General features: G+C 38.7%; 2 protein-coding genes across 3 annotated transcripts; both read left to right on the top strand.

The window, feature by feature from the left end:
- Positions 1-2056: 2056 nt before the first annotated feature.
- LOC114655154 (uncharacterized) lies at positions 2057-16912 on the top strand. Its single transcript, XM_051929525.1, has 4 exons — positions 2057-2146; positions 5138-5686; positions 14016-14148; positions 16604-16912. The coding sequence occupies exons 1-4, from the start codon at positions 2099-2101 to the stop codon at positions 16705-16707; spliced, it is 834 nt and encodes a 277-aa protein (XP_051785485.1). The 5' UTR covers positions 2057-2098; the 3' UTR covers positions 16708-16912.
- Positions 16913-30444: 13532 nt separating this feature from the next.
- Positions 30445-86771, top strand: LOC127528757 (ankyrin repeat domain-containing protein 31-like). 2 transcript variants are annotated; one of them, XM_051929500.1, is made up of 15 exons: positions 30445-30847; positions 31218-31360; positions 35737-35875; positions 41959-42026; positions 44031-44235; positions 45079-45267; positions 47632-47774; positions 58523-59102; positions 60701-60762; positions 63245-63314; positions 63592-63688; positions 73953-75003; positions 75136-75276; positions 76231-76351; positions 85659-86771. In XM_051929500.1, the coding sequence occupies exons 1-15, from the start codon at positions 30631-30633 to the stop codon at positions 85796-85798; spliced, it is 3366 nt and encodes a 1121-aa protein (XP_051785460.1). In that variant the 5' UTR covers positions 30445-30630; the 3' UTR covers positions 85799-86771. The 2 variants fall into 2 exon arrangements, with proteins under 2 accessions (XP_051785460.1, XP_051785461.1); XM_051929501.1 differs by lacking the exon at positions 45079-45267.
- The last annotated feature ends 57408 nt before the right edge of the window (positions 86772-144179 follow it).

Here is a 144179-nt window from a genome sequence, read left to right as displayed (position 1 = left end):
TATGGGTAAGCTATTCCCGATTTTAGGTGCATAACAGCAGAAGGCTGCCTCACCACTTCTTTTAAGTTTAGCTCTCTATCTAATAAGCAGACACTCATTTGAAGATCTAAGGTTACGATTTGGAGTGTAAGGTGAAAGGCATTCTGAAATATAGGATGGAGCTAGATTATTTAAGGCTTTGTAAACCATAAGCAGTATTTTAAAGTCAATTCTAAATGACACGGGTAACCAATGTAGTGACATCAGAACTGGAGAGATGTGCTTGGATTTTCTTTTCCTAGTTAAGATTCTAGCAGCTGCATTCTGCACTTGTTGCAGTCGATTTATGTCATTTTTTGGTAGTCCTGAGATGAGTGCATTGTAGTAATCTAGTCGCAATGTTATAAGAGGTCTAACTTTTGCTATATTTCTTAAGTGAAAAAATGCTGTCCTAGTAATCTGATTAATATGTGATTTAAAATTTAGGTCAGAGTCAATAATTACCCCTAAATTCTTTTCCTCTGTCTTGACTTTTAAGCCTAATGGATCAAGTTTATTTCTAATACCCTCATTATATCCATTTTTGGCAATCACTTTACATCTTGCTTGAGGAAGGGGACTGAGTTGCCTCGAAAGCTTGCATATTGTAATCTTTTTAGTTAGCCAATGAAAGGTGTCATTTTGCTTGGCTTTTCTTGGCAATCACTGAAATTTCTGTTTTTCCTTATTTAGTTTGAGAAAATTACTACTCATCCATTTAGAAACACAAATAAGACATTGTGTCAGTGAACCAAGAGAGTGGGTCATCAGGCGCTGTTGATAAATACAGTTGTGTGTCATCAGCATAGCTGTGGTATCATGAGCACTGGGCATTGTTTAATGTGAAGTTACAAAGCAGAATTACTGGACTCACTTGTTATCAGTGTTTAAACCGTATAAAAAATATATATACTGGGTGAATACAATGAAGAGTTCAGCCCAAAGAGGTAACAATGTGGTGGTTGAGTTCATCAAAGAAGGTGGTCTATAACTGGGGCAATCTGGTGGAGGTAATCTAAGAATTTAAGACAACAGCGTGATTTTTAGAATGTTTTGGAAGTTGTACAAAGGCAAGTATTGCATCTGTTGCCTCAGGAGTCAGGTGGGGAACAATCAGCTGCAAAATTTTGGAGTAATAATTCGCAAAGCAGTTAATTTCTAAAGAAATGTTACAAAGAGTGCCTTATGTAGTCTTAATGGAGGTTAAAGAAGAGAAAGCATAACATTTGCGGTGACATAAGGCAGGTAATTTTCTTTGCTTGGCATCTGATAAATAACATTTATCATGATCAGTATGAATTAGGTATTCTTTAAAAGAGAGTTGTTGAGTTTAGCTTTAATCTGAGAAACATGGAATTCATATTAGGGGTCAGATAGCAAAGGATGGGCTCTCCTTGAGTTTTTTCAAATAATGTCAGATATCTCTTAATGATCTTTACAGGCACACTTAACAGTAAAGGGTACAGAGAATTGAGTGCTGTACATGCTCATGCTTTTCATGTTCATACCTTTCAGTTGGCCAACATTTCTAAAAATCCTTTTTTTGCATTGGTCTTAATTGATATTGTAATTTTCCGAGATACTGAATTTGGGACTTTCATTAGTTGTCAGTTATAATCATCAACATTAAAAGAAATAAACATTTGAAATACATCAGTCTGTGTGTAATGAATGAATCTAATATACAAGTTTCACTTTTTGAATGGAATTACTGAAATAAATCAACTTTGTCATGATATTCTAATTTTATGACCAGCACCTGTATACCACAGTGACCTGCAGCCCTACACGTGTGTACCTGATATTATTACCAAAGGCTGTATTCTTTATTTGTATACTCTGCATTTTCAAAAATATTATTGCACTTTTGATAACTACTGTACTGTTCATTACTGTCATTAAGTGTTTCAGGTTATTAATTTTTCAAAACAATTTACTTGAAAGTGAATAATAAACGTGATTGTAAAAGTCTCACTAGATATAGTTTTTTGCTTTTATGTGATGTTTAATATTATTGTGTATCAATATATGTAAAAGGCTTTGCTGTTTTCTCTTCACAGTAGTAAATGAATCTTCTTTCATGGAAAAGATAGATAACACTGTTTCAGAAAATACAATTGATGACATGGTATGTGTTACCTTCTTGTCTGATAAAAGCATATAAATTTCATTATTAATATCTTATCTCTTAATAGACAATGCCAGTTTTGTTGCTATTTTTATATTGTCTGAGGCAGACCTAGCTCTTCTTTAAAGCTCTCAGGGACTTTTCTATATATGATTACACCTGCTGTGTGTGAGAGGAGAAAAATTAGTTACAGTACAGTATGCCTGACAAATGTTAAACATAAAGTACTTTATCTTCACAGGCTGCATAATATTCAAATACACTTAATTTTATGGCCAACCCTGGGACAATTTAGACATATAGTTAGTTTATTCATTCTTTCATTCATTTAAGTCCTCTGTTCCCAACTTTGGTCTAAAATCCATAATTCAAAGCCTGAATTCCATTAGATTAAGATTCATGGGCATTCATAATCTGTTTATGAGGCAAATAAATCTTTTGGTATACATGTACACTCACTGAACAAATTATTAGCAACCCTGTAGTAATACTGGGTAGGGCTTCCTTTTGCTCTCCAAACTGCCTCAGTTCTTCGTGGCACGGATTCCACAACATGCTGAAAACATGACTTTGAGATTCTGGTCCTAGTTTGTGATGACAGCATCATGGACATTTTGCAGGTTTGTCCTACAACATCCCAAAGATGTTCTTTTAGATTCAAATCCGTGATTGGGAAGGCCTCTGAAATGCAATGAAACTTAATGCCATGTTCATGAAACCAGTTTGAGACAATCTCAAGAAAATATTGTCCACAATTCCCCATTACACCACCACCAGCCTGGACTGTTGACATAATGCAGGTTGGGTGTGTGGATTCATGCTACTGGTGCCTGTGTACCTCAGCAGAAATTGAGATTCATCAGACCAGGCTATGTTTTTCCAGTCTTTAACTGTCCAGTTTTGGTGAGCCTGTGCCCACTGCAACTTCAGCTTTCTGTTCTTGTCTGACAGGAGTGTAACCTGAAATGGTCTTCTGCTCTTGTAGCCCATCCACATCAGGGTACAACATGTTGTGCATCCTGCTCAGAACATTGCCCACACCATTGCGCCAGCACCAGCCCGGGCTGTTGACACAAAGCAGGTTGGGTGTGTGGATTCATACTGTTTGTGCCAAATTCTGACCCTACCACCTGTTTGCCACATCAGAAACTGAGATTCATCAGGTTAAGCTCCATTTTTCCAGTCTTCAGCTGTCCAATCTCAGTAGGCCTGCGCCCACTGCAGCCTTGGCTTTTTGTTACCATAGCCTTTCTATCAGCTTGAACCAGTCTGACCATTCTCCTGTGACCTCTGTCATCAACGATGCATTTCTTTTTGCAACACTTATCTTTACTGGAAGTTCTTTATTTTTTTTCCAACCTTTGTAAGTAAGCAGGAGTCTTAAACTCCAGTTCTGGAATGGTATTTTGGCCATAGGTTTCTTTCTAACTCATTTCTTAATTAGTGTCCATTATTTGCTGCCATTTAACTCTGCACAAACTGAATCATAATAATACAGTAATACAGAACTTCCCCATATACTTTAACAAATAATTTTTTTAAGAAATTAGATTCAATTATAACTTAATTTATTTGGAATTTGAAGTATCCATGCATCCAAAAGTCGAATCTACCACCTAAATCAGAAGGTGGCATGACTCTACCTAATTTTCAATATTATTACTGGGCGGTAAATATACAAGCTATAAAAACCTGGACATTGACACAAATAGATGAACACACACTAGCTTGGTCTGCAATTGAAATGAAATCCTGCAGTACTTCATTGTTTTCCTTGCTTTGTACTCCAGTAAATACAAGGTATTGTCAATATACTAACAACCCAATTGTCCTTCATTCACTCAGAATATGGAGCCAATGTAGGAAGCACTTCAAGTTAGAGAATATTTTATCTGTGGCACCTATACATGATAACCACCTTTTTCCATCCTTTCAAACTTGCAGTTTTTAATGTTTGGAAAATGTACGGGATTAAATCATTTAGAGATTTGTATATAAATAATGTCTTTGCATCCTACGAACAATTACACTCCAAATTTAGCTTCCCATCAACAGAATTTTTCCACTATCTTCAAATTAGAAACTTTGCTAAATGAAATCTTCCCAATTTTCCTCACCTCCCACCCATTTCTATTCCAGAAGAAATATTGATCTGGCTTGAAGCCTAATATATAAAACCATTTTAAAGTCTCTACCTTTTAAAAATATCCCAGAGTACAGTGGGAAAAGGATCTTTCACTCATCATTTCTGAAAAATATTTCAGCCATGCACAGAATTCACTCTAGCTCCATATGTGCAAAGCATTCAATTATTCAACTTAAAATCTTTTATCGAGCACATTTATCTTGTTTAATATTGTCCAAAATGTTTCCAGGGCATGATCCAACCTGCAAATGTTGCAATCGAGCTTCAGCCTCACTAGGTCAAATGTTTTGGGCATGTACCAAATTAACATCATTCTAGACAAAAAGTTTTAAGTGCCTATCAGACAGCCTTGGTTTCACAATCACTCGTAAGTCATTAATAGCTGTGATTGGTGTACTTTCAGATGGGCTTAAAATGGAGAAGGAGAAACAAACTGTAATTGTCTTTACTTCATTATTAGCATGTAGACTTACCTTGCTCAACTGGATGAATCCTAGCCCACCTCTTTTAAGTCAGTGAGCAACTGATGTTATATACTATTTGAAATTGGAAAAACTCTGACTTAGAGGATCTGTTTAAAACATTTTTTAAAACCTGGCAGGATCTATTATATTTGGGAGAAGGACTTCTTTCCCTCTTTACTACTCTCAGAGTTTTACTCTGGCAGTTGGCCTTCCACTCTTTCTCCTGGGTGGGAGTTGAATTCAGTTTTGTTAAGTTTGACTTGAATGTATGGGTTGTTACATGCTCTTAATATAGTCAATAAAAGATAAAAAAGGTATTACAGAATATTTGTAAGGTATTTAAATGTAGGTGGTTAAAATAGAATGTTTATGTATTTATAGGACTCATCAGAAACTGTGTGTTCTCAAAGTCTTCTAATTACTGCCACCTCCTCTACTAGAGCGGATAATGGATTCCAAATATATGGACAATTGGACACTTCAGTGATTTGTTCAAAGGATTTGTCAGACAGTACAGGAGAGAAGCTTTCATTTACCAAGCCTGACTTCAGTTTTGTTGATTTGGATTCAACTAGTAGCAATGAAATAGACTTTGCAAAAGGTAATTCAGTAAAAAACACACCCCCTGTTTCATCCATACAATTACCTTTGCACAACTTATTGGTGCATTATCCACTACACACTAAGAATACTCCACCAGAAATTAACGAGTCCTGGGAAGAACTTGAAAATTGTCAGTCAAATGAGACTTTAACATTTTTGATGAGTTTACCATCTACATACATATCAGATCTTGAAATAGACATACAGGAACACAATAATACTATACTTTCCAATGCTAATGATGTAGAGCTGAAGGAACTTGAGACGTTTTGTCAGAAAATACTTAAGAGCTCCTCAGTAACAATGGATGAATTATCAGGTACCCAGGTAAGTGCATTCAGTCATGCATCAACTACCCTGAGAAACATGACACTGGAGTCTATGGAGGATGAATATGTCCAGGTAATAAAAAAAATCTATTATATCTTGAAATTAATTTTAAATGATAAATTATTATAGAGTTTTTATTTATTAAGCATATTAATTATTAAAAGCTGAGTTACTTGGCATTGCCCTGCTCAAAAAGTGGAAAGGTAAAAGGTTAAGAGTAATAACATGTTATACAGTATATCAACAAACTTTATTACCCTTACAGTTGTACATACATATTTTTAGCATCGATTTGTTTGTACATAATATAAATTTGCAGAAAAATATTTAAATTTGGAATCTTGGTTACAAGCGAGTTGGTGTACTTATGCTTCAAGAAAATTCTAGAAATGTTGCAGCATATTGTGGAGAACAGAAGTTGATTAAGTTTCATGACTCTCTAATAGAAAAAGTATTTGAATGAAGAATCTGTTAGAAAATATATTTTTTCAGTAAATGAATGCTAAATCTATAGATTTTTGCGCCATATTCTAAAGAACAAACTTGAAATTTCAAGAAAGTGGTCTTCTTAGAATTCAGTGAACTTGATGGCTAAAAGTTAGATGCCACAAATCTTACTTAGTATAAGAGGTACTGGATCTTTGTGCCAAATTTCCAGTCTCTGGCTTGAAAAACACATTTATACATAAAGAACAAAGAAAAAGACAGAGATTGAGCTTTATCGATATACAGAACAGAAATAAAACATAACATTCTCCAACTTACTTAATCTAGAGTAGGATTTATTGTATTGCTTTATTATAAAGAAGTTTAATGTTCAGTGGTTTTTTAGCATTTCAGTCAAGGCTAAAGCTAATAAAACTGACCGTGGAAAAAGCAAGGCAGGCAAAGAAAGGTTTTTCTGCTTAGATGGGCTCATTATGTTGGTGACATTTTGCACTAGATGTGGTACTGCTACAACTTCCAGACCAATGTTTTTTGCTAAAATAATGTTGCTGACCTCTTCCTGGATGAGAGGATGATCCCTGAAAGTTTTTGTGGTATTTTATTGTGGTGTGTCCAAATGCATAAAGAATAAACAGATGAATACTGATTAAGCTTTATGATATACATATTTTGCATAGTATTCTGTTTAAGATGATGTTCACTGCAGCATATATTTTCTTGCTAGGTCATTTATCGACATTACTAAATAGAAGACAATCGGCTCACTAAAAAGTAGAGACAGCAAAAGGGATATATGTACACATAGCCTTTTTTGTTCCGCCTTAAAATGAAGTGTACCAACATTGCGATACTTGCTGTCTGCCATAAAACATTTTTTTACAGCTGTTTAATTAAGGCTGTTGTCTGGACCAATTAATGAAATGTGCATATTTTATATTTATACATTCTTGGACTAAACATTCAGTAGGATATGCATGCATTCACATGTATAAAGTGTAGGAAGTAATCACAGGGACAACATGCTGTTTCTACAATAAATTGTTTAAGTTTAATAAATTTGTCATTGGGTGGCACTGGTGTTAAACCATCAAAATGTTGAATCTAATTTAAAAGATTTTTTCTCTGTTGTTTATTTTTACTTTTTTTTAACCACCAGTCACTCATGGATCTAGCCCCCACCCATGAACCTGTATTGGATTAAGCAGGTTTTTTTTTTGGTGGAATACTAATGAATAACCGCTCACCGATCATTTTATAGTGACACTTGGTACATTCAACATTTCCATTTGTAGAATATACAAAGGCTTCATTACCTCGGTTTATATTTGAAGAGAAACTGAGAGTAAATAGCATTATTTGGCAGTATCCAAAGACATGTATGCTGTAAGTAACAAAAATGGATTAGTCTGTTGGATTTTACGGAGGCAATAATATACAGTGCCAGTCAGACTCTTTATCCTCATCACGTACTGTAACTTAAGTGAGATTAACATTGCCAAGCATTCAATAGGGAAGGGAAAGGCTATGAAAAGCTGCATGTTTAAGTATGAGCCACATAATGACACTAAATTCACTTAGTTTCCCAGCATGTGACAGGTAGGCAGAGACCTATATTGTGGTTTGTGTGCTGCTTCAGGGCTCTATTATACATATAGTTCCATCCATTCTTTCAGCTGTAGGAGGCTAATGACAAGTAGTTCTCTGATCTCTTAACTTCTGATGACAAAAGTGATTTTTGGCTAGTTTATGCATCATGCAGGAGCAAATTTCACAAAATCCACACATACACAAGGGAAATGGTTTTGTTGGTACAGGTGGAAGTGACATCATGGTTCCTTCGGATTTTGCTACTCTATTCTAATCTCTTTAATGTCACATAGAAATCCAGAACTGTGAGATAGGATGACCCAAATCCTAAGTAGCATGACACAATCTTACATGTGTGACTATATACACAGTATACACACACACACACACATATATATATGTATATATAAATATATATATTTTGGCAAAGGCGCTTTATTGGCGCCGATCCAACACAGACTGACACCAGAGGCAAAAAATACACAGAAGAATTTATTTTCCCGTGCCCCACTGGCCTTACATAGTCCCCAAAAACACCACCCAAGAAAAAAACCCAAAACACACTCTTCTTTTCCTCCACTCCTCCCAGGGCAGCTTTGTCCTCCTCCTCCTCCCTACTCCGGCGCCCTGAGTAGTGGCTGCAGGCTCCTCTTATAGCCCACCCGGAAGTTGTGCAGGTGCTCGTTGACCTACTTCCGGCTGCACTTCCGGGTGTGGCTGCGCTCCCCATAGACATATATAGATAGACGCCGCATTCAATGTGTTGCCCAGTCGACACAATACGTCAGCGCATCCGCCATATTGCGAGTGGCAAAAGTGCCATTTAAATTAATACAGGTAGACGTGGAAACTGGGTTTTCTGATGAAAAAACAATAATGTTTAAAACAGTATTGTTTACATGCAATAGATTTTGGTGATTTTTGCGAATCGTTTAAATGCAATTATATCCATTTATACACTAATAATGGCAATTATTAAATAATCCTATATAAGTAACATTTCTCGGACTGCCTTCTTCAATCTCTGTAACATTTCTAGACTTTGTCCTGTTCTTATGCAACACAGTACTGAAGTATTGGTTAATGCCCTAGTCACCTCACGTATAGATTACTGTAATGCTATTCTATCTGGCATCCCACAAAAACTTATCCATCGCTTACAACTTCTTCAAAATTCTGCTGCCAGGATAATAACCTGCTGTTCTAAATCCACTTAACATATTACACCTATTCTCTCTAAACTTCACTGGCTCCCTGTTAACTACAGAATACAACACAAAATACTGCTCTTAACATTTAAAGCTCTCCACAACCTCACTGATCTCCAACAGACTTACACTCTCTCTGGCTCACTCAGATCCTCATGTGCAGCTCTACTTTCTGTACCACACATCAAACTCTGTTCTATGGGAGCTTGAGAGTCTCTCATAGTGCTCCTCAACTCTGGAATTCTCTTCCCTCTCATATACGTCAGCTCGATTCAATAACACATTTTAAGACTACCCTCAAAACTTATCTTTTCAAACTGGCATACCAATTGTGAATTTTGCACTGTTACTGCCAGTTATCTTTGTTTGTCTTTCTTTTAACAGTGAAATCATACACTCAATGACAAAAATAAACAATTTTATTGTATACAAATTGGCTTAATAATTTCTGAAAACATTTCACTCATTCCTCTCTCAATCTCTCTCTCTCACACATATGCACACACACATACAATGTGGTTACTTAAATATATACAGGATAGGATCTAAAATCCTTGAAACAGAACTGTCTTACATAGCTTTTTCTGTGTGTTGCCACTCTGTAATTTGAGAGTATTCAGTCTGGCAATATGGTGCAGCCTTAGTTTGTGGAAGACAGACACAACTAAAGACATGAGCATAAAATGATGGTTGTCAATTTCAAACTATGTTTCCTCAATGTGCTCCTTGAGAAAAAGCACATCATCTGAACCAATCTTCAGCCAGAACAAACTGATTGATCAAAGATACACTGACAGCTTGCCCTAATGTTGACTGTCAGATAACACGCTCAGCTACTTTGACCATCTTGACTGTACCCTCAGAAGGAATCATCAAACCTCCTTTGTTTTTTTAATGTGAGCAAGTGGTAGCTTTGATCATATGATGCCGGTACAGCATCTGTTACCAAGCTAGCACGGCACACATCACAGGACAGCTTTCTCAAAATCCCGTCTAAGGGCTACCTCCCACTGCTTCCTGAGGTGGATTTCTTTGGGAAACTTTCAAAGTTTGAGAAATGTTAACAGCTAACAACAATCTACATAGTTAGTGACTAAATACGTTTGCGCCAAAACGTTGTTTGGAGGCTCACTTGAGCACATAAATGCATAGCTTTGCTAGCTTAGCCTGGCGTAGCTGAAGTTAAGATTATAAAACAGGATTTTCTAATGGCCAAATATAACCAAAACATTTGTTCAGCTTTACCATTGAAATGTAATCCCTGAGATCTGGTTTGGAGCGTACAGCGGTTTGTACAATCCCAAGCAGCAGATGCGTGAGGTATCTTTATCCATTACTTCACTCCACAGCAGTGCTACTCACAATATGGTGGCGACGTTGACGTATGATGCTGCTGGTCATGAGGCGTCTAGTAATTCTATGTCTATGGCGCTCCCGCCCAGACGGGCTTGTTAAGCTGTGCAGCTCTATGCAGCTCCCTCTGGCAGAGGCCACGGAGCCCAATCATACTGTATATATATATATATATATATTGTCGCAGCTGGCGGAGGGACTCCAACCAAAGGGGCACGAAGACCTCGGAGAGGGTCCCGAAGGAGTAGGTCCCAGGGTGCTGGATCGAACCATGGAGCCTCAGGAGTATGACCCACTTCGGGGATGAGCTGCCCTCGCGGGACGAGTTGCTCTGCCCGACGGGTCTTCGCTGGCGGTGGGGCAGTGTCGCAGGTGGCTGGGGGGGTGACCCGACCGGAACACCCAGGAGGACTGGAAGAGGGCTTACGCCCACCTCAGACCACGTGGGGGTGACCACCCTGGTTGCTATGGGGACCACGGGTAAAGAGCTTTGAAGCTTAACCCTGTAGGGGCCCGTGGTCACTGCCAGGGGGCTCCCCAGTGCCTTGGGGGCCCTGGACTTCAGCACTTCTGCCACACCTAGAAGTGCTGGGGGGAAGAGGAGCAGAGACACCTAGAGTGCTTCCAGGGATGCAGCCGGCACTTCCACCACACTGGGGCGTGTCGATGGAAGATTGCCGGGAATCACCTGGAGCACATCCGGGTGATTATAAAAGGGGCCACCTCCCTTCATTGCGTGCTTGAGTCGGGTGGAAGAAGGACGAAGCTGGAAGGTGAGGAGTGGAGGCGGCCTGAAGAGACAAGGCAAGAGTGTGAGGCCTGGACTTTGGGGGAGTTTGGGGTTGTGTGGCATTTAACTTGTAAATAGTAGACTGTAAATAAACGTGTGGTGATGATTTACAAAATGTCCGCCTGTCTGTGTCTGGGGCTTAGTCCACAATATATATATATATAATCAAAGGCAATATATAGCAACACATTCAGTGGGGGGGGGGGGGGGGGTGGGGTGGAGGTGACTAAGTCAGTATTTTGCTATATATTGCCTTTGATTCTTGTAAGTCTAAGCATTATCCTCTGATGAAGACCCCTGATAGGGGTTCAAAGCTCAGGAATAAAAAACTATTTTATGATACGTGATTCTTTTTTCTCCCTTCATGGATCTCCAGCTGCAAATATATATATATATATATATATATATATATATATATATATATATATATATATATATATATATATATATATATATATATATATATATAAAATCCTAAGCCTAAAAGTGCAATGATTTTATGTCATGTTTTTTGTCACACTTTAAATTGGGCTTATTTTAAAACCTACATATGAACTTTAATGTGATGTTAGATTTTTTAGATTCTTGTTCTGTTTTTAAATTATAAACTAAAATATCAAGAAAGTTGTGGTTTTTAATATCAAGAAAGTCATGGTTTTTATTTTTCATCGAGTAAACTTTCTTTCACAGGAACAAACTATTAAAAAAAATGATCTATTCATAACACCAATGTTTGTATTTAGGTGATTTAGTTAGCTGAAGGTTGAGTTACGATGACCCATTGCATACCACTTTAGTTTTCACGTGATTTTTCCTGTTATTTAAATGAGTCATTTATTTTTTAAAGTTTTTTTATCTATAAGAATGTCAGTTAAAACGAATGGATTGTTTGTTTAGTCTCTTATAAATACTCATCAAGCATAGTGCACCTCAGTTTAACAGGAATACTCCAATCGGTAAGAGAGTAAATATTTTATTCTCTTTTCATGATTTTTACTCCTTTAAATAATAATTAATTTTTCTTTTACATATTTATAGAATTTCATGATTTTGACTCCAATAAATAATAATTTTTCTTTTGTACATTTACAGATTTTACTAATATTCTGGCCGCAGCTGGGGGTTGGGCGCTGAAGGCGCCGGGGGGCTTGCTCCCCTAGTATACTGTGTATATATATATATACAGTGGTGTGAAAAACTATTTGCCCCCTTATTGATTTCTTATTCTTTTGCATGTTTGTCACACAAAATGTTTCTGATCATCAAACACATTTAACCATTAGTCAAATATAACACAAGTAAACACAAAATGCAGTTTTTAAATGATGGTTTTTATTATTTAGGGAGAAAAAAAATCCAAACCTACATTGGCCCTGTGTGAAAAAGTAATTGCCCCCTTGTTAAAAAATAACCTAACTGTGGTGTATCACACCTGAGTTCAATTTCCGTAGCCACCCCCAGGCCTGATTACTGCCACACCTGTTTCAATCAAGAAATCACTTAAATAGGAGCTGCCTGACACAGAGAAGTAGACCAAAAGCACCTCAAAAGCTAGACATCATGCCAAGATCCAAAGAAATTCAGGAACAAATGAGAACAGAAGTAATTGAGATCTATCAGTCTGGTAAAGGTTATAAAGCCATTTCTAAAGCTTTGGGACTCCAGCGAACCACAGTGAGAGCCATTATCCACAAATGGCAAAAACATGGAACAGTGGTGAACCTTCCCAGGAGTGGCCGGCCGACCAAAATTACCCCAAGAGCGCAGAGACGACTCATCCGAGAGGTCACAAAAGACCCCAGGACAACGTCTAAAGAACTGCAGGCCTCACTTGCCTCAATTAAGGTCAGTGTTCACGACTCCACCATAAGAAAGAGACTGGGCAAAAACAGCCTGCATGGCAGATTTCCAAGACGCAAACCACTGTTAAGCAAAAAGAACATTAGGGCTCGTCTCAATTTTGCTAAGAAACATCTCAATGATTGCTAAGACTTTTGGGAAAATACCTTGTGGACTGATGAGTCAAAAGTTGAACTTTTTGGAAGGCAAATGTCTCGTTACATCTGGCGTAAAAGGAACACAGCATTTCAGAAAAAGAACATCATACCAACAGTAAAATATGGTGGTGGTAGTGTGATGGTCTGGGGTTGTTTTGCTGCTTCAGGACCTGGAAGGCTTGCTGTGATAGATGGAACCATGAATTCTACTGTCTACCAAAAAATCCTGAAGGAGAATGTCCGGCCATCTGTTCGTCAACTCAAGCTGAAGCGATCTTGGGTGCTGCAACAGGACAATGACCCAAAACACACCAGCAAATCCACCTCTGAATGGCTGAAGAAAAACAAAATGAAGACTTTGGAGTGGCCTAGTCAAAGTCCTGACCTGAATCCAATTGAGATGTTATGGCATGACCTTAAAAAGGCGGTTCATGCTAGAAAACCCTCAAATAAAGCTGAATTACAACAATTTTGCAAAGATGAGTGGGCCAAAATTCCTCCAGAGCGCTGTAAAAGACTCATTGCAAGTTATCGCAAATGCTTGATTGCAGTTATTGCTGCTAAGGGTGGCCCAACCAATTATTAGGTTCAGGGGGCAATTACTTTTTCACACAGGGCCATGTAGGTTTGGATTTTTTTTTCTCCCTAAATAATAAAAACCACCATTTACAAACTGCATTTTGTGTTTACTTGTGTTATATTTGACTAATGGTTAAATGTGTTTGATGATCAGAAACATTTTGTGTGACAAACATGCAAAAGAATAAGAAATCAGGAAGGGGGCAAATAGTTTTTCACACCACTGTATATATATATAGTATATACTCTCCTGACTATATATACAATATAAACTTATATGTGTATGTGTGCATATTTATTTATTTAGTTAAACTAAAGCAGATTGTTTGGTAAACGTTTTACGTTATACTGCCACTGACCAATAGTTGGGGGTTACTTTCCATGAATGTCAGACTGATACAGTTGAAAATCCTGTTACTGGAGAAGTTTTGGAAAACCATTTGGAAATGGAGACTGAAGGTGTTTCATTTGGGACTGAACCTGATTCTCAGACTAAAGGTATGTTAAATAAATTGTTGGTTTTCACTAATGAGTTTCAGTAGAAAAGAAATTTAAAAGATGAAGTTTACTTTGTACAGGTACGTCTACCCTTGCTACACAATAATAGTTGCCATAAGAGAATAATACATTAATAATCTGATTGGGTTTTAGATGTTCTAATTTATCTTGCTACAGTGAACACAGTTAATAATATAACAACTTTCAGGACAATGACTGTGAGCTGAAACTATTATTTTGGGTTGCTGTTTCAGTGAACAACTTTGACATTTGTGGTGGAGTCTGCACTCATCTCATGATGATCTGTGATGTAGCCTATGTAGTTTCTCAGCTTGCTTTGGCCTGCAGGCTCTTTCTTTGTGTTTTGCCAATTATTAAGTAATGCATCTCATCCTGTGGCAGCAGTGTAATGTATAATATAGCTGTCTTATATGTTTTGTGTCTTTCATTTTACAATGAAGGATATATTTTTAAAGCAAGGATTAGCTTTATTTACTTACTGTGTTGCTTTTCTGTATTTGTGCAAGGCTTTAAGGGTTAAAGAGTAGTGTATACAGATGTTTAGGCTATGTGCTATTTATAGAACAAGGTATTGACCTATGGTAGCAATTGTTTCTCATTTTCTAGGCCCATATATGAAGGGACTGCATTTGCCTAGGGCGGAGATCATAAATGTTGAGGGGACCCAGTTGCAGGGGTTAGCTACCATACAGTCAGCGCACTAATAAGCTTGCATATATGACTAACCCTTTCTAACCCTGATTAGTGAAGAATAACCTTGTCCAGTTCAGAGTATGTGAGATGTGAGGCAGATGTTTTCTGTTCTTGCTTTAACACTTTTCTTATCAGATAAGGTTATCAATGTTAGTCAAAATGTAGCTTAAGTATACCAAGAGGCAAATGGTTCCAGTTCTGCACAAACAGAGTGGCCCTTTTAGGTTCTTAAGGGGTACCAAAATGTAAGAGAAAATTCAAAGTCAAATGAACAAATGAAAGAGGTTCTTACAGATACTAGACCGGGTTTCTCTAAATCACAAAAGAAATGCACATTGTGTTTTGTGTTTAAATACTAGCTGAAATGTTGCTGTGAATATCTTGCTGCAACTAACATCAGCATCAGATTTTGTAGTCTTGAGTGCAGTTATCATTAGCATTTAATAAGGTGTGGTCAGTGTACACAAGGACCAAAGTAAGTATGCAAACACAAAAAAATCCAGCAAAAAATATAAAGTTAACTATTTCTGCATTATTTAATTTCTAATTACTAACATCAAGAGTTCTTTGGAATCTATCTATCTATCTATCTATCTATCTATCTATCTATCTATCTATCTATCTATCTATCTATCTATCTGTCTGTCTGTCTGTCTGTCTGTCTGTCTGTCTGTCTGTCTGTCTGTCTGTCTGTCTGTCTATCTATCTATCTATCTATCTATCTATCTATCTATCTATCTATCTATCTATTGTTGAAACCTCACAGACTAGGACTGCTCTTAGGCTGACAGGAGTTCTTGAAAGTTCATGTATACTAAATTTAGATTACACAACTGATGTAATCAAAGAGAATAGAATGTTCCCAGTATGAAAATTCCCAGTTGGCAGAGATTGTTGACAGATCTTAAATTCATTTGTATAGTCTTAAAAAGGCATATAGGGATGCATTGAGTTTTTATTAGCAAATGTAAAAAAAATCATACATTTTTATCCATGGAGATATCCTTTTAGCCTCAATTTTGCTCAAATTAAAAATAAATAATATCTCATAATATATTGCAGGAATGATTATCATTTTATAACTATCCTGTTTCCTAAGTGTCAGGAAAGTTTGGCCTTTAGGGAGCATATCAGTGCTCCCAATCCCAGTCTTCTTTTTCTACATCTTACAATGAAACAATCTTTTTCTTCTTCTATCTTTACCTCTTCTGTTCCTCCCAGATGGACTTTGTCCTTCCTCTATACCTGATTACCCTTGTGAATATAAGAGTTGTGCTGAAATGTAAAAAGAAAATGAAGATGTAATGCTGATATCTGACTTATTTTAATAATATGGCTTATTGATTAGATCTTTAACACATGTCAATTCCAGAAAACATAGACATTTGTTAATTAAATATCTAATAAATAATATACAAAAACAATGTCTGGTAATGTCAAAGATCTTGAATTACTTATTTTTGCCAATATTTCAAAATTGGTAACACTTCCTTTAGTGTGGAATCTTTCCAAAGATAGGCATCATGAAGTTGAGCATGGGGTGTGGCTGAAAATGTGAATGATAGATCCATCAGCCACTGCATCTAATTAGAAAAGTAAACTCATATAGCCCATTTTTGGTGACTGTTAATTATAGTGTAAAAATAAATTTAGCATTGTTTTTGTGTATAAATATCTTTATGCAAAATAGTTAAAACCATGCAAGTGATTTGATATTTTTTGAAATACGTATTTTTTCCAGAGCAGCAAAAATTAAGGTTTGGTAAAAATAACACATGCAGACCTAACAAGAGAATGGGAAGAGATACAAATATAAATAACAGGTACAATATATTCAATTATTAGGTTTATACAATTGCAAAGTTAAAATCTGTCAGCTCTATGCATCTATCACACAGCACACAGCATAAATTAGGTACATAAAATTAAAGGGAAGATGGATCAAATTAAAGGTACTTTTTTGTTGAAAAATTCTGAAGCTGTTGGATACTAATCATGCTTAATCTTATTGTAATATTAGATGCTAATCTTAAAATTCCCTCTATATGCAACCACATGACATATTAATTAATCACAATATTTTAACTGTCTTTGTTGCAAGGCAGTAAGTTCCAGGACCACTCATTTAATTTTGTCAGCTTTAATTATGTTATCAACAGTTGTCATTGTAAAACAAATGTCAGTAAAATGTGGAAATTCTGAATTTAATTTGTAAGGCAATTTTTTACTAAGAAGTTGTTTTAGTATAATTTTCACTTGTATAACAGGACAGTTCAAATTGTGTAAACCACTGTATTTGCAAGAATTGTATCATTTGTTGTGTTAAATTAAATAATTATTTAAATGAACATTGAATTACTTAGAGAAAACTTTAACTGAATACAAAATCACAAAATGTATGAAAATCCAACATTATATTTTCTTTGTTTGCAGGATGAAAGAAGATCAAAGAGACAATGCGAGTAAATCTTGTGAGGACAAGTTTATTATTTGGCCATGCATCTACTGTGTTGTACATTCATCTTTCGCATTTTACTTTATAAATCACTTGTTTAGACATGTTTGATAACATAGTGAATATTTATGAAGTTTGTGTACACTTGTGAATGAAATGCATGTGAAGGACATAGTGGCACATAATTTTATTTAATTGTAATTGTAAACTGTAATTAGTGCTTGGAGAATGTAGAATTGTGTCTTTAGATTCTATAAATGTTGTCTAATAACAGTGGAACTAACTTGTTTGAAACTTTTTTTATAAAATTACACTGGGTATGTATCAGGGCCTGCTTCCTTCCCACACTGGAGTGAGTTTACAGCATCTAGTAATTCTGAGAGAGTCAAAGATTTATCCAGTTTTTCTGCTCTAAGAGTATCTAGCTGTGGTATTTATAATGCGTTAAAAAACCCATTAGATTGTGTCTTATCATCTTTAAACTAGGTTGAATATAAGGACTTATAGTACTCTCTAAACGTGTGGGTTATATTTTTATGATCAATGATTTTATCTCCATTTGTGTTGGTAATTTTTGTTATTGCGGATTTGTTAACCTAAGATCTTATTTGCCTTCTTCCCGTGTTCATAGTATTGATGTTGCAATTTAATAATGAACCGTTCCATTTCTTTTGTTTTCAAGAGGTTAAATTCTAATTGCAAAACATGTATTTTCCTATGAAGTGCCTCATTTGGAAACCTGGCATATTCTGGATCAATTCTGGTAATTTCATTGATTAGCTCTGACACCTTCTTGGTTTCCAGTTTATTTTTGTGGGAAAGATATGAAATAATCCACCCTCTTAAAAAGCATTCAGAATTTCCCAGAGTATTTCCCTCCCACAGTCCAAAGACATGCAGGTTAGGTGGATTGGCGATTCTAAACTGGCCCTAGTGTGTGCTTGGTGTGTGGGTGTGTTTGTGTGTGTCCTGCGGTGGGTTGGCACCCTGCCCAGGATTGGTTCCCTGCCTTGTGCCCACTTCTGAGGAAGTATTTGTCTCTAAGAATAATAAATTTGCTCAGATTCTGTACAGTTCTCAATATCTAATGACAGGTGGTTAACACTCCAAGCTACGAGATGAGTACGTAAGGCAAAAAAATTTAAGTTCCATGATCAGAGGGGTGTGGCCAGAGCTAACAGTAGTGTCATATTTGCAAGATTTGATAGTGGGCAATAAATTATTAACAATAAGGAAACTATCAATTCTTGAGTATAAGTGATGTACTAGCGAGAAGATGAAATATGCTCCATGGGTCTAGTACGTTATGATCCATCACAAACTTTGTGATTGTTTTTGCAGTGTTAGATGTCGTTACTGTAGAAGAAGACCTATCCATGTTTGGATTTAAAGCACAATTGAAGTCTCCAGCCATTATAATTTTCACATGTTCACATTAGGAATAGATACAAATACATTTTGGATGAAACCTCTATCATCCACATTAGGTACATAGGTATTTATCAAAATTACTTTAGATAAATTACTCATCACTGTAACATATTGCCCTCCAGGATCAGATACTACATTTATACTTCTTCTTCTGCCTTCAAAACAGGTGCCGACGTCAGGGCACTTTTTAAGTCATGGAATGCAGCTTCTGTCGTATCAGTCCATACCACAATGTTAGGAGCCCTCTTCTTTGTTAAATCAGTCAAGGGCACAGCTCTCTCCGAAATACGTGGCACAAACCGGTGGTAGTACCCTGCTACAGTAATCCCTCCTCCATCGCGGGGGTTGCGTTCCAGAGCCACCCGCGAAATAAGAAAATCCGCGAAGTAGAAACCATATGTTTATATGGTTATTTTTATATTGTCATGCTTGGGTCACAGATTTGCGCAGAAACACAGGAGGTTGTAGAGAGACAGGAACGTTATTCAAACACTGCAAACAAACATTTGTCTCTTTTTCAAAAGTTTAAACTGTGCTCCATGACAAGACAGAGATGACATTTCCGTCTCACAATTAAAAGAATGCAAACATATCTTCCTCTTCAAAGGAGTGCGCATCAGGAGCAGATCATGTCAGAGAGATAGAGAAAAGCAAACAAATCAATAGGGCTGTTTGGCTTTTAAGTATGCGAAGCACTGCGGCACAAAGCTGTTGAAGGCGGCAGCTCACACCCCCTCCTTCAGGAGCAGAGAGAGAGAGAGATAAAAACAAACAACCAAAAATCAATACGTGCCCTTCGTGCTTTTAAGTATGCGAAGCACCATGCAGCATGTCGCTTAAAGGAAGCAGCAGCACAGAAGGGAGCAAAGTGAAGATAATCTTTCAGCATTTTTTGACGAGCATCCCTATCGTCTAGGTGTGCGAACAGCCCCCTTGCTCAATCCCCCTACGTCAGGATCAGAGAAAGTCAGCGCAAGAAAGAGAGAGAGAAAAGTAAGTTGGGTAGCTTCTCAGCCATCTGCCAATAGCGTCCCTTGTATGAAATCAACTGGGCAAACCAACTGAGGAAGCATGTACCAGAAATTAAAAGACCCATTGTCCGCAGAAATCCGCGAACCAGCAAAAAATCCGCGATATATATTTAAATATGCTTACATATAAAATCTGCGATGGAGTGAAGCCGCGAAAGGCGAAGCGCGATATAGCGAGGGATTACTGTAAGCTGAGAAATGCCTGGACTTGCTGCTTGGTTCGCGGACGGGGCCATTTCAAAATGGCATCTATTTTAGAGTACTGCGGCTTCACAGTACCACGACCCACCAGGTAGCCCAAACATATGGAAACATTTTTTTGGATTGAATTGAAGACCGGCTTCACCCAGCGTCCGTAATACCGCTCAGACGTGCTGTAGGTGTTCCTTCTAGGTACTGGAATAGATGACGACGTCATCCAGGTAGGCAGCACTATATGTGTTACGGGGACGGAGCACTTTGTCCACCAGACGCTGGAAAGTCACAGGAGCCCCATGTAACCCGAATGGAAGGACACGATACTGCCAGTGCCCACTAGGGCTGCTAAACGCGGTTTTAACCTTTGCAGAGTCCGTTAAAGGAACCTGCCAGTACTCCTTGGTCATGTCAAGTGTGGTCAGATATTCAGCCTGTCCAAGCCTCTCAAGGAGGTCGTCCACTTGAAGCATCGGATAATCATCAAACTGTGAGACCTGATTAAGCCGATGGAAGTCATTGCAAAACCTCTAACTCCTGTTGGGCTTAGAAACCAAGACTATTGGGCTGGACCAGGGACTATGACTTTCCTCTATGACTCCTAGGTTCAGCATGTGCTTGATTTCCAGTTCCACTTCAGCCTTCTTTGCATCGGGAAGACGATAGGGGCATTCTCGGACTATAACCCCGGGTTCAGTCACAATATCGTGGGCAACCAAAGAGAGGTTTTCGTCTGCCACCTCCGAGATGGACGAGATAACTGCTTCGAGCTCTCACCTCTGTCGGGTATTCAAATTAGATCTGAAGTTAAGTGTATTGGTCTGAGCAAAGAAGGAGTGGGGCTGGCCGGAGGTGGGATCAGAGTCCCTTTCCTTCCACGGTTTCAGCAGATTCACGTGAGATAGCCGCTCGCTCGGTTGACGATTAGGCTGTTTCACCAAATAGTCGACGAGTCCTTTTCTCTCCTTAACTTCGTATGGTCCTTGCCAGTGGGCAAGTAGTTTAGAGTGGGAGGTGGGAACCAACACCATGACTCGATCAGTTGGTTGGAATTCCTGAAGCGTCGTGCCACGGTCATAATAGTGGGCCTGTGCTGCTTGTGCCTCCTGCATGTGACTTTTTAATATGGGTCGAATTTTCTCAAATCTATCGCGTAACTGCGCAATATATTCCAAAATATTAGTCGAGGGAAGAGCCTCTCCTTCCCAACCTTATTTTAAAATGTCCAATATGCCCCACGGTTGTTGTCCATATAATAATTCAAAGGGTAAGAACCCCAACGAGGCTTGAGGGACTTCCCTGTAGGCAAAGAGTACGAGGGGGAGGAGTTGATCCCAATTCCTTCCATCCCCGCTGACCAACTTGCGAAGCATCAGTTTGAGAGTTTGATTAAACATTTCCACTAGACTGTCGGTTTGAGGATGATACACCACGGTCTTCAAGTGCTTTACTTTAAGTAACTTAGCCGTTTCCCTGAACGTCTCCAAGGTAAATGGCGTCCCTTGGTCCATAAGGACTTCTTTAGGAACCCCAACTCGCACAAAGACCCCTACCAGTTCCCATGGAATTGCTTTAGAATTAGCTGAGCACAACAGAACAGCTTCTGGATACCGGGTCGCATAATGTGCGAGGACTAATATATATTTATGTCCTTGGCCCGAGGGTTTCAGGGGTCCCACTATGGTGACCCCTATTCTATCAAACGGGACATCAATCAATGGAAGGGGAACAAGAGGAGTACGGTTCCTCCTAGGAATTTGGCGCAGCTGACACTCTGGACAAGAGACACAGAAGCGGCAAACCTCCTTGTTAATTCCCAGCCAATAGAAATGGAGCTTGATATGCTCTAATGTTTTCTCAGTGCCCAGGTGGCCTCCTAGGAGGTGGGCGTGCGCTAACTCACAAACCTGCCTCCGAAATTTTCGTGGGATTAGCAACAGCTTCCGCACCCCCACCTCGTGCTCACTGACCCGATATAATAAATAATTTTCTATAACAAAGTGGGGCCCCTGTGGCATGGGCTGAAGGGTGCTTTGGCCATTGACGAGAACTACTGCATTCTTTGCAAATTTAAGGGAATCATCATTCCATTGTTCCCTTTTAAATGAGGCCGGTGTTTGTCTAAATTGTAAACTTAGGTCTGAGAGAGGGTCTGGTCTGACCTCAAGGGGCGGGGAATCATCCCGCTCTGGCGAGACGCGGACAGATGACGTAATGGTCTGTGACGGCCCAGGAAGCTTCCCTTCCTCCTCTTGGTCTCCCGTATCTCTCTCTGTACCGGCTGAGTACACTGTGTGGAGACAACCTGGTATGGAGGATTCCCGTCTGTTACTAGGCCCAACTTAGGTTTAGGAGGGGTCAGTACTTCACCGCTTTTATTATCAGACCAGTCCCGCCTGAGAATTACAGCGAAAGGTGGATTTGGGAGGACCACTACGGTGATTCTTTTAACTGATCCTCCCTGGCTGAAGAAACATTGGGCAGATTTATAGAAGCAGCTATCTCCGTGCACAGAGGTAATACTAGTCTTTATTTTTAACCACTGTCGCAGTAGTACATACCACTCATCAACAATGGAAATGTTGCTACCGGAATCAAATAGAGCTTCCACTTTGAATCCATTTACAATTACCTCTCCCGTATGAGCCATTAACAAGGGGTTTGAAAGTGCACACAATCCATCCCCCTCTCTCCATTTACGTTCCGCCTCGCTCCTGAGAGAGGGCCACACCTGCGGAATCGGGGACTCTGGTGCAAACTCCAGTTTATGCTGAGAGGGCAGATTAGGAAGGACATAATCTCTATGGCGTCCGCTAAAGGACTGTTCTGCTCTCCCAAATTGGGAGGCTGTCCTAAATGTTTCGATGAGCTCAATGAGCTTGTTCACATTAGAAAATTCTCCCCAGACCGGCTGGGTGAAATGCTCTGGCAGGTTATTTATTAATATAAAGCAGGCTACCTTCTTTACAATTTGGAAGGTGGTGCACTCAGCGGGCCTTAACCAACCTACCACCTTTTCCCACAGAACATCAAGCTGCTCTTTGGTAGACAGCTCAGGGTCTAGTCTCCATTCCTGCAATTTCTTCACCTGCTGGTCTGGGGAATCCCCACTTTGCTCTGGAGCCTTAGCCGCGGCGGCGGTGAGGACAGCTCTCTCCTCCGAGAGAGCATAATAAGTCCCCGTCGCTTCCCCCATAGAGACCAACCCACATCTGTGTGTCCCATCGACACTCTCCCTATTTGGTTTTTGTGGCCCGGAACTAGACAAAGGGAAAAGAGTCTGCACCGGTTCTTTCCGAAATCCGAGACGCAATCCCCACCCGGAAGTTCGGCCCCGGTACTCTCCCACATGGTCATGATTCAGGTCCGGTCCCATTCTCTTCTGGGTTCTTATCATCCTGCTGACTACACCACTGTCACAAAAACGACCATAAGACACTGAGACGGTTTGGGGCAGCCACCCGTATAATTTTTCCCAGCTGCAAAATTGATTCCAAAGAACAGACATGTTCACACAACAGAGTCCAAAACAGAACTAACTCATTATACACAAGATGGCAGCTTTAAAGGCCAGTAGAGGAAGTGATGTCATCAGGACCGAACTGGAAGTGACATCATTGGCTGCCCCAGAGTTGGTCTGGTCTGGTTCCCTAGAATGATCTGCAAAAGATCGAGAGGGAGAATTAGTGCACTTTGCCACCCCCTGGTCTGGCGTGGAATCACATGTACTCAAGCCCTTTAGTTGTCTCCTAAACACGCGTGTGTGACACCCTCTAATGTACTAATTTGTAATCCTATTTGTCCTCGTCACACCCAGTACAAATCTTAGCATCTTTAACTCTGCTACCTCCAGCTCTGTCTCCTGCTTTTTGGTCAGTGCCCCTGTCTCCAACCCATATAACATAGCTGGTCTCGCTACTGTCCTGTAGACCTTCTCTTTCACTCTTGCTGATACCCATCTGTCACAAATTACTCCTGACACTCTTCCTCCACCCAATCCACCCTGCCTGCACTCTGTTTTTCACCTCTCTTCCACAATCCCCATTACTCTGTACTGTTGATCCCAAGTATTTAAACTCATCCACCTTCACCAACTCTACTTCCTGCATCCTCACCATTCCACTGACCTTCCTCTCATTTACACAAATGTATTCTGTCTTGTTCCTACTAACCTTCATTCCTCTCCTCTGTAGAGCATATCTCCACCTCTCCAGGGTCTCCTCAACCTGCTCCCTACTATCGCTACAGATCACAATGTCATCAGAAAACATCCTAGTCCTCAGGGACTCCTGTCTAATCTCGTCCGTACAACCTGTCCATCACCATTGCAAATAAGAAAGGGCTCAGAGCCGATCCCTGATGTAATCCCACCTCCAACTTGAATACATCCGTCACTACTACCGCAGACCTCACCACTGTCACACTTCCCTCATACATATCCTGTACAACTTTTACATACTTCTCTGCCACTTCTGACTTCCTCATACAATATCACAGCTCCTCTCGAGGCACCCTGTCATACGCTTTCTCCAGGTCCACAAAGACACAATTCAGCTCCTTCTGGCCTTCTCTAAACTTCTCCATCAACATCCTCAGAGCAAACATTGCACCTGTGGTGCTCTTTCTTGGCATGAAACCATACTGCTGCTCATTAATCATCACATCACTTCTTAACCTAGTTTCCACCACTCTTTCCCATAACGTCATGGTGTGACTCATTAATTTTATTCCCCTGTAGTTACTGCAGTCCTGCACATCCCCCCTTATTCTTAAATATCGGCACCAGTACACTTCTTCTCCACTCCTCGGGCATCCTCTCACTTTCTAAGATTCCATTAAATAATCTGGTTAAAAACTCCACTGCCATCTCTCCTAAACACCAACATGCTTCAATAGGTATGTCATCTGGACCAGCGGCCTTTCCATTTTTCATCCTCTTCATAGCTGTCCTTACTTACTCCTTGCTAATCTGTTGCACTTCCTGATTCACTATCTCCACATCATCCAACCTCTTCTCTCTCTCGTTCTCTTCATTCATCAGCCTCTCAAAGTACTCTTTCCATCTGCTCAACACACTCTCCTCGCTTGTGAGTATGATTCCATCTTTATCCTTTATCACCCTAACCTGCTGCACATCCTTCCCAGCTTGGTCCCTCTGTCTAGCCAATCGGTACAGGTCCTTTTCTCCCTCCTTAGCGTCCAACCTCTCATACAACTCATCATACGCCTTTTCTTTAGCCTTCACCACCTCTCTCTTCACCTTGTGCCTTATCTCGTTGTACTCTTGTCTACTTTCTGCGTCTCTCTGACTATCCCACTTCTTCTTTGCCATCCTCTTCCTCTGTATACTCTCCTGTATTTCCTCATTCCACCACCAGGTTTCCTTTTAATGCCCATTGAAATCCACTGCAATCACCACTTTCTGTCCCTTGGGTACACTGTTCATCACTTCATCCAACTCACTCCAAAAATCTTGTTTGTCACCCATTGCACACCCAACTTGCGGTGCATATGCACTAACAACATTCATCATCACACCTCCAATTTCCAGCTTCATAATCATTACTCTGCCTGACACTCTTTTCACCTCCAAAACACTCTTGACATACTGTTCCTTCAGAATAACTCCTACCCCATTTCTCCTCCCATCCACACCATGATAGAACAATTTGAATCCACCTCCAATCCACCTGGCCTTACTCCCCTTCCATTTAGTCTCTTGCATGCACAATATTTCAACCTTCCTTCTCTCCATAATATCTGCTAACTCTCTCCCTTTACCAGTCGTATTGCCAACATTCAAAGTTCTTGCCCTCAGTTCCACTTTCTTTACTTTTCTCCTCTCCTCCTGCCTCCGGACACGTCTCTCCCCTCTTCTTCTCCTTCTCCTTCTATCTTTGGCCAACAGTAGCCCAATTTCCGCCAGCACCCTGTTGGCTAACAGTACTTGTGGCGGTCGTTGTTAACCCGGGGCTTGACCGATCCGGTATGGACATTTTTATTGTTGTCCGCATATTAATTTGGCCAAATTTTACACCGGATACCCTTCCTGACGTAACCCTCCCCATTTTTCCGGGCTTGGGACCGGCATAAAGAAACACACTGGTTTGTGCATCCCCTGTGGCTGGGTTAGATACTACATCGGATACTACAAATGAGATTCTTTTATTTATCAAGATTCCCACACCTCTAATTTTCTTAGTATAGCTTTAATGAAGGATTTGGCCAATCCAATCTCTTTGCAACCAAAACTGGTCTTTACTTATTAAGTGAGTCTCCTGTAAAAATACTATCTTGGCATTTGGTGGCTCTGAGGCTAGGGATTTGCACTGGCAATCGGAAGGTTACCGGTTTGAATCCTGTAAATGCCAAAAAAAGGTACTCTGCTCTGTTGGGCCCTTGAGCAAGGCCCTTAACCTGCAATTGTTGAGCGCTTTGAGTAGTGAGAAAAGCGCTATGTAAATGCAAAGAATTATTATTATTATTATTAGGTGAGAAAATACTCTTTTTCTCTTTAGATCATGATTGAGACCTTTGACATTCAAGCTCACAAAGCTCACTGTTTGGTCAGAGAGACGCTGATTCTGAACTTTTGAGGACATTTTGTAAACTTAAGTAAAAGTAATACGTTGTTTCATACAATAGCTTTAACCTTGATTTCATATTGTTGCTGAGTATTGTGGCTACAGAGCCTATTATCATGTTGGCACTTTTGCTGTTGGAGTAAAAAGGGTAAATAAGAAGTAACTTAGTCCCCCCCCCCACCACCCACATAGCCCTGGCAGATAATTTTGCATAAGAAATTACAAAATGTTTATTATGTAAAAATGTTTTAGTATTATTTGTTAACTTTTAATGCCAGGAATGAAGATATGGGCAAACTATATTGGACACTGACACGTTTTTATTTTTACAGGAAAGTAGTTACCTGATTGTTAAATATATTTGTAAAATAATGAATGCATGTTTGTGTACAGCATTGATTCTTAACATGTTGAAGATGTGAATAACACAAAGCGTCTTCCCTAAAAATAGGTAGTAAGTTTATGTCACTGATTTTCAGTCCCTGAACTGAGGTATCTCTGTGGCTGAAGGCTTTGGTTCCAGTCAGTTTCTTAATCAATCAGTCATTTTACCTCTAATTAATTGTTTTATGATATGGGCTTTATTTCTTATTCTTTAGAAAAGAGCAGTGCTGTGAAATTTACATTAATAAGAAATATAGCAATGTTCACATTTTTGTTGTTTATTTGCCTTTCTCTGTAGACTTTGCTGCCTTAACTGTATTCATATAACAGCAGTTAACAATGAGCAAAGTAGACTACAAAGCAAATGATACAGATAAGTGATGCATGATAAATGACAAACTGATCTTGCCTACACCACCCAGTAACAGAGAACTCTAGAGGATCAAAAGGTATTGATTCACATGCACACTTGGGAGAGAGGTACTAATAACACCGTAAGCCCTAAAGAAGAGAATAAATACATGCAGACAAAAGGAGAAATTACAAAATTAAGATTGGGGATGTGTCACTGACTACTGGCCAACCATCTCCCAACATAGCACACAGTAGATTGCCATGTCTCCATATTAGAGCTGGATGATTTATTGATCCATGTTATTAAAAGTTCAAATAAGACTAGTTATAAAAGGAGGATTTCCAGGAATTTTTCAGAGGGAGAGTCAGGAGTTTACCAGCAGGGAACTAGGATTAGTTTATATTTAAATTTACTCTTTTTATTCTCTATTTTACCTTGACTTTTCCTTATGTTTGTTTCAGGCCTTCTCAAAATTTTTCTTAACTCTTATCTGAAGGCAATGGTTTGAACATTCCTCCTAATGTTTAATCTCTAAGATCTTAAATTCAGAAATATTACTTGTATGATTTTTGAGCTGTGCTCTGATTGCATTATATAGCCATTTGGTATAGATGATGGAGTGGTGCATGGTGAGTGTGTTAAGGTTTTAGAAAGAGATAATAAGGGACCCCAGGTTTAGCTTTGCAGTTTGTATGTAACAAACTTTCACTCGGAGTGTAACGTCAAGACTTGCCGGGATGTGGAAATGGATGCAGGCCTCAAACCCAACATAATGGAATAGGCCAGATGATTGGGACCTACATCTGTCTATTCCACCAACTGTGACATATAATGATGTTGCACTGATGATGTCTTAGACTTAAGTAGCCCTTTGAAGGTCTTTTGTTTTCTTTAAGGTCTTTTTTGTTCCCTTTGTTTTCTTGAAATACCTAAAAATGTCAGAAATAGTGGGAAAAGTGCACTGAAAAATTGAATAGTCTCATAAAAATGAGTTGACAGTAGCATCAAAACAACTCTAAAAGAACTAATGACTTGGTAGTGTTTTCTGATTTGTTGACATCTCACTCCATGACACATGAAAATGAAAATCATAAAAGGATTTTTGGCATAGCTATAAAATTTATTGGAAGATAAAGAAAGAAAATAATTATTTAAACTGTAGGGAGGGATAATAAACAAAAAATGTACATACTCTGTGTTAGTGCTGTTGGCCTTGCTTATTGCAAGTACATCATTTAAATCAGAGAAATAAATTTTATTGGCTAATATCATTAGGATGAAAAGGATAGAGCTTTGTCCTACAGAAGACCTCCAGTATAAAAAAAATCCCTGAAAGATAAAAAAGGGGCACTGCATATGCCAGAGTGGGAGCATGAGGATTGCTGTGGGGCCAGCATACCAAGTATGTTTGCTGTGTTCCCCAGAACAGTATTAGACAGGAGTAAAAGCACTTGTATGAGATGACAAAAATCTGTGTGGAAGTTTGTGGTGCTCCCTTAGGTTACTATAGGGCAGGGTTATTTGTAGTTGACAGAGAAGTCTGTTCAACAAAAGAGTGAAGCCTGGGAGAAAATATAGGCAACATCACCCAGCTCCTAGCAGGTGTCTGTTCCCAGAAACTACCAGGAATTGGAATTATAGAAGCTGTCTTGGAGACTTAGCCCTTAAAGGGCAATAGAGAGCTTAGGGTGAGTAGGAATAGGAAGACCTTCTGGGGAAGCCTTCCCTGATCTCAGATGTGTTTCTGGAGCTTGGTCAGAAATTACATTAGAAGGGGTTTTAAAGCAGAATCAACTTTATTATGGTATTATGGTAGTCAAATAGGTAACCCATTAGTTGGACAGGTGTTGACCAGCAGTTTATGCAGGAACATGTGAACTTTCCTGTTCGTTATTTCTTTTGAGCTGTTTTTGATACTTGATCTCCCTGTGTCCATTCCTGTCTTAAGTATTATGTTAATGAATTTGCCCTAATTTTGTACCTTTTGCCTCCTATGTGATATTATGGTTATGAAGGGCTCTCATGAGTCACTACTCTACTCACAGCATTTTTTAAAGGCCATGTCATTGGAACACAGTGATCTACTTAAATTATGAGTAAAGATTTGAGTACAGACCAGAAAACATAAACATCTTGGACGATACATTCTGCACAAAGAATCTTCTTGTACCTTCATTCCTATAATCTTGAACTATGCTTCTTGCTAGTGTTTTCCAGTGATCTGTAAGTAAAATGTATAATTCATAGTCACTACAATCATATTGTAGAAATGAAAGAAAAACAAAGGGTGTTTTTTCATGCTTACAGTGACTAGTGCACAAGGTTATTGCATCAGCAGCATTTACCATCATGCTCTGCTCTTACTTGTATGTACTGAAGATTTGCTGGTTTAGTATTAAGTCTGCCTATGAACAGAATCAGTATTTTTTTTTTTTTTGCATAATTAACTTAGTCACTAGAAAGACATTTTTTTACATTACAGTTCAGATTAGCTGTGATGAGTTATCTTTAAAGCTACCTGGTGATCTTGAATTGGATTAAGTGGGTTTTATATTATGCAAGAGTATTTATAGTTGGATGCTATCAGAGGAACCATGCTAACGTTTTAGTTTTAGTTTTGTTTTGTTCACTTATTGTGTACTGCCTTTGTATTAATACACGATTCAGAGCTTGCATGTACCCTCACATTTTATCTCCACATTTAGCTGTCTGTAGAAATGTTTTCAACAAAAATCTGGTAAATCCCTTCTCTTTGGTCTGTCTGTTAGTAACATATACCAGTATATTCAAGATTTCTTTCGGAACTATTGAATGTGTCCTTGCATAAAGATAGTGAATAGAGATTTTGTAATAAGCACATTGGCCTTGACTGGCACCCCTTTCTTGGCTGCTTTGCGCCTTTGAAAACTGTAACTGGAAAGCCTTTTTTCTGGATAAAAAATGGATTGATAAATCATTTATGCTTTGCTTATTTCCTGCCATTTAGAGTTTCTCCCAAGTTTCCTTTGTTATGCTCAAAGGAAAACATATACACCCATGTATACATCAACATTTAATTACACTGGAACCAATTTCAACTTGCCAATTTACCTGACCCATGTTTAGGATGTGGGAGGAAAACCAGCCAACTCAGAGAAAAATTGTCTATTATTAAAAAAATAATAATGTTATTTGTATTGTTCAAAATTGTTTATTGATCTCCTTAACCTAACTTGTGCAGGATTTTCTTTGCTAGTTTTTATATTATTTGTTTGTTTACAGTTTCACTATAAATAAGCATTCAGTTAATTAACATTTGGTGTTGTAACAGATGCAGTGTAACCTGGAGTTATAATGTCAGAAGAAAAAAAACATTTTCTATATGTGTCTCTTTCAGCAGATAAATCATGCATTAAAGCCATTCCCCCAAAGACATTTTCTACACGTTGGATGAACAGAATCAATATTTATGGAGAGACCAAGTTACATTTTGCAGTCAAGAATGAAGATATCCATCTTGTGAGAAAACTCATCAAAGCAGGAGCCAATGTAAATAAAGCAGATTATGCAGGTATGATGTAACTTAACAAATCAATTAAGAACTCAATCACTGAATATAACTGGAAAAAAAGTAAAGTGGCCAATAACTTCCATGGTAAAAAATAAAAAGAATGAATTCTCATTGTGTCCAGATATGCAAAGCTGTCAAAGGTGCATCCATTAAATATTGACTCTAAGTCAATATTTAAACAGTTATTTTGTGTTTTATATATGTTGCTATTATAGCTTCAAAATACATGTCTGGCATGTGAATTTAAAGATAATATTAATAAACAGGTTTGTTATGCATTATATTGTAAGGTTAAAGTAAATTACAGAAAGTAAACTAACTCAAAATCACCAAAGATGAACATTTAAAAATGTATTATCTCTTTAACCAGGATGGACCCCACTACATGAAGCAGTATTAAGTAGTCATTGTGAAATTGTATTGGAACTTCTTAAAGCAGGTGCTAATATTAACTGCAAAGGATATAATGGAATAACTCCACTCCAAGATGCTGTTCAATATGATGATTATAAGGTACAACTGTTGTTTTATGTGCATCACAATACAACTTTTGTTCAGATATTTGCCAGTTAACATTAAAATTAAGCAACAGGTTTCATTTAAGTTGGTTAAGTAGAAATAAATAGAATTGTTTCTTCTTTAACTTGATGTAATTAACAAAATCATTATGTCCTATGAAGTTACAGGATAACTCCACAGCTTCATCGCTCCAGGTGCTTGGGATAAAAGTTTTGCCTGGTTACTGCATTTGCATTCCCCTGTGTCTTTGTGGGCTTTTTTACTAGCATTCTGGGTTTTTTTCTGTGTTGACTGGTGACTCCAAATTGGACCAAAGGAAATTAATATGTGTGTGTGTGTGTGTTTGAATGTGCCTTCTAGTGGACTGCTTGCTTTGATACTGCTGGACTAGGCCCTGCCTTCCTATGATCAAATGCTCTGCAATCCATCTCTGATTATATACTGCTCTGTTCCATATAATATTTGAAATACAGTATGCATAATTCTCATTTAATAAACCATTAATTCTGTTATTAGTGGTTAACCTAGTTTTTTAGTAAAGCAAATTATTTTGCTTTTTTACATGTCATGTGGTCATTCAAGATCAGTTGTATTATTTCTGGATGGAATGTGGGCTGGGAAGAGGAGTCCTGGCAGCTTCACTTCAAAAATTGAAAACAAACACCTTGATGGTCTGAGGGAGACTACTATTTTATTAATCAGTTATTTATTAGAACATTCTCTCACTCAAGAATAAATGTTATAATTGATTGTTCAGTTGTATTATTTCAGTTTTTTTTCCTACTACAATGATCAAGGGATGTGTCAAGACATTGTTTGACATTATAATAGGAAATGGACTCTTACCCCTTTTGTTAATGCTTCATACTGTGTAATGTTAAACGATAGGACTACTGATCAAACTTGTCAACAGTTTCCAATTTGTGTTGGTTGTGTGTTCATCCTGCTTGTTCCTCAAAATACTTTGTAATGGTGTTACCTGTTAAATGCACCATATAATTGAATTTTTTTACTTATTTGTCCGACAATTTTATCCACGTTCACTCGCAACATTTGAGATAGCAATTGGTTACATTTGTTCTGTTTTTCCAGTTAGAGCAGTGGTAAGTGAAGTGACTTACTCATGGTCATATAGTGTCAGTAGTGAGATTGGAACCCACAAACTCAGGGTTTGAAGTCCAATGCTTTAACCACTACACCACAATCAAGTGTCATCAGATTATTGTAATGCCCTTTGACATCATCATCATCTTACAAAAACAGCCATATAAATTTAAAGACTAATAAAAGTGTCAGCCTTGCTACCACATGCTGCTCAGGAAAATATATTGGCTATGAACTGCCTAAATTGAAACATCAACAGCTTAAGTTTAGAAGTAAATGGCTTTGAGGTGAAGAAGGACAAGCCACAATAATGTGAAAACAATGCAGCGTACATACACAGCATAACCAAAACTGCACACTAGCCAGGGCTAAATACCATGAGGCCAGGTGTTTGCTGGTCAGAGTGAGGCCAGCAAATGATTGAAAAAAAAATTTTCTACATACAATATTGTTCTTTCTCAATTTGAATTCTATACTTCTTTGAAACAGTATCATAATGCAGGCTTCATTTCCACTCAGTGCAACTTGTAGAAGCACATGTAGGCTTTGTTTAAATGTCTTTAAGTGTCTTTTTCAACTTTAGGGCACTCTGTAGTCTTGTGAACAAAACATCCCTTTATAGAAGCAAATGGTACTGGACTTTTTGTATGTCTTTCCTGGCATGTGATATATGGCTTTGACTAGGAAAAGCACAAAATGAAAGTACAAATGCACGATTTAAAAAAAAAAAAGGTGGTTCTTATTTTAGGAAAGATCAGGTTGCATATATGCACACAAACTCATGGGTATAGAAAATATTGCCAGGCCAATTGCTCAAGCCCCTCAGCTGAAAATAGACTTGCAGCACCTGGGACGAAGACTATTTCACATACTGTATTGCAAGAAGTAATATTCTAGATAAGTATTTACTTTGAGCAAATGATTTAAAAATTTAAAAAATGCTTAAGAAGTCAAATGTGAGAGTTGTTATAAACATTTTAATAAGTGAAATTCTTTGGGAAGCTTATTATACTGTAATGCAAAACATCTCTGGCCTTTAATGCAAATATTTGTAAATTGTGCTGACAATGTTTGTTCTAGGTATCTTTTTCCATACAAAGGATTTTCTTTCTGAAGGAACCAGAGCATGTTGTGACAGCATCAGATGCAAGCAGAAAACAGCCATGGGGTGTACTACTACACTCCAGGGTACTCTATCATGTGGTTGATTGATTGTCACTAGTTAAATGTAAACACGTGTATCTTTGGCATAGAGCTGGAAACAGGTGTATTTGTAGAAAACTTGGTTTGACACAAGAAAGAACATGCAAAATCCTTGTGGACAGTGCATTATACAGGTAGTTGAATCAAACCCAAGCCCCTGGAGCTTTGAAACAGCGATGCTTGCATCTGTAGCATCATACCAACTGGTATACAGTTGTATATCATTGTTTATGGCTTGATTATGAATCAATTAAATAAATGGTTTATTTAATATATTTATTTAGTTTAAAATGCATTTTTGTGAGTTTCAGTTAATTAATTGTGGTTTCAGTTAATTGATTTCTTACAAAATGAGATAAATTTAATTCCTATTTAAGGTGCATTCTTGCAGTATCAAAAAGATCCTATTGTTGTAATTCTGTCTGTCCTGTCTGTTGGTCTGTATGTTCACATGAAACAATTCTTCTCCCAGTGGACTGATTTTGTTCAAATATGGCTCACTTACTCTTCAAGGAAATTTGTTGGGAAGGTTCAATATTTATTGAAATTGAACAGAATGCGTTGTACATATTTTTGAACTTGTAAGAACAGCTATTGAAATGAAAGAATTGGTGAATTTTCAGACTTATCTGTCATAAAATTGAAAAACACTCAGTTTGATTCCTAATGAGTTTACTGTTTCATATTTAGCTTAAGAGAAGTTATTGCGACACATATGTCCTTGGTAGTTATGGTATGTTACACTAAAATGACATCACAGCTGCATTATCTTCAGATGATAATTATTGATTATTTATACCTCCAAAGCATCACAATGACTTGCTGACAGTATTACACTTTTACAGCAAAGTGTTTAACTCTCCAAATGTGTACTACTTTGGAAACTTTTATGTTTAAGAAGTTTGAACTACAATCACCCATTAAACTATCCACAGCGAACAACTAACAATAGTACAAAAAATGCAGTTTTTACATCACTTGAGGTGGAATCTTTTGTCTGTGAAAATCACCAACCACCACAAATCTATTTGAGCCTTATTTTTAGGTACATGATATTTTTAAAATGCTATAAGCAAACATGGATTTTATGTACTTTACTAATACATGTAATTTATATTCTATTCTCAGTTATTTTTGGATACTAACTGATTTTACAAAAACATTAAAAAAAGTAATATCTGTCTCTTCGAGAAATAAAAAAAATACATTTTAAAACAGATATCAAAGAACTTAAATGAGCTGAATATTACACCATATGTACATTTTCTTGCTTGATCTAGCACTGGGTGTGTGTGGCTGTTAGTAGTAATAAAGTTTGTGCATGGTTTGTAAAACTAACCATTTCCTATTGTGGCACCTGGCTAGGGGTGGTACCCAGCCGGGATGCCCAGGAAGACCGGAGGAGGGCTTTTGCTTCCTCCAGACCACGAGGGGGCGACTGCCCTGGTTCCTTTGGGGGCCATGGGTACAGAGCTGGGAAGCTCAACCCTGTAGGGGCTCATGGTCACCGCCAGGGGGCACCCCCAAGCCTGGAGAGCCCTGGACCCCAGCACTTCCGCCACACCAGGAAGTGCTGGGGGGAAGACGAGTGGGGACACTCGGAGTGCTTCCGGGTATGCAGCCGGCACTTCCGCCTCACTGGGGAATGCTGGTGGGAGATTGCCGGGAAGCACCTGGAGCACATCCGGGTGCATATAAAAGGGGCCGCCTCCCTTCACAGAGTGGCTAGAGTCGGGTGGAAGAGGACAAGGTCTGTGAAGAGAGAGAAGGAGGTGGTCTGAAGAAAGGCAAACTGTGGTTGTGGCCTGGACTTTGGGGTGATTGGCGCTGTGGCACTGGGGTTTGTGCAATCTAGTAGTTGTAAATAGTGTATAATAAACGTGTGTTGGGTGACTTAAAACTATGTCCGTCTGTCTGTGTCCGGGGCTTGTTCCACACTATTTTGTGGAAAAACAATATTTTTTATGTTACATATGATCTGTTAATTGTAAAATTAATGGAAAAGTAATTTTTGTTGTCACAAGTGAAAATGTCTGATTTTTATTTGTTCATTTTTACTTTAGATGGTGAAACTTCTTTTAGAGCATGATGCTGATGCATTTGCTGAGAATGATGAAGGCTGGTCTGCATGGGACAGAGCTATTTGTAGATCGCTCAAAACTGTGATGTATAGCTGTTTTAAGACATCAAAGAATAATTTGAGTAAAGGTTTATTACTTTTGTATAACAAGTATATAAAATTATTAAAGACAAATGTAAAATTTTTAGTTGTAGAATTGGAGTGATGATCAGTGAGACAATTTCCCCCAATCTGTCTTGGAAAGTATAAGTAATGTGACACTGAACTTAAAATGTTTATCTTTTAAATCACTGTTCAAAGCTTATGGCTATAGTTTAGAGATATAAACTGACTAGTAAGTCAAGGTCTTTGTGATGGAGATATCTACTTTGTAAAGTGAGCTGTGGACTAAATATTTCTGTAAATTTCATTGTTAATGGGTCAAGGGTGATTTATGGAAAAAGCCTCCTGTGGAAGGATAAATGTTTAAAATGATTAAATTTTGTCTAATGACCTGTGGAAGAAAGAGAGTGTTATGATAGTAAGTACGGATGAGGAAATGCAGGTTTCATTTTTACTGTGCTTTGTTGAGTGGATGATTTAAGGTCTGTCCCTGGCATGGTAGAGAGCATTATCCACAATATGGTAAGAATATCCTTTGTTGATAAAGAAAGAAGTGTTTTATTGTGGAAGACAAACTCATTGCAGCAGTGGCATCAGCATCTGATCACTTGATTTGTTAGGGATGAAAGGAGCTGTTTTGAGTTAGATGACTTGCAACACAGTTTTTAAGTCCTTGAAAGCTGCTAGAAAGATTGATGTTAAGAAATGTAAGAGCTGCAATAGATATATTAACTGGGAAACCGAAAGAAGAATGGAAACTAGTAAAATAGTTAATGATTTCCTTAAGCTGGCTTGTGAAACGGGGCAGCATGAGCACAATTTTGATATACAGCATCTTTGTACTAGTCTAGTAGAAAGCCTAGGTGCAAAGAAAAAAATGCTCTTATACCCATCCAACAAAGATGTTGGGATAGCTAAGGCCCACCAAGTTTGTTTGTTAGGGCCCTACCTGTTTGTAAAGGTTGCTATCAAAGAAGAAAGTATTGTGATTAAGAATCAATTAATACAGTATAATGGTGGTGTGAATGGGAGGGTCCAGGGGTCTTATGTATAACGCAGTGCATAGAATTCACACTAAAACATGGCATACGGACAAAAGCAGAAATATGTGTATGCACAAAAAATTCAGATGCAAAACTGTGCAAGCAAAGTTTCACACACTTCCACTTTTTAAATCCCAATCAACATGAATTTTGATGCAAATGCACGTACTTACAGCTCCACCCTGACTCCTCACAGAATTTTGCATATTTGAATATGCAAATAATCCATCCATAATGTTTTGTTTAAAGGCAATGGTAAATGCATGTATAAAAAAGGTGAATTTCACTGAATGATAAGTGAAGGTCCTAATCAGTGAAGTGGAGGCAAGGAAAAACATACAATTTGATGGCTTAGGCAGTGGTATGAGCAACAAGAGGAGACTGATGGAGTGGCACTCAAAAGGTCAAGTTCAAAAAGTTTCACAGTACCCGAAATAAAAAAGAAGTGGTTAGATGTCAATAGGTGATTTAGTGATAGGTGAATAGGTGATTACTTGCAACACCAAATTGGTTTAGCTCGTTAAGTCTTGAACTTCATAGACAGATGTGTCCAATCATGAGAAAAGGTATTTAAGGTGGTCATCTGCAAGTTGTGCTTCCCTTTGACTCTCCTCTGAAGAGTGACAGCATGGGATCCTCAAAGCAACTCTCTAAAGATCTGAAAACAAAGATTGTTCAGTATCATGGTTTAGGGGAAGGCTACAAAAAGGTATCTCAGAGGTTTAAACTGTCAGTTTCAACTGTAAGGAGAATAGGTGACTGTCTGAGTGTCATATGTAAGCGTAACAGGGCCACAGAGAAGGAAAACAAAAAATGTTGACGTGAACGTCAGTAGGCTTTGCTGCCTAGGAATTAAGTTACCGGAACTATTCTATAACATTTCAATCATTATTTACCGCTCTGATGCTGATCTTTCTGATCATAAAATAGGTCATTATGATAGCAGTTGACAAGAAGAATTCATAATTAATTGCAGAATTACAGTATTTGAGGGTTCCTCTAGAGTGCCTGTTCTCTTGCACAATTTGGCTCAAAAATATCATCATCTCATAACAGGGTTAAGTTTCGAGTTTGGTATTTTTCTGTCCAGCCGTTTTAACTCTAGACTGTCCTCAAAAAACTGTGATTCACAGACAGACACACACCCATTGTCGAGATATCAATGTTTTTGGTATCAGGGGACCCTAAAATGTTGAGATCCGTTGAAAACTGGAGATCAAAATTTTTGATGACTCTAAAGCTTTTGCTTCTCCTCCATAGATGATAGGTTATGGCTAGTGGAGAACGCAAAGCAAAAATAGGGACACAGTGAAGAAAAAAAGGTCGTTGTTGAGATTAAAGTCGAAATGTTGACTTTATTCTCTAAATTTCCACTTGAATCTTGTAATTAATTTTGTCTTTAAAGTAGAACTTCTTAAAATTGAAGTTTAATTTACTAGAGTTTCTCAAATCCCATCATAACTAAAATAGTACTTTAAATGCTTTGTATTCTATGTGTTTCCTGATCCAGTCATTAATCGCTACGTGCTTCTTAAATGGGCTTTCTCTTACGACAACAGGAGTAAGCAGGCAATGATTGCCACACAGAATACATTACATTCATGATATTACAGCTCTCTGAACATTTTAGAATACTAAGATACAGTATATTCTTGCATTTCATCATCAAAATGATATTATTAAAGATTGTATTAAACGTGTGGGGGCATGGTGGTGCAGTGGTAGTGATAAGCTGGTGGCCCGTCCAGGGATTGTTCCTGCCTCCCGCAAGATGCTTGGTGTGACAAGTGCAACCCTGGATTGAATAATTTATTGCAGCAGTACTGTCTTTTTCAAACACACCAACCCCCAATTGTTGTCCTTTTGTTTTCTTTCTCCACATAACCAATCACCACATAATAATATTCTGTAATAAATGTAAAACCAGCTGTAAGCTTAGAATGCTGATTCTTCAAAACTTTTAAGGAACACTGAAAAATCTTTGCTATACAGTGATCCCTCGCTATATCACGCTTCGCCTTTCGCAGCTTCACTCTATCGCGGATTTTATATGTAAGCATATTTAAATATATATTGTGGATTTTTTGCTGGTTCGTGGATTTCTGAGGACAATGGGTCTTTTAATTTCTGGTACATGCTTCCTCAGTTGGTTTGCCCAGTTGATTTCATACAAGGGACGCTATTGGCAGATGGCTGAGAAGCTACCCAACTTACTTTTCTTTCTCTCTCTCTTGCGCTGACTATCTGTGATCCTGACGTAGGGGGTGTGAGCAGGGGGGCTGTTCGCACACCTAGACGATATGGACGCTCGTCTAACAATGCTGAAAGATTATCTTCACGTTGCTACCTTCTGTGTGCAGCTTTTAAGTATGCTGCACGGTGCTTCGCATACTTAAAAGCTCAAAGGGCACGTATTGATTTTTGACTTTGTTTTTCTCTCTCTCTCTCTCTCTCCCTGCTCCTGACGGAGGGGGTGTGAGCTACCGCCTTCAACAGCTTTGTACCGCAAGCCAAACAGCCCTATTGATTTGTTTGCTTTCCTCTCTGTTTCCTTTGAAGAGGAAGATATGTTTGCATTCTTTTAATTGTGAGACAGAACTGTCATCTCTGTCTTGTCATGGAGCACAGTTTAAACTTTTGAAAAAGAGACAAATGTTTGTTTGCAGTGTTTGAATAACGTTCCTGTCTCTCTACAACCTCCTGTGTTTCTGTGCAAATCTGTGACCCAAGCATGACAATATAAAAATAACCATATAAACATATGGTTTCTACTTCGCGGATTTTCTTATTTCGCGGGTGGCTCTGGAACGCAACCCCCGCGATGGAGGAGGGATTACTGTACATGTTTCATTATTCCATCCATCTATCCATCCAGGGTCACACCAGTCCCAGCAAGCAATGAGCACATGGCAGGAACAATTCCTGGATGGAGCGGCAGCTCATTGCTACTGCTGTGCCACCATGCCCCCACATGTTTAATTATTAATGGTATACATTATTTAAATAAAGTTAACAATTTATCTGTAAAATGTAATATACATATTTTAATGCATTTCATCATAAAAATTATATCAAGTATATATATAAATATATATATATATATATATATATATATATATACTGCGGTGGGTTGGCACCCTGCCCGGGATTGGTTCCTGCCTTGTGCCCTGTGTTGGCTGGGATTGGCTCCAGCAAACCCCCGTGACCCTGTGTTCGGATTCAGCGGGTTGGAAAATGGATATATATATATATATATATATATATATATATATATATATATATATATATATATATATATATATATATATCATAGTATTCTACCAGCAGACGGCTCCAAGAGGATAGCTCTTGGAAATCTAAATTGACTTAGAAACCAGTCATAATCATCTGTAAAAATGTGCTCTTTTCTATTGAATTGAAACAAGTTCCTTTATTGTTATTGTATGGTTAACTTAAATTCAAAATATACAGTATGAAAGTATAAGTACAATATACATGAACATATAGTGTAGATAGTGAAAACGGTACATAAAGGGGCTCAGGTTGTGCAATATTACATTTGTAGTGCAAGTTTACAGTGAGGCAACTGTAATTATAAGCACAAACAGTTCTACCAGGAGCACTTGATGGACTGATTGAGTATGTTTATAGCTGTTAGGATGTAGAGAAAAGTCTAACAAAATGACACCTTTTATTGGCTAACTAAAAAGATTACAATATGCAAGCTTTTGAGGCAACTCAGGCCCCTTCTTCAGGCAAGATGTAATCACTGTTAGGATGAAACTGTTTCTGAGCCTCAAGGTCCATTCAGGAAAGGCTCTGAAGTGTTTGCCGGATGGGAGAAGTTGAAATAGACTTTGGTGTAGGTGAGTAGAATTCATGCAGATGCTGGTGGCTTTCCTGAGGCAGTGTGTACTATAAATGTCCTCCAGAGCTTGGAAGCTGTATCCTGATAATCCTTTGTGCTGTTGACACAATCCGCTGTAGAGTTTTCCAATTAGCTGCTGTGCATCTGTGATACCACACATAGATACATTGGGTTAAAATACTTTTAGTGGTGCACTGAGAGAAGCAATGCTAAAGCAGCTATGGTGTTTAGAATAGTTTGGCCACTCCGCACACCATTATATTGTTACAGAATGATTACAATCAAGTGCCTTAAATTTGTAAATGATATGCAAATAATTTTGCTGTATTTAATAAAGCCCACATCATGGATGTGAATCTAAAATAGAAAGGGAGGCCACACAGAAACAGTAGCACTGCTCTGAAGTTGGGTGACACCCGTTTGTAAAACCGAGCAGAAACGTGCATACGCATGGTGTGAAACAGCAGCGAAAACGTGCGTGGCTTTACACCAAGTTTACTTTTTATACATCTCAAAGTGAGCATGGAAACACGCATACACAACATTTTTGTGTGCATGCACCATTTGTACATAAGGCCCCTGGACTGGATGTCTGTTAATTGTTTACACTACAAAAATAGCCTTGTGATTAAATACTAGACGCAACACAGTAACATTACACCATTAAAAAAAGCAGGGTCAAATATTAATCAACTTTAAAATGCTTTCAAGTATTATAGACAATCAAAAATTTAGTTGGTATGTTTTTAATTTTGACACAAATAATCTTCCAAATTTTAAAGAAATTTTTTCAGTCAGTGTTCCACTCTCATATTGGCAAATTTTGAACATTTTAAAACAATAAATATATCATGGTCATGCCACTTCTTACTTTCTGTGTTCTATTTATAGTAAAATTGGTCTGTTTAACCTGCTGTCATACTTTTTGAAACTTGCCATTTTTCACCTGGATTTAACGATTCTCCTATCCAAACATAATCTAGAGAGATTTTACTTTGGTTCTAACAGGTTAAAAATTAAATAAATATATTTATGCTCTTTATATTGCACAAGTCACTCTAGCCTACTTGTACTAGCCCTCTCAAAAACTGGTGTATAGAAAAAATTTTAAACTGCACTGTTTTGAACTACAACCATCATTAACATTTTTCTGACATATTACAACTAAGTATTATACATTCTTTTACTTTAGAACAAAGTTCATTGAAGATGCAAAAAAATGATCCTGAAAAAAGTTTATTAAGACATCTTCTACAAGAGGTAGGTAGCAATTACAGCTTACTTGGAAAACCAAACCAGTCAAATTGCAAATGCTATTTTAAAAACTACAGGTTATTTTTCCTGTATTTACAGTTTTTTTTATGTGTGACTCTCAATGTGTTTCCTAAGTCCATTTTCATTTTTTTTCCTAGCAAACTGTTGTGGTAAAATTACTTAGTCAATTGCTTGTTCTGGTTCAAAATCTTGAGATGCTGTTCAGAATTAGTTTTGGTCCGGTTTTCTTGTTTGTCTTTACCATTTGTAGTTTGCGCATTAAGAATTTTAAGTATTAGCAATAACTCTATCTGACAAATAAAAATTCTCATAAAATGAAAAATTGATACAGAAAACAAAACAACATATACCGGTAGATTATAGTCTTCAAGTTATAAGTTTGTAACTTAGTTATATTTAGTTTTTATTCCTTCAAGCGTCATATACCTCATGTAATTGATTCAACTGCTTTGGAAGACCTCCAACACAGTTATTCTATATATATATATATATATACACACAGTCATATGAAAAAGTTTGGGAACCCCTCTCAGCCTGCATAATAATTTACTTTCAACAAAAAAGATAACAGTAGTGTGTCTTTCATTTCCTAGGAATATCTGAGTACTGGGGTGTTTTCCGAACAAAGATTTTTAGTGAAGCAGTATTTAGTTGTATGAAATTAAATTAAATGTGAAAAACTAGCTGTGCAAAAATATGGATACCCTTGTAATTTTGCTGATTTGAATGCATGTAACTGCTCAATACTGATTACTTGCAACACCAAATTGGTTGGATTAGCTCGTTAAGTCTTGAACTTCATAGACAGGTGTGTCCAATCATGAGAAAAGGTATTTAAGGTGGTCAACTGCAAGTTGTGCTTCCCTTTGACTCTCCTCTGAAGAGTGACAGCATGGGATCCTCAAAGCAACTCTCTAAAGATCTGAAAACAAAGATTGTTCAGTATCATGGTTTAGGGGAAGGCTACAAAAAGCTATCTCAGAGGTTTAAACTGTCAGTTTTAACTGTAAGGAATGGAATCAGGAAATGGAAGGCCACAGGCACAGTTGCTGTTAAACCCAGGTCTGGCAGGCCAAGAAAAATACAGGAGCGGCATATGCGTAGGATTGTGAGAATGGTTACAGATCACCTCCAAAGACCTGCAAGAACATCTTGCTGCAGATGGTGTATCTATACATTGCTCTACAATTCAGTGCAATATGCACAAAGAACATCTGTATGGCAGGGTGATGAGAAAGAAGCCCTTTTAGCACTAACGCCACAAACAGAGTCACTTGTTGTAGGCAAATGCTCATTTACACAAGCCACATTCATTTTGAAACAAAGTGCTTTGGACTGATGAGACAAAAATTGAGTTATTTGGTCATAACAAAAAGCACTTTGCATGGCGGAAGAAGGACACCGCATTCCAAGATAAACACCTGCTACCTACTGTCAAATTTGGTGGAGGTTCCATCATGCTGTGGGGCTGTGTGGCTAGTTCAGGGACTGGGGCCCTTGTTAAAGTCAAGGATCGGATGAATTCAACCCAATATCAGCAAATTCTTCAGGATAATGTTCAAGCATCAGTCACAAAGTTGAAGTTATGTCATTGCTGAAATACTACTGTTTCCATAAGGCATGTCATATATTAAAAGGAAGTTGCTACTTTGAAAGCTCAGCCAATGATAAACAAAAATCCAAAGAATTAAGAGGGATTCCCAAACTTTTTCATGTAATTTATATATATATATATAATTTTATTGAGGGCACAAAACAATTTAAGACTTTAAAAATATCTAATCTAAAACTTGGACTCGCCTATTATTCTGAAAGAAATTGTAAAGTGTCATCTTGGAAAAAATGCAGTCTCTGAATTAAAGAGAAGTGCATGTGGTACAGACAATAACAACAGATTTGTGTCTGCTGATTATTGTATGGTCAGTTGTTGTAAATTAGTATTTCAAAAAAATGTTAGTAAACAATGCATTTCATTTGCTCTCAAACCAGACTTTTCTATCCCAAAAAAGCATTGATAACTCCAGCAATGTCAGTGATTGTGAAGGCACTGTAGAGAAAAGCTTTGAAGGTATAAACAGCCAATGTACACAGCTAAGAAGAGTGGAAGCACCGCATGAGGAATTTAGTGTTTCATTGTTTGCAGCCCAGGCCATGGTAATCCAGAAAGTGTACAGTCCTCAATTGAACAATTCAGGTAAAAATAGAAAGATCAGAATGATTGACTTTGGTGTATTAATTGGCAATTTGAAAAGCAAACTTTTGCATGTTTGTCAATATCTCACAATGTTTGACTGAATTGACCAAAGAAATGAAAAGAAAATTAAACTTCACAGAGCAAAACTATTCTATTTACAAGAGAGTAATTATGAAATATTATAATGATTACTGTATACCACTGACACTCTTAGGTGTGTCATAAACAGGAGATAGGTTATTATAAAGCAAGATAGTACAGTAATCTATTGTAAAGTATTGTGCTTGGTTGTTAACATTTTAAATTTGGGCCTTCTTTACAGTGGTTGTCATTCACAGGTCTAAAGGATTGTACTGACTGTGACTGTTTGGTTGTTTATTAAAGTCTTATAAATGTATAATGTTTACAGTGACATTTTCAGTAAAGGTCGCCTTCATTTCCTTCATATCACTTTGACGTGTTATTGAAATAATTTTTCCATCTTGAAACAAGTTATCTTTTTCAAAAGGTCAGTTATAGTGAATATGTCTACCACTTTATTTAAAAGAATGCATGTTTTTCTGTATAGTGCTCTATTTACAGCTAAGAAGTTATCACAAAAAATTCAGAGAAAAGTGTATGGGGAAAAGATATATTGCTGGTGCAGTTTTGGAGAGTGATAAATTACTAAATGCCATTACTGTATAATGTTTCAATTATATCATTCCCTCTGTTATTTTGTATTTTTAAGATTTGGCATCTGTGACTGTTAACCCATTAATAATAGACATTAGGGAGGAAAAAATATGGGAACAGACAACAGTCCTTAAATGATTATATTTTCCTCCATTTATATACTTTCAGTTTTCAGTGGAGACTGTGCATCCATCTTGTCAGAAGCATACATCCAGTCATATAATGCAGTTAAAAGAAATGCTTCTAGACAATCACATCTACATATTGCTGCCATCAATGGTGATCTTGCTTTGGTCAAAGAACTTTTTAAAAGAACTAAAGGAATTAAAAACAAAATTAATTGTACTGACTGTACAGGTATGAAAATTTTATATATTTACCTTTATATTAGTAGATTTTTTATCATTGTGATACATATTCACCTCTGGTTCTTAATTGATGATTAGAATCCACAGTAAGCTAAATAAGCATTTGTTACAATTTAATATCCTATTTCCTATTGGAACCAAATCCTCTAGTGAAATATTTTCACAGGGTAAACTATAAACAGTGTGTGAATTTAAACAGAGTCTATAATGGTTAGAATTTTGGTGACCATAAAGTTATTCAGAGCAAATAGGAAAAGGAAAGTAGCAAGAGCATAATGAAAAATACCGAAAGTAGAAGAATAAAGAAGTAGAGAGGATAAACTTTGCTCATAATGAATTAAACTAGAGCTATCAAAAGCATCACCCGGTGTCTTTAAGCCCTGAATTGCCCATTGTTGCAATTAGTAACACACAAGATGGAAAAAATGGTGATAGGCCCAAAAAAAAACAGACTAAAATCATATCAGGACTTCATTGGTCTGCCTTAGAAAAAGGCATCTTCTTGGATAGCTAGACTCCAAACTTAAAAGGCAGACTTTAAGGCCTGCTCAACCCAAAATGGGTTACAGGCTTTACAAGTTCAAAAATGATCAAAATACTCAAAAATAAACAAATCCTTTCTAGGGAGAGATTAAACCTTGTAACCTATGACTTGAGAAGACATGGTAAACAATAAATCTTTATAAAACAAGAATTTATAATAAACAAAAGTAGCACAAAATGGCAAAGCAGGAATATGTGCAGAAATGGGTATGTCAAAAAAGGCAACCCAAGGCAAACAAGTCCAGTCTGTAATCCAGTATTCAATGTTCCCATTCTTCAAAAACCAAGAAACACCATCACCAAGAAAAATCCACAACAAATCATAAAATAAATCATATTACTCACAAAAAAGATCACTCCAACAACTCTCAGGACTCACTAGTGGCAGCATCTTCTTAACTTCCAGAAAAAACTGAGGACAGTCCTGAAGCAGTGACATCATGGTTGCTCGCCTCTTAGGGTTTCACCTAATATATATATATATATATTTAAATACTAAATAGTAAATACTGAGTACTAGTAATAGTAAGTAGTGGTTTGGTGATAGACATAGTCTTCTGCTCACTTCTCATTACTTCCATGCCCATGTGTATTAAACAGTGTGTTAATATTTTTATTTTGTGTGTGTGTTTGGGGGGGTTGCATCTGTTATTAGTTGAACATTTGGGTTTGAAATTACAAATGTGGTTTTCTTTGTTTTCGTATTTTATTTATTTATATTATGCCATCTTAAATCTAATCACATGAATGTAATCGTCACATTGATGTAAAACAATATAAATATGGTGGCGACTGCACACAGTATTATCCCATGGTGGATACAACTACCTTCAGAATTTGTAGCAGAAGTTAGCTTTATTTCCATGTAGGCCCAAGCTGTAGGATTCTTTCTTTTGGCTATGACATCTACTGTCTTTGACTTTAGATTTTGTTTTGCCCTTTCAGTTTTGTTTTTGTTTTGCTGTTTGTATTTTGACTCATTGCTTGCCTGGACCACCTCGCTGTGCTGCTTAGTTTTCTCCTGGTTTACTCGTCTTTAGTAAAATCCGTTGGGATATTTCATGGTGATGCCAATGCTGTAGAGGGTCCAGGGCTTAAGTCTGACAAACTTAAGAAAACCAGGTTGATGTACTGGGTCACCCTGTTTATTCCTATATGTTTCTGCTACTCAGTTGTCAGTTTAGTTACCCATGTTCCCTTTCTTCACAAGTAAAACACCTCACAACAGCTCCTTACCCCGTGCCTTTTTAAATATAAGAGAAGTCTAAAGTTCATTTAGAGTCTCTTTTTAAATTTGATTTATCCCTTCTTGTAACATACTCATATTCTGCCCAAAGGCTGGAAGAGGACTGTGGATATAATGTAGTCAAAACCAGAAACAAGGTAAAACTTTGAAGATGAAACTGTTTGCACCAAAGCCTAATCACTAATCAGAATTTAAAGTCAGAGCAAAAGTTTAAAGTTCTGAAACCAGAAAATCAAGAAAGTAATTTGCACTATGTTTATTTGAGTTTATCTTTAGAGTATATTATAGAATATAAAGTATGTAAAGAATACTGTTGATAAAGAGTGTAGACCAAACTTATTTAATGTGTACATCATCCAAAATGAAAAAAACAAAGGATTTATTCATATTTAGAATGCAATACAGATGAGATGGATGTTTCCCAGAAACCGTTCTGATAAGAATGCTTCATGTAGATGTACAGAGTTCTCAATAAATATTTTAATTGTATAGGTGATGAGAAGTGATGGCAGGTATTTGTTGTTATTTTTTATTTCATATGTTTGGTTCTTCTGTCATTATTAGGACAGACAGCTTTGCATGAAGCATCTTCTAGAGGTTATGCAGATATCATGATGGAATTGCTTCACAATGGAGCTGATGTTAACATTAGAAACAAAAACTGGGATTTACCACTGCATCTTGCTGTGTCTAATTCATATTATAAGGTAACATATTTCATTTGTTATCTTTTACAGTATTTCATGAGATTAAATATTTGAGATAGCATATTGACCTCATACCAAGTAATGCTGACTTGTTTACTGTAAATGTGTCAAGAGGACAAAAGACTGAAAGTACAGTAGGTGTATCACATTTGTCTTTTCATTTTTAATATATTTATGTATTACATTTTAAATAATAAAAATTGAGTCGATAATTTGAAGTGCTGATGTTTGCTGATATTTGAAATTTTGGTCCATCTGGACCTGATCTCTTTGAGCACAACATAACTTGTGATGTCATCCCATATGCCAGTCAATGTCAGTGGGTGCATTAATAGTAACAGTAGGACAAATGCAATCTATTAAGTGGTGATGCATGCATTTTTCCAGGGTTGACATTTGAATTTTGAATTCTTGCTACCAGCAACTCAACCTGGAATGCAAGTAAGACAAATGAAAACAGGTAACCCTGTTTGCATTGTTTTAGTTTATACAATTGACCTGAAATGTTAGTTTTGGTAGAACTACAGTACCATTGACAGGGAAATCAATTAAATTCAATTCAATTTAGTTTTATTGCCCCAAAAGGAAAATTTGGTTTGTCAGCAGGTTTAACAGAGAGACCATAATATTACATTAAAACCGCATCATAAAGAACATGGCCTTCAAACATAAACTTAGTATATATAAATAAAATACAGCAGTGAACACAATACTTATGGTGAAACATTATATTAAACATATTAGACATAATAATTAAACTAACTTGTAGACTTAACTCATGACTGATGCAAATGCTACCTGTTCATCCTGTTTTAACCCTGTGAATGTTTATTAAAATTGAACCTGTTTAAAAGAATGAAAAAGTATTTTAAACAGTTGCTTTTAATCCTTGGATTCTTGAACCGGTGACCTAATGGCAACAACTGTAATTGAGAATGTAGTGGGCGAATCCTGTCTGACAATATGAATTCTGCTTTCCATAACACTTGCTTGTTAAAAAGATGTCCATTTTACAATTTCATTTATTCCCTTCTTGTTGTTGACATTAAGATTTCCAAACCAGGAAAGCACAACATAAGTATAACAGAGTCAATACATAATTTTTAAAACAGTGAAATAATGAAAGGATTCACATGTAAAGACTCAGCTTCTTTAAATAGTAGAGATGCTGCTGTCCTTTTGTGGAGAAAACTTCTATATTTTCATTAAAAGTCAGTTTTGAGTCTATGATTGTGCCAGATATTTAAATGTCAACCATTTGTACCACCCTGTTCTTTGATAATTGCTGCTAGTGGATAATGGAGTTTCTTCTGAAATCAGTTGTAATTTCCTTAGTTTCTGTAACATTTAGATGTAAAATAGACTGCTCACACCAGTTAACAAAATAATCTACTACTGGATCATAACTGTTTTCATTCTCATTTAGTAGGCTTACAATCACTGAGTCATCAGCAGATTTTAAGATGAACCTGTTTACAATTTTACTGTGACATCCATTTGTGTAGAGGATGTACAAAAGTGGTGAAAAAGCACAGCCCCATGGGGACCCTGTGAATTGTGACAGCATGCCAGACAGATGGCAATTCACTTTCACTCTTTGAGACCTGTCTGTTAAAAAGTCAATCAGCCACCTTTACCAAACTGAAGTCCAAATTAAATTATTTTACAAGTCTCTCTGCAAGAAGGTGGGGCTGGATAATATTGAAAGCTGACAAGAAGTCTGCCAACTGTAACAGATCGAGGCTTTGTCCACCTCTTGAACCCTCAGGTACCATTCTGATGACCAGGTAAACGTATAAATATTCTTTATTTTATAATTATACGGTGCACAAAGCACTCTCCACACCACTCTCATATAATCACTAATACTAACAATAAACCAATACAATCCTCCACTCCCAGATACTCCGCCCTCCTACCTCCCAGCTCAGCTCAGTGTCTGGGCTTTCTCATAGTCCTTTTACATCCCCTGACCCGGAAGTGGTTCCTGGTCAAACCCACAAGTCCATTTCCTTCCGGGTCAGGGTAAACAGTCCTCTTCTTCACCCGGGGAGCACGTCGTTCCTTCCGGCCACATGATGCTGACGCACTCCCGGGTTATAGGGCACACAAGAGCCCACTAGCCCCCCTACAGCGACTCCCGGTGGTCCCCAAGGTATCCAGCAGGGCTGTGTATATAAACTACAAAGTCCATGAGGCCCTGCTGGAACTCGGGGCACCATCATGCTGTCCGGAGGGCTCCTCCTAGTGGCCTGGGGGTGGCAACCGGAGTCTGTAGCCGGTCGTCCATCACAGTTCCCCCCCCCTTAGCGACGACAACTGGGGCGGAGCGTCGATTCCCTCGAGGGACGTCCTCCTCCAGGAGGACGCGTTATCCGGACCGTGGTTCTGTTGTCGAGATCCCCCAGCGAACCTTGGGGGAATGGTGTATCTGCTATCCCACCGCTCCCCTGTCCTCCGGGGACAACGTCGCCATACGTGGCCCGGTTGCCGGCAGTTGTAGCACCGCCGACGTCCTCCTGGTGGCCTCTCTTCCCGAGACCTGAAACATCTCGGGAATTCGGTCAGCTCCACCCTTTCCTCCGCCAAGGAGGGGTTAATGGCCGCTTTGCTGCTCTCTGCCCATTTTTTTACCTAGTCAGGAGACCCGCGTTTTATTTCGGGGATCTCCTGCTTTCTCTGGGGCTTGTGCACAGCGTGAGGCTCTCTGTGGAGAAGAGAGAGCCTCTTTGCTGTTTGCACGCCCGTTGTCCTGTGTAATTTCGGATGCGGCGTCATTAGTACCGTATCGCTCCGGGTAGCAGCACTATTCAGCTGTACCGGGGAGATCGGCACTTCACCCGCCCCTCCGGTAACCAACGGTAACCCCCTTATTTTACCAGTCGGGGTCTGGAGTCTCGACTCTCTCTGGCAGGCCACGTCACACTCAAGCCCCGAAACCATCGTTTCCTCCCCCGACCAGTCAGTCATGGTAGCACGCTCAATTGTCGGGTTCACAGTGCTTTGACACCCGCTACTAATTAAACGCGGTGTCGGCTCGCACTGTGTCCCCTTGTTATATACAGTACAGAAATCACTCACCTGTACCGCCAAATCAATCGAGGCCGGGGCTTCACGGCCTAATCACCGTAGGTACTCCTGCAGTCTTATCAACGGCGCTTTGACTGTATTTCCCAGCTCCTCCACACATTTCTTCAGGTCCTCGATCCCCTGAAAGAAACTAATTACGGGCTCGAGTACCTCTTCGAGATCCCGCACCATATAGTTAGTTATCTCGGCCGGAGGTAAGTTCACTTCCTTATTTTCCTTACCCTCCGGCCGGGAGCCAATGAGCACGTCCGCTCCTGGCACGTGCTCTGCTGGGCTTCGCACAGGCTTCTGGGACTTGGAGTCCGAAGAGGAACGGGTAGCCTCCCGTGGCTGGCTGCGGCCTGCCTCTTTAACTTTGTCGGCAGACCGTACAGTCACTTCCCGCCCCTCTTTACCTTCGTTTAAAGTTGGCGCTGGAACGCTTGCCGCCCCCCTTCCCCTTCAGGGAGCTCCGACTCGTCGGGGAAGCACTGACCTCACCGAAGGCTCCAAAGTGACCTTCTTCCTGGTCGCCGTCGCGTGAGGTCACGTGGACATTGTCGGCATATGGGCTTCCTTTCTGCGGACTCCCAGACAGGCTCGCTTTCTTCTTATGGCTTCATCTTGCCTAGGTATGAGGCGGGCGTGCTCTTTGTCCGCTTCGTGCAGACCGGCCTCTGCAAAAAGAGAATAACAAGGTCCCGGCGGTTCGGGCATTTTACCAGCACATACCTCGGAACGTATGCGGTCTCGCTCCAACTCCCTGTAATAATCTTCAGGAGTTGCCATTTGGCAACGTTCCGGCTGCTGCCCCGCTTGGGTTTGCTCGGCCTTAAGCTGCTCCCGGTCTTCCTCACCGCCGGTCAGGTAAGACCATAGCGTCTCCAGCCCATCTAGGACCGAAGTCTTCTGGCTAGCTCCAGTCTTCTTCCCAGATTTCTTCCCCATAGTCTGCTGTAAAGGTCGGCTCACAGCTGCAGCGCTCTTGGTCGCGGGTGGGATTTTCACCTCCGCGGTTTCAAGAGGGACCTTCGTAGGGTTCTCTGTTACTACAAAAGTTATATTAAATGCAGATCCTCTGCCACCGGACGGCCAGAGTATCCTGCCGGCTACGCCAGTGTAACAGATCGAGCCTTTGTCCACCTCTTGAACCCTCAGGTACCACTCTGATGACCAGGTAAACGTATAAATATTCTTTATTTTATAATTATACGGTGCACAAAGCACTCTCCACACCACTCTCATATAATCACTAATACTAACAATAAACCAATACAATCCTCCACTCCCAGACACTTCGCCCTCCTACCTGCCAGCTCAGCTCAGTGTCTGGGCTTTCTCATAGTCCTTTTATATCCCCTGACCCGGAAGTGGTTCCTGGTCAAACCCACAAGTCCATTTCCTTCCGGGTCAGGGTAAACAGTCCTCTTCTTCACCCGGGGAGCACGTCGTTCCTTCCGGCCACGTGATGCTGACGCACTCCCGGGTTATAGGGCACACAAGAGCCCACTAGCCCCCCTACAGTGACTCCCGGTGGTCCCCAAGGTATCCAGCAGGGCTGTGTATATAAACTACAAAGTCCATGAGGGCCTGCTGGAACTCGGGGCACCATCATGCTGTCCGGAGGGCTCCTCCTAGCGGCCTGGGGGTGGCGACCGGAGTCTGTAGCCGGTCGTCCATCACACAACTTTGTATTGTCTTTGTGCTCTCCTGGTAGTTATATGACAAATGAAGCAAAGTGACAATGGCATCTTCTGTATGTCTATTAGACTGGTTAACAATGTGAAATGGATCTATTAATCCCTGAATTTTCTCTGTTATCCTCCTCTATACAATGTTTTCAAATTATTTCATAACCAGTGATGTCAGAGCCATTTAAAGGTTCATTTAAGTCATTTAAGGTTTTAGAGTTTTAGTTTACAGCAACTAGAATAATTGTGGCTTGTATCTGTAGCTTTGGAACCGACTTCAGTTCAAATGACAATTACCAAAGTAATAAAGTTGCAGAGCAGTGCTTAATGCTTTGACCTGACAACCCTGGAAACCTGTAGTTCAGTGTCTGTGAGGAAGTCTCTGCATTCTCGTTATGTTTGTGATTTTTCTCTGAGTATGCCACCATAATTCCACATCCCAAAGATGTGCATACTGAATTGATTGCCAAATCTAAATTGGCATTGTATAATGGAGTTTTGATGCAGTAGGTTTTAATACTGTTTAGGAATGGTTCTTCTATCCTGGATTTATGTAAGTCTTACCTGATTAGGTTGTTTTCTCCAATGATCTTGTATTAGAATTAGCAAATTTTGAAAGTGAAGGGATGAAAAATAAAGCACTTGGAAAAATTATTTAGAATATTGTTTTAATTCATTCATATAATGGTTATAGAATTTTTTTTTCAAAAGGAGAATGATGTAAAATCTATAGTTTGTATGATAAAAGGCAAGAATCCATCCATCCATTTTCCAACCCGCTGAATCCGAACAGGGTCACGGGGGTCTGCTGGAGCCAATCCCAGCCAACACAGGGCAGGAAACAATCCTGGGCAGGGCGCCAACCCACCGCAGGACACACACAAACACACCCACACACCAAGCACACACTAGGGCCAATTTAGAATCGCCAATCCACCTAACCTGCATATCTTTGGACTGTGGGAGGAAACCGGAGCCCCCGGAGGAAACCCACGCAGACACGGGGAGAACATGCAAACTCCACGCAGGGAGGACCCGGGAATCGAACCCAGGTCCCCAGATCTCCCAACTGCGAGGCAGCAGCGCTACCCACTGCGCCACCGTGCCGCCCAAAGGCAAGAATAAATCTGCTAATGTTACTTTTTGAGCTGAATAGAGGTTAACAATTAAAAGAAGTGGTAAAAATGTTTTAAATAAAGAATGTAATCAATTCTTGTTTGGTATTTACGAAAAAGTAAAACCTGAGAAATTTTTCATACTGAATTGGGTAATGTGAGAACAACCGCTGCATGGAGCGTGATTAACAAATTGAAGATTAAGGGTTTTTAATTCAGAAAATGGCTTTATGATTGAATCGGTGTATGGTGTGTACAGTATATCTAAACAAAATCTGTAATCTACAATATCTAAAAGAAGTTTTAAGATTTCAGGTTTCAGCTTGGAAAAATGTTGACTGGTTTGTAAGGAGTGGGAGCACAAGTAAAAATTAATACAATTGTACAGCCTTTCCTCAGACCTCCTCCTATATTACTGTGGTTAGTGCTTAAGAAAAGTAATTAGATTTTTCACATAACATGTCAAACATTATAATATTTATTTCCCAGATTAAAACAATGTTACCATATATCTTTGTGGCATTTCGAGGAAGAAGCTGAAATTTTGTGATATTATTTAGAGCAGTGTTTCCCAAACTCGGTCCTGGGGACCCCCTGTGGCTGCAGGTTTTTGTTCCAACCAGATTCCTAATCAGTGACAACACCTGACAGCACTCATCTCATTTAATAAGCTGGCATTTTTTTTCTTTTATTTGACATTCAGAAAAACACAGCAGCATGATTTTTACATTTATAAGACATTTAGAAATATTTCTGCTTTTGCTATAGATTTAAATGCTTAACTCTCTTTTCTTGCTTTCATTATACTTTGCCCTTTCTCTGTGCAGTTTTTCCCCCTTTGTTGTATCTTAACAGAGGCATGGCCGGGGGGGGGGCAGAGACAAGCCGTGCCCCCCCCCCCCGAGAAATGCTCTGTCTGTCCAATGAAAACTCTGGAGAAGAATAACATTTGATTTTCAAAACTGAGTTGCTTTCCAATTGGCCTGTTTGAATTTGGGGCGTATCCGTCAGTGTCTCCTCCACTAGACAGGCACCGTGCTGCTCACAGTTCACTTCGCCGCAAATTTTGCAGCATGTTTTGAACCTGTTGACCGCATTCTTTAATTAAAACAGCGTATACATTCCATTCTTCTTTTATTTTCTGGTTGGTAACACCAAAGGCTATGCATAGGTGGCTTATTAAAAAGCAGACATCTTCAACCTCTGTCCCTCCGCAAGCTGCTGGCTCCATGGTTGAGCCCAGCACCGCTGCTACCAATACGGAGCACAGTGCACCCACATCGGGAACTGAAACTCCAAAAGATGTAAATAAGCCTACACAATCCTCCAGCTCTGCGCCCGTGTCGGGTACTCCAAACCTCGCCTTCAACAAAATATACAGTCCGGTCTGCCTGACCTAAATATGGATAGCCCATCCCAGCCCATTTTAATTAATTATCCCAAGCGCACATTCGGAAAGACACTTAGATGTTTTAGTGCAAGCTGGTATCAGTCTCGACCATGGCTTGAATATTCTGTTGTCTGTGATGGCAGCTTTTGCTTTGCCTGCTACAAATTTAGTGTTTCCAATTCGGACCGCGAGGACATATTCACCAAACACGGCTACACTAATTGGAAAAAAGCTCTAGAAAAAGACGGTGGCGGCTTCCACAAACACACGTCTAATATCCCGCACGTCAGAGCCATGTCTGCATCACAGCACTCATCATTGGTGTGTCTTCAGCTGCATGCGAAAGCTCTTTCTCTACTTTGAACCACATTCTCACTCCACTCCGCCGAACAATGCTGCATTCAAGGAAGAGAAATTTAGTCATTCTGGCACATGAGAAAAACATCACATAAAATCTAGACATGAATGAATTTATTTCAGAATTTGCCAAGAGTAACTGCAGACTGGTCCTGTAGATAATATCCAGGTTAAACACTGGAAACTGATGTCCTATAGCCTCCCATGACTACAATAAGCCACGTTTCTGTACTTGTTCTCATATGTTGTATACATTTGACTTTATTGATATTTACCTTGTAGATGTAGTTCTATATTTGTTCACAAAAAATAATAATACAAGTTCCATTGCTTCTGTTAATTTTATTTAACAATAGGTTATGATTTATGCCACAATTTTTGTTTTTATGTGTTATATAAAACTATGTTGTTATTATTATTTGACCCCCTTACAAAAATGGGGATGGATGGATGGATGGATATTTTTTGTCCCCCCAGACAAACCAAATGCCCACCCACACATGATGTTTTGGTCACACCTCTGTATCTTAATAATGACAATTAAAAATGAGCAGATCAGACTCCCAGGCAAACAACACTGAATAATTAAAGGCTGCAACTACTTTAGAGTCAGACCCACTAATTAGTAAATAATGGATTAATTAAACAATTAGAAGACCTAGAAAAGTAGAATGAAAATCAAGATGAAAATACTATTAATAAAATAAAAAAAATACATTATCCCTATATAACTGCTTGGTATATTTTAATATATATATTTTTTTAGCAAACTTAGTTTTCTAATTTCCATACTGTTCCCTAAACACAGAACTTGGGAAATATCAGTTCATTTAATTAGTCCAGGAGTTCAATTAAAAACAGAAGCTGGTTGGAACAAAAACCTGCAGCCACAGGGGGTCCCCAGGACCGAGTTTGGAAAACACTGATTTAGAGCATCTAGCCATACTGCACACTTAGAGATATGTGGTGAGCCGCAGCAAGTATTTTGAAATGGTGAAAATGTGCTGTAATATTAAATGAATATTGATTTAGACTAACTGCTGTTGATTAGCAGGGAGGATGTGTTTCTCCTGAATTAGTTCAGTTGTTTTTTTGAAGATTGTTCTACTTTTGATTTAAAAAATAGTGAACAAGTAACATTTTCTTATTTAACATTTCTTTTAATTTTTAGGCAAATTTCATTGACATTTTCATTATACCATCCCCCTGTTTCTGATAAGCCAATTAATTTTTTTATTATTTCCTGAATGTGGGGATTAGATGCATTTAACTCATCCTGAGCGTGTTGTTAGTATTTTATATAATATACTACATCACATGCAAATGGTATTGTTACCCTGTTTTAAATTGAATCATTTTTGAGAAGTCAACGTTCACATCAAATATGCCTCAAAAAGTAATTTGTAAGGAGAATTATGTTCCTTTTGAGTGGTGTAGTACCTAAGTGCTAGACAGGGATTCTGAATGCATTTTTATGTTATGATTTTTATCTTTTAATTTTACTTTTATGTGGGTTCTTCTTTTGATTGTTGTTCATCTGATGCTCAGAGAATAAGATATTGGTGATACCGTGAGGTACGCAACAGATAAAGTGCTACCATGTATCAGTTTTATTGCCATGCAGTTGCAGACACTAATTTGTGATATCTTGAGTATGAACTTTCACAGTTACAGAGTTTATGCTTTTATTTGTATTTTCGTAGCTCACAGTTCATTTTTTTTTATTGTGTCATTACTTTGCTCATTATTTGTTCAGCAGATGCCACTTTCTTGCTGCTATGGTTTATGGGCATTTAGGCCTCCTCTGTGGTTTTGGGATCTGTTTTCTTTTTTTTGATACATGGAATTTTTTAAATATGTTTATATTTTATCAGTGCAGTTTTTTCCCCTCCTTTTGGAGTTTGTCTTTTTTACTTTTGTTTTAGAACATTAGAACAGTCTAGATGAGAACAGGCCATTCATCCCAACAAAGCTTCTTAGTCTTATATTTTATGAACACAACCCACAATTGCTCACACATGACCAGTGTGATGGACGGCCGACACATTCCGTGCAGAATAGCGGTTTCCTCGTATTCCCATAGGGCACCATGGGATAGGGAGTTTGGCTTCACAGCCCTGCTGGGTACCATGGGTACCACCAGGAGACACTGCAGGGAGACACAGGGATTTATGTTTCCCGTATAGCCCGGAAGTACTCACAAGTCATGAGGACGGAAGCCCCGAAGTAATTTCAGGCTGAAGAAAGCTAATTCTCCATCTGACCCGGAAGCGCTAGCAAGCCACGTAGACAGAAGGACAGAAGCACGTCCGGGTCAAAGACTATATAAAGGACTGATGGGAATGCAGCAGGCGAGCCGGAGTTGGGACGGAGTGTGACAGAGCTTGCTGGGAGGAGTGGAGGAAAGAATTATTGCATTGATTCATTGTGTTTATTGTGGATGTGGTGCTTTGAAGGCACTATTTTGAGGAAAAAATTAAAAAGTCTTCTTAGTACTTTTAAACTGTGTCCAGAGCATCTGTCTGTTGGGTTTCATGGGGCAACAGCGCCCCCAAGTGTCCACACCAGTTTGGAACACCTAATTAGTTTACCCAACATGAGTTTGCGAATGAGGAATAGAATTCCCAAATTAAAACCCACATACAGTAGATAAGGGGAGAACCACCAGGCTGCATGCAGACAAGGAATAAGTATGGAATTTGAATCCAGGATGCTAGATCAGTGAAGAAACACTGCTGTTTATTGCACAGTTTATTCTGTTTATTTACTAAATGCACTTCTTCCTAAGAAAGTGCAGCCTTGCAATATAACTCTGTTTTTATAAAAATAGGATTAATGTTGAACTGATGTAAAGCTACATTTTTATGGACACTCAAGAATCTAACTGTTTCACCATCTATCTTTTAACAGTTTTTCATTTTTACAAGAAACAGTTAATTTGCTTTGAGTAATTCTTTGGAATCAAACAATTACTTAGCTTTCAATTAGATGGCATTGCAAATCCTGTAAAAAACTTTAAGGCACATTTAATTAACACTATATTAATAATTCAAGTGTTCAATCTTAGAATATTATGAAAATAAGCATATTTTATTGTATTTTATAAACATATTTTTATTTCTTTAGGCTGTCACACTTCTTCTTCAGTTTGGATCAAATCCTTGTGATGTTAACATATTTGGGAAATGTGCAATGGATTTGGCAGCTGATGACAGAATAAAGCAACAGATGCTCAGTTATAGTTGTGGAGAACAATCTTTAATTTCTAGAGTGAAAAACAGGAGACGCAAAAGAGTTACAGTTACTCATACTGAGCATAAATGTAACATAAATAAAAATATGAACATATTGAACAATCATACTCTTCACAAAATACAAAATATTCAAGAAGAGAGTGGAAAACCACCTGTGTCATTAATTTGCTGTCCTGAAGAGCAGCAATTTTCTGATGTCACAAAACTCAAATTGTTCTCCCAAGAAAAAACATTTCAGAATAATTTCAACTTAGAAGACTCACAGTGTCTAGAAAAAGAAAATTGTACAACTGGATTAACTGAGTGTCAATCTTTAGTTAAGAACTTCTCACCACCTATTCAACATTGTACAGAAAAACATGAAAAAAATAATATTGGGGAAACTTTAAATAAATACAAAGAAATGCATGAAGAGAAAATGTTCCATTTTGCGGAAACTGAGCTAAATACAGGTTAGTGATTTTTCCACCTTATTAAGCTTAAACATAATTTGGCAAAAAATGGACATTAATTGTCTGTTTTGTCAATGTATTTGTACACCAATGTACAGCACAACCACAGCTTATATGCTAAATGATAATGTCATTTTTTAACATTCAAGAAACTTGCCATATACTGATACATATTACATTTATTTCATATCTTCTTACAAGCACACACATACTGCTTAGTTTATCTGCGCTTAAATTTTCTCAATATCCTTCAGTGTTATTTGCAAACATTCCAATAACCTCTCTCTCTTAAAAACACATTGTTATTCTGTGAGTCATAATCATGTACTTGCTGTTCTATCCTTCTGGGCAAAAACATACTTGCCTGTTAAACCTTTTTTAAAAAATAATGCTATCTTTCCCCCATGAGCTCCACAACACAGTTCCATCTACATAGCTCCGTAAACTCAAACGCTGCACTCTATCTAAATAATCAAAAAACAATTCTAGTATCCAAAAAAGTTAAATATTAGGAGTCTTGTTTAACTAACTGTAAAAAATTCATTTTTTTCACCCCAATACAGAGGCAGATGGCACAGAGATTGAAAGACTTAATTTCAGATTAATCCCTTTCCCTTGACTAAAAAGCAGAATGATCTGTGTGTATTTTGGCTGATAAATCCTTTGCTAGCAACTTCTTATCTGTTGTTTTCATGTACAACAAGTCTGTACTTGGTTTCTTTTGGAAATGTAATTTTAGTTCTTATATTTCAAATAAAGGCCTACGAGTCTGTCTGTCTGTCTGATTTTGCTAGTTGCCTTTTTAGATAAAAAGTATAGTTTAAATTTGTGTATTTATTTGCAATTAAATTAAATCATAGATTTGTCGTTGTAAAAAATACCACTAAATAAAAAAATGTTAAATGAGGTAACATTAAGTAATGACATACTGGACAGCTGCTTTATGAAAGAGTTAGATGGACAAAATAGCTGTTCATGAGAGCTTTGTCAGTAGAGGGGAGCAGTGGCAAGACTTTAGAAGATAACAGCCTGAGTAAAGAGATGAGTGGCATACATAGTGAGGAAATGTATTTAATTTTCTGCTATATTCCTAATACAATTCTTTACTTAATGTTCTATTGCATTATTCTTACACTTTTTAACTCTTGTATGTATTGCTTTGCCTAAAATTGTCCTGAGGTGTCGTTTTAAGGACTTCTTGTCTCTCAAAATCAATTTGGTTTATTTTTTTTTCAAGCACAACTAAAATCTTAACATTGAGTCTCAGAAAACATTAAGCTAAAAACTGCCAATTTAGTAAATTACAAAAAGCATTGCACAGTTTTCTCAAAGGTTATTTTCAGGTCACATTTGAGCAAGTAATGAAAGTAGCAGTTGATTTTATAGCAATGTGTGGAAGAAAGGCAATGTCTTAATTGCTCTTAAACACATACAGACATTCATGCAGACACATTTCTATTGCTTTTACCTCACTATCTGAATTATACACATATAAAACTACTGTATTATTTTTATTTCTCTTGCATAGAAGAATAGTATAAAAGCTACCAAAAGTTTCTAAATGGCTATTAAATGATTCTTTTTTTATTTTTTGGAAGTTGTAGGAAAAGCAAAAAAATATGCCCAGAAAAGGAAACAAAAGGTAATTTTTTTTTTTGCTGTGACATTGATCATCACAATTTTAAGATGCTTGATGAACAGAATTCGGAAGAGCATTTAGCTGTAGTAGAATTTTTACTATGTAATTTATTGCACTCTTTTTGTTATTTGTAATTTGAGAAAATTATAGTACTGAGTAATGATTATCAATCAATAATCAATTTAATTAACAATCAATCATAAATATATTCACTAATTTTGTTAGTAAATTACAAATACTCAAATGAAAAATCCACAGTGGCATCAGTGCTAGAAATGATGACTTACAGATGTTGGGTTCTATTGGTAGCTTCATCACAGTTTATATGAAGTTAGTTTTCTTCTTGTCTATGTGGCTTTTTGTATGATGTTTATCTAACATTTCAAAGACCTGTATTTCAAGCTACAAGGTAACTCTGAACTGATCCTGGGAACTTGGGTGTGTTCATGAACATGCCCTTTGATGGACTGACATCCAGCCTCCTTTGACCCTGAACAATGTCCATACATTAACAGAGTCAATAATGAATGAAGATTGCAGTATGCGTATATAAATTCAGCTGTAATGCACAATCCTAACCCACACAAGAACTGATATTATTATAATCTACATTTGGTCAGTCAGTTTTTCCCAAGGTACTTTATAATTTCAAGACACTTTACTATACTGTCATGAACAATATCCATATTTATTGTCCTATATATGCAAATAAGATGCATTTGACTGGAGAAATATACAGTGAAAATGCTAAAAGGAGTATATGCATCATTTTTTATATGTGTATGGAGCCACACAGAAACTTAAGCTGTATAATAAGCACTATGTACAAGCACTTCAGATTGTGACCATGGGCACTGCCTGTGTTTCATTTTTACTTGCTCTTTCTGGCTGTGTGGATTTTTCTGTGAAAAATTTTGTAACTCACTTAACTAAGTCAGAAAAAAGGGGATGTCAGATTTGTCTCATTAACTTCAATAGTAACATTATTGCTTAGCATAATTCCAATATATATAGTAGCAACAAATCTGCATATTATAACACTCAGCTACTCTTTTTTTCACCATTATTGTAATTTATTACCCATATTACATTGTCTTCCAATCAATCTTGTCATCATGCCTTTGGAAGTATGGGAGGAAAACCCATGCAGACCATGACCAGGCATGGGATTAGATTCTATGATTTGTGACATGGTAGTACTATTACTGTATATAAAAAATAATCTGGCAGTGGAAATACATGCTTTAGGCTCTGAGAAGACAGAGAGAAGTGAAACTACAGTATGAGATACAATAACACAGATTAATGGCTGTATTATGTTGCTGACCAATCAATATTGACATTATTGGAGATGTCAACCTGCCCACCTTTTTCTGGCAAGTCACAAATGATCATGCTTTGATTTTTTTTCAAAAACACATTTGTTTAGACACAAAAAAAAAACTTAATTTGAAGGTTTTCAGGCATAAGGTGAAAATGACAAAATCTAGAAACAGAGAAATCATGTCAGGAGCTATCAACAAAGAACACAAAGTGTGTAGTTTTTCCCAAATTAGCACTCCAGTGAAATTGGTAGGATATTTAAATTTACAAAAAGCAGTTTGATTGCACTCTAATTTTCCATACAGCAAATCAGAGAAATTATCTTGATTACTGTAAATGGAAAGAAAAATATGCCTGAGAGATAAATGCTTAAATCAATATGTAAATAATTTTTGAAAATGTCATTTGTAGTGATTTTTATATTGTGCAATTGCAAGCATACCTTGCAATATAGCAATAATATTTCAGAATTTTGCAGTGATTTTTTCAGGAATTTTCTTGTTTGCTTCATCACAGAGCATGAAACTGTGATAGTCAGTTTCATGTTTCTGTTTTGCAGGGCTATCTATGCATGTTTATAGTAGTCCATATATTCAATTAGATTTATTTGCTTATTTCACAGAAGCCCTTCACTGTTTTCACAAGAAAGTAAAACAGAATCTTGTACTGACAAAAAAAAAGAAAACTTGTTAGCAAAAAGAGCAAATACAAGGTTAATTTATTTATTTGCAGTCCTGCTGAAAGTATTTATATACACTTATATAGACTCCAAATCTGTTTCAGTTGTTGTTGTTTTTTTGAGACTTTAATAATCTTGAGGTCATGGTCAATGCCAATTTCGGTGACATTTGATGTTTCATTTTAAAGCCATTATTGGACAATTGCAATGATCAAGCTGATTGAAATTAAACTGAATAATTCAATTGATTTTGATATAACTAAAATGCTAATAACTTTTCTGTGTTCCATATAATATGTCAATTAATTTGTTTGTTGATGGTCATCACTACTTTCTTTCTCTTTACTAGGGATTTTTAGGAGTCATTATCATGTCTTGCATCATTGCTTTCTGCCTATAAGTTCCTTGTCCACTGGGCCACACATCACAGTTAATATTTCCCTAACTTGTTAATAATCGATTAAACTGAATTTTATTAATTAATGTATTTTTTTATTGTAGATTTTAGATGATGTAGCAGATATCCAAACAAATCTGATGAAAGTGAAGATAAAGAAACCTGAAGATGCAGGTTGAGTTTTATGTTAAGAAACACTGTAAATTTCATAAAATTATACAGTATTTGTATTTATTTTTATGATAGTATTTTTTTAGTAAAGTTTTTAACAATGAACAGTACCAATAAATAGAGTAAAGCTAAAAATGTTAAATTACTTCAAAACATTTGGAATCTTCTTTGTACAGAAGTATTTGATGTCAAACTATGCCACGACACAGTACAGAGGTACATCTGTATTGAATATCATAAAGAAGCTTAAATTGACTGATGCTATTTATTTATTTTACAGAAACATTCAAAGAGGTTTTTTTCAAAGTTCAGGCCATTTTACTTGAATTTGCAAATAATCAGCTAAAGAAAAAAAGTCAACTTTCTGAGAAGTACTGGTAAAATCATTACATTATGTTTTTTGATGACAGTGTATATGTACATTTTAAAATGTTGAATGCATAATTGTTTCCAAAGTACTTAAATGTTATTCTGAATCAGTTGATTTCCTTGGCATACTGTGTTTCAACTTTATTTTCTTTAAGATATGCTTAAAATTTACCACCTACTGAATGTATTCTTATTCCCATAGTATTTACTTCCTTATAGACTTGAAATAGATTGCATGATAACATTCAGTTCCATGGCAGTTACTAAACTGGTATAAGCAAACTTGTTGTGGTAAAAATACAGTTTTGCATCTCTCTTCTAGTCTTTTTGTACTGAAGAACACCCTTTATGCAGCATGTATTATGAGAGGAAAAAATACCCCAAATTGTGTTCATTTTCTTTATAGTACACCAAAAATCGTTGAAATGACAAAGTCATTAAAAAACTTAAATACTCAAAAAAAATATTGGAAATGCATATTTTCAAATTTGACAAGCTGCTTTAATATCTTTTCACAATGTGCTGTTGTAGAGGATATATGCTGTATACATTTATATCATGTCATTTCCTAACCTGATTAGTCCTAAACAGGGTCACGGGTTTGGGCGTGTTGCTGGAACTTATCCCAGCTAGCACAGGGCACAAGGCAGGAACAAACCATGTACAAGGCACCAGTCCATCTCAGGATGAGCACACACACACCCACCCACCCTCACACTAGGGTCAAAGTGGTATTGCCAATCCAACTATTTCCGCATGTCTTTGGACTGTGGTAGGAAACCTTACTGCAAGGCAGCAGTGCCACCATGCTGCCATATATATGGCCATATAAATATATATTTATATATATTCGTCATTGACTGATTTGACAGTTGGTATTTGATCAACCTTTTAGAGTTACAGAAATGCTCCTTTATTTTTCCATTTGTGTTTTTGGGAGTTAATTCTCTAGATCTCACAAAAACATACTGCTTTTTTTTTGCAATTGAGGTACATGAAGATTAAGTGAGTTGCTCAGGTTTGATGCCATATAAAGTAGTTAGATCCCAAAATGTCCCCTAGCATATTGGTGGCATTGCATGGTCTAAATTCAAGAGAATTATGATCATATTTCTTTTTTAAGGATGACAGCTTACAGTTGGCATTAAATTTGAAATGTTGGGACAATGTGCTATTGAAAGACAAACAGTCCCAGATGTTGTCCAAGAGATCTAATTCTATACAGAAAGTATTATACACATTCCTATACAGATTTTGTTATTGCCATTGCACTTAGTGCAACAAAATTGCAGCAATCTTAAAGGTGCATTCACTTATATTGGTCTTTGTTAGTCATTAGAAGTATTTAGTAGTATTCATTTCTCATATGGCTGTTGGGTAGAAACCGTTCTTAAACCTGTTTGTCTGTGACTCGATGGACCTGAACTGCCTACCAGAGGGCAGCAACTCAAGACAGGTGATGTCCAGGGTGAGAAGTGTTTTTCATGATGTTGGCTGCTGTGTTGTACAGCCAATAATTTTCTGAGCAGAGTTTATGATCCTCTGAAGGGCTCTCCTGTCTACCAATGAGCTACTGGCATATCACATAGAAATTCAGTATGACAGCACACTCTCAATGGAGCAGCGGTAAAAGGACACCAGAAACTTCTCCTTCAGGATGTTTTTTTCTGAGGATCCTATGGGGGTAGAGTCTCTGCTATGCCTCCTTGACTGCCACTGTGGTGTTTATGGACCAGGAAAGATCTTCTACAATGAATATATCCGGAAACTTGAAGAAAGGAACTCTTTCCACACCATCTCCATTGATGTATATTGGATTGTGGTTTACTGTATGTTGTGCTTCCAGAAATCTGTTGTAAGTTCATTTGTTATGGTAGAATTCAGGGTGAGGTTGTTCTCAGTGTTGTTCTCAGTCTTTGGACCTCATCCCTATAGGCTGTCTCATCTCCTCCTGCAATGAGTCCAATCACAGTTGTGTCATCCGCGAATTTAATGATGGTGTTGGTAAAATGAGAGGGTACACAGTCATAGGTATAGGGCTCAACACACAGTTTTGTGGGATTCCGGAGTTGTGTGTGAGTGTGGTGGAGAAGTAGGGGCCTAATCTAACCATCTGAGGGTGGTTAGTCAGAAAATCTTTGATCCAGGGGCAGACAGTTTGTGAAAGTCCTAAGCCAGTGAGTTTTCTGACCAGCCTATCTGGGAGATGGAATGGAAAGCTGAGCTGGAATCTACGAAGAGCATCCTACTATAGCACAAGACTGTACATGACTCAATGGAATGATTAAAGCCTGGATTTTTAGCCTGATCTCTTTAATGTTTAGGGAGAAAAACTTTTCCTGACCCCTAAAGTGATTCCTGGGCTTGGCTGGAAGTGACCCTGATATACTACAGTAGACAGAAAATAAACTGTATTAGTGGAAATACACTTACTGTATTCTATCTATCTATCTATCTATCTATCTATCTATCTAAACTCATCTACACCTACCAGGGCTCACCTATTTTAATAAATTAATTAAAAAATTAATGTCCTCTTAAAAATTTGCCACACATGGGTTTCTTTAAGCTCTGTGTGGACAAAGTTCAGTAATAATCTACTTTATGAACTTTCAACCTAAAGAAGACATCTGGAAGGTCAAATGAATGGGCTTGTATGAAATAATTTAATTTTAGTAAGTATGTATGACTTGATAATGTATTATAAGTAGAAAAGCATATTTTGGTTCAAACGTGCTTTTTATTTTTTTAACTGATATTGTGAAGTACATTGTAGAGAATATGACACAAATCAATCAAGAATACAATCAGTACAACATTACATAAAATTGTTCCATATGAATTCGAACAACCAATGTCTACCCAGTTCTCAGAGGTACTGTATGTGACAAAAAAGGGTCTAATGTGAATTAGTTCTTCATAAGGTAGATATCGGGGCTGTCATAATACCAGAATGTTTGTATTTGGTACCAATACCAATTAAATTTTATGATACTCTATACCTACTTGATACCATGGCAAAAACAGACATTTCATTTAATGTCTTTTTATTTAAGGTACCTTCATTACTCAAGTGAACAATATTGTGCCTTTATCTGTTACAGAATATAGAATATACAACATCAATATTAACAGTAACAATATATTTAATATATCTAGTCTTTAATATATCTAACTATAGCTATCAAGTAGTTATACAACTTTCATTTATGGAAACTAATACTGACATTCAGAAATATCAAAATGCAATTCAGAGCTTCAATTTTAAGGTGTCACAAGACATGGGAGCTCCCCATTGTCTATGTTATAATCTTGAGAAGATTTCAGCATAGAGTTTTTATAAAGAAACATGTCATCATGGACAGCCTGATTTATCTTACCATGTACACATTCTAAATTTATTCTCTAACATTTTCTCTCCAGTAATTGAAATGTACTGCTTAAAATCAACACTAAAATAAAAGTTCATACATTATATATCTGTACTATTGAATCAGTGAATTCCAATATAATTCAGAATATACTTTTATTTGAATAAACTCTTTAAGGCAGTTTTTGTAACTGCTTTTAAATATTATGGTTTGTCAGAGAATCACTCTGTTTAGGGCTGCCAACTGTCCTCATTTTCCCAGTTATGTTTTCATTTTTAACACACCATGACTGTCACACATTAGCCTTAGATAAAAAGTGTTTATATCTGTTTTTGGAAAAGAGTAGTTAACACTTGGTGTTTACAGTAGTATGATTTCTTATTTAGCTTCCTTACACATGCTGGCATTATCTGTGCTAATTTAACAACTTTTTATGGAATCTGCTCGATTGCAAATTTGAGCCTGTGTCTTTCCTGCTTTGTAAGATTTAATTGCATCTTGAATTTTGAAAAGCCACAAAAGTTTATCCAGTTCGTCTATGCACAGTACAGTGAGCTTTGGCATTTCTATAATTGTATGATTTGTATTATCTTATATATAAATGTCTATACGTGGAAGTGTGTGTGTCTGTCCGGCCCAGAAGTGAGAGGTGGAGTTAGGGTAAGGGCTTAGTCTCCGAGGAACCAGAAAACTTTCTTAGCTGCTAATAACACAAGCGAGGGCAGCACGTCAGCAAAATTAAACCTCAGAAGGAAGACAAAGTCGGTTAGCTGCTAAAATTGGCAAAACGGTATCCCTTTTCCTTTTCCTCCCACCACTAATACACAAGCAAGGTGAGTACACCTGCAAATTGAAACCTCCGAAGAAAGACAAAGTCGCTTAGCTGCTAACATCGGCAAAACGGTAAACCTTTTACTTTTTCTCCCTCCGCTAATGCACAAGCAATGCAAACACGTCAACAAAACAAATCATCCTAGGAGAGAGAGGCCCAGAGGAGTTCCTTTCAATTACCTGACATCTCTACGTTTCAATTTTTTTTCTGACGATTTCAATATTTTCTAGGACCCCGGGCTTTTTACAGCACAGGCTTACATAGCTAGTGTAGTATAATAGGGAAGAGCAGCCTTGATGTGTTGATAGCCTCTGTCAACAACTCCATAATGAAGAAATAAGAGTGGGGAGACTGAGGATAACCCTTCCTACATAGAAAAGGATGAGAGATGCCTAAATTTGTGAGGAGGGAGTGAAATATATTAATTATGCTCACAATCTCTGGATCAAAGTGCCTGTCCACAACCTGCTAAATGAATGCCCAGTTTAGTTAACCATATACAGTTAGGTCCATAAATATTTGGACAGAGACAACTTTTTTCTAATTTTGGTTCTGTACATTACCACAATGAATTTTAAATGAAACAACTCAGATGCAGTTGAAGCGCAGACTTTCAGATTTAATTCAGTGGGGTGAACAAAACGATTGCATAAAAATGTGAGGCAACTAAAGCATTTTTTTTAACACAATCCCTTCATTTCAGGGGCTCAAAAGTAATTGGACAAATTAAATAACTGGAAATAAAATGTTCATTTCTAATACTTGGTTGAAAACCCTTTGCTGGCAATGACAGCCTGAAGTCTTGAACTCATTGACATCACCAGATGCTGGGTTTCCTTCTTTTTAATGCTCTGCCAGGCCTTTACTGCAGTGGCTTTCAGTTGCTGTTTGTTTGTGGGCCTTTCTGTGCGAAGTTTAGTCTTCAACAAGTGAAATGCATGCTCAATTGGGTTAAGATCAGGTGACTGACTTGGCCATTCAAGAATGTTCCACTTCTTTGCTTTAATAAACTCCTGGGTTGCTTTGGCTGTATGTTTTGGGTCATTGTCCATCTGTATCATGAAATGGTGCCCAATCAATTTGATTAGCTGGATTTGAGCAGACAGTATGTTTCTGAACACCTCAGAATTCATTTGGCTGCTTCTGTCCTGTGTCACATCATCAATAAACACTAGTGTCCCAGTGCCACTGGCAGTCATGCACACCCAAGCCATCACACTGCCTCCACCGTGTTTTACAGATGATGTGGTATGCTTTGGATAATGAGCTGTTCCACGCCTTCTCCATACTTTTTTCTTGCCATCATTCTGGTAGAGGGTTGATCTTGGTTTCATCTGTCCAAAGAATGTTTTTCCAGAAACTGTGCTGGCTTTTTTAGATGTTCTTTAGCAAAGTCCAATCTAGCCTTTCTATTCTTGAGGCTTATGAGTGGCTTGCACCTTGCAGTGCACCCTCTGTATTTACTATCATGCAGTCTTCTCTTTATGGTAGACTTGATATTGATACGCCTACCCCCTGGAGAGTGTTGTTCACTTGGTTGCTGTTGTGAAGGGGTTTCTCTTCACCATGGAAATGATTCTGCGATCATCCACCACTGTTGTCTTACATGGACGTCCAGGTCTTTTTGCGTTGCTGAGTTCACCAGTGCTTGCTTTCTTTATCAGGATGTACCAAACTGTAGATTTTGCCACTCGTAATATTGTAGCAATTTCTTGGATGGGTTTTTTTCTGTTTTGGCATCTTAAGGATGGCTTCTTTCACCTGCATGGAGAGACTCCTTTGACCGCATGTTGGCTGTTCACAGCAAAATCTTCCACATGCAAGCACCACACCTCAAATCAACACCAGGCCTTTTATCTGCTTAATTGATAATGACATAGCAACGGACTTGCCCACACCTGCCCATGAAATAGCCTTTGAGTCAATTGTCCAATTACTTTTGAGCCCCTGAAGTTAAGGGATTGTGTTAAAACAATGCTTTGGTTGCCTCACATTTTTATGCAATCGTTTTGTTCACCCCACTGAATTAAAGCTGAAAGTCTGCACTTCAACTGCATCTGAGTTGTTTCATTTAAAATTCATTGTGGTTAATGTACAGAACCAAAATTAGAAAAAGTTGTCTCTATCCAAATATTTATGGACCTAACTGTATCTTTTTAGCATTCAGTGAGGACAGTGCTGTAGGGTTTGGAAATGTTATGAAAGAGTCTGCATACATTATCTGAGGCTAAATGGAAATGGATTAAACCGGTTTGAGGTGGTCCAATTAATGAATAACATATTGCAGCCAGTGATGTAGAACTTTAGCAGAGTTTAACATAAAAATTAATTAAGGTTAATGGTCTGAATCTCTTGGCACTGGGTTTGCTGTATTATCACTATACTGTTTAAATAATTGGGGAAACAGCTGCAGTTATAAGAGAGGAAAATAAAGTTGCTTCCAAATGGTTGCTGAACTGCCATCAAGTGCTGGGTCTTATATTTTATTCATGGTGCAGAGATATTCTTGAGTTTTAGTATGATAGTGACAGTAGTCAGCTATATGTCCATCCATCCATCCATTATCCAACCCGCTATAATCCTAACTACAGGGTCATGGGGGTCTGCTGGATCCAATCCCAGCCAACACCAGGGCACAAGGCAGGGAAACAAATCCCGGGCAGGGTGCCAGCCCACCGCAGTCAGCTGTATGTGTTTTCCAAAAAATATAATAAAAGTTAATACTTCGGGATTTGTTGCTTCCTTTTGTATAATATTCTCTTGAACAGTATAAACTATTTTTAGGAGGGACATACTGTAGCTCCTGCTACTCCACCACAGTGTAGTGCAATGTGTGCAAAACCGCCACCGCTACAACACAATTTGTTAGACAACCTTGCTAATAACTCAACTTTCACCCATGAAGATGACTTCTGGCAACTTTGAACTCAGCAACCTGGAACAACCTTTCATACCTTGTTTTGTATGGAACAAGCCATTCTTTTACAGAATGGTCCAGAGCTTCAAATCTTCGAATTCTCATTACAATTGCATTCTACAAATCTGTGAATTCCACGTAAACATTAGATAGATAGATAGATAGATAGATAGATAGATAGATAGATAGAGTAGATAGATAGATAGATAGATAGATAGATAGATAGATAGATAGATAGATAGATAGATAGATAGATAGATAGATAGATAGATAGATAGATAGATAGATAGATAGATAGATACTTTAGTCACAAGGATATAATCTATAACAACCAAGGTGCAACCCTTATCTTTGCTAAGTGTATACTAGAAAGCAAGACACATACTGTACATCACACAGTCAAATATATGTATCTTATATATAAAGCAGACTGTAAAAATCTTGCAGTCTTGTATATCATCCAGTTGATGCTCGGAACCTTTCTGGTGTGCTTCATAAAAGCAACCCACAGTTTTATCATTGTGCTCCATAAAAGCACAAAAAATCTCAGTAGTATTATTTGTTTGTCATTTAATATTTGTTTTTGTTAACTATATTTTCATTTTGCATTACAGTAATCCCTCGCTATATCGCGATTCGCCTTTCGCGGCTTCACTCCATCGCGGATTTTATATGCAAGCATATTTAAATATATATAGTGGATTTTTCGCTGCTTCGCGGGTTTCTGCGGACAATGGGTCTTTTAATTTCTGGTACATGCTTCCTCAGTTGGTTTGCCCAGTTGATTTCATACAAGGGACGCTATTGGCAGATGGCTGAGAAGCTACCCAACTTACTTTCTCTCTCTCTCTCTTGCGCTGACGTAGGGGGTGTGAGCAGGGGGGCTGTTCGCATACCTAGACGATAGGGATGCTCGTCTAAAAAATGCTGAAAGATTATCTTCCCGTTGCTATCTTTTGTGCAGCTGCAGCTGCTTCCTGAAACGACATGCTGAACCGGTGCTTCGCATACTTAAAAGCACGAAGGGCACGTATTGATTTTTTTATCTGTCTCTCTCTATCTCTCTCTCTCTCTCTCTGCTCCTGACGGAGGGGGTGTGAGCTGCCGCCTTCAACAGCTTTGTGCCGTGGTGCTTCGCATACTTAAAAGCCAAAACAGCACTATTGATTTGTTTGCTCCTTTGAAGAGGAAGATATGTTTGCATTCTTTTAATTGTGAGACTGAACTGTCATCTCTGTCTTGTCATGGAGCACAGTTTAAACTTTTGAAAAAGAGACAAATGTTTGTTTGCAGTGTTTGAATAACGTTCCTGTCTCTCTACAACCTCCTGTGTTTCTGCGCAAATCTGTGACCCAAGCATGACAATATAAAAATAACCATATAAACATATGGTTTCTACTTCACGGATTTTCTTATTTCGCGGGTGGCTCTGGAACGCAACCCCCGCGATGGAGGAGGGATTACTGTATACTTATTGGCGGCACGGTGGCGCAGTGAGTAGCGCTGCTGCCTTGCAGTTAGGAGACCTGGGTTCGCTTCCCAGGTCCTCCCTGCGTGGAGTTTGCATGTTCTCCCCGTGTCTGGGTGGGTTTCCTCTGGGTACTCTGGTTTCCTCCCACAGTCCAAAGACATGCAGGTTAGGTGCATTGGCGATTCTAAATTGTCCCTAGTGTGTGCTTGGTGTGTGTGTGCGCCCTGCAGTGGGCTGGTGCCCTGCCTGGGGTTTGTTTCCTGCCTTGCGTCCTTTGTTGGCTGAGATTGGCTCCAGCAGACCCCCGTGACCCTGTAGTTAGGATATAGCGGGTTGGATAATGGATGGATTATACTTATTGTAACAATGTTGTAGTGGTAATAGAATTAATAATATTAATTTAATTGACGTCCTTAAATGTATTCTGCGATTATATTTTGATGAATATAGGCTACCTATTATATTATATATAAGATAAGGAAGCAGTTTTATTTTTTATCTACCATAAACATCCTATATTTATTTTGTGGATTTAGCAGCTCCCTTTGCGATTTTTGTTTATTCATTAATGAACGAGATGTCATTTGTTTCGCAGCATCATAGCTAACGTGTTAGTGTTACAATTTTTTTGTAAAAAAGTGATAGGAAGTTTTTTTTAATATGTTCATAATCGAAAGTTATCAACATTGAAGTTAAAGTATAGAACAAATATAGCTATGATATTTAACTTATTTATATAGGTAAAATATTTAACCTTTAATTGGTTGTAAAATAATTCCATATCATTGTGCTCCATAAAAGCAACCGACAGTTTTATCATGAAAAATTCGTAGTATTATTTTTACTGTGGGTGTGTGTATTCATATATACTCACTCATCAAAAAACACTATTTCCAGTTTTATTAAAAATCTGAAATTTGGTAGGATATTAGATCAGTAGTAATCCAATAAGAAAAGACATTTCGATATATCAGTATTGAGGGGTTTTAAAAGTGGGATGGGGAACAACAAATTTATTACCCTTGTTAAAGTACCCCAGGCCACTAAAGTGCACTGGGGGTTAAATCACAGAAGTATTAGGGCATTCAGACAGACTGATCTTTCTCAGTCTGATCTTGCCTCAACCGGAGTGCTAGATGGCAGCCCCCCGGGGTTGCAGTGGCACCTCGGACTCCCGCAGGGCTCTATGGGAGTTGTAGTTTAGCAAAGCCCTGTTGGCTTGCATGGTGGCTGCCAGAAGGAGCTGCAGAGCCCTACTTTGGTTTTCCACCTCACCTGGGAGTACTTCCAGACAACACTAATAAGCCATAAAAGGAACCACTTCACTTCACTCAGGGAGCCAGAGTCGGGAGGGAGAGAGACAAAACTTGCCAGGAGTGGAGGTGGAAGGAGAAAGAAAGAAAGATAGAAAGAAAGAAAGAAAGAAAGAAAGAAAGAAAGAAAGAAAGAAAGAAAGAAAGAAAGAAAGAAAGAAAGAAAGAAAGAAAGTGTTGGTTTACTGTGCTTTTGGATTATTATTATATTTTTCTGATTTGGGAGCGAGGGAAAAGTACTTTCCCACTTGGAAATAAAGTTGCAAAGTGCTTTCCCACTTGGAAATAAAGTTGCAAATACTTGTGCCTAGAGTTTGTCTTTGTTTGGTTTGAGTGGTTGTATTCATTTATATTCTATTTATTTGCAGGATTTCACCTAATTCTTCACAGCAAGGAATTTTAAAAATTCGGGTGACTTCTTCAGACCCTGAACAAGAAAAGTTTCAAATGGTGCTCAAGAAACAAGATGAGCTTAGGCAGAAGTTGAAGGTTCTAAACAACTCTTTTTTGAATCATCATAAAAATCAGACTGAAAATGTACTGTTTGTTAATTCAAGTGAGAATGAATCTAATGATAACTTTAATATCAGTCAGCATTTTGATAATGAGAATGAAATATCTACCAGAGCAAAGGATATGTTAGAAAAGATTCAAGCAGATGTGGAGCTCTCTTTAATTGATACGCATAAAAATATCCAGCAGGATGATGATGATGTAGACTCTAACTGTCATACTGTAATAAACTTTCTTGAAGATGTACCTTTCTTAAACAAATGTAATGATGTGCCTGTACATAGTCACAGCAATAATGAAATACTCAACACTTGTGCAAAAGTAGTTGTTAATATGACGGTGCCTTGTCAAGTAAATACTCTTTCAGATTCAATGAGTACAATTGTTCAACCAATGACTTCATCTAATACTTTTGTTAAGACTCATATTTCTCAAAGTAATGACTTTCAGGCTGAATTTCAAGACAAAGATATACAAACTAGCACTGAATGTAGTAATCCTGCACCTCCTCCATTAAAGAACTGTATAAATCATATGGTTACAGCTATGGACAGAAATTCTGAGGTTGATTTGAAAAATGAAAAGATTCTGAAATTAACTGAAAAAAATATGAAATTCAATGGTAATACTTCCAATGTTTCGGTGACTAGTAATAGTCTTGAAAACTCTCTCAGAGTCAGAAGTGTTAGTGAAATCATTCATAAATGTAAAGGACAGGCAAGCAATACTGCACTGATGTCTGAAGATTTTAAACAAGGTGCAGTCAAAAAGTGCAGCAATAAGACTAGTAACAAAATGTATCCATCTGACAATTTATTAGAAAAGAAATGGAAAAAGATTTTGATTGGCCTTATTAAAAAACATGTCATAAAACCAGGAAAGGATGTTTTACAAATGACCTTACAGGTAAATGTATTTCCATTACATATTTGATTGAAAAACATTAGGTGCTGTTAAGTTGTAAATCTAAAATAGATAACAAAACTCATATAATTTAAATGAATAGTGTAGTTTCATTAATAAATTATTTCTTTCCAGGACACATGTTATAAAGCTACTCTCATGTACAATGGGAGCATTCGGTTTCAAAACAGCCAGGTTTTTTTCAGTCCCTTGCAATGGACACAATCTCTTCTAGGCCCAAATAGTCCAGTGACATCAACATTTGCATGGAGCAAGGTAAAATTTATTTTCTGATGATTGTTAAGTTTTTCTTTTCTTTTTTTTAAGAATGTGCTTCTAGGAACACTTGGTTGTTATAGGAACACTTCTGCATGAACAGTTTTAACAGTACAGACAGAGGAATATAAATTGTACAGGACTCCAACATATTTTACTTTTCTAATTTTGTAAATGTGTGACAAAGGGTTACGATTGCAATACACTTTGTAAACAGTAATTGGTGAATATTGTGACAACCCAAATACACTGATTTCTCAGACATGACAGGTAAACTGGAGTACCTAGAGAAAACTTACAAAGACAGAGAGAAAACAGCAAAGTGGACTTGAGCACTGATCAGATTGGGATTTCAGCCCAGGTCTCTACACCTGACAGATTTTATTGCTTTTTGATAACTTTACATGTTACAGTATTTTTTCTATTTGTAAATTTAGGTACTACTGCTATGATGTGGTGGGTAGGGCTTCTTTCTTACAATGTAAAATATCTTCCAGTTCTTCATAAAAAAATAAACTAAAACATAAATTGTCTTGTTTACAGTATCTGAATGGTATAACAAAATGAGTTATTAGTATTAAGACTGGAATGAGGTTTTAAAAAATAATGCATCACATTAGCATACAGAACCATGGATATCAACAATGAAAATCCCATGGTCAAAAACAAAGACAGGTGCTGTAATCCTAAATTAAAATTGAGTTTCAGTGGTGTTAATCTGGGTCATGTTTATTGGTTCCTGCTTTGCAGTCAGTGTTGCTGGAATTAGCAGTAGTGTCCTCTGACCCTAGACTTGAAGAGTGAGTTAGAAAAATTGATAAATTGATTCATATTTTTGTAAAAAAAATTTGCATAAGTTTGGTTTTCCTAAATGTGAAATCTTCAGATTTGGTTTTGCTTTGAAGCTTAAACCTTCCAATGTGTTTACAGAAGCTCTGTGCAATGTTTTTACAGGTTAAATATAAAGATAAAGAACTAATCTGTTACTTAGAAGAAGAGGATCCTTCAGTTACAACAGAAATATGTTTATCCCAAGCTCCAAGTGAACAAATTATATCCACAAGTAAATATCCCAGTAAGTATTACTCACAGATACACATATTAAGGGGGGGTTGAGAATTACATGGGTGATCCTAGTGTGATTTTAGGGCCCAAGTTGTTATGCTATATTGTTATTAGGATATATAATTTAGATGCATATCATGAAGAATTGATTATGCTTTATTGTTAAATTATTCATATTAATAATATGTTACTCTATAGTTATTTCAAACACATTGGTAATTACAACTGCACAACACCAGTTTGTTAATCACTGTGTTGGTCTCCATTTATTTTTAGAAACAGGCTTATTGGCCCTTTTGACAATTAAAGTCTTGCCTGTCCCCATGTCCTCTTTTACCATATTGAATTTGCTGATTACTATTGTCCACATTATATATGAGATAAAATACTCAGGATAAATTAAACTACTATAACATGAAGAACCGTTATCTGTTGGGCCCACACCTGCCTAGAGTGGCACATATTAATGTTAAATATTTAAATTAAGACTGAAGACCCTTTATTTTTTCATACTATACTTGTGTTAAGAGCTATTGCTCAGACTGCTCTTAATGCTTTTGAGTAATATTTGTAATCTATGTTTCACTACTTTTTTAGTGTAGTTATACATAGCACATGAATGGGAGTAAATCCAGGGTAGATATGTGGTTACCATTAATGAACTTGACCTCAGGACTGTGTACTCTATTTTGCTAAAATTGTGATTTTGTTAATTCAGTTCTAAGAGAGTGCTGGGAATCATGTATCATGTCATGGTATTTTTTTATATTCACGAGAAGCATGGTGGCAAACTGGTCAGCACTGCTCTCTCATAGTTCAAGACTGGGATAATTTCTCCTCTTATGAACACAACTTTTTCTCAGGATATACTGATTTCACATTCACATCCCAAAGACTTTCATAAATACGTTCCTTACATAGTATGATAGTTATTTGCTTGAAATTGGCTTGGTGTAAGTATAAATATGCCCTGTCATGGACTGTTGCCCCATCTAGGATTGTTTGCCTGTCTTCCAAATATATAATGAACTGTATTAACATCAAAATATTGGTACAAATATAAGATTATATATCTTGCTGTGAAAGGAGCACAACTAGAAATGTGAAGTGGTTGAAATCCCAGGTAAGATTACCCTATTTCTCCTACAAAAATAATAATAATAAAATTTTATTTATAGGGCACTTTACAGTAAGCAGTAAATCTCAAAGTGCTACATAAAAAATTTAAACAAAGGCAAAGCAAGACAAAAACAGAGATAAAACAACAATAAATATAGCATTCTTGTTAATAAGCTTTCCTAAATAGAAAAGTCTTTAGCTGTTTTTTAAAACAGCCCACAATCTGCTGTGTTCTTAGGCTCTCTGGTAGGGCATTCCAGAGTCGTGGAGCCGCGGCTGCAAAGGCTCGGTCACCCACTGTATGAAGTTTGGTCACAGGGGAGCAAAGGCGGTAGGTATTTGCAAAATGGAGGTTTCTTGCAGTGGATTGTAGTATAAGGAGTTCCTTAAAATATTGTGGAGCATTTCCATGGATACACTTTTGAGCAAACAAACAGAGTTTGTATTCGATACGGAGGTGGATAGGGAGCCAATGAAGCGACCGAAGGATTGGTGAAATGTGTTCATATTTCCGCACCCTCATCAGGATTCTTGCAGCACTATTTTGACTTTGTTGGAGCTTTTGAAAGCTCTTGCTGGGGATCCCGATGAGGAGTGCATTACAATAATCCAGCCTGGATGAGACAAAGGCATGTACCAGTTTTTCAGCATCACAGAGGGAGAGGTAGGGATGGAGTTTGGCTATGTTTCGGAGATGAAGGAATGCAGTTTTACAAAGGTGATGGACATGTGTATCAAATGACAGATGGGAGTTTAATTTGACACCCAAATTTGTAACAGAAGGGGAGAGGGTAATGGTACGGTCAGAAAAGGAAATACAATTTACATAGGAACAAAGTTAATGGGGGGTGCCAATTAAAAGAGCTTCAGTTTTAGTGCTGTTCAGCTTGAGGAAGTTCTTGGACATCCAGGCCTCAATCTCATCCAAGCAAGAGGAAAGAGTTGATGGAGGTGTAAGAGAAGTTGAATCCAGTCTCAAATAGAGCTGCGTATCATCGGCATTGCAATAGAATGAAACTCCATGCTTGCAGATGATGTGACCCAGGGGTAGTGTAGATATTAAAAAGGGTCCGCCCAAGGACTGATCCTTGTGGGACACCACAGGTGACAGTTTGGGTATGAGGCTTAACATCCCCCTGGCCACATACTCAGCCCTATCTGTAAGATACGACTCGAACCACTCCAAAGCAATGCCAGAAAGTCCAATTTTATAGTGAAGATGATGAAGGAGAATATTATGATCTACCGTATCAAATGCAGCTGTGAGGTCCAGGAGAATAAGGAGTGATGGAGAGCCCTGGTCAGCAGCCATCAGGAGGTCATTGGTGACTCTGACCAGGGCTGTCTCTGTACTGTAAGAAGTTCGGAAACCAGATTGAAATTTTTCAAACAGATTAAATTTTTTGAGGTGGTCCTGAAGCTGAATCAGAACAACCTTTTCCAAAACCTTAGACAAAAATGGAAGGTTGGAGATCGGACGATAGTTTGCTCTCACTTCTGGATCCAAAGAGGATTTTTTTAAATGAGGTCTAATTTTTGCGGTTTTCAAGGCCAGTGGGACTACGACGCTCTGGAGAGAGTGATTAATGATATCAGCAATAGGAGGGCTTAAATCTGATACATGAGCTTTTACCAGAGGAGCAGAAAAAGGGTCCAAAGGACATGTTGAAGGACTCATCCTCTGTATGATACCCTCAACTTCTTTAACTGTGGTATAGAGGAACGGGGAAAGGCAACCCATTGGCTTTGATGTAGAAACATCCAGTGATGGAGGGCCGGAGACAGACAATGCATAAATGTGTGTGCTCTAATTTAACACTGGTGATGACTATAACATGGTCTTAAAATTATATCTACATTTATTCGCTTATCAATTTTAACTAAAGTGACTTACAAAAGAGGTCAATGTTATCAAGTAAACATCAGTCTGGGGGGCTGTTTTGAAAAAAGTATTACAGAACAAAGTTGCAAAATTGGTCATTACAAGTGAAGAGCTCAAAACAAAATACAAGCTCATTACATTTCCTAAGTTTAGGAACAAATCAAAGCCAGTAACAATTAGACAGATTACTAGAACAGGATTGTCTCCAAATGATTCTTAAACACATTGAGAGAATCAGCATTTCAAGTGGAGCTGGACAGCTTGTTTCATGAGCTAGGCACTACAAATTAAAATAGACTAGATTGAGATTTGATGTCACACAGAACTGCAATCACCAGATACCATTCATCAATTAAACAGGAGAACAGCATCATGGAACCTCACAAGTGTTCCATATGTATAAATGCTAACCCATTGACTATTCTGCAGGTAAGGCAGGCATTATGGATTTGTGCCGCTACAAGGAGCCAAAGTAGTGATCTGAAAAGAGGAGTGACATGTGCCTGCCTTGGCTTGTTAAATAACAATATGTTCCCATTTTGTCTACAGACAATTGTGGACCGTTCAAGACCTTTGTATTTACAGATACAGTACTGTGCAAAAGTTTTAGGCAGGTGTGAAAAAATGCTGTAAACAAAGAATGCTTTCAGAAATATAAATAATTTACAAAATGCAAAGTGAGCGAACAAAAGAAAAATCTAAATCAAATCAATATTTGGTGTTACTACCTTTTGCCTTCAAACCGGCATCAATTCTTATAGGTACACTTGCACAAAGTCAGGAATTTTGTAGGATTATAGTCAGGTGTATGATCAACCAATTATACCAAACAGGTGCTAATGATCATCAATGTCACACGTAGGTTGAAACACAGTCATTAACTGAAACAGAAACAGCTGTGTAGGAGGCTTAAAACTGGGTGAGGAACAGCCAAACTCTGCTACCATGGTGAGGTTGTGGGAGACAGTTTCATGTCATGGCAACAAGACACAAGGTAGTTATACTGCATCATCAGGGTCTCTCCCAGACAAAGATTTCAAAGCAGACTGGGGTTTCAAGATGTGCTGTTCAAGCTCTTTTGAAAAAGCACAAAGAAACGGGCAACGTTGAGGATCGTAGACGCAGTGGTCGGCCAAGGAAACTTAGTGCAGCAGATGAAAGACACATCAAGCTTATTACCCTTCGAAATCGGAAGATGTCCAGCAGTGCCATCAGCTCAGAACTGGCAGAAACCAGTGGGACCCAGGTACACCCATCTACTGTCTGGAGAAGTCTGGCCAGAAGTGGTCTTCATGGAAGAGTTGCAGCCAAAAAGCCATACCTCCGACGTGGCCAAGCGACTTAAGTATGCACGAATACATAGGAACTGGGGTGCAGAAAAATGGCAGCAGGTGCTCTGGACTGATGAGTCAAAATTTGAAATATTTGGCTGTAGCAGAAGGCAGTTTGTTCGTCGAAGGGCTGGAGAGCGGTACAATAATGAGTGTCTGCAGGCAACAGTGAAGCATGGTGGAGGTTCCTTGAATGTTTGGGGCTGCATTTCTGCAAATGGAGTTGGAGATTTGGTCAGGATTAATGGTGTTCTCAATGCTGAGAAATACAGGCAGATACTTATCCATCATGCAATACCATCAGGGAGGCTTATGATTGTCCCCAAATTTATTCTGCAGCAGGACAACGACCCCAAACATACAGCTAAAGTCATTAAGAACTATCTTCAGCGTAAAGAAGAACAAGAAGTCCTGGAAGTGATGGTATGGCCCCCACAGAGCCCTGATCTCAACATCATCGAGTGTGTCTGGGATTACATGAAGAGACAGAAGGATGTGAGGAAGCCTACATCCACAGAAGATCTGTGGTTAGTTCTCCAAGATGTTTGGAACAACCTACCAGCAGAGTTCCTTCAAAAACTGTGTGCAAGTGTACCTAGAAGAACTGATGCTGCTTTGAAGGCAAAGGGTGGTCACACCAAATATTGATTTGATTTAGATTTCTCTTTTGTTCATTCACTGCATTTTGTTTATTGATGAAAATAAATGATTAACACTTCCATTTTTGAAAGCATTCTTTGTTTACAGTATTTTTTCACACCTGCCTAAAACTTTTGCACAGTACTGTATGTTAGTAGGTAGAGCCAAGTTGAGGTCACAGGTTTTCCAGGTTGACAGCCTCCAGACTCTGGATGAAACAGACAGCAAGTTACCAATGTTATAGCTGATACATTATTTTTCTAATGTCAGAATTCTTCAAAAATTGCTTCGTCACTGTCCATTGCATTTGAATTCAATTTGCCCTTTCTGCTGTTTAAATGCAATGTATAATTCTGAATTTGTCCACTAGATGGCGATAGGCTGCAACTTAATTTTTTGACGTGGAAATTAAGTTATTTAACATTTTACATAAGTGCAGGCAGGCGTGTGCATCATATATGCATGTGGAAATGTATATTTTATCTGGGTTTGCATGCTTATATGAAGTGCAGATTTTATGCATTTGTATGTGTACGTATATTTGGAACAGTTTTGTTTTTTATTTTGTGAATGTAAATAATGTCTTATCAATGTATTCAGATTCAGGATTTTTGATACTGATGAATTAAGTCATATGAAGACCCTTTATCCAATATGTATTCCTACTGCATTACAGGCTCAAAAAATGTAAAATTATATATATTTGTCACTTGGTACCTTAAACAGTCTAAAATTAAAATGTGATGCTTGCATAAGTGGCGCAGTGGTAGGAGACTGTGGAAGATTGTGGGTTCGCTTCCTGGTTCCTCCCTGTGTGGATAGCGCTTTGAGTACTGAGAAAAGCGCTATATAAATGTAATGAATTATTATTATTATTATTATTATTCAGACCTTACACATAATGTCTGGTTGAGTCACTTTTTAGCCACAATAACAGCTTAAAGTTATTTGGGCCACATTTTTTAAATATTATTTATAGTTCAACAACTTGAAAACCTTAAAAACATCTGTTCAAGACACTATACACTTATGTATTACTAGATAGAAGTTACTAGGAGCAAAGGCTCCAATAAAAGAGATGCATAGATAGATTCAAATCCAGTATTTAAAGCAAAAGTTTCTTGAAAGTAGTAGTTCTGTCAGATATAGTGCTGCTGCAGCAAAGAGCTACTGTTTTGAAAAGAGTGAGAGAGAGAGAGAAAATGGAGAGCTGGCAGGAGGCTAAAAACTCTCAGCCAATGGCAGGCAGCACAGTGTCAATCGCTGGTGCCAGATTGCCCATTCAAAGGTAGGATCAGAACATACTGGCAGGACATTTCTGCCAAGTCATTAGCAGCACATGGCATTTTGTTGCAGGAGTTTCTTCTTTAGGAGGATGCGCACATGAAAAGCTGAGTGAGATTTGAGACTGAGGGATGAGGGATACCAGGAAAAAGATAGGAAGAACTGTAGACTCATATCCCATTAGCCTAAGAAGGGATGACCTGACCTTGGAAATGAGTGCAAGACATGACTGAAAAGCCACATCAAACCTGAGGTCAGATTGAGTCCAGGGTGAGGACAAGAGTCAGGGCGAAAGCCTTATGAGAAAGTGGGTAAGCCATTCCACCTGTCAAAATATATTTTAAAAATGTACACACAGACTCAGTGGTGCTGCAGGGATTTCATTTACTTTTGTCTATTGATTAATATTTTGTATTCCAACTTTTCATTTATTCCTTTTATTTTCCTTGATGCACTTTGAAATTATGAAAGGTCAGGAGAGGCACCACAAAGGTACAAACTCTTATAGAGACAATGAAGCATCCACATACTCAGTCTCTACATACACATAAGAAAGTCAAATGTGCCACAGATTTCAAAAACAGTGTGTTTATTTTAACATATAAGCAAAGCATAGTGAAACTAATTAAACTAAATAAGTAACAACAACAAAAAAGCAACATTGCAATATGTGACATTTATCTTGGGCTATACATTAGATTAGTCTCACACATTTGCTTTTTGTTGTTGTAGTAATTGTTTGTGTTACTGTTATTTTATTGGCATTATTTTAAGTTTGGCATTTTTGTGGGCTGTTGGTGATGATGTCTGGGTACTATACTGTAGTATAAAGACACTTGAGAAATTAAATGTGATGTGCTTGTTTCAGTTCACAGTTAAAGGTCACCCTTAAAAATGTAAAGCTTCTCACTCTCTCAACAGTATCCCATCCAATGTAGATGGGAGTGTGATCAGCTTTTTAAAGTCTATGACCAGTTCCTTGGTTTTCCTGACATTAAAAGTGTATTCCTGGCACCACTGTGTCAGCACCAGGTGTGACAACACCTCCTCTTTAAGCTGTCTTGTCATTGTTGATAATCAAAACTATGATGGTAGTATCATCAGCTAATTTAATGATGCAGTTAGAGCTGTGTTTGGTCATACATTCTTACATAAAGGAGGCTCAGCACACTATCGTATGGAATGCCTATGCTAAGGATCACTGCAGAGGATTTGATGCTGCCAATATAAAGTATATGTATATGGAGAATGTGCATTGTTTTGATAATTGAAATATAGGAAGGAAGCATTTTTCCATGTCAGCATTGTTGCACTGATGATGAGCTGTCCACAATATATTCTCCTAACTGAAGCATTGACCTCAGAACTATTATAAAAATGTATTCTATGTTTATCTGCTGAGGTATTCAATTCTAATATACTGTATTTTTAAAAAATTATTTTGTGTCATTTAAATATGAATTTGTTATCCTGGATAATTAAGCCAGTGACTACATGCGTGTGACATGGGTGTGCATGAATCCTAATATTAAGGTCCTTTAACACTAACAATTTAGTTGCTGCTAATTTTTTTCCAAGTTAATTTCCATTTCTAGTAGTATGAGGAATTGATGAGCATATACTGGACAGTGTGCCTAGTTAGTTTTGCTTTACATTTTATTGTAAAGACTGTGAAGGTTGGAGGAAGATAATTAAATTGTACTTTGAATTTTTTGGTTTTCTTGAAATTTGACATTTTTAATGCTTCTGCATGTGACAGAAGTGTTTGACACTTCTTTGTTCACGTGGAGACTGGATGGAATGATCAACATTCTTTTTTGTGATATTCCCAATAACCTCCTTGCATGACACTGGAGCAGAAAACAATTATTTACTCAGATTGTTCCCATGTTTGCTTTAGAAAACAATGGTTTTATATTTCATACTCACTTGGGTCCTACAATTCCATAGCTAAACAAACATCTGGGGTTGCCTATCCAATTTAAACATAAATCTAGCTAAAAGAAGAACCACACAAAGTTGAAAGTAAAATGCTGGAATAATCCCTCTTAATGTTGCGATCATTTCCATTATTTTATCTATAACTGTGTTTTAATTTATGACTAAGTTGACCTCATATGATTGAATATGAGTGTGCCAGTGGTGAACCAGTGTCCAATCTAGACCTAGTTCTGACCTGGTCCCTGATGTTGTAAGGAATATGCTTGAGCCTTTGTGACACAGAGTTGGATTAGCTGGATTTGAAAATGTATATACTGAACCTCACATGCAACTGCATCTTACATAGCAGACAAGCACAGAAAAGAAATAGATACACTTTATGAAGATATTGACTATACAGGTTTCTTTCTTCCTTTATATCTACTGTATTCAACTAATGTTTCCTGCTAGGAATTTACTAAGTGTGTATCCTAATTTCTGCAGTAGAGTTGATTTGAAAAAAAATGTAAGGTACTTAGTTAAAAGTTGAATTAATATGAAGGTGCTATGGTAAAAAAACAAATAGAAAACAATCTTCCAATCTGGCTTTTACAGATGTTTGTTCAGAATTATAGGAAAGCTAGCCATTTGAAAATGTTTTATAGTGCTTGAAAGTGTAATTTATTTATTTGTTTTTTAACCACTAGCTCTTAATGTATGCAAAGCAAAATGTTTCATTATTACCTTATGACATTTGAAGACAGTAGCAAGATATCCTTAGTTTTTTTTTTTAAGTAACATTTTACAACAAGAAATGGCCTTCACAAGAAATGATGTAACTGTTTCAAATGTCCTTTTCATATGAAATGAAACATGGTTCAGATTGGCATTCAGCATAACATATTAATGACCTTTAAAGCTTGGCTACATTTTTCTTTTGGTCTAAACAAAAACCGATCATATATGCTCATATCCAAATAGTTTGTTCTTGTTAAAATTTATTAGAAACAATAAGAACTGAGTTAATTATTCCCATTTAGAAAAACATCATGAAGTTGCAGTAGACCATGGAAATAAGAACATTCATCTACTAATTGAAATATACTGTATATAATTATACATTTTTGTAAATCTTTTCACAGATACTACTCTTCAGTTTAGTCCCTGCAGTTTTATGAATTTAAAAGAGATTCTTCTAATAAATGACAATGAATTTATGCCATGCCATATTATGGATCAACTCTGGAACTTATTTGCAGAAAGTGAGGAGGTACCACAATAATTCTGCCTGTAAAAAAAGTTTTATGTTGTAGAAAAATATTTTTCCCGCAGGTTTTCATCTGTATTATCAGACTTAAATATTTTTTTGTGAACAAAACTTCCAAACAGCAATAGTAACGTGCCTTAATTTTTTTCAGTGAATGGCTGACGCTTAAAATGTATTTGTTAAGTAGCAAAAAAATTACTGGCTATTGTGTTATTGTTTGTAGCTTACTTTATTGTTGGAACTGATAAATGCAGCATTTTAAAATTAACTTTCAGATGTTGTGTTTTAAAAGGATGGAATTGGGAAATAAACTTTTCTACTCACTACACACTTTGTATGTATATCTACAGTATGTATAGGTTAATACTTGTAAATTCACGTAATTTGTATTTTGTATCTGTGAAGTGAAAAACTGACGATAGAAAACTGTTCAGCAAAAATTAAAGTGTTGAATTTCTAAACCCTGACTCACTTGGAAATTTTGTGTTACAAACTTAAACTAATACATTTGGCAGACAATAGCTGTAGAATAACACACACACCTTGAATGAAACATTTTATATGAAGTACACATGCAAAAAAGTCATTGAAAAAAGTATAAATATTGTAACCAGCATGATCACTCTAGAGATGGGCAGCGCCTGGATAGGTGATCAGGTGATTGACAGCAGGGTATTGACAGGTGTGCTCAGCTCTGTGTTACAGTAACCCCTGGATCATTCTTGTTATACCTTTCAAGACCGAGAAGGAAGGTGGAGAGTCCCAAGGCATTATAAATACAGCCTTGCAGATGATAAAATAGAGACAGGGAAAGGAACACCACACGAAATGCTGGATGACAATCGGGAACACTGCGAGAGTGGAATAGTCTGTTTAGTGAAGTTACTGTCATTTTTATGGGGCATCTTGTTTTACAGCACAGTTTGATTCTGCTAGAAGACCACTGTAGTAGACCCTACTTTTCATATAATTTGAAAAAAGTTTATATTTAAATGAAGAGACAATAAAATTAAACAATAATACTTGCCCCTGTTTAATATGTCAGTGATTAACCTAGCATTATTATTTAACAACAATCAGATCTGCAGATGGAGATGAATGATGAATAAAAGAAAAAAGACATTAGATTTTTTAGTCTGTAATGAAGGAGGTGCATTTCTATTAATGGACTATGTTATGTCATCTTAAAAGACTAATTCTTAATACTAAGAAGGCATGCTTCTTAATACAGCTAAGTTATGTTAAGGATTACTATGGCTTTATGCTGTTATATATGCTATACATTAGCTGCTGTATTGTCTCTAGTCAGATGATCATACTTCACTCCTGTATATTCCAGTGAGGTGGAATATATATTTATATATATATATATATATATATATATATATATATATATATATATATATATATATATATATATATATATATATATATACACATTGTACAGACTTCAAGGTATCAGTATAACAGGAGCTTTAGCAGTCATTGTTTATATTATAAAGAGGTTTTATAGGAGGTACCATTGCAGTGTGGTTGGAAAACACATAAGCATACACTGTCAGAAACTCCACTCTGATTCATAACAAGGTTTGGGGCAGCCACCCTTATATTTGGTATCCTGGCTGCAAAGTTGCAAAAATATAAACAGCACTGATGTGCACAAAGCCGAGTTCAAAACTGAACTGAGGGAATAGGGAAAAGGTGAAGGCTTTTAAAGGGGAAGACAGAAAGTGAGGTCAAATGGGCTCACAAGGATCTTCAGCCACAGGCTCGAGCCCGGACATGAACATCACAGGGCCTGGAGCCAGCAAGGTCTTCCTCCATAGGCTCGGACCCGGAAGTGACATCAAGAGGGCCAGGTGGAATCTTCTGTGAATGGTCTACAGGAAAGGGAGAAAAACAGTCATATACTGGTCTGATTCGAAATTGCCCTTATTCAAGCCCTTTAGCTGCCTCCAATGCGCACGTGTGTTACAACTAGAGACCAGACCCATCGGGTTGGGCAACCCTAATGGAGAGGTCGTGAACCTGAGAAAGAGCATCGGCGTTGGCCTGAAGAGAGCCCTGATGATGAATGAGCAAAAACTTGTATGGCTGGAGGTCAAGAAACCACCAGGTGACCCGTGGATTCGACTCCTTGTGCAGGGCCATCCACTGTGAAGGTGCATGGTCCGTGGCAAGGGTGAATTCCTGGCCCAACAGGTAGTACCTCAGCTGAGTAATTGCCCATTTAATCGTCAAAGCCTCTCTCTCCACCGCTGTATACCTGGTCTGCTGGTCCAACAGTTTCCGGCTCAGGAACATGATAGGGTGTTCCACACCATCGACGCTTTGGCTCAGCACGGCCCCCAGGCCTGTGTCCGAAGCGTCCGTCCGGAGGATGAAAGGTAAAGAAAAAATAGGTGCTTTCAAAATAGGTGCGGACGTAAGGGCCTGCTTCAAGTCACTAAATGCAGCGTCTGTCTTTTCAGTCCATACCACAATGTTTGGGGCCCTCTTCTTTGTCAAATCAGTCAAAGGCGCCGCTCTTTCCGAGAACCATGGCACAAACCGGCGGTAGTACCCTGCTAACCCGAGAAAGGCTTGGACCTGCCGCTTGGTTTTCGGACGGGGCCATTTCAAAATGGCATCTACTTTGGAGCACTGTGGCTTCACAGTACCCCAACCCACCAGGTAGCCGAAATACTTGGCTTCGCTCAATCCAAAAAAACATTCCTTGGGATTAATCCAAAGCACGGCCTCACCAAGTGTCCGCAATACCGCTTTTACCTGCTGTAGGTGTTCCATCCATGTGCTGGAATAGATGACCACGTTATCCAGGTAGGCAGCACTGTATGAGTTATGAGGCCTGAGCACTTTGTCCACCAGACACTGAAAGGTTGCCGGAGCCCCGTGTAACCCAATTGGAAGGACAAGATACTGCCAGTGCCCGCTATAGGTACTAAACGCAGTCTTAACCTTCGCAGAGTACATTAAAGGAACCTGCCAGTACCCCTTTGTCATGTCCAGTGTGATCAAATATTGAGCTTGTCCAAGCCTCTCGAGGAGGTCGTCCACTCGTGGCATTGGATAAGCATCAAATTGGGAGACTTGATTAAGTCGACGGGATTATATGAGTTGTATGAATGTGCATCAAAATTCTGAAAAAAAATTAATTTGTTCAATTTTCATAATGACTTATTATCAAAAGGGGTCATGTGAGGACTCTTTGTCATAAATGGGAAAAAACCAAGAAATAACTCTGAATATAAGGTTAGTCCTTAGCATAGCACATTCTTGTACTCATCCACAATAGCTTATACATATAATTTATGATGATAGTGGGAATATTTCAGTTTTTTTTTTTTTTTGTTCTTTATTTCGCCTTATACAATTTCTTGTATTAAGAATTTGGTAGTTTTCGCATACCCCTTGGGGTCAGAGCGCAGGGTCAGCCATTGTACAGCGCCCCTGGAGCAATTACAGGTTAAGGGCCTTGCTCAAGGGCCCAGCAGAGTAGGATCTCCTTTGACAGTGACGAGGGATTCGAACCGGCAACCTTCGGGATACCATCACAGATCCTTAGCCTCAGAGCCTTAATGTTAAAAAGTTAAAACTGTCCAAAATGTTTCCAGGCCAGGATCCAACCTGCGAGCGCTGCAACCAAGCTTCTGCCTCACTGGGTCACATGTTCTGGGCCTGCACCAAACTAACATCATTTTGGACAAAAATTTTTAAGTGCCTCTCAGACAGCCTTAGTATCACAATCCCTCCTAACCCACTAACAGCTGTGTTTGGTGTCCTTCCAGATGGACTGGAATTGGAGAAGGACAAGCAAACGGTGATTGCATTCACTACACTCTTGGCACGCAGACTTATTTTGTTAAATTGGAAGAATCCTAATTCTCCTCTTATAAGTCAGTAGGAAACTGATGTTTTATATTATTTGAAATTGGAAAAAATCAAATTTTCAGTTAGAGGATCTGTACAAAATTTTTTCAAAACATGGCAGGATTTAATCAATATTATTTTAGAATAAGAGAAATAACTATTATTGCATTTAACTCCCTTCTCCATCTCTTATTTATATAGATATTTACTTCTCCCCTTCTTTTGTCTAATGTTGCCTTATTAAAAAGCTTAAAGAAATTTTCCTTTAGCTAAGCTCTCCTTCTCAGGGGTGGGGTTTGATTTGTTTTCAAATTTGTTGGGTTATAAATTGATCTGTTTGTATGGAATGATTACAATGAAAATTAATAAAATAAAAATATAAAAAAAAAAAAAGTTAAAAGTTTACAATTATGGATTAGGATAAAAGAAACAGTTTCCCATGTATGCACTGTAAAGGTAGAAAATGGAGGAACTGAAATAGAAAAATAAAATCTGGACATTCTACTTATAGATTTACATAATTATTAAAATTACAGTAAGGCAACATGTGTCGTCTACAACCAGCGCTACAAACACTATGTATATCCATCCATCCATCCATTCATTATCCAACCGGCTATATACTAACTACAGGGTCACGGAGGTCTGCTGGAGCCAAACCCAGCCAACACAGGGCACAAGGCAGGAAACAAACTCCGGGCAGGGCGCTAGCTCACTGCAGGGCACACACACACACACACACCACACACCAAGCACACACTAGGGACCATTTAGAATTGCTAATGCACCTAACCTGCATGTCTTTGGACTGTGGGAGGAAACCAGAGCACCCGGAGGAAACCCACGCAGACACGGGGAGAACATGCAAACTCCACACGGAGAGGACCCGGGAAGTGAACCCAGGTCTCCTTACTGCGAGGCAGCAGCTTTACCACTGCGCCACCATCACTATGTATATAGAAAACAAATTAAAAATTGGAACAATATGCTTTAAAAAAATAATTGGAAATTGCTCATTTTATGCATCAATGAAAGTTTGTCTCAAAATTTTTGTATTTTGTATAATTCTGTTTGCCACACTATGGAAAAAGATATCTGCACTAGAAGACTGTTTGTTGAGAAAAACAACCCAGTGTCTCTGTGCACTAAAGGGCTTGTCCTTAGGGACCTGAGGATATTCAGTTTTCTGTTGTCAGCAGTTCTTTTAGCTACAATCCAAATTATTAAGACCTTAAAAATACCTAACAACAAAGTGAATCCTGACGTCTTTGGCTAACAGTTAAGTATTCACTGTTTTAAAAAAGGAAGTGCTGTAAAGTCAAGGAGGAAATAATTTTTGATCATATTATAATACTAACATTATTTTGATTTGATAATGATTCAAATCAGACATTCAAAAGAATGGTTGGACTTTGTGAAATATGTTTTAAAGGAACAAATAATTGTCTTGTTTCAAAGATTATCCTGACTGTGGCATAGTTATGTTATCCATCCATCCATCCATTTTCCAACCCGCTGAATCCGAACACAGGGTCACGGGGGTCTGCTGGAGCCAATCCCAGCCAACACAGGGCACAAGGCAGGAACCAATCCCGGGCAGGGTGCCAACCCACCGCAGGACACACACAAACACACCCACACACCAAGCACACACTAGGGCCAATTTAGAATCGCCAATCCACCTAACCTGCATGTCTTTGGACTGATGGAGAAAACCGGAGCGCCCAGAGGAAACCCACGCAGACACGGGGAGAACATGCAAACTCCATGCAGGGAGGACCCGGGAAGTGAACCCAGGTCTTCCAACTGCGAGGCAGCAGCGCTACCCACTGCGCCACCGTGCCACCTAGTTATGTTATATAAATTAATATTTTGTTGTGGTTGTTTCTTAATAGTCTTATAATGTTACAAAACAACCTGGGAGCAACTTGGGGTATGTATATATATATATATATATATATATATATATATATATATATATATATATATAGGGTATATATATATATATATATATATATATATATTGGAAGAGAAGGTCTGTGATACGGTTTGCATATTTGCAGTTGGAGATCCACAAAGGGAGAAAAAAACGAATCACGTATCATAAAATAGTTTTATTCCTGAGCTTTCAACCCCTATCAGGGGTCTTCATCAGAGGATAATGCTTAGACTTACAAGAATCAAAGGCAATATATAGCAACACATTCAGGGGGGGTGGGGTGGAGGTGACTAAGTCCGTATGATCAAAAGGGGGGGGGGGGTTTTATCGTTAAATTAAAGTGCATATGTCCTTCTTAAGTTGGCATATGCTGGGTTTATGTCCAAGTGTCTGTTGATGGCATTTTCAAAACACGAAACGCAGTTTATAGTATTCCATGCAATTCTTGCTCAGCTGTATACATAGGGCAAACGTCAAAAAGAATTTCAACACGTGTACAGGAACATCGCAACGCTGTCAGAAGAAAGGACGCACTATCTTTGATATATGCACATACTAAATCGACAGGACACACATTCAACTGGGACAACGTGAAAGTAAAATTTAAGGCCAGTACAAAAAGCGCCAGAGAGTTGGCCGAGTCTTGGCTATCAGATGAAAATGCCATCAACAGACACTTGGACATAAACCCAGCATATGCCAACTTAAGAAGGACATATGCACTTTAATTTAACGATAAACCCCCCCCCCCCTTTTGATCATACGGACTTAGTCACCTCCACCCCCCCCCCACCCCCCCTGAATGTGTTGCTATATATTGCCTTTGATTCTTGTAAGTCTAAGCATTATCCTCTGATGAAGACCCCTGATAGGGGTTGAAAGCTCAGGAATAAAACTATTTTATGATACGTGATTCGGTTTTTCTCCCTTTGTGGATCTCCAACTGCAAAATATATATATATATATATATATATATATATATATATATATATATATATATATATATATATATATATATATATATACATACTACGGGGTTCCCCCTGCTCGCTTCACTCTGCCAGCCACTTTGCGTCTCTCCTGCTCGTGTTGTGAAAAGGGGGGCTGAACGCACCCCAAGGAGACGCGGTCGCTCCTCCGAAACCCCCTCTTAAACGGTGATACAATGGGAAACAAATAGTTTTTTTTTACCTCCTCTTTGCTCGGTCAGCTACTGGCTTACTGCTGCTGTGCTGAGTGATCTCCATCTCACACGGCGCTTCGAACATTTAAAAGCCTGTACAGCAGCTGTCCTACTCTTTGTCTTTTATTTCCGGCTCCAGGCGTGGTTTAATCTCTTGGCACAAATTCTCATCTCGCGGGACATGAGTTCTTGATATTTTTTAGTTTATAATTTAAAAATGGAATAAGAATCTGAAAATCTAACAACATCACATTAAATTCAGAAAAAAATAATACCAAACATATATACTGTATTTAGGTTTTAAAATAAGCCAGATTTAAATATGTATATATATATATATATGGTGGTTGCACATCCAGATTAGTTATCCATCAGAGTGTGTCAGGGTTGCCACAAGGCAGACCCTGACATTCCATTCACATTTGATGCCTTGTGTACATTAACTTCTTTAAAGTTATGTATAGAAGTAAAGAGTGATGAATCATGTGTGTTGCGACAGCTAATCAAGTACTTATTTTTGTGCTCAAAATGGACATAGAAATCATTAAGTTAGTCCAGAAGGGTAAATGAAGATGATATCGGATTAGGCTTTACTTTGCATTCTATAATCCCTGACAAAGTTTGTGCAAATTTTTACAGCTGCTAAATTCCATCTCTAGTTTACATCCATGCAAAATATTTACCTAGTTTGGTTGCTTTTATGAGTTCATATATGTATTTGTTTTACGTTTCCATGTCTTTGTTTCAAAGTACGTTGCTGCGCACCACATTCTTAATGTCAGCAGTGATTTATGTTTTCTTAGTAGAAAATATGTAGATTGGTTCTGTAGGCACAGTCATCCTCACATTTTTTGATGAATCCTGTTTCATCATCTGAATACTCATGAAGAGTCTCTAAACATGTTCCAGTTAACCCAATCAAAGCTGTTCTGTAACTTTTCCATTGTTTTTAGGATGTAAATGGTTCTATTCTGTAATAATGTTGTGCAGATCGATCACATTGTTTCTGTTGGCTTGTGGCGGAATGTTACTGTGGGTGAGAAGTGCAAACATGCTGTGTGCTTATAACAGTACAAACACGCTATTTACTTGGTGTGGAAATCGGTGGCAACAATTCAAAGAAAGGTGTGGCAAGCCAAAGAGAAGGGGTGCGTTTAAAATTCAAAAAGGGTGCAAAATTTTAAAAGAAGGCGCAGAGCAGATTTTAATAAACATAGCTGAGCAGCACTTAGAAGAGAGCGTGGCATTTTTCATTTTTTGGAAATAAAAATTCATGCCAGAAATTATGTCACGCATACAGACAAAACAGTGAACAGTTTTACACTAGTGTCATTAATAAACAAAAACAAGCATTCGTTCATTTAAGGTGTTTTATAGACCCTGTTGATTATGTACTTTAGACAATCGGAGGTAAACATCTTTTTACAATAAGAAGGATTGCACTTGACAGTTGTTACATTGTCTAGTTTTATTGCCACTGCTCCATTAATTACATACAGAGATGGTGTAAAAGTATTTTGACTTTGGTCACTACCCATAATGTCAGTGCTAAAGAGCCAATAACACAGAATGTTGTGCCTGTAATGTTAACAGTTTTGTGCAAAGCTGTGTAAGGGGGTTCATTCACAGTGGTTGTAAACCTTTGATAAAGTTTCTCAGTGATTTTTATTAAACTCTCCATATTGCATATTAATAAGAATAGATTAAAAGTTTTAAACAAAATTCATAGTATACTGTGCACTTTTCATGAACTTAGTATAAACGTGCACCACTTTAAAAAATATACAATGTCACAACTGACTAAAATGATTGGACAGCTGCAATAAAACTTGGTGATGTAACATCACTACTTGTGTTCAGGTGCCATTCTTCTTGTTAGAAAAAGTGTTATCTTCCGCCATCTGTCTTTGAATTGTTGTTTTCCAGTTCCACATGTCGTATGTTCTGTTATAAGCACGCAGCCTCTTTGCACTGCTCAGTCACCGGAGAATGTAAACAGCAGCCAGACAAACACAGAAGAATTACCTCAGAAGATGAAACAAATGACACTTGATCAATAAATATTCCAAATATTCTTGCAGTTCATACAGTAAAACCATCTGCTGCATAGCAGTGTTGGCACTTTTATCAGTTAGCCACATTTCCTGGAAACGCAAAACACAGCCTTTTCTATTTCTCTCTGTTTAGCCTGATTTGTCTGTGTGTCAAAGTTTAAAGTTGGCCAGAAACATGTTTGGCAGTGCAAGTTGGTTATGTCATGATCAGGCATTTTAGTTTAGATTTTTTTTTTGACCTGGTTTAGGGGTTTTATAGATCTGTGGTCGAAGGTTCGAGACAACAAGCAGGCAGACACCGATTCAAACAAACAGAAATCTTTTTCATTATTTCTTTCTTGGTGAGCAGAGAGTCTGTGCAGAGCCTGTCAGCTTGTCACTGACAGTATCACGTCACAGCCCGCCCTTCTCCTTTTCACAGCAGGCTTCTTATAATTTTTCAGTCACGTACGCAAAGCTTATCTTATATTTGCAACATCACAAGCATCCCTTCCTTACTGTTGGAGTAACTTCTTTTTTCACTAACTAAGACAGGGTGCGATTTCCCAAAAACTGACCCACCCTTCGTTTATTTCTTTTATTCATCTTGTGGCTATTTTCTACACCTGGGCTCTAATGCTTAATAACTTAACTTTCCTACATCACATACAGTACAGTAACAATCTTAATGCATTCATATGGTTAACACAAAGAACTCTTATACTTGCAAATATATATACATTTTCTTGCATAATATATTTTCCATCCACCCAAATGCACACAGATAGTAATCATCAAGGCGAAGTACAAAATATTCATTGCACTAAGGTGTAGTCAGGAAATCTTCTTCCCCTCCCTTTGACTAGGTCAAAAGGCCCTCAGCCCAAGATTCTTTGTTCAACTATTATTTAATATATTGATTCAAATTTTTATTGTTCCACAGATCAAATAATCACGTGGTCCCATTTATTTTGGTGCTTGATATGTTTTAACAATGTTGAAAATAACGGCATTTTGTTTTTCTTATTTGTATCTCCAGTTTGTGGAGTTTTTGTGGTATGCTGTTGCTTGGCATGGTCCACTGGAAGTGTGCAGTATAAAGTTTGCATTGTGCCTTTCCTGTTTCTCCCTGATTGATTCAAGTCAAAAGAACTTTTCATTCATTCTTTGTTGTTTTTAAATTCCTGGTTATGAATATTTTTGCCGTGCTTTTTGACTACAATTGATGATTTATGATTTTGACTCTAGTCATCACTCCTGAGAGTTGATTTATAACTCCTGAGAGTGATTCTTTAGCTTAAAGAAGGATTGGTCTTGTTGATTCTGACACTTGTCTTGACATCTTTGAATTAACTGCATCTACTGATTCCAATTTCTCTCAAGCTGCTGTCACATTCTCCAGTTAGTACAAAATCAAGCACCATTTAAAAATAAATCGTTTAGAGCCAGAGCAATAAACTCAAAAGAAACAAATTTGTAATCTTGGCTCTGTCATTTATTTCACAGTGTTTGATGACATCGTGACCTTGGCTTTGGAGATTCATTCTCTTAGGGGAAAATTATTTTATATTATCTTTAATACCGTGTCTATTTTAAACAGGCAGCACCATTTGTTATGTAATTGTCTTAGTAATGACCCAGCTGAGATCGTGTGTGACATAAGGATCACCTTTAAAAGTTTCACCCTGACATTCTGTCTCTATTGGATTGTGTAGATATACTAACGGCTTTGGTTGTGTTTTGTTTTCTTTTCTGATTATTTGGTTAAAAAACGTCTAAGCGTATTTCTGACTTATGTGGACACTGAAGTCGAAAACAACGAGAGAGAAAAACACCAATTTGAAATAAAAAGCAATTTCTTTATTCTTGGTGAAAAAGAGACTGCCGCCCCCAACACACTGACTGGTTAGAACAGACAGCCTGCAGCCTAACGTATATACATGGCAGTTCATTTTGAGGTTATACACAAATTATAATAGCTTACTACTCCCTGAATTGCAATGTGTACATTGCTTCTTTCAAATAAAGAGGTTATCAGAGCACTCACAGTTTTAAGAAATGGGCTCAAATAATTTTAAGCATGAATTCAGAAACTATCTCATTGAATTATAATATCACAGGGTGTTCTGTTATTATCAAGAGGTCAGCATTTTCTCATAAAAGAATGCAAGTTACTCTCATAATTCTGTGCACACGCTTAATTCTTTTTCTACCTAAACGAAGAACAAATCATATAGAAGTAAAAATCATGTAACTCTCTGCAGGATGACTAATACAAAATGCAGTCCTCGATATTTGTAAGGTAACTACTTATAATCATTACAGTTAATAATGTTTTTTTCTTTCTCACTTACTTTCAAATTGTTTTTGACAGCCATTTAATTGCTTATTCCACTTTCAGTCTTTGCTTTCCTTTAGACTTTGTCTTGTTTTCTTGGCCCTTATTTCTCTTCCTGTGCCTCTTGTACTTTTAAATACAGTGGACCCTTGACTTATGAACTCAATTCGTTCGCGAGGGCTGGTTGTAACTCAAGTTGGTTGTAAGTCAAGACTATTTTTCTCATAAGAAATAATGGAAATACCTATAATGCGTTCTGAACCTACCACAGCAACACTCACTTAACCTTTTCATAATAAAAAGGGTTGTATAATGTGTATAATTTACCAAAACACCAATAATTTTTCTAATGTACTAACCAAAAAGTTATAAAAAGTGCCTAGCCTACCAGAAACAACAATTTCATACTCTACTCACCATTTAAGTTGACATCTTTGGGCTGCAGGAGGAGAATGAAATGGAAGGTGGTTATTGTTTGGAAGGAGCCTCCTTATACAAATCTTTTCTTTGTAAAATTGTGGATTTCGACATGCTGTACATATTAGCGAGATCGGTCACTCGAACACCACTCTCGTATTTCCACACAATTTCCTTGTTCGTTTCGATTGTGATCGCTTTCTTTACCTTCGTTACCTTCTCTTCCTTCCTTAGCAATTATCAAAATAAATTATATAAATTACTGCACTGACCGAAATTACGTCCACAAACACATGTATCTGGGCTCCGACTGACACTCATGAACGCTCTCGGCTGTTTGTTTACAATCGCACAAGCGGATACACGTGACCGCATTCAGGTCGTAATGCAAGATATTGGTTGTAAATCAAAACAAAAATTTTGGTCGTAAATCAAGTTGTTCGCATGTCAGGCCGGTCGTATATCAAGGGTCGACTGTATAACACGTGGCTTCAAGAATGAATAGTCACATTTCTTCCGATTTACAGTATACTTCATCGAGTATGTTTAAACAATTAAAGACTAGGGACTTGGGTTTGATTCTGAATTCACCTTTCTTCTCATGTGCCATATACATGAATGTTATTCTAAATGGCGGTTCTAAAGTGCCAATGTGATTTTGGGTGTGGCATTATGGCAATGGTTAACTCTGCTGCCTCAGACAGCCAAAATACTGCAAGTTCTTTCCTTAAATGAGTGCAGGTAAGTGTACAGTATACGTATCTGTGTCCTGACTACTTTCATGTCCAGTGTTTGTTCCTGCCTTATTCCAAATGCTGCTGATATTGGCCTTATAGTTGAATAAGTGGGTATACAAACTGAATTTATAAGTGAATATAATTATGTATCTTCAGTATCCAAGTTGTCTTTTTGGTACATAATTATATTTTATTGTGGTACAGACCTACATTTTCTTATTCTCTAGAATATTTAAGACTGACTGTTATTTTTTTATGTGTTTAACATACGCATTTTAATTTGGTCTTCTGCTGTTTGCTTGTGAATTTTTCAAAAACAGTTCCCTCAGGCCTTGAGAACACCTGCTTTAATCGTTCCCTACTTCTTGATGGATCAGTGTATCAGTGCTGTATTTTTGGCATCATCCTGTCTGTTCTTTTCTTCATCTAATTGGTATCAGAAGGGTGCATATGCAGCAAAAGGTCATTAAAGAGACCTGTTAGTCATGTACTCCATTAAGTTGCCTTTCCTTGGAGACCTGGCATTATAGACACCAGTAAAAACAGCAGTCTAGAAACGTGGGATTTAGTGTATGATGAGCTGTGTCTTTCTAATCACTTTGATCTTCTTCATATTTATGCTTTATTGTTTAACCACATTTAATTTTAAATAGCACAAGCTGTTTTTGTTGTTTATGTGACTAAGGCTACTCTCTCAAGACACTGCATGAACTTTTCATGTCTTTGTGGGTTTTTCTTCCAGATATATGGGCTTCCTTCTACGCCATGAACCAAGAACTTTAAGTAAGTCTAGCCAAGTACAAGTGTGTGAATGTGAATGTGTGTTTTAGAGTGGCATCTTGTTCAGCTTTGGTTTCTGCCTTCTGTCTGATGCTGCCAAGGTAAGCCTAATGTCCTAATAGTTCCACCCTGTCACCTTTTAATAATAGGTTTGCTTGTGTTTTAAACACCTTCACTTGCAAAGAACAATGACCCTCAAAGGAATTCATTAGATGCTGCCATCATAGAACAAATTCAGTTTAAACTTAATACTTCAAGTCACATCGCCGATGCTTTGGAAAGTTCACTTTATAAATATTGGTCAACTTTCAAGCATTTTGCTGTACCAGTTTTACTGAAAAGTCATCATTACATAAACAGTCCATCAAGATTGTTTGTTTAGCTAACAGTTAATTTATCTCAACATGTCATAGGCAGGGTGGCTACTAACACTGTTGACAATGAGCAAGTCACTTTACCAGCCTGAGCTCCAATTGGAGAAGCAAAAGAAATGTAATCGATTATATCTCAAATATTGTAAGTCGCCTTGGATAAAGACATCAGCCAAGTAATAATAATGTCATCCTGATTCATTTTAAAATTGTCATTGTTCCTGCTTCAACTACATAACTTGGTTGTTTGTTCCAGATTCCTACCACTCTTTGTGTGAGTGGGTGCTTCCTGGGTTCAATTCCTCCTTAACCTCCACCTGTGTCCATGAGTATGTGATTCTTTTTTTAATTGCAAGAATTCTACTGGATCAACTTTATTGATGCCTGTGAGTAGTTTGAAGATCTGGATTAGGACCCCGTGTAGCCTTCTTTGCAGAAGACTGAACAGATTCCCTTAGCTCTGCAGTCCTGGGATGCACTTGGTTGTTCTCCTGTTTTTTGTAGTGTGATGATCAGAACTGCACATGGCACTCCCGATGATGTCTCACTAGTACACTATACCATATAAGCATAACTTTTCTTGATTTAGATTCAACCATTTTTACAGTATAACCTTTTACAGTATTTTATTTACTTTTTAAATTGTTTTTGCAAATTGTCTGCACAGTAAGAGTGCTGCATCAATGTATACCCCAAATCCTTCCTGTCAGACAGTGTCTCATATCTTTTATTTGCAACAGATGTTCACTTTGCCTTTGTGTAGCACTAAGCACTTCCTTGCATTAAAGTGCATTTTCCTCAGTTCACAAACGTCTCGGTACACGTACAACTCGGTTTACGACCAAAAAGTTCGCCAAACTTTTGCCTCGGTTCACGACCACACGCTCGGTATACGAACAAGCCAGTTTCCCTTCCGGTTCGTACGCGCCGATTACTGTATTTAAGCACGTGTTCAGCCTCTCCCTGTTCATTGTTCTCAGTCAGACGTGCGTGCTTTACCTGTTAACTCTTTGTGCTCTGTCAGAAGGGGACCTTGTTTTTCGATTTCCTGTATAATCCAGTTACTGATTGTGTCAGGGTTGTCTGCAGATTGCAGGTATTTGCTGTCTTGCAAAGGAGTCACCGCTTTGAAGTCTGGCTGGTTGAGTATACAAACAATACCAAGTTGTGATAACAGACCTGCTTCTTCCTTGGAGGATGTGTGTATTTACCTGACTTGGAAATGAACATGTCTGACAATATTGGTTTCTAATCAGCAGATCTGTACTCATTAATGGTTGGTAAGAATACATTTTGTTAACTTGTGTTTTCATTAATTGTTAAACCCAGGAAATGTAGATGTGCCATTGTTTAATCCGATTGTCCAGAACTGATAATGGCAGGGACTGAAGGAGATTTAAACTGCTGTGCAGGAGGAGGCAGGGGGGACAGTCCACTGAGAACGCTGCCAAGACACTTGGACAGAGCACAGGGGCTCATAGGCAGACGAGGGTACTTGGCTGGCACGACGTGAGGCACAAGGACGGCAACACTTACTTCCAGGGAGGAAGAGACAGCTCCACAAGGAGACGCCAGTTGTGGGTCCAGCGAGAGAGGGAAGCCGCATGAAAGGACCAAGCAAAGCTGGCAGACAAGAAATGAGGCATGCCTAGGTCACAGGAACACAAGGAGCGCAGAGTGGAAAATAAAGGAACGACGAAGAGATGTTGACAGGGATTCAATAATTTGACACAATGTCTGTTGGGAAACGAGTGTCCGGTGAACACAGTGCATCCGTGGACAGTTGAACAATTAAGTGTTGGTGTAACACAGTGTGCAACTGGACTCTGCACCACTAAAGGTTGTATCCTCCAATTCTTGTTTTTAACGGACTTTTAGAGTGTGGACTGTGTGTTTTCCTTTTAAAAATAGGAATTCGTTCCTGATATGTTTAGAATTTGTCATGTTCGGTTATCTTTTTAATGTGCTTTATATTGTCTTGTGTAATAGAACTTACTGTTGCTTTTTTTCTGAAATTACTTTTGTGTCTTTCATTGTGTGTTTACTCACCGCCCAATTTAAAGAAACCTGTGTGCTATTATCAGTAAATTTCAAGAGTTCCCAGTCTCTTAATAAAACTGGGTGGCGTAGTCGGATATTTTAATGGTGTCTAAGTTAGATTACCTGTAAGTATGACCAGACACCTGTTACACCTCTACAGTATTTTGTGTGCTTCTGCAGCAGTCCCAGCCTTAGGGCGAAGCGAACAAAGCGACCGCTTTGGGCCCACAGCTGGAGGGGGCCCACTGCACCCAAGGTTTTTTTTTCCCTGTGATGCGACGCTGCTACAGAGGGCCCAATGGAGCAACAGACTCCTTCACTCCAACCTCTATTACTAATTTTTTATATATATAATTCACGGGCAACATATTCCATCACCTAATTACTCCACGTGGACATCTCCGCTCGGCACTCCAGTCTTCATTACACTTCACTCAGGCCCGCGCGCTTGTTGCTGCCTCCATTGCTCATCTGTGCCTCTGTCCTCAGTAGGCGGCCACTTACGCTTCAGTCAGGGCCGCTCCGCCGCACTGCATTCTCGACAGAGCATAAAAGGGGCCCTTCTCTTCGTAAAGCCATCACTTTCCTTCATATCAATATATTTCCATTTTGTTAGAAAGAACGTCTTGTAGATAGTAGTTAGGCTTTGCTGAATTTCCACGGTTTGAAATTATTGTATTCCAAATGTCTTCAGTTCCACCGCCAAAGAAATATAAATCAGGTGCTCAAAAACTTAAAGAAAAAGCAGCGAAAGATGAATTCTTTGCTACCCAAAAACAAGCTTTAAAACCAAATAAAAACATTAAATCAAAAAAATGTGGATCTCATCTTCATAAAATAAAAAAAAAATATAAAAAATATAAAAAGCAAAAAAAAAAGTGCTTGGCCTAGCTATTTACCTCCATGTGCTGCCTGGTGGAAACAGCAAAAGCTGGCTAAAATGTAGCTTTATCTGTTAATGTATCGTCACTAAAGACATTTATGCGGGCCCACTCCGACCTCCATCACTCATACCCTTCACTCAGGGCCTTGTACAACAGTCTGCGCTGACAGCCTGCGAATTTGGCTCCTGTCAGTGTGTTACGGTTACGGTTGTCAGTATCAAACGGAAATCGTCAAAAAGTGATGGTTGTTGATGCCAGGAAAACGCATTTCTGCAGCTCAGAATGCAGGAAATCGCTTGGCGGCCAGGGCTCTGCCCCGGACCCCCTAGCTGCAGGGGTTGGGCCCCGTTCGGTATCAGCTTGCTTCGGGCCCAAAATTGTCTAGGGCTGGCTCTGTTTGCAGTTAACCATGGCTTCTAAGCAAGTGAAGAGTGGTGAGAAGAAAGTGTTGCAATGTTACTTTTCTCTTTTTTCAAATGTTCCTTTTTTCCCCCTGTGCTTAAAACTCATTTAAAAAGAGTGTTTACAGCGATTGGGTTGTAATGCTATTAGCGTGAACTCCTGCAATGTTACTGTCTTGGTTGGCTTTTAAATAAAATTTGGATTTGTTCAAATATTCCTTTTTTTTCTCTCTGTGGTTAAAACTCATTTAAAAAAAAAGTGTTTATACAGCGATCGGATTGTAAGGCCATAGCGCGAACTGCTGCAATGTTACAGGGAGAGAGAGAGCTGGCGTGCTGCTGAGAGAGAGAGAGGGAGAGGGAGAGAGAGAGAGAGCGAGAGAGAGAGAGAGAGAGAGAGAGAGAGAGAGAGCGAGGGCTCACGTGCTGCTGAGAGAGAGAGAGAGAGAGAGAGAGAGAGTGAGAGTGAGAGAGAGAGAGTGAGAGTGAGAGAGAGCGAGAGAGAGAGAGAGAGCGAGGGCTCACGTGCTGCTGAGAGAGAGAGAGAGAGAGAGAGAGAGAGAGGGCTGGCGTGCTGCTGAGAGAGAGAGAGAGAGAGAGAGAGTGAGGGCTCACGTGCTGCTGAGAGAGAGAGAGAGAGTGAGAGTGAGAGAGAGAGAGAGAGAGAGAGAGGGCCGGCGTGCTGCTGAGAAAGAGAGAGAGAGAGAGAGAGAGAGAGAGGGCTCACGTGCTGCTGAGAGAGAGCGAGCCTGCGCTTACAGCTGAGCAGGGAGCCTGGGTGTTTGTGTCAGTGTTATTCAATGTTTTTACATTAGTTAACTATTACACTGTGCATTCTATGGTGTAATTAACTATATTTGTGCTTAAAAATCTTTAAAAAAATATATTTACATACAGTTCGTACGGTCTGGAACGGATTAATTGTATTTACATACAATCCTATGGGGGGAAATTGCTTCGGTTCACAACCAAATCGGTTTACAACCAGAGGTTTGGAACGAATTATGGTCATGAACCGAGGTTCCACTGTATTATCCCCCATTATTAAGATTGCTAATATCATTATGAATTGTTCCTGCGGTGGGTTGGCACCCTGCCCAGGATTGGTTCCCTGCCTTGTGCCCTGTGTTGGCTGGGATTGGCTCCAGCAGACCCCCGTGACCCTGTGTTTGGATTCAGCGGGTTGGAAAATGGATGGATGGATTATGAATTGTTTTGCTGCCTCATCAATATCCACTTTTAGTGTCATCTGCAAATTTCACAAGTCTATTTAATTAATCTGTGTCTGAGAGGGGAACAGTCCAGACGCTGACCCCTGAATGACTCCATTGATAGACTCAACACATATGGAGCATTTGCCACTGATTTGTGCTCTTTGTCTTCTGCCAATAAACCAACCTGAAATTCAGCTGTGTTAGTTATCTCTGATGCCAGTTGACCTTCTACTTTCAGAACTACCGGTAATCATTTTTTGCAGACTACATCAAAGTCTTTTTGATAATCAAAATAAATTATGTTGTATGCTTTGCTTTGGTCTAATAGCCAAGATAGCCAATGTCATCAAGGAGCCGAAGTCCCTCCATAAAGAGAATGTGTTATAAAGTTGGGGGGCTATTGAATGTAAAAGTCTCAAAATATATGTTAAAAGCCAAAAGAAATGTCTTAATTCTATTTTGTCAGTGGGTGTGCCTGTGATTGCATGCAAGTTGCTTTGTGTGTAGTGTGGAAGAAAATTATGAATACAGACACCCCCCCCCCCCCCCCCCCCCCCACTGGAATGCCCGATTTAAACAATAAAACACAGGCAGGAGAAAGCGTCAGTTGTTATTCTTTATCTAAATCGCCGAAGAGGCAAAAAGCATCATATCAGTGTTTTTGCAAAGAAAAAAGTGTCCTCTGCGCTCTATTTATACAATCCATTGATTAGGTCACTATTCTTGAAAAGGAATTCATTACATAATCAGAACACTTTTAACATGACTGGTTACACCTAGTTGCTAACGGGGCATCCAGATGTTGATACCTTAGATGACCACAATTTGATTGATAGTCTTGTTTGCTTAGGATGTACATGACATTTTAAATGTATTATTTTTATTCTTATATTAGGAGATGTGTGAGCTTCTCCACGGACACAGTTTCTCATGGTCTAAAAGAAAAGAACAGTGGCCTATATATATATTATGATCCAGCTGGGTACAAAAACAGAAAACTTAGTATTATAGAAGAATGGTTATGTCATAAATATAACATTTTTCTCTTAAGGGGTTATATAAAATAACAAGAAATACATTTATCATAGTGAATAATAAAATAACAGCGTCAGCTTTTAAGCATAAGCTCAGAAGGATATGAGACTCGGACACATGCCAGGTGCACATTGGACCAGGGCTCAAATTCAGCTCTTACAGTAGTTGTATGAGCATCTGAGTATACAGTATGTTGGTGTGTAAGTGAATGTGAAGGCATGGATGTGGAGGTATTGTGTGTGTGTGTGTGTGTGTGTCAGCGGGTATGCACAGTACTTGATATGGTGTGCAAATGAGCACATGTGAGTAAGTGTATACAAAACAAATGGGTGAGTGAGCAAGTGTGACTTGTAGTGAACTTTTAACCCCCCAAAACAGAGGCTTCTGTTGTATGCTTGAAACTGCCAGGATATGCTTTGGCTACTCATGATCCCATAGAGGACTAAATGGCACCGATAATGGAGAAATCTTTCAAACAGAATGGCCTCCCTTGTATACGTAATGGTAAAGTAAAGTTGGCTGAACAGATTCAGCATCACCCCGTGAGACTCCTCTGGCTTCCATTAAAACAATGAATAGAAATCTCCCTGCAGTTATTAGAAAGACACAAAGCCTTGAATCTCAACCACAGACTAAAGTTAGTTCATCCGCCGATCCCAGAGCGTGAAGCATTTATGTACAGAAATTCATTTTCTGCCCTACTTGCACACCAGAGCTCAGACAACCACAATGCTGGCTAGAAAGTCACTTCCTGTTTACAGTTTGAATGAGATGATGCCTTTCAAGACTTTAGATCTAATTCCTGGAAATGAATGAAATACAACATTGACTAACAAGGAAAGGATTTTGTTTTGCTTTGGCCATATTGTAGCCTGCTGACAAAGTGCCAAGGTAGGCCAGTAATTGATTACATTCTGGAAGTCTTTTACTTAATGCTTTGTTAATTCATTTGTTATAGTAATGCTAAAGTAATCAAGGAATTTAAATGTCATTTTCTGAATTGTAGCCCTGTGTCATTCATCTGTTTTTTTATTGTGTGACTGTGCTATTCTATCATAAATAAGACATCTTATCGCCTTCTAGCAGGATACATACAAATGTTACATGGGTATGTGGAGCAGAGCAAGAATCAGTGAAGCAGGCAGCAACTGCAATTAATCTTGGTTTTGACTGTTATTGGTCATTTTGATCCATTTTTGGAAATTATGAACATGAATTTTTAATTGTGCATTTGTAAAATTCTGATGGCGATATCACCATGGTGCCATTTGTGAGGAATTATTGTTGTTTTAGATAGATAGATAGATAGATAGATAGATAGATAGATAGATAGATAGATAGATAGATAGATAGATAGATAGATAGATACTTTATTAATCCCAAGGGGAAATTCACATACTCCAGCAGCAGCATACTGATAAAGAACAATATTAAATTATTAAATTAAAGAGTGATAACAATGCAGGTATACAGACAGACAATAACTTTGTATAATTTTAACGTTTACCCCCCCGGGTGGAATTGAAGAGTCGCATAGTGTGGGGGAGGAACAATCTCCTCTGTCTGTCAGTGGAGCAGGAAAGTGACAGCAGTCTGTAACTGAAGCTGCTCCTCTGTCTGGAGATGACACTGTTTAGTGGATGCAGTGGAGCCTGTCAATTTTTACTCTATTTTCCTTTTGTTATTGAACTTGTTCATGTTAATTAGTTTTTATTATTAAATTTACGAAGTATCTTTGTTAATCATTTTGTAATTTTCCTTTTCTGTTTTAATTGAATTTATTTACTTTACTATTTAAGTAAGTATTTCACTGTACACTGTAAATGTGTCAGTATTGACACTATGCACTTATGGAATCTCTTTTCTTTATGTAGAGCTCAGGGGAATAGGACATCCCTCTGCTGCAGGTGGACATTCGTTAGGAGAGGCAGTGCTATGGCATTGAGCAGTTTGTCTGCATCATCAAGTTCCATTTCCTTCTCCATTCTTTTCTGAGGTTATTTTGGCCTTTTGTAAGTTATGACCTTATGGTGTTCTTGATTTTCAAATGAATTAACCTTATCTTTATTGTATTTTTGTATAACTTAGCCTTATATTTTTTGTTACATTATTGATGACTCAGTCTTGTAGAAGCCATGGGGTGTTATGATTCACACTGTTTCAAAATGGTGATTTGTTTATTTTTTTAATGGCATGCCAGGACCCCATCCAGGCTGGTCCAACACGCTCACCCCTACCACAGAGACACACAACACTAAGGCAAAAGTATGAAAATATATACAGTATTAAATCAGCTGTTTACAAATAAAAATATATCTATTAAATATGCACTGTTTACTAAAACCTACCCTAGTAAATCATAACGAGGTTACAACAAAAACAGCCCAGTTTACTGGGTGAAGCTGATAATGAAGCATGGAAAATGTACAATATAGCAGCCTTTAGGAACGTCCAGTGATGACCTGGAATGGAAGGAGCACACTCTGTATGACAGCGTTTCTTAACCTTTAAGTATTTGCGACCCGAGTTTTCATAACAGTTTTAATCGCGCCCCCCTAACATTTTTTTGAAAGGAGCCCACTAATACCAATTTGTTCTTTTTTAATTAATGATATATCATATCATAGTAGGTATTATACCTACTTAACTTTTATCGACATTTATGTAGAGAAAAGCCAAGCAAAATGACATTTATCTAATTCTATACTTATTTTTCTAGTATCAGAGTGTAGTTTAAGTTAATTTGTTTTGGTTTCTATAGATGTATTTTTCATATTTTCGATTCTTGTTTTCTTTTTTTCACATCTTCGTGCCCCCCTTTTTGTTACTTTGCGCCCCCCTAGGGGGGCCCACGCCACAGTTTGGGAACCACTGCTGTATGATGACAACTTCAACAAAAAAAATCGCACAAACGTTCAAGGTGATGTAATCGATAACATTATAATTCTGAAAAGGTAAAAGGAAAATAATTTGAGGCAGCTGTGAAATGCAAATGAAAAAAATAAAATCCTTGTGTCCAAACCACCAATCTTTTAAAATCTTATGCTATAACTGGCTTCCTCACAGCAGGCCATGCCCAGAAGGCTGGGGCAGTCTAGTGGTGCTGTGATCACACAGCATGCTGGGAATTGAAGTCCCTCTCAAGAAGTACTGTTACCTTATTTTCTTTATTGTATTTGTTTTGTAATTTTTTACCTTTTTTGTCCTTTCTATCTGATATAAACAATGAGTTCAATGAATTTGAATTAAGTCATTAATTAATAAATTGTTGAAATTTAAATAAAGCCTGTTTTGGGATTCACAGTCTCTGATTTCTAAATTTTTCGTAATCTTTTACAAAAATCATAACAAGTGGAAGCTAAAAGGTTCTTCATCGAGGATCTTATTGTTTAGACCTTAGATATTTTTAACTTTGTTTTTGTTTGTTGGCTCTGACAATTGATTTGGTTTTTGCTTTGCCTTTCTGACACTTGCTTTATTTACATCAATGCACTGAGCACATTTTGTGCTGTTTGCCATTTAGTTCCTATATTTTTTAACTTTCTGTTGTTTACTTCAAGATATTGAACTGTTTAAGGGATCCAAACTGACAATGTCAATCCACTTTTGGTACCTCATGCTGCTTAGATACACTTTAGGTCCACAGGAAATGGATGGGCAAATGTTTCCATATATCTTTGTCTGGTGAATTGACACAGAGTTACACAGTAAGTCAGGACTGAACCAGAAATCTTGTTGTTTCAAGCCCAGAATTGTAAGCACTTGACCACACCATCCTTTAAGAGCAGCAGGTCCTTTGCATTTTATCACCAAACTGCAGCTCCAAAAGGAAACAAAATCAAGGGATGGTTCCAGTCAGGATGCCAGGATCTCACAACAACAACAACATGTATTTATGTAGCACATTTTCATACAAATGATGTAGCTCAAAGTGCTTTACATGATGAAGAAAGAGAAAAAAAGACAAAATAAATAAGAAAATAGAATTAGGGAACACTAATTAACATAGAATAAAAGTAAGGTCCGATGGACAGGGAGGACAGAAAAGACAAAAAAAAACTCCAGACGACTGGAGAAAAAAAAAAACAACATCTGCAGGAGTTCCTTTGCCACGAGACCACCCAGCCCCCTCTAGGCATTCTACCTAACATAAATGACCTCACAATCAGTCCTCGTTGTATTCAGGGTTCACATGGAGTGAACACCTCATACACTTTTTCTAAACAACAGTCTTCCTGTCAGAACATATGATTGAGGGTCCTGTTCTTCTTTGTAATGAGGGTCAGTCAATCTTTTCTCTTCCACTGAGCTCCTAACCTAGTTACTGGGTTAACTGGCACTAGTGACTTCCCATTCCTCTGGCTAGATAACAGAGACAAGACAATAAGTGATACTGTCATGCCATTGACATAACAAACCTCAAACTCCATTGTTGTGTTGTGATTGTAATAGGAAGCCATGAACTTAATCATCAATGTTAAGACCTGGTTCTAAACAGTAATTTTTCCCCAATCTGAGCTTGATAATAAAAAAGGCAGTAGTTTTGACTGGAACAAAATCACTTTAAAAGACCCCGCTTGTTTCATAATAGCACTGATAAGTGAAAGAACTGTTTGGTTTCTGCTTAAATGTGTTCAGGAAAGATAAGCTGATATATGTTTAATGAGCCAATATTGAACCAACGGCAAATGGAAAATTAACAATGACGAATGAAGCAGTAGTCACTGGGCTCCATCAAACACAACATTTTGAAAAATAGAAAAATAGCCTTTTGGGAAATATTACTCAGGAGCACAAAATTTCTTCCCATAAAGCAAAACACAAGCTCTCCAACTTGTCCATTAGTGATATGCTTCTGAGCCTAAGTGTTTCTAAGGTCTGAGACTGGAGGAGCAAAATAGCTAAAAGAGGTGTAGAAGTTACAATGTGCCAAAAGTACACTGAGGCTGAAATGGACAGAGCCCATTGCTTAAAGAAGTCCTCCTTAATTTGTCAGGAGCCCGAATGGTCACTAAAGAAGGCTGCAGTTTACAGTCTGAATCCAGGGACCTGAACTCACCTCCAGCAGCTTCTAGTGAGGACGCACAACAAAGAGGGCTGCCACCTGAGAAAGCTTCTTGTTGCTGACATCTACTATGTCTAGTTTTTGTTATGTAAATATTATTTAAACCTGGGTTGCATTCCCAGCCCAGGCCGCAACAATCATATGGGGTTTGTATGCTGCACCCTGTGTCTGTGTAGATTGTCTGTTATTCCAGTATCACGTGTGTTAGGCTCACTGGTAACTCGTTGTGAGTAAGTGTGGCTATGTGTAGGATCAAATAGGATCATCCAGCATAAGTTGATTTAACCTTTATTCCTGATATTCTGCTATCCTGCTGATTAATCGATCCCAAGTGGTCACAAACATTAAATTAGCTCACACACAATGGGCCAATTCAGAGTCACCACTCAGCCTAACCTGCATGTCTGAGATACAGTGCATCCAGAAAGTATTTACAGCGCATCACTTTTTCCACCTTTTGTTATAGATAGATAGATAGATAGATAGATAGATAGATAGATAGATAGATAGATAGATAGATAGATAGATAGATAGATAGATAGATAGATAGATAGATAGATAGATAGATAGATAGATAGATAGATAGATAGATACCTTATTAATCCCAAGGGGAATTAATGTTATGTTACAGCCTTATTCCAAAATGGATTAAATTCATTTTTTTTCCTCAGAATTCTACACACAACATCCCATAATGACAACAAGAAAAAAGTTTACTTGAGGTTTTTGCAAATTTATTAAAAATAAAAAAACTGAGAATTCCCATGTACATAAGTATTCACAGCCTTTGCTCAATACTTTGTCGATGCACCTTTGGCAGCAATTACAGCCTCAAGTCTTGTTGAATATGATGCCACAAGGTTGGCACACCTATCCTTGGCCAGTTTCGCCCATTCCTCTTTACAGCACCTCTCAAGCTCCATCAGGTTGGATGGGAAGCGTCGGTGCACAGCCATTTTAAGATCTCTCCAGAGATGTTCAATCAGATTCAAGTCTGGGCTCTGGCTGGGCCACTCAAGGACATTCACAGAGTTGTCCTGAAGCCACTCCTTTGATATCTTGGCTGTGTGCTTAGGGTCGTTGTCCTGCTGAAAGATGAACTGTCGCCCCAGTCTGAGGTCAAGAGCGCTCTGGAGCAGGTTTTCATCCAGGATGTCTCTGTACATTGCTGCAGTCATCTTTCCCTTTATCCTGACTAGTCTCCCAGTTCCTGCTGCTGAAAAACATCCCCACAGCATGATGCTGCCACCACCATGCTTCACTGTAGGGATGGTGCCTGGTTTTCTCCAAACGTGACGCCTGGCATTCACAGCAAAGAGTTCAATCTTTGTCTCATCAGACCAGAGAATTTTCTTTCTCATGGTCTGAGAGTCCTTCAGGTGCCTTTTGGCAAACTCCAGGTGGGCTGCCATGTGCCTTTTACTAAGGAGTGGCTTCCGTCAGGCCACTCTACCATACAGGCCTGATTGGTGGATTGCTGCAGAGATGGTTGTCCTTCTGGAAGGTTCTCCTTTCTCCACAGAGGACCTCTGGAGCTCTGACAGAGTGACCATCGGGTTCTTGGTCACCTCCCTGACTAAGGCCCTTCTTCCCCGATCGCTCAGTTTAAATGGCCGGCCAGCTCTAGGAAGAGTCCTGGTGGTTTTGAACTTCTTCCACTTACGGATGATGGAGGCCACTGTGCTCATTGGGACCTTCAAAGCAGCAGAAATTTTTCTGTAACCTTCCCCAGATATGTGCCTTGAGACAATCCTGTCTCGGAGGTCTACAGACAATTCCTTTGACTTCATGCTTGGTTTGTGCTCTGACAAGAACTGTCAACTGTGGGACCTTATATAGACAGGTGTGTGCCTTTCCAAACCATGTCCAATCAACTGAATTTACCACAGGTGGACTCCAATTAAGCTGCAGAAACATCTCACGGATGATCAGGGAAAACAGGATGCACCTGAGCTCAGTTTCGAGCTTCACGGCAAAGGCTATGAATACTTATGTACATGTGCTTTCTCAATTTTTTTATTTTTAATAAATTTGCAAAAACCTCAAGTAAACTTTTTTTACGTTGTCATTATGGGGTGTTGTGTGTAGAATTCTGAGTAAAAAAATGAATTTAATCCATTTTGGAATAAGGCTGTAATATTACAAAATGTGGAAAAAGTGATGCGCTGTGAATACTTTCCGGATGCACTGTATTTGAGGAAAATAGGAGTACTTGAAGAAAAAAACACATTTTTTTCATGAAACATCTAGTAGTAGCGGTAGAAGTAGTAGTGTGCACCGGGAAATTCTTATTTGATTTTCTGACAAACATGCTACAACATTTACCCTCTCCCAGGGGCATGATAAACTAGAATCTAGTTTGGTAATGGCACTAACCTAATGTTTAAGTGCTCCATTTTGGGACAATGCAGTGGTGGAATAAAGTTGCCATGGAGGTCTAAGTTTAAAAAGACTGCCTGCAAATACACACGTAATGTGAATTGTGGTAAAAATAAGTATAGAGAAAGTTCACTGTTTGACTTACTTACAAGATGAACGAGCAGCCACTGCAGCTGTTTAAAGCTAGGAAGAACTATACTTGAACAGAGTTTGATGCACAATGTACGTCTCAATGTCATTTTATATTGGAGAACCCTGGAAGATATAAGTGGGGATTGGTTAAACAGAAAGGTGATTGGTATAAAACTGTGACCAAACTGACAGGGGTTGTCTTTTGACCTGTCTTCAGGCTAGTGTACACTTCAGAGCTTCTGAGTTTGTGGAGCAGTAAGAACAGTGTGTAATTTTGTATATATTGGTAATATCAAATTTGCTTCCGTGATTGTAGTGTTTGTTTTTCTCAATATTGTCACTGTGCTTTAGTTTTCACTTTTGGATTTTGATAATTTTCTGTCTGTTCTATGTGAACTATGTAATAAGAAGGAGGATGAAGAATCTTTTATCTTTGTTATTTTTCTTGTCACTTTTTAATTTGGAGCCTTTGTAATTATTTTAAGTAGCACTTGCACTATTTTTCTTGGTTTTGTTAATATTCTTGTAGTCAATTGTATATAGGTTTGCAAGAAATTGCTTTTTAAATACCGTATATACTCGTGTTTAAGCTCTCCCGCGTACAAGTCGGGGCTTGATTTTACCGTGTAATTTACAGTATTTTATAATGTCAGTTGTCTAAGTCGAAAGCAAAAAACTGATGCTGTTGGTCCAAGAGATTATGATATGCTAACGCCCACCTGAGGGAGTAACCACGGAGCACACTGCATTTTTTTTCTATGTATTGTGCTTACATGACTACATGGTAATACCCGAACTATTCTGAACCGACATTTGCACTGTTTTGTGTTTTTTGTATCTCACACCCTCATACACCTTTATCGTAAGAGCATCCCATATCTAAGATGGAGCGTTCAATCAGAAGAAAATATGAAGCTGGTTTTAAATTAAAAGTTGTTGAAGTGGCGAAAGAAATTGGTAACTGCGCTGCTGCAACAAAATTTGATGTGTCTGAGAAACTGGTGCGAGATTGGAGGGAGCAAGAAGATGTAAAAAAAAATGAAGTGTCGTATTTTTGAACGGGCGTATAAGTCAGGATCTGATCGATATGATCGATTTTTCAGGTTTCAAGACCCAACTTATATGTAAGTATATACGGTAATTTTGACACATCTGAGATAAAACAGACATTCTGTTTTGGAATAGTTATTTTTGCCTGTGCCTTGATTCTTTTGATACCCCCCCCCCCCCCCCCCAAAAAATCTGTGACCTCTAACCCTAAACACAAAAAACATTAATATTGATTGGAAAAAAAACATGTAGAGAATTGTTAACCAGAAAAAGAAGTAAGGATAACTCACACTGACAGGTTTTTCAAAGTGTATCAGCAATCTCGGACAAGCAGGAAGTGTAAAACACTTCCAGCAGAACTTGCCAAACAGCAGCAAAGCAAACATGCTCAAAGATTCCTCAACACTGTGGTCAGAAAAATATTTCTTAGGCTTCAAAACACTATATTACATATGGAACGTTTGGTAAAAGTCTAGGAATACCCAGAAATAATTAAATAAAGCAGCTGATCATTAATACGTGTAAAACGTAACATTAAAACGTGTACCAAATACCAAAATTCCCAAACTGCGTCTGACAGACTGTTCTGTTAATTTCTTGGAATTAGGGATGGCGGATTGTATTCATAACAGGCAGGCAACAAATGTTAAAAACAACAAACAATTTCACTAAACTTTCAGAAAATAAAATGTAGAATTAATTACACCAAGCAAAACAGTTTCCTAATTCCACCAACTCCCCAAGTCACATGAGCAACTTTTTAGACATTTCTCAATTTACACTTACATCTGTTTGTAAGACAGGGAAACTTAGAGATCACACATAACTGATCAAAGTGTCATTTGGTGGCATTGAAGTTCATCCACTCATTTGTATTGTTTTGTGAGTATGAATTTTGTCCTAATAATAATTCATTACATTTATATAGCGCTTTTCTCAGTATTCAAAGTGCTATCCACACAGGGAGGAACCAGGAAGCGAACCCACAATCTTCCACAGTCTCCTTACTGCAAAGCAGCAGCACTACCACTACGCCACCTGTAAGGATCCCCGTTATGTGTCTGTAGTAGAAATGGAGCACCATAATAAGCTAAATTAATAAATAAAAAAGTAAATAAGTTGTAGATATTAAGAAATAAATGATTGTGGAACACATGCCGCACCGCCAATGGTCACTTTAAATTTAACTACAATTCTCAGTTGGTATATAATCTACTGATTGTCCCGGTGTATAAGCCTTGAAGAGGCAGTGAAAGTGCTTCTGTATAATTTTGGGAATCATTAATTTAAGATCTTAAAGACTAATCACTTTATGTCAGCTGTATGCAGTGTGATGTGTCAATACAGGGAATTTACATAGTACGTTGGTTTGTTAGAGTGCTTCTATCTGAATCTGTCTTTCAACTGAAGAAATTCATTCTCCTTCTCAAAGCAATAGTGTACGGTATTTCAACCAAAAGAGACATTCCTACTCTCAAGTTACTGAAGCCTACAATGATCACAAAGGCAGTATTTAAACCAGTAATCGGGGAGAAAAAACAAATCTCCAAATGAGGAAACATTTAGCTTTATATATAAGCTGTGAGGACTTTGGCAGTATGCATTACCCATCTTAAGTTAGTGACATTTTAGAAGGTTCCTGAGCACAGTTGGGTGCTTTTAGTAAAAAGGGAATTTTTACATTTATTTACAAATTGTTCACAGTTGCATTTAAATTTAGTGCATTTTTGTATTACTTTTTATTTTTATTTAATTAGGCAGTACATGAAGGACAGTGAACTCCATGACCTGCTTTGTGAAGTTACAACTGTATTCGATGTGTGAGACAGCACCATCTTCACAGTTAACGACAACACTTGATAATGCTAACTTATCTAAATTAGCTTGCTTGTTTTCAGTACTGTATATGGCAAGGATAAAGCTGAATTTATATGCCATGGGAATTTTCAGAGTTAACATTTGTGACATTACAGATGCAAGGTTACTGTTGATTTTGCTACTTCATCCACATAAAAAGCAATAAAGGATTAACTGTAATGTTTTGGGAAAATAAGAAACAGAGGAAATAAATTAAGTTTGTAGAGCATCACTGCAAATACAGCATGACTTCCAAATAGTGTTGATTGTTGAATACACTGTGTTTGCTGGTGAACTTGTTCACTGAATGTTTTCCTAAAAATGTGCCACGCAGCCGGCTTAGGCAAACATTTTTTTCCCCACTCATCCCATGATAATTTGTGAGACCATTGTGACATGACAAAGCTGTAGCAGCCATGCGCAGAATTTTCTGCCATGTCTAATGAAAAATCTTTGCCGATGTGGCCATCGCAAGCACAACAGGAAAAAACTAAATGTTGTTCACGTACTAAAATGCACTGAAATCTCCACTTCCCACGAAGTCCCCGTCCAATAAAGTGCATGACAGTGCTTTCTGATACTTTTCCCTCTCTCTCCCTGCACTTGTTTCTTCAATTTGTGGCTATTTCAATGCCCAGGGCTCTTTGATTGCTGTATGTGGGTCGTCAGTGAACTTAAAATGGAAAAATTGGGACCAAAGCCACAAAGGTTGAGAAACACTGCCTGATTTCCATTCTGCAGGCATTTAAAATAAACAAATATCAGTATTATGAGTATTGCCTCTGGATAAACTGTATAACACTGATCCCTGTGAGCTGGCAGCACAGTACCACATGACTAATTATGCATGCAGATTTGATGTCAAAGCAAGTCTTAAAGGAGTCCTCTCCCTTCCCCTTATCTTACTAGAAAACAAAGGAAAAGCTCTGTAATTATAAAAATGAAAGATGTGTTACAGAGACTTTCTTCTTGATGGTAAAAGAAAGTATGACACATCTGCAAAAATACACGGGAAACAAAAAAAAGAAAAAATGTAACGAACCAGTCCCATTCCACTGGTTCATAGCAGGGCCAAAGTGTACCAACCCAACATTGGAATTCAGTGAGGAATGATCTGTATTTAATTTACTAATTGCTAGTTTGTGGCTGTTTGTTACATGTTTGTGGTATTCCTTCTGTCTCAGTCTTTTATTGTTTGAAGGCTAGTGGTGCGGTGATAAGATCACATATGTTCAGATCATATATTTGGTCAAATAATAATTGGTCCAGGATACTTGGCAGACTTTTCCCTAATTTACTGGAACACTTAAAAAACCATTGCATCATTATAATCCACTGTGGTATATGGCCAGCCAGTCATCCCAGCCAATACCCCCAGGCCGCCAGATGGAGCTCTCCCGGCAGCATGGAAGTTCCCCGAATTCCAGCAGGGCCTCATAGACCTTGTAGTTTTTATAACCAGACCTGCTGGATACCATGGGGACCACCAAGGGACGCTGTAGGGAGGCTCAGGGAATACTACGTGCCCTATAACCCGGAAGTGCGTCCAGGTACACATGGACAAAAGGAACGACGTACTTCTGGGATGAAGAGGAGGATTTTTATCTGACCCGGAAGTGATAAGGAATCACATGGACTGAGGGATTGAACACACTTCCGGGTCAGGGAATATAAAAGGACCATGGGTAATCCCAGACGTCGAGCTAAGTTGGGAAGCAGGGTGGCTAAGCGCCTGGGAATGGAGGATTGGTTATTGTTTATTGTGTATTGTATGAGGATAGTGGAGTGGAGGGTGCTTTGTGCACTTATTTATAATAATTAATTAAATATTTGGACTTTTATCTGGTGTCTGACGTCTGGTCTGAGGGTTCAAGGGGTCGACAGTGCCTCTATCTGTCACACCACTCAAAAGTAGTTCAGTTCCTCCTTACCTATTGACTTCAATACATCACACAGAGTTTGGAGGAGTTTGCGTACATTACTGTAATTTCACTTTAAAATCAAGGTTACGCAAACTCAGCAGGATTCAGTCATCATTACTGTTAAATGATATTTCTTGCTTTCCTCGTTATTTTATTTTACATAGTGAAATGAGGTGAAAGGTTTGAGAGATGCTGATATTTGTGAAGTCACTGAATAATCCTCCGGCTTCAACTCAGTTAAGTTTGACTTGAATCTAGCATTACTGTATGCTTTGTTTCTTATCATAGCTTTTATAGGATAAATGATGTACTATTAGATAGATAGATAGATAGATAGATAGATAGATAGATAGATAGATAGATAGATAGATAGATAGATAGATAGATAGATAGATGATAGATAGATAGATAGATAGATAGATAGATAGATAGATAGATAGATACTTTATTAATCCCAAGGGGAAAATCACATAATTAACATTAACAATTAACATATTATGTAATGAATGCGTGGTAATTTATACTATTGTAAATTGTAATGCTCAGTCCCTCAACTCAGGTAGTGCATGCTGACTAAAGGTGCTACCAAATTAAGACACACACTAGAGGTGTGATCAGGACTGGGATCCTGCAATCATATTGTCAAAATGGTGCAATATAACTCTAATAAGAAAATGTCATTGTTTTGATTATGAACAAAAACCATTGCATTATAGAAAGTCTTGTTTACAAATTAAAAAATCTAATCATAATGCTGTTTCTTTTATAATGTTAAGGAAGAAAGCAGGCAGATGTACAAGGGGCAGTTAAGTACTGCACAGTAAAAAAGATGGGAGTTAGACTTTCAGACCTGGTTTTTAATGGTTTCTGTTTCATATGTCAAGGAACTAACTAAACTATGTAAGATGTGTTTAATGCTCCTTAGCCAATCCAAACTGTGTTTCAGAGAGAAGCAAGTTATGCTAAGTGCTAGCATTAAGCATCAAAAAGTGGTGACTTATTTCATATGTCTGCATGAAGAAATTTGTCCCCGTGATTTTGTAGCTGCAAAATATGGCAGATTTGGTTTGTTAAAAAAATCTTCTTGTAAGTGGTTCCTTTTATTGGCTAACTAAAAAGATTACAATATGCAAGCTTTCGAGGCAACTCAGGCCCCTTCTTCAGGCAAAATGTAAACAAGCTTGATTACATCTTGCCTGAAGAAGGGGGCCTGAGTTGCCTCGAAAGCTTGCATATTGTAATCTTTTTAGTTAGCCAATAAAAGGTGTCATTTTGCTTGGCTTTTCTCTACATTCATAATGGCTAACACGGTACAACACCCTAGTACTACTTGTATGTGGTTGTAAGTTATTTTTATTATTTGTTTATTTAGGAGGGGAGTGACCAAGTTCATTAGAAAACTGTATAGCTGATGGAATTTAAAAACAGTTGTGTTTAAAATCATTTCAATACTGATGCGCATATACCGTAAATACACCCTGGAGCTGCACTGGCACTCGGTGCCACTCTCTAACTTTATTTGCATGTCTTGTTTGTGCTGCGTAGCTCAAGTCACATGGTCCCCCAAGCACAACTGTTGCAGCCACTTCACCGAGGCTGGTGCCAGGGCAACAGTTTTGTAAAGGAATTAAGTTTAAACCAAATTACGTTTGCACTTGATGTAATGGTGTTTTTTTTAGTTTTCTTTTGCTTACTGAAGCAACAAGGACCGAAGTGCTGGAGATGAATGAGAGTTTTGTGACTCTGTCTCAACTTCACCAAATATATAACCAATTCCATGACTCTATTTGGCGAAAAAAAAAAATTGTATCTGAATTTTATTACTGAGAGTATCACTTGGAAATGCATACATCTGGAATTTCTGAGTAATTTATATTTCTCACGTTTTCTAAGGCACATGAATGCAGCCTAAAATTCTAAAACACCTGGTATGCATTGTTTTCGGTTACAGTGGTGTCAGAAGTTTGGATCCCTTTAGTGAGGTATGTACATTTAAACAAAGCAGTGTAAGGCAGTTTCTGATGTATGAGCCTGTTGCAGTGAAATGACATAAATTGGATATTCACTGAAAATCATTGTTAGCTCAGCTGCTAAAATTTCAAGGCAAGCCCAGTTTTGTTCATGATAGCATTAGAAATAAGGGAATCATCCAGTGAGGTTGGTCTATCCAGCAGGGGGCACTAGCTCCCTGGTTGGAATAAGTTCTTTTATAATTGCTGCGTTTTAATTAACTTGAACCTGAACAGATACAGTAAATCCTCCTCTATTGCGGGGGTTGCGTTCCAGAGCCACCCGCGAAATAAGAATATCCGCGAAGTAGAAACCATATGTTTATATGGTTATTTTTATATTGTCATGCTTGGGTCACAGATTTGCGCAGAAACACAGGAGGTTGTAGAGAGACAGGAACGTTATTCAAACACTGCAAACAAACATTTGTCTCTTTTTCAAAAGTTTAAACTGTGCTCCATGACAAGACAGAGATGACAGTTCCGTCTCACAATTAAAAGAATGCAAACATATCTTCCTCTTCAAAGGAGTGCGAGTCAGGAGCAGAGTCTGTCAGAGAGAGAGAGAGAGACAAAAGCAAACAAATCAATAGGGCTGTTTGGCTTTTAAGTATGCGAAGCACCGCGGCACAAAGCTGTTGAAGGCGGCAGCTCACACCCCCTCCGTCAGGAGCAGGGAGAGAGAGAGAGAGAGAGATAGAGAGAGAGAGAGAGAGAGAGAGAGAAAAACAAACAAGCACAAATCAATACGTGCCCTTCGAGCTTTTAAGTATGCGAAGCACTGTGCAGCATGTCGCTTCAGGAAGCAGCTTGCACAGAAGGTAGCAATGTGAAGATAATCTTTCAGCATTTTTAGACGAGCGTCCGTATCGTCTAGGTTTGCGAACAGCCCCCCTGCTCAATCCCCCTACGTCAGGATCAGAGAAACTCAGCGCAAGAGAGGGAGAAAAGTAAGTTGGGTAGCTTCTCAGCCATCTGCCAATAGCGTCCCTTGTATGAAATCAACTGGGCAAACCAACTGAGGAAGCATGTACCAGAAATTAAAAGACCCATTGTCCGCAGAAATCCGCGAACCAGAAAAAAATCCGCGATATATATTTAAATATGCTTACATATAAAATCCGCGATGGAGTGAAGCCGCGAAAGGCGAAGTGCGATATAGCAAGGGATTACTGTATATTATAACGAGGCGATATCCCTTCCATAGTGATATGTTGATAAGAAATCACAGAAGAGAAAATAACAGCTTTCTTTAATGACGATTAACGTGGCATAACAGACGAGGAAGCCAATGACAAGCCCATGTGAGAGTCTGCCATTTTTGTCGCTGCACTGGAAGAATTTTCAGGATCGGACGACATAATCTTCCATCTGTCCATTGGCTTCAAAGGTGTGCCGGGCAATGTTCCATGGCTTTATGCTCTCCCTCCATGTGCAGTCCCTTACTTAGGTAAATCATGCCATTCCAAACAAGGCAAAGAGAGGATTCAGTTTCATGCACACAGAAATAGTACGATGCCCATTTTCGCAGTTGTCCCTTTCTCATCTTCTAATGCTTGCCTAGCAGTTCTAAATGATGAGCCCCTGTGTGCTAAATCTGGCCTGTACATGTGAGTGGACTTATAAAATATTTTTTGTACAGAACACAGTGACATTAAACTTATATTCTTATTACAGTTGGTGAATTTAATTTAAGTAATGCTTGACGAGTAGAATTTTTATTGTGTGAACAAGGAAATGCAGATAACAGCAACAATGACTCCAAGATTGGCTCGGCCATTTAGATTTCTTGTGTCCTTTAAGCAGTATGGTTGAGATCCCAAGTTGAGATAATAGCTACCACAGGCACTAAGCTGGTTTTAGCCACAGTGCTGTAGGTGTTGGATATAATTTGATGAGTCTAAAAATGTTTACTATTAAAGACTGTCATGGTACAGAAATTGCAGTTAAAGATATAAAGATGTTCATTGATAGCTCAGGCAATTAAATGACTTCTGTTAGGCTAGTTACAAGATTAGACTCTAACAGTAGAATAAGATGTGGCTGACGCAAAGTGTGAAACCAGTTTTCATTACAGTCACGCCACTAAGGGTGTTCTTTGAAGAGGTTGGTGAATTTAAGTGGAATAGAGTATACGAGTGTTTGATGTGGCGTTTAAAAATCTACCCTTCGTCAATCCTTGGGAATGGTGGGAAAAAGACCTTTCAGTTAGCATCTCAGTAAAGCAGTGGAACTCAGCCATACATAGAATACATTCTTGTTCTATATCACAGACTTACCTTGTTTAACTGGAAACGTTCCATCCCACCTTCTATAACTCAATGGGTTCTATATTATCTCAAATTAAAGAAAAATCAAATTCTCTCTAAGAGGATATGTCCACGACTTTTTAAAACATGGCAAAAATACAAAAATATAATTTCTGAATAAGCATGCCGGACTCGGGACGGACTCTTTACTCTCTGTCCTATTAATTATTCAATTATATTTAAAAACTTAAATCGGAGTGTCAAACACATGTGCATGAGAGGCAGCTAAAAGGCTCGAATGAATGTAATTACATGCCGGACCAGGGCAGTCATTGGTCACTGGCCCTTTCTGTCTTTCCCCTGCAGATCGGCCAAAAGAAACCCCACCTGAGTCTAAGGACGTCACTTCTGGTTCCAGTCATACTGACTTCACTTCTGGTTGTGGTCGCACCAACATCACTTTTTCCAGCTCACCTACACTGTATAAATGCCATTTTCACTTTGTCAGTCAGTTCTGTTTTGGACTTCAGTCTGTAAAGGCCTGTTATTTTTGCCTAAATCACTTATTTCAAATATACAGGGTGGCTACGCCAAACCTTTTTCTGTTTTCTTGTTGTCTATATTCCACAGGGGTTTGGTGCTCATGTCTGTCTTCATTTTCTCTTTCTCTTGGATGGGGGTTGAATCTTGTTTTTTTCCCTTTGTATTTCTATTTTTCTTTTGCTTTCCATGGATTGATTTTGAAATAAATTTTCATATCTGTTACATTACTATTACTTGTTTGATTGACTAGTATGCCATTGTAATGTTCTGAGTTTCGAAAATAAACTAAAAATAATAAAAAGAAGCAGGCATGCCTTTTAAGGAGGCTGGTGAATTTAAGTGCAATAGAGTATAACTGTGATAAATCTTCTAGCCTGTTACTATAGAATAACAGTGACATTCCCGGAGATACAGTAATAGTGACACTAATTAAGTATCTGAAGATAGCCATTTTACGTTGACCCGTCTGTTTCGTAAAAAGTCTGTGAATTTAAGTGGGGTAAGTTTTATGAGTGTTTGATGCTTTAGTTGAAGAGCATGATGGCCATGGTTTGATCCCAGGTGATGTCTGGGATACGAAAAAGTGATCCAGATCTTAGTATCATATTTTCTTGTATCCCTTTATCTCCTCAGTCATATGAAAAAATCAGTGGTCTCGTAACAAAGACAAAGTCTCCTTGTTCAGGGTGAAGGCTTCCATTTCTATTGCTGTGTCACATGCATTTCATGCAAAGCTTAGCTTTACAAAGCTGACCTTGTTGTCAGATTTATAAAAGCAAATTTACTATCATCGTTATCTCTACTCAGATTTTATTTAATCTGACTGTAATGAATGGACGGCTGGACTTTAAAGCACCCAAAACTATTTGTTTTTTCCTTAGCATAATAGCCATATTGTATTGATTTCTCTTATATTTTTATTTTCATTTTTGATTTTGGTTTGATCTTTTAAGTGCCTACTTTAGTAGCAGTCAAGACAAAGTTTGAAGATCTGTCCTTTATATTTTTACAGAATGCCTGCTTGCATGCTTACTATAAATGTAATAAGGCTGTGTAATTTTACATTGTTGTAGATTGGCACCCATTCAGGACTGGTTCTTGTGTTCCTGTATTGTTCCTGATACTGTGGAGTGTGGCTCTAACTCCTTGCAACTCAGTACAGAATTAAATGAATTCAAAACAAGATGAATGAGTGGATTATTTTTGGAAATCTTTGTAAGTGCTTTGGGTGTGTGTTCTGAGAAGAGCAATATGGAAGAATAAAAACAGCTGAGTGATGTTTATTTGCTGGATTGATGCTGTTAACCTTAAGAAATTGTTTGGATCAGATGGTGTGAGGAGCTGTGAACGGAGCCTCTTGTCCTATGTATGCTGCTGTGAATGAGGATACGTAATAAGGCATATAGCTGAACAATATACAGCATCTGCCCTGTGTTTCTTGTCACTTCTCATATAGAAACCAGGCTTTTGTCCTCTCCTTGGTGTGCTGGGGGAACTTGTTTACTTGCCAACTCTGCCTTCTATTACAGTAGATGTAGTTTATGAACTCCACCATGACATTTCATACTGTTAAGTGAATCACTTCATAAAACACTGTGGGATAAAATATAATCTGAATGGCTTAGTGTAAAGTGGAGAATAGCAAATAGAAACTGAAGCCCAAATGAATAGCACAATCCAATGTTATTTTGGAGAATTGTGTTAGGTTAGCAAGAGAGTGTTGGGCCTCTTCTTGTTAAAATTGGTCTAATGTTAGAATCCCAACTCTCTCTCTCTTTTTCTGATTTTTGTTTTTTTCTGTTTTACTGCCACTGTCATCAAGATTAGTTACTGTCTTTCCCCGGTGCTGTCAGTATCTACTCCACACTTCCTTGAACTGGAATAAAATAGTTTGAAAAAGGTTGGATCGATACTTCCGGAAAATCGTGAGTTTAGTGTTAGTGTGGATGTGCTTTTCCAGGTGTTTGGGCTTTTTTACATGTTCACCTAGATCTCTGACCATGTGAGCTCACATTTCATTTGAGCTGCAATCTCTTTTAGTTGAAGTAAATTGTGGGCTGCATGTAGGCATAGCAACCAAAACAAATGCATATAAATATAATCTGAATTAATTTCAAGGAAATGATGTAATTGGGATTTGAAGTGGAATTTCTATTTGCCTTTGTTTGCTTCCCTTCTCTCCTGGTTGTGCCAGCCACTAATAACATCTCTCCCTCTGTCTCTTCATGTTAACAGACTGAGCCATAAAAGAACTGAAGGCTGGAGGAGTACAGCAGGAGTGTCTCTTTGGAACAGCAGCCTCCTCCTGAATGGCTAAACCTTTTAAACACTATTAACTGAAAACAGGAAATCTGAATATGGTCACTGTACTGTTTGAAGAGTTTCTATGCAATGATGATAGAGAAATTACTCACTGGAGACCTACATTGTGGCTCTGACCAGGCACTGTGCTGGGCGGTGTAGAGTGTGTGCCACATGGCCCTCAACAGGCCAGGCAGAAAACAGGAACCAGACTTCATCATGCATGTAGGGTGACCTCTTTATTACTTTGTGGAAGAAGTATGATATATTAGGGTTAGGGTTAGGGTTAGGGTTAGCTGCAATATTACATAATCAACTTTATATTAAACAATAGCATCAGGCAAACCTCACAGCTGTTTATACTATTAAACTTTACAAACAGTAAAAAGGAATTTACACAGAGCCAGCAGCCAAAGCATACGAAAAATGCAATTTTTTTTTTAAAGTGACAGGATAATTAAGTAGGACAATGTGTAAAGAAGAGAAGACACTGCCACAATATGTTTATGTACAATCAATAAATTAAATTCAGGGCTGAAGAAAAAGCTTTAATTATCATATTTCTTATTCATCAAAACTGGGGAACTTTAGATGTTGCAGATGCGATGCAGTGACATGTTTTAACTCTCTAGAGTCTGCTGACATCCAAAACTAGTTCTGCTTCTGCCCTTTGTTTATTGTAAAGCATCGTATTGTATAACCTTATCAAACCAAGACCCTATGAGTTGCCTTGCAAGAGCCTTTTTCATGAACCTACCTCCATGAAGTTAGAGATTACCTTTAAACTGCTGGCTCCAAAGAAAAGACAAACACCCTTTACAAAAGGACAAAAATGTGGAATGAACAAGAAAACGGTACTCTTCTGGAAAAATATAGAAAAGATGGCATCTAGCTATTCCACAAAAAGGTCGGTCAACAGCTGACACCTTGCCTGATGCCGGTTCTTTCATTCTTTAACCCACCCTTGCAACATGTCAGGGTTCAGCTGGAAAACACTGCAGAGTATCTGCATGAACACAAGTCTCATGTGAGGCAGAATCCTGACAAACATTAGAATGACATTAAGCAAACATGGAGGGCATCAAGCAAATGCCACAAGCACACACGGAACAACAAAAATGAATGAATTTTTAAATCAATAAAAAAGTACAAGAAACACCCAACTTACTTAATATTCAGTCTTCACATTGCGCCACTTTTTAAGACCTACTTTCCTCATCTTAAAAATATTGAAAAATTAAGATGGTCTCTTAAACTGCAAGATCTTTGAGTAGTGAGAAAAGCGCTATATAAATGCAAAGAATTATTGTTATTATTATCTTTTAAAGCTTCTTTACTCATTCCTCTCAAGCAGAATTGACTATTGTAATACATTATTAGTCTGACTATTCAAACAGATCACTTGCTACTCTTCAGTTAATTCAAAACTAACCCTAACCCTAACCCTAACACGACAGCAAGGATCATAACTGCAACTAAGAATTATGACCATATAAAAGCACTTTGTAAATCACTTCTCCAGCGGCACAATGGCACAGTGGTAGCACTGCTGCCTCCCAGTTAGGAGACTTGGGTTTGCTTCCCAGCTCCTCCCTGCGTGGAGTTTGCATGTTCTCCCCGTGTCTGCGTGGGTTTCCTCCGGGTGCTCCGGTTTCCTCCCACAGTCCAAAGACATGCAGGTTAGGTGCATTGGCGATTCGAAATTGTCCCTAGTGTGTGCTTGGTGTGCGTGTGTGTGTGTGTGACCTGCGGTGGGCTGGCGCCCTGCCCAGGGTTTGTTTCCTGCCTTGAGCCCTGTGTTGGTTGGGATTGGCTCCAGCAGACCCCCGTGACCCTGTAGTTAGGATATAGCGGGTTGGATGATGGATGGAAATCACTTCTCTGATGTCAGTTGAGTTCAGAGTCAATTTTAAAATCCTATACAAACAGTTTAGCACCCACCCAAATATTCCACATACATGGTGATCTCATAATGACATGAAAACTACAAGGTCAAGCCTAAGTTACAGTATAGAGCACCTAACCTGCAGAATGTTCTACCTACCAAATGGCCCCATTGGTCTCAGCTTTAAAATCAAGACTGAGGACTCACTAATCTAGAATGACATACTCCTAGTAGAGCTGCTGCTTAGGCTATGTGTTATTACTCTCTTTTGTTCAGTTTTTCAATTCAGTTCAATTTATTTCAATATAGCACACTTCACAGAGTATGAGTGGAAGATTTGAGCTATAATTGAAAGACTTAAATAAAGTTGCACTACACATTTTTTTCAAAAGTTTTGCTTCCTGATAAAATGTTAGTGATTATGATAGACAACTTTAAGCTGAACACAATTAAATTGATGAACTGTTACTCCTCAATAGAACGCACAAAGACTTTTCACTTTCTTCTGTTCTGTGTTTCACAGAAACCTAGTTAAATGAATCCATCCTGGACTCAGCATTACACCTGTCCAGCTTTCAATTTTATAGAGCGGACCGTGCATCGGCGACATCAGGGGAAATAAAAGAGGAGGTGGAATCTGCTTTTACAGTACATCATGAAGGTCACAGTGTTGAGTAAAATGTGCTGTTCTGACTTAGAAATGCTTTTTGTTAACTGTAGGCCTTTTTATTCACCGCAGGACTTTTTCGTCATTTATACTGGTTAGTGTCTACATTCCACCTGTTGCCTGTGTGTGTGCGGTGTTACAAAAACTGGCTGATCAGATAATGGGCACGGAGCAAAATTACCCAAACTCCATTCTGATTATTCTAGGGGATTTTAATAAGGCAAAGTTCAGCCAGTAACTTCCCAAACTTACACAGTACATAAAGTGCCCTACCAGAGGCAGAAACTCACTGGGTCATTGGTATACAGTGTTGAAGCATGTCTATGGCGCTGTCCCTCATGCAGCTTTGGATTTCTCTGATTACTGTTTGGTTCATTTGCCCCCAACCTATAGGCGTCAGTTAAAATCTGCTAAACCTGTGATTAACACAGTGAGACGGTGGACGAATGAGGCAAAGCTGAAGCTGCAAGTCTGCTTTGACTGTACAGACTGGGGTGTCTTTGAAGGTACTGCTGCTAACTTTGATGAACTGGCAGACACAGTAACATCTTATGTTAGCTTTTGTGAAGATTTGTGTGTCTCCACCAAGACCTGGTAAAAATTTAACAATAGTAAACCATGGTTCACTGCAAAACTCAAACAGCTTCGTTAAGCTAAGGAAGCTGCCTATAGAAGTGAGGATGGAACACTCTTTAGACATTGACAAAAATAATCAGATTGGCTAAAAAAAAGTTACTCTGAAAAGCTGAAAAATTTGTTTTTATCCATTGACACTGCATCAGTGTGGAAAAGACTGCAAAATGTTACAAATTACAAGAAACCATCCCCCTATGTTGCAGTAAATCACCAGCCAGCTGATGAATTGAATGCTTTTCACTGTATATTTGATAAGCCCCAGAATACATTGGATTTATCTCCAGCCCTATAATCTCCTGGGACTTGAAATGGGAGACCAATGTAGTATCCAGAAATTTCACAGGAGCTGCTGATTCAGTTTTACACAGCAGTCACTGAGTCTGTTCTCAGCTCATCCATAACAGTGTGGCTCGGATCACTGACTAAACATGGCAAAAACAGGCTGCATCAATAATCAGGTCTGCCGAAAATATCATTGGTGCCAGTCTGCCCACCTTACAGGACCTGTATTACTCCAAAGTCATGAAATGGGCTAAGAAAATCATTACCGTGCCCTCACACCCAGGCCACAACCTTTCTGAACTTCTTCCATCAGCCAGATTAATATACGCCAAAGCAAACAGATGTAAGTTTTTTCCCACATGCCATCAAGCTCACAAATAGTTACTTTCATGCTCTTAGACCTCCCAGGGTCTTGGAATACTGTTCACATATTGTTAATACTTTTTTTTATTATGTAATTTATAATTGGAGGGGGGGCGGCACGGTGGCACTGTGGGTAGCGCTGCTGCCTCGCAGTTATGGAGACCCGGGTTCACTTCCCGCGTCCTCCCTGCATGGAGTTTGCATGTTCTCCCCGTGTCTGCGTGGGTTTCCTCCGGGCGCTCCGGTTTCCTCCCACAGTCCAAAGCAATGCAGGTTAGGTGCATTGGCGATTCTAAATTGGCCCTAGTGTGTGCTTGGTGTGTGGTTGTGTTTGTGTGTGTCCTGCGGTGGTTCCTGCACTGTGCTCCGTGTTGGCTGGGATTGGCTCCAGCGAACCCCATGACCCTGTGTTCGGATTCAGTGGGTTGGAAAATGGATGGATGGGTGGGTGTGTGTGCGCCCTGCGGTGGGCTGGCGCCCTGCCCAGGGTTTGTTTCCTGCCTTGCACCCTATGTTGGCTAGGATTGGCTCCAGCAGACCCCCGTGACCCTGTAGTTAGAATATAGCGGATTGGATAATGGATGGATAATTGGAGAGTCACCAAAACCGGAGTCAAATTCCTTGTATGCATGCATACTTGGCCAATAAGTCTGATTCTGATTCTGAATCTTTCACTATGCTTACCATTTGCTACATCAAGATTAGCAGGGAAGAAGTCTAGGTTTCCATGCAGAAAATTTATTTTTAGTGAAACATTGCACTAAAAGGCTTTCATAAGCTTTAAGCATCTTGTCAGGTAGCTGGACATAGATTGTTTCACTGTAGCTGCCAAGAAAATTCTCAACAACATCCCTGAATGCCTTCTATTTGATTTCTTCTTTCCTCACTAGCAGATCTTCGAACTGATTCTCATTGATGATGTGGACAAACAAAAATGCCTTCCTTAATCTTGACATCAGTTATTTGTGGAAACATCTGTCTCTATTATTGAAATCCTTTACCTTCCTTGTTAATTGCTTTTATGAAATTTTTAATCAGTTCATTATATGAAGACGAGGCAACTTTGTTGGGTCAGCCAGTGGTTTATGTACCACACTTTTCTGGCCTGGACCCAAATAATTACACAGCAGCCAAATCTTTTTAATGCTATGAGACTCATTAGTTTCGCTATCCCATTCTCAAATGAAACGGCAATATTTGGTATATTTGAGCTGTGTTCTTGGTAGCCGTGCCACTACTTTTAGATAACCAAAGATGTTGTAGTTGAAAGCGTTGTATTACACATGTATACTTTGTCACATGTGTGGCCATGGGAGACAGCGTAAGGGTTTTGGTGATGGTAATTACTCGCCAGACCAGGGGTTGGCGCTGTACTATTGCCTTCTCTTCTCTTCCCTCTGCAGAATGGAGCATTAGCAGCCACTCCATCACGCACGTAACTTTCATGTCCATCTGCCTGCACCCTCTCCTTCCTGCGACTTAAACTCATAACCCAGAAATTGGCCATCTTGTTCCAGTGCCTGTTCAGAACTCCAGTCTGAAAAGACTACTCTAGTGCATGCTTTCAAGGTGGTACTCCAACTCTAATTGTTTGTTTGTGTCCTGTTTTACAATTTACAGTATAATATGAAAGGAAATCACAAAACTAAGTGATTGCAATAAAACAGTATGTAATAGAAAAATTTGAAGGCGATATTTGTATTCAGCAGGCCAAAATCCTTAGGATACATCCAAAAGTGTTCAAGGAGTAAAATCTTGATTTTCCAGTGTCATAAAACCATACAGTTAGGTCCATAAATATTTGGACAGAGACAACTTTTTTCTAATTTTGGTTCTGTACATTACCACAATGAATTTTAAATGAAACAACTCAGATGCAGTTGAAGTGCAGACTTTCAGCTTTAATTCAGTGGGGTGAACAAAACGATTGGATAAAAATGTGAGGCAACTAAAGCATTTTTTGAACACAATCCCTTCATTTCAGGGGCTCAAAAGTAATTGGACAATTGACTCAAAGGCTATTTCATGGGCAGGTGTGGGCAAGTCCGTCGTTATGTCCTTATCAATTAAGCTAAAAGCTAAGCTAAAAGTCCTGGAGTTACTTTGAGGTGTGGTGCTTGCATGTGGAAGATTTTGCTGTGAACAGACAACATGCGGTCAAAGGAGCTCTCCATGCTGGTGAAAGAAGCCATCCTTAAGCTGCGAAAACAGAAAAAACCCATCCGAGAAATTGCTACAATATTACGAGTGGCAAAATCTACAGTTTGGTACATCCTGAGAAAGAAAGCAAGCACTGGTGAACTCAGCAATGCAAAAAGACCTGGACGTCCACGGAAGACAACACTGGTGAATGATCACAGAATCACTTCCATGGTGAAGAGAAACCCCTTTACAACAGCCAACCAAGTGAACAACACTCTCCAGGGGGTAGGCGTATCGATATCCAAGTCTACCATAAAGAGAAGACTGCATGAAAGTAAATACAGAGGGTGCACTGCAAGGTGCAATCCACTCATAAGCCTCAAGAATAGAAAGGCTAGATTGGACTTTGCTAAAGAACATCTAAAAAAGCCAGCACAGTTGTGGAAAAACATTCTTTGGACAGATGAAACCAAGATCAACCTCTACCAGAATGATGGCAAGAAAAAAGTATGGAGAAGTTGTGGAAGAGCTCATTATCCAAAGCATACCACATCATCTGTAAAACACAGTGGAGGCAGCGTGATGGCTTGAGCGTGCATGGCTGCCAGTGGCACTGGGACACTCGTGTTTATTGATGATGTGACACAGGACAGAAGCAGCCGAATGAATTCTGAGGTGTTCAGATACATACTGTCTGCTCAAATTCAGCTAAATGCAGTCGGGCGGCGTTTCATGATACAGATGGACAATGACCCAAAACATACAGCCAAAGCAACCCAGGAGTTTATTAAAGCAAAGAAGTGGAAAATTCTTGAATGGCCAAGTCAGTCACCTGATCTTAACCCAATTGAGCAGGCATTTCACTTGTTGAAGACTAAACTTCAGACAGAAAGGCCCACAAACAAACAGCAACTGAAAGCCACTGCAGTAAAGGCCTGGCAGAGCATTAAAAAGGAGGAAACCCAGCATCTGGTGATGTCCATGAGTTCAAGACTTCAGGCTGTCATTGCCAGCAAAGGGTTTTCAACCAAGTATTAGAAATGAACATTTTATTTCCAGTTATTTAATTTGTCCAATTACTTTTGAGACCCTGAAATGAAGGGATTGTGTTCAAAAAATGCTTTAGTTGCCTCACATTTTTGTGCAATCGTTTTGTTCACCCCACTGAATTAAAGCTGAAAGTCTGCACTTCAACTGCATCTGAGTTGTTTCATTTAAAATTCATTGTAGTAATGTACAGAACCAAAATTAGAAAAAAGTTGTCTCTGTCCAAATATTTATGGACCTAACTGTACATCATTTATAGATTATGAAGGCACAATACAATCGAGCCACTCAACTAACATAAACATATCATTATGATTATTAAATTATAATTGTGATATGGCCAGTTGACAACAGAGAAGAAGAAAACAAAAATTCCAGCTTGTGGATTTATTGGAAAAATATAAACAAGAGAGCTCCCAATATCTTTCTTGTCCTTCCAATGGGCAGGTGTAGCAGCTTGGCATTGCGACATTGGCACCAAGTGTCACTGCGAAATACTGAGAAGAGGAGTAGAATAGAGGAGAGTCAGTAACAGTTGATAAAGATGGCCACACGTGATGTTTTGTGCAAATGGCTATCAAACTGATAACAGCAGCTCTAATGGGTGTGCTAGTGCATTGGTTTTTGGATTAAACGTTAACATTATCATTGTCTGAAATACTAAAGACTAAAGTAGAGAGTCTTTAGCCTAGATTTAAAAGCTGAGAAAATTTGAGAATCTCTTACACAAGCAGGCCAATTCCTCCACAACTCTGGTAATTGTTATCCATCCATCCATCCATTTTCCAACCCGTTGAATCCGAACACAGGGTCACGGGGGTCTGCTGGAGCCAATCCCAGCCAACACAGGGCACAAGACAGGAACCAATCCGGGGCAGGGTGCCAACCCACCGCAGTAATTGTTATTAAAAAGAATAATAAATTGAATGTAACATAATGCTTCTCTTACCCACTTAATCCAATTCAGGATTGCAGGATGCCAGAGCCTATCCCAGCTGTACTGGGTACAAGGCAGGGAACAGTTTTCCAATTCATTGCAGGACTCATTCCTACTGCAGTCACAAACTCAACCAAGAGCCATAGCAAGGTTTGGGGCAGCCACCCGTATATTGTTTCCTGACTGCAAAATAGCAAAAATAATAGCACTGAAGTGCACGATTCAGAGTCCAAAATAGAACTGCAGGGATAGGGGAAAAGTGGCGGCTTTTAAAGGCCAATGCTGGAAATGACATCAAGAGGGTCGGAACAGGAAGGGTCTTCCTCCATAGGCTCGAGACCGGAAATGACTTCAGCGGTGCCTGACCTGGGAGGGTTCTTTGTCCATAGGCTCAGACCCGGAAGCGACGTCAAATAGGTCAGAAGCAGGCTTGACGTCATCAGGACCAGGCGGGATTTCCCGCGAACGGTCTGTAGACAAGAGAGAAAAAGAGTCAAAAGACTCTGCTACATCCCGGTCTGGCTCGGAATTACTCTCATTCAAGCCCTTTAGCTGCCTCCCATGCGCACGTGTGTGACAGCACATATTTTAGAACGTGGAAGAAAATCCAGAGTACCAGGAAACCCAAACAGACAAGTAGAAAAGGTGCTAATAGCAAGGCGTGGGATTCAAACACAGCACTCTGCAACAGTGAGGTGGCATTGCTACCCACTGAACTACCATATCACCTGGAAAGAAAAAAAATATTTTCACATGCTGCAATAAAGAGACATACAGTAGTTCTCAGGCTACACCATTCTTAAATATGAGATACTGAAGAATGAATTCCCCCATTGAACATTGAAGACTTTTGTAGGCGATTTCCCAAATCAGACGATGCCCTGTTTTTCTTTTTGCTGTTTTCACTGCCTGTGATGGGAACTGAATGACATTTGACTTGACTTTTTAATTTTTGTTTTGTTTGCTGCTTCTCCACTCCACTCTATAGTAAAGTTTTATTTGGTCACACAATGACAAAATGTTAGTCTGTTCTCTAATCCAACAAAGACCGTATCCTGATGTTCCATTAGCATCTTCACTGTAATTGTGCAGACAACAAGAAAACCTCGTGGGACCTTTACAGATGAGTAACCGGACACACTGCTCTCATCTTTCTTCCTTTCTGTCCCCCATTGTTATTCATCTAAAATCTCTTTGCCTTTTTCTACGTTTTAGCTGTGAGTTCCTCAATTTTACATTTTCATTTAGTAGAGAATGCAGGTGGGCATGCTGTGTATGTGAGTGTCACTTGGGTTGAATACTGCACGTGATGTTTATGAATGCACAGTTATGTTAAAGATAAAGAATAGCACAGACATAGGAAGGACCACTGAAATACGATAATACACCTGCGCGACAGTAAATACAAACACTTACTGCTCTGGGGGAGGCTGAGCAAGCGAGCAATTTAGAAACTGCAAAAACACCAGAAGCAAAAGGCATGTGCTGAAAACAGGCAAGCATCTGTTTTGCATTAGATGGAAAAATAAGCTTCTCACCTTACCTGAAGCAAGCAGCCTTAGAAAACATGAACAGGAGGAAAAGTTGGTAGGGTGGCTAAGCACATGAACGAGCTTAAACACTAAACTGCCTAAAATAAGAAAAGAATCACCTTTCATGGTGTACTGAAGTTGATGTATCATTAAGAGCCCTGTTTTCCCAACAGAGTCACCCTTGGAAAATTTGTGATGAGACAAAAAGCTGTGCAACACTAACTCCCATGATAGACCACATTAAAAGCTTTTCCCAGAACAGGGATACCGCAGCCAGATCTTGTGATGCCATAACAGGCTAAAAGATCCACAAGCCCGAATAAGCCACACACTGCTGCTGGTCTGACACCCACATTGTATTATGTAATGTCCTCATGCCCTGTGGTACATCCTGTGACTTGCGGGATCCCCCCAAGGTTGCTGGATATCATGGTCGGCCGGGTTGTGGGGTCCAGCCGCTGTGGCCCATCTGTTGGTGAAGAAAGATTCACTGATCTTGACTTTGCCGATGATGCTGTGATCTTTGTGGAGTTAATGGAGGCTCTGATCGGGGCTCTCGAGAGACTAAGTGAGGAGTCTGAGTGTCTGGGCTTGTGATTGTCCTCGATAAAAACCAAGATCCAGGCCTTCAATGACCTCGGGCACAGCCATCAGCAGTGTGTCTGTCTGAAGAAAGAGTGTCAAACTTGTTGAGAGGTTTATTTACCTCGGCAGTGACATTCATGTCTGTGGTGACTCTCCCTGTGAAGTCAGCAGATGAATTGGGAGAGCATGGCGGGTCATCAGGTTGCTGGAAAGGGCTGTGTGGTGCTCCTGATATTTGTGCAAAAGGACGAAGGTCCAAGTCTTTAGAGTCCTGGTGCTTCCTGTTTTGCTATATAGTTGCGAGACATGGATGCTATCCCGTGACCTGAGACGAATACTGGACTCCTTCAGTTCTGTGTCTCTTCAGAGAATCCTTGGGTACTGCTGGTTTAACTTTGTATTAAGTGAGAGGTTGCTCGTTGAGTCCCAAATGAGGCACATTACCTGCATTGTGAAGGAGTGTCAGTTACGGAACTACAGCCATGTGGCGCGATTCCCTGAGGGTGATCTGGCTCACTGAGCAGCTGGACCAGGCAAAGGAGATGCCTATGTAACACCTGGCTGAGGCAGATAGATGGTCATTTCCAGAGGGTGAGACTGGACTGTGTGTCTGCCTTGGGGGTTGTCAACTGGGATCCCAAACTATTTTGCCATGTGGTGGGTGCGGCAACGTGCTGTACCAGTGCATGCTCCTCAACTTGACCTGACTCATGTCCAGAGGTTCTGGAGTGTAGACCTTCCCTCTGTTAACAAGGACAGAGCCAGAGTGTATGGTTGAAGTTGGGAACCGCAGAATAGCAGCTCACCACTATGATGATCTAGTGCTGCCTTTAATGGGAACCACTGGGACATAAAACCCCATTACAGGTGGAATTTGCACTAATGGAGGAGAGGATCCTCTTAATGAGATGCTAAATCTTTCAGGGGTAATTGTGAGCTCAGGCTTATTCAAAATGAAAAGCAAGGAAATGTGGTGTTGCAGGTCCACAGCTCCCGTTCTAAGGCCAGTTTTAAAATAAATAATCACCGCGCTTGCGGCTTGGTGAGGGGATGTGGTGGTTGTGTGGCTGAAGCGGTTCTCAGGGCAATTCGTGATGTGGGGGTTTCTCACCTAAGTGCATAAGTGAGAGACTGCCTGCATCCATGATTGTTCCTGGGGCTGCTGATTTGCCTCAGCTGCCATGCCCTCTTGATAAATAGAAGCGCGAGTCGGCTAAAGGAAAAAGAAAAGAGAGAAACGAACGGAGGTTGCAGGAGAAGGCAGGAAGTAGTAGAGAGAGAGAAAGCCGGTGTGGGAGAGCGAGCGAGCGAGTGAGCGCAGGCTCGCATGCAGCTGAACAGAGAGCCTGGGTGTTGGGCCGACACCCGGGAGTAGTAGTAGTGGTCACTCCCGCTGAGTGATCATGGAGCGGGAGTGACCAGTGATGAAAGGCGGATGACTCTCCACGTAAGGCCGCGGAAGGCAGCAGGAGTCAGGACTTGGGACGTGGTGTCCCCAGTGTGAGAGCCCTGGTCGTTGGGGAATCCCAAGTCACTGTTTGGAGGAGCCAGGAGTCGGTGAGGCAATCCTAACAGCCGAAGCAGGCAGAGCAGGTCAACTGCAGCTAAGGTGACTCCTCTATTGAGAAGCCCAGACGGGAGAAACAGGGGAGCCGCCAGCAGTAGAAGAAGGATGCACCGGATTTTTAAAAGGACAGCTTCCAGCATTGTGTTTTAACCTCGTTGTTTTTAAGAAGACTCTTTTCTATTGTTTTTAACCTCCACGTTTCACTACTGTTTTTACGGATTATTTATTGAATGACTTTTTTTTGAATCACTGCACTTTATTTAATTAGAACATTGTTGTGATTGTGTTTTAATAAAAGCACTTGGCACTTTGTACACCATCCCCTTTGCTATGTTGTGCCTCACTGCTTAGCTCAGCAGTAACATTACCGACGGTGTCGGGTTTAGGGCTCCCGGACAGCAGATGGGAGCATGCAGCAAACCCGCATCGTCACAGGAAGTTAAAATGAAGGGAAAAGAAGTCAATTAATGGCAGATATTGATTTCTGATGGAGAAAGTGACAGGAAGGAAAACCTGTAGCCACTGTGGCCTTCTAGGAAGACAGTTTGACATCCCTCCTCTTGACAGTGCTTCCATTTTACAAACGCTAACTTAATAGTTTCCAGTTCCATTCATCCATTTTATAAACCCACTTATACACTGTCATTTCGTTCAGTTAGTAAGAGAGGTTTCTGGAGAAAAGTGCAAATGATTGCGGTTTCCTAGAATCTGGGAAAAGATAAATCATCACAGTGCTGAACCTGTTTTATATAACTAGGTACTGGCCAGTTCTTAATAGTTGGGACTTTGCCACTGCCCATACGTAATCCCTGCTGGGAAATTCGATAACCTAAAAATAGAAGTGAGGGCTGGTGAAATTACGCACTTCCTTAACTTGGCATACAAATGACTTCTCCTCAGCATAGAAAGAACTTCTCACGCAAGACCTAAGTGTGTCTTGATGTTGGGTGAATAAATGAGTTCATCACTGACACAACCTCATACAAAAACTCCTAAAGTGTCTCAAAATAACAAGCAGCACAAATAGGCACTGGATCTTTTATTTTAGAGAGTTTTATCTAAAAGATTGTAATCAGTTTATTTTGGTCTGTTTTATGCTATCCAAGAAAACCTGTAAATTGCCTCATGGAAGTCACAATTTATCAGAAATGAAATAATTACTTGATGAATTACACTTGTCTTTTACAATGGTGTGGTAAGATGTTCCATAAATCCAGTGCCAATTGAATCCCTCTTAATTGTTTGAATCTTTATTTTATGTTTTGTGAATATTTTGATGCATCAATGGAGAACTAAGAACGATTTAGTGGCTCCTGAATCTACCAAAGCTTGGAGATGTATTATAATTTAAATAAATATTGGGAGGGTAAGGTAACCCGGATTTCAGTGTTCAAGATAACTACTCATTATCATCATAGGGTGAGCTTATGTGATGCCCAGTTTGTCAGCAGCTGGCATTCTCCTCTTGAACCCGAGTGGAACCGAGGATGGACTAGTTCAATGAGAACATGTAGCAAGAAAACGGTGCTCAGTGCCTTTTTATTCAAAGAATAAAATTGATTACATCTTGCCTGAAGAAGGGGCCTGAGTTGCCTCGAAAGCTTGCATATTGTAATCTTTTTAGTTAGCCAATAAAAGGTGTCATTTTGCTTGGCTTTCCTCTATATTTAAAGAATAAAAAGCATCCAACAATAATAACATTCTTCAATAAATAATCTAATAAAAACAATGAAGTGAAGAAGATAAAACCATCCAATAAATAATCCCTTCTAAAATAGTTAAAACCAGGAATAAAAGCACATGTAAGATCATCATCACTCTCTACATCCCAGTGGTCCATCCATTGTCTCCACCTGCTCATCCACTCAGGTCCCCTCAGTAAGGCTGAGACTCTCAGCAATTGCAGTGAACCTTTTTCTGCCTCCTGTGCTGACCACCATCCTTCGGCGTCCATCTTACTTATGCCTTCATTGACGTTCCCAGGATCCCTAGGAGCCTACACTCTCCAAAGCTTCCACCTGGGAGTCGGACTTCCCTGACTGCACTGCCTCCTCACCACAGCACTGCTCCCTCCTGCTCTCTTTTCACCAGTTTTTCTCCCTCCATTCTTCTCTTTCATGATCTCTCACCCAGTCACTGCAGGTGCGCCAAATGACTCACTAAGGAAGAAACCGACCTAACTGTTTGGCAGTTACCCATTTCCTCTTTACCCACTCTGGGACCACACAGCTGTGCAGCTGCACACACCTACAACCAGTGAGCCCGAGCCACACTGTTTTTATTTAAGATGTTGCAACACAGGGCGGCACGGTGGCGCAGTGGGTAGCACTGCTGCCTCGCAGTTAGGAGACCTGGGGACCTGGGTTCGCTTCCCGGGTCCTCCCTGCGTGGAATTTGCATGTTCTCCCCGTGTCTGCGTGGGTTTCCTCCGGGTGCTCCGGTTTCCTCCCACAGTCCAAAGACATGCAGATTAGCTGGATTGGCGATCCTAAACTGGCCCTAGTGTGTGCTTGGTGTGTGGGTGTGTTTGTGTGTGTCCTGCGGTGGGTTGGCACCCTGCCCAGGATTGGTTCCTGCCTTGTGCCCTGTGTTGGCTGGGATTGGCTCCAGCAGACCCCCGTGACCCTGTGTTCGGATTAGCGGGTTGGAAAATGGATGGATGGATGTTGCAACACAACAAACCCCCTGCACGCTTTACCAGTTTCTCTGCAGTTTAGGGCACATGTTCTTAAATGCCCTGCCCTTCCACTGTAAAACTATAAGCCCCTTTTACATTGTGTGCCTCTGCTTTCTTATGCTTATCACGGATTTGCCCAGTGAAGGGGGGGGGGGAGGGGGGGGTTCATGCTATTTACCTTCTCTTTTGGATTTTAAAAACATATACTCACAAAAACGCTTTTTGTTTCTGTTATTCTAATACATAATTCTAAATCCAGACGAGTAACTTACTCTAAAACGTCCCCCACAAATGGCTGGTCATATCATCTTCAGCTCTTCTGAGAGATGCTGAAATGAAACCGTTGTCATTCCAGCCAAAAGAGTTCTGAAATGTATTATATGTCCCCTCGTTAATGTATTTCCATTTTAAATTCAGCCTTGTGTTGCAACAAAAATTGAACATCTTTCTAGAGGTGATTAATCTCATAAACAGAGTTTTCCCATTCCAAGGGTTTCTCAATTAGAAGCCAAATATTCAGACACTTCTTGTTTTTTTCTGCTGCAAATAAGTGTTCCTGGAACTGAAATATTAGTTTGCATTGAAAAGAAATTCCCTTCAACTACTTGATTTCCATAAGCAAATTTTGGCGCTAGGATTTGAGGCTCTTTAATAAAAGCTGGGTGGCGCAGTGGGTGGCGCTGCTGCCTCGCAGTAAGGAGACCTGGGTTCACTTCCCGGGTCCTCCCTGCATGGAGTTTGCATGTTCTCCCCGTGTCTGCGTGCGTTTCCTCCCACAGTCCAAAGACATGCAGGTTAGGTGCATTGGTGATCCTAAATTGTCCCTGGTGTGTGGGTGTGTGCCCTGCGGTGGGCGGGTGCCCTGCCCGGGGTTTGTTCCTGCTTTGCGCCCTGTACTGGCTGAGATTGGCTCCAGCAGACCCCCATGATCCTGTGTTAGGATATAGCGGGTTGGACAATGACTGACTGACTAATAAAAACTACAAATGGCAGCATCACCGGTAATCTTTTATGTTGTTGCAAAGCACTAAATCCAACCCCTGCCTGCCAAGCTGTGGCCCTGTGCTTGCCTTCGGTGGGGAGATCTGGCACACCGTTTGGACAGTTTGAGATAATTTTAAAACAATCAATATGCTGTGTCACACAGGTGTGCATGGGAGATAACTTGAGGACTTATCTAATGGTACTTCCACCCCAAGTTGAGGGCTGGTGCTGCTGCCTAATGCTTCTTCTTTTCCTTGCAGATCAGACGACTGGCAGCAACAGTGATATCACTTCTGGTTTGCCCTGCCCAGCATCTTGAGTTAGACTAACTGATGACTGGCACCTAGAAAGACGTTTCACTTATTTTTTGCAATTTTTTTCTGTTCGTTTTGCTAAAATATACAGGATTCACCTTGAGGGTGTCCAACTCTTTGTCTCTGTCCTCTGTCTTATCTTACAGCTGAGAGCCAAATTCCCATTATTTTGATGCCAATGATACTTTACCCTTGAAGGTGCTTCCATTTGATATACCATGCACTTTATTGATTTGTTAAGAATCCAAAGACTCTTGCAATCTGAAAATGCACGGTCTGATGATGGAATTATCACGCTATACTGTTAAAGTACATAAATACTTACTGATCTCTTTCATTATACTAGAGATCAACTAAAGTTCTATGGTCTACAGGTTGAGCGTTTCAAATAATTAATCGTTCCTTCAATTCTCAAATATTTAACTTTTGGGTATGTTTGAAAAATCTTTCATTCAGAACTGTTTATCATTCATCATTTTGTCACAAGTCAAACTAAGAAATGAGAAGAATTTAACAACTGAAATGAAATTTGTACAAAGTGACATAAAAAAACTTATTAAGTATTTGATTTTTAATAGTTACTTACAGTGAGTACACCAAGATAATGCTTTACAATGAACAAAGACTACCATATGTGTTCTTTTGATATATACAGTGAATTGACAGGAGGGATGCAAAGCTTATAAAATCCTACGCTGTTAACTAAACCAATATGTTGTACAAATAAAAATGAAGTTACTTTAATCTTTGGAAAGACTGTATCTGTGGCTTTTGATGCAGAGCCGGCTGAGAGTGAAAACTTTAAATATTAAGTTAATGCTTGAATTTTGGTTTGAAATAAATTGAGAACCCTTAATGCCGTTCATAGATGCTCAGACATGCTATCGATTTGGCAAATATTTCTTGACATGATAATTATGAATGTTATGCCTATCAGGTACCATTTGTAATCACTGAACTGTGAAATCAAGGATATGATGCTAATGGGTGGTGGGGTGGGACCAAATTCCAGTAAATATTGGCGGAAAGCGAGAGCAGGCGTCCATTAAACGTAGTACTACTCAATTATTCTGTAAGGCCAAATCCTGACTGTAAAATGTCCATTAGTGCTGAATGGATTGAGACGTATCATCTAATTATCATGGCAGGCTGCGTGGAGGCTCAAGTCAGACAAGAGCCATAGCGGGTCTCCAGTATTCAATTTTGGATTTATGCGCAGGCTTTTATGAATCACTTTTGAAATTTTTTCAGAGTGACATACTGTATAATGTTTGTAATTTCACTTGCGTTAGAAGACCATTATTGTTTTATCAGCTTTACTCGTGTATCCTCTTGCTGTTTTGTTCTGTCTTTTTTTTCTTTTTCTTTCTTTCTGATAAAGAGCAGGTCAGCTGCAGCTAGGGTGACTCCTCTATTGAGAAGCCCAGACGGGAGAAACAGGGGAGCCGCCAGCAGTAGAAGAAGGATGCAAAAAGAACTTCAGCCAATGCTAAACAATGACCAAACACTGAAAAGTGTATTTCCTGAACCTCCCCTCCTGGCATACAGACAACCACCAAACCTTCAGCAACTAATTGTCCGAAGCTCCCTAAGTGAACCAACAGAAAATGGCACATCTCCATGCCTACAGAAAAGATGCAAAACATGTGCCCACATCTATGATACAGACTGTATAGTTATACTACACTGCCAACTTGAACATCACATAAAGGGATCATTTTCCTGCAGATCATCTAATGTAGTCTACCTAATTCTCTGCATGAAATGTCCTGACACTGCACTCTATGTGGGAAAAACTGGACATACAATCCGCCAGAGAATGAATTTACACAGGTTCCACATTAAACATGGCAACACAGATGTTCCTGTGGCGGCCCACTTCAACAGCCATGGACACTGTGAGAGGGACTTTAAAGTCACAGTTGCTTATGGGCAACTTCAGAACACTGCAAGAGAAAAAAGAATGGGAAGTTAAACTCATGCTAAAATTTAACACATTACAACATGGTTGGAATAGAGACAAGAGTTTTACGGCCAGATCTGAGGATTGTTTACATCTCTCAGAATGACAGACAACCTGTCTACAGACCCACATTGTATTGAAAAACTCATTAGAAACTTCTGTAGTACTAGGGTGTTGTACCGTGTTAGCCATTATGAATGTAGAGAAAAGCCAAGCAAAATGACACCTTTTATTGGCTAACTAAAAAGATTACATCTTGCCTGAAGAAGGGGCCTGAGTTGCCTCGAAAGATTACAAACTTCAAAAGACTTTGTTGGACAGTTATCTTATCCAAAGATCTTGACAATACATTGTTTTTTCCTCTCTTGTTAAATTAACCCTAGCCTGAATGAATTTATGAATTTTTTACATTTAAAATTTCTCATTTAAAGATTTACCAATGTTATTTCTTGTCCTAGAGTGTGTATATAAACACAGGGAACTCCAGTTTCTGTATTACATCTTGCCTGAAGAAGAGGCCTGAGTTGCCTCGAAAGCTTGCATATTGTAATCTTTTTAGTTAGCCAATAAAAGGTGTCATTTTGCTTGGCTTTTCTAATGTTTGTGCGAAATTTACCTTTAACAAGTTTCCAGCTGTATCTCTGTGTTCTTTTTGAACTCATGTCTGAGGGATACCACTCTTAGTGTCACCCAGCTCTGATAAGGTTCCTCACACCACATAACCCTTTGCTTCCTGAGTTTGAGTCATTTCCGCACCCATTTACACTCTACACCCTGAACGTACCTCATCAAATGCTTTCTGAAAGCCAAGATAAATGATATCACATGCAACATTCTGATCGTATTCTTTTGCTGCTTCCTCATAGTCGTCCAGCATGTTAGTAAGACACGACTAAAACAAGTAACAACTGTCAACATCCCAAAGACTTTCAAATTAAGGTAATTACTAAATCACAATCTGCCTGGTGTGAGCGACAATAGGTGTGTGCAAGAATTTGATCTGCTGTGAGCTGTACATGCTAGGATTCATAAATTTGTAGGGTCAATATTTTCACATGGCAATATGTCGCTATTATCTCCACATGATATAAAGCAGAGTTGAACGGATAAGCAGCAGGTGAGTCCCAGTTCACATCCGAAGACATGCTGTGCAGATCTAAGGTCACAACATGCACATGTCTTGAATCAAAGTCTCAAGTCTTAAACTTCAAGGCCCAGTCAAATCAAAATTAATTTTTCACCAAATTTAATACAATTCTTAAATCATGTATAGCTTTTAAACTTATATGACATTTCCAACCCAGCCACAGGGGATGCACAAACCAGTGTGTTTCTTCATGCCGGTCCCAAGCCCAGATAAATCGGGAGGGTTAAGTCAGGAAGGGTATCCGGTGTAAAATTTTACCAAATCAATATGCGGACAACAATACAAATTTCCATACCGGATTGGTTGAGCCCCAGGTTAACAACGACCGCCACCAGTACTGTTAGCCAACAGGGTGCTGGCGGAAATTGGGCTACTGTTGGCCGAAGAAGAAGGCGAAGAAGAGGTGGGAGACGTGTCCGAAGGCAGGAGGAGAGGAGGAAGGTAAAGAGAGTAGAACTGAGAGTAGGAACTTTGAATGTTGGCAGTGTGACTGGTAAGGGGAGAGAGTTAGCAGATATGATGGAGAGAAGGAAGGTTGATATATTGTGCATGCAAGAGACTAAATAGAAGGGGAGTAAGGCCAGGTTGAGGTGAAAAGAGTGTCAGACAGAGTAATGATTATGAAGCTGGAAATTGGAGGTGTGATGATGAATGTTGTTAGTGCATATGCACCGCAAGTTGGGTGTGCAATGGAGGAGAAAGTAGATTTGTAGAATGGTGGTCTGTATGATGACATTGGAGATCAAGAAGAGTAAGAGAGTGAGGGCAGAGCCAAGGATCAAATGGTGGAATTTGAAAAAGGAAGACTGCAAGGTTGAGTTTAGGGAGGAGGTGAGACAGGCACTGGGTGGCAGTGAAGACATACCAGACAGCTGGGAAACTACAGCAGAAGTAGTAAGGGTGACAGCAAGAAGGGTGC

This window comes from Erpetoichthys calabaricus, chromosome 7 (assembly GCF_900747795.2).
Source record: "Erpetoichthys calabaricus chromosome 7, fErpCal1.3, whole genome shotgun sequence".
In the NCBI taxonomy this organism is placed as follows: domain Eukaryota; kingdom Metazoa; phylum Chordata; class Cladistia; order Polypteriformes; family Polypteridae; genus Erpetoichthys; species Erpetoichthys calabaricus.
This window is presented reverse-complemented; position numbering and strand designations above follow the sequence as displayed.

Bases quoted from the DNA above. Each gene is read 5' to 3' on its own strand.
- LOC114655154 (XM_051929525.1), top strand. From the start codon at position 2,099: ATGGAAAAGATAGATAACACTGTTTCAGAAAATACAATTGATGACATG. The intron at 2,147-5,137 runs GTATGTGTTACC...ATGTATTTATAG, and splicing joins AAAATACAATTGATGACATG to GACTCATCAGAAACTGTGTG. The intron at 14,149-16,603 runs GTATGTTAAATA...TATTTTTTCCAG, and splicing joins ACCTGATTCTCAGACTAAAG to AGCAGCAAAAATTAAGGTTT.
- LOC127528757 (XM_051929500.1), top strand. From the start codon at position 30,631: ATGTCAGAAGAAAAAAAACATTTTCTATATGTGTCTCTTTCAGCAGAT. The intron at 47,775-58,522 runs GTAACATATTTC...TTATTTCTTTAG, and splicing joins TGTCTAATTCATATTATAAG to GCTGTCACACTTCTTCTTCA. The intron at 63,315-63,591 runs GTTGAGTTTTAT...TTTATTTTACAG, and splicing joins AAAGAAACCTGAAGATGCAG to AAACATTCAAAGAGGTTTTT.